This window comes from Pituophis catenifer, unplaced genomic scaffold (assembly GCF_029215685.1).
Source record: "Pituophis catenifer annectens isolate HBS135680 unplaced genomic scaffold, rPitCat1.0.hap2 SCAF_3, whole genome shotgun sequence".
Classification (NCBI taxonomy): domain Eukaryota; kingdom Metazoa; phylum Chordata; class Lepidosauria; order Squamata; family Colubridae; genus Pituophis; species Pituophis catenifer.
This window is the reverse complement of record NW_027256883.1, coordinates 163,911,221-164,032,081: the sequence shown is the minus strand read 5'-3', so window position 1 is coordinate 164,032,081 and position 120,861 is coordinate 163,911,221. Positions and strand designations below refer to the sequence as shown.

The window sequence follows — 120,861 nt, the reverse complement described above, 5'->3', positions numbered from 1 at the left end:
TCCTGTGCACATGAAGACCAGCTGGCCAGCGCAACTGGAACCCGGAAGAACAACAGGCGACGGCTTGCATGACCGGATAGATGGCTCTGCATGCCACTTCCGGCACGAATGCCATAAGTTCGCCATCACGGTTCTATAGTCTGTACTGAAAGTGTTAGAAATAAGACCAAGGCATTTGTTGAGCTTGCATGGTTATTGAGATAAGAAGGAAGTGAAAAGTCAATAAGTTGGAAAAACAAAATGTATTCTTAAGGACCAAACTAGATGGGAGTAGGCAAAGGAAAGACATTATTACGATCTTTTAAAACTTCTGTAAACAACATAGATTTTGATAAGGAATGAATGAATCAGACCGTGGCTTATACAGTTAGTCCTCGATTTACAATCACAACTGAGGCCCAAATTTCTGTTGCTAAGTGAAACATTTGTTAAATCAGTTTTGCCCCATTTATGACTTTTCTTGCTGCAGTTGTTAAGTAAATCACTGCAGTTGGGAAGTTAGTAACACGGTTGTTAAGTGAATCTGGCTTCCCCATTGACTTTGCTGATCCGAAGGTCACAAAAGGGGATCCCATGCAACAATCATAAATATGAGTCAGTTGCCAAGCATCTGAATTTTGATTGCCTGACTATGGAGAAATTGCAACTATCATAAGTGTGAAAAATGGTCACAAGTCACTTTTTTCAGTGCCATTGTAGCTTCAAATGGTCACTAAATGAACTGTTGTAAGTCAAGGACTACCTGTAAATAGTAGGAGTTTTGCCCCATACTGGATATATTCCTTCTCCAAGGCTGCTACAGGTAGCATTACCATCTAGCATATGTGTTACATAAGTAATTACATAGCATACATAAACATTGCCATGGCCATGGGCACTATATTTTCAAGAGAGTTTCCTTGCCAGGCCAACCAGCCTCTTGCTCAAACCTCCCAGATGTAAATTTCATCACAAAAACAGGTTGGGAAAAAAGTTTAAACGCTCCTCTTTCTGTATTGCAAAATCCTAATCCAGCGTAATCTCCCCTTGTGTACAAAAAACTTGAGAGCACAGCTGCTGCACGCAAAAGTTTAAACCTCAAGGAACGACATGTATTTCTCTTGACATATCTAGTAAAATTTGAAGAACACTCAGAAACTGCAGCCAGTCTAGAATACAGCAGCACAGGCAATTATGGGCATTCCATGGTTACCAAGAGCCTCACTACTTACCAGAAACCTTCCAGAAACAATTCAAAGTGCTGGTTATCACCTATAAAGCCCTTCAATATATGGCCTGATTATCTGAGGGACTATCTGTCTCCATAGTTTCCACTCACCCTCTATGATCAGGCACAGTTGGTATGCTTCAGGTTCCATCAAGTTGACATAAGCCACTAGGAGACTCTTTTGAATCGTGGTAGCATAGAAATACGCATAATAAATTTATATAGTTGAATAAACAAACAGAAGATGGGACCAGAAAATGGGCCTTATCCAGGGGTGGGCTTCAAAAATTTTAGCAAGGGGTTCTCTGCCCGGTTGCTGGGTGGTTGTGGCCATGGTGGGCGTGGCCTGGTCGGCCTCCTCTGGAACCCGGGGAGGGCATTTTTGCCCTCCCTGGGTTCCAGAGGCTTTCCTTGAGCCTCTAGGAGGGTGAAAACAGCCTCCCCAGGTTCCGGGGGCCCTCTGGAGGTTGGAAACAGGCCACTTCCAGCCTTCCTGAACTTCCAGTAGGCCTGCTTTTCAACCTTCCTGAGCCTCCGCCTGCGCCCTGCACTTACCTGCATCCAAAACAGCCAGGAGTGGGATTTGGGGGTTCTCCTAACTGCACAGAATCTTAGCTAGAGGTTCTCCTGAATCCCTGTGAACTCCCAGCAGCCTACCCCTGGCCTTATCTGCTGTAGCACCTGCCCCCTAGAATGATGTCTTCTCAGACATTCATTCCCCTCCCCCACATTGCTCTTCAAATGAGTCCTAAAAACTTAGCTCTTTCCTCAAATGAGATCCAAGCACACCATCTCTGCTTGATTTTATGGAAGGGCAGAAACTATGGAAGACACAGTTGCGATGAAACAAGCAAACAAGCAAAGAAACAAAATGGTTAGGGGACCTGGAGCAAAAGTTCCAGTCCAGTACTCGCAGCATGCTGTCTTATCCTTAACTTACTGAATAGCCTGGGGGTGGGGGTGGGGGTATTAGAAGGATGGTTTCGTTTCTGTCTCTGCTTTTATGGATTAAAAGCAGATAGACAGATAGAATGAACAATAATCCATTATTTTATCACAGTAAATTGTACTCCTCTAATGCTAGTGGATAAAAACACATCTATGTGTTACTAAAACTCTCGTGTTTGTAACCTTTGATTGGATGAAATAGTACATCGCAGGGCAAACTCTTTTTATTCAAATTCCTCAAATGGGCTAACTTATAGAATGGTGGGACCTGTTACTCCGACAGGAATGAAAATTTTGGAAAGTTCTTGCCATTTCAGCATTGCTGCTCCGCTGCTGGTCAGCACTGCTGCAGGGCTCATGTGATCCTCATTTACAATGTTCCCAGACACCTTCCCACAAGTCAACAGAGAAGCCTGGGAAGCTTGCATGGAGAAAGTCAATGTGGAACACGTGATGTGGCTGCCGGCGGGAGCAAGGCAGTTGGTTTGACTAGCATTCTTTGTTTAGGTAAGGAAATATATCTGAAAGGGTGAGCCAATGGGTCATAGGTTGTCTAGTCAGTACACACACACAAAAAAAGAGGAAAGCGACATTAAACAACTAAGCATTGCTATGGAGAATGTTTGAAGATTCAGCTGCCAATCCAAATAGGGTTTATGGAATGGGACACAAACACCAATTTGCCTTCTCCTCAGCTGGTATAATGTCTTGGAACAGACTTGAGCCCAATGAGATACCAATTCAGGCTTATGATTCACCTCTACCAATATTGTTAATACTACTGGCAATCAATTGTTAAGATTTCAAGCAGGAGTTTTTCCAAATAGAACAGAAGAATGTCATAACTGACATTCTAGCATTTTCTATATGTGCATTGTGAAGATCAGATATAGTGATATGATCCCAGTTGCTAATTTCCCTGAAATGCATAGGCTAATTGGGAGAATATCATCTTTATCACAAAAATTGAGCAAGTGGTAGTGTTTCTTGCATGTAAAGGTAATAAAAAGATTGGGCTGAAAGTGCTTTGATAACTGTTTTGATTTTTTAAATTAAATCCTGACTAGCAATCAAAAACTAAAATGTAATTTGATTTAATGACTATACACAACATTATATGTTGGTTTCCTTCCAATTTCCACATGAAAAGGGCCCGTTTCCATAAACTACATTTTCCTTAACAATCAGCATGAGCTCCTGAAAAGCATCTATAATGTACAAAAATCAGTTTTCATAAATGAATGAAAATGGGAGGTCATTATCTGCTACAGTTCAGAATTCAATAGCAATTTAGCCTACAAGATAAAAGCCATCTTGGATTTTCAGAATACTACTCACCTGAAGTAGCAGAAAGTAATTATCAATCAGAACTCAAAAAACCAAAGTCCCTGAACCAAATAAATGCAAGCTCTTCTAGGGGCTACTTTGTGACAGAAATGAGGAAAAAGGTTTATTACCAATACTCTTATCTCCAGTCAAAGTTGCTTATCAAAACTTGGCCAAAAAGTTGTTGGTCTGTTTCAAGATCAGAGAACTATTGGTTAGAAATGTCAGAAGTCTGAAGTTACAAATCTCCATTAATATGAAAGATTAAATTACACATTTTGCTTCCTCTTGAGCTATGTCAGAATCAGAGGTGGGTTTCAGCAGGTTCTGACCAGTTCTGGAGAACCGGTAGCGGAAATTTTGAGTAGTTCAGAGAACCGGTAGTAAAAATTCTGACTGGCTCTGCCCCCATCTGTTCTCTGCTTCCCAAGTCCCAGCTAATCGGGAGGAATTGGGGATTTTGCAGTATCCTTCCCCTGGAGTGGGGTGGGAATGGAGATTTTACAGTATCCTTCCCCTGCCACGCCCACCAAGCCATGCCACACCCACCAAGCCACGCCCACAGAACTGGTAATAAAAAAATTTGAAACCCACCACTGGTCAGAATCCAGTATGAATCCATCCAGAATATCTTACACCTCAGAGATCTTATGAGCGACTTTCTGTTTGTGCTGCTTGAGTATGAATGGAAGCTTGAGAGATATTACCTTCCTCTTTTGGATTCTTCAGATATTAAAACGATGGCTAATATTTCCTGGGAGGAGGTTATGGTCTTTTCTTTCTCAAAAAGACAACCATTCATGATCGAATAGATTTTGGATTACTGTTTTCCAGTACTGGACTTGCCGTTTCTGGACAAGTTAATGAAATGGGAGTTGAGGCTAGTTGACCTTGCCAAGAAAATAAGATGTTAAAACGGAAGAATGCATTCCTTCTTACATTCTGGGATTTATTTTTTTACTATTGAGAATAGGATCTTTCTGGATCATCCTTTCCAAGCCTTGGAGGCACAGTAGTAGTACTTTCTGCAAACGCCACAAGATAATTGAAGTTCTACTTTATGGTGGAAAAGTTCTACTTTATCTTCCATATCTTTAAAAGTCATCCAGGAATCGAGATGAAGAATTATTAATATGCAAATAATACACATTCATACGTCTTATTTCCAAAGAGAAATCTCAGGAAGGCAGAGAAAACATTTAGAGTTGTCTAGAAGCAGGTTTTGGATGAACAAAGACAAAATCAATTTTAATACAGATGAAGTAGAGTTATTATTGACTGGAAAACCTCATGAGTAAAAATGTATGATGAATTTTAGAGAGGCTATCCTTCAGTGAAGAATCAATAGTGTTATCTATTAAGAGGCGAATGATTTCAATGCCAAGGCAACATTTATCCACTTCATTGGTTCATGCACTGTGGCCCTATCTGGAAAAAGCAGCCCTAACAATGTTATACCTGCACTAGGCACATAATTAGAGACAGCCTAGGAAGTAATTCATTGGCCACACACTTGTGGGGTTAAATAATTTGATCTTCTCATGGGTAATGATTACTATGTGGTTAGTGTTCTAGGAAACCACTTGAAGTCCTAAATGCTTTGAATCCAATTTTGGACCCACTTTTCCCCACATTAAATCTCTCGTGGTCATTGTTGACCATTGGTCATGGAAGTTGTTTCTCCTGTGACTTTGTAAGATAACATATCCAGAGATTTACATTTGTGAAATGCTAGGAAAGAGATTTAACTGTTGGTATAGAACCACTGACTAGCAGAGTATTAGATATGGCTATATACCCGTGATGGTGAACCTATGTGCCACAGGTGGCACGCGGAACCATATCTGTGGGCACACGAGCATTGCCCTAGCTCAGCTCCAGCATGCAGCTGATTTTCGGGCATTCCACGCCCACCGGAAGTTGGGAAATGGGCCGTTTCCGGCTTCCGAAGGGTCTCCTAGGTGGTGGTGAGGAAAGTTGTTTTCGCCCTTCCCAGGCTCCTAGAAAGCCTCTGGTGCCTGGGGAGGGCAAAAAAAACGGGCCTACTGGGCCCACCGGTAACCTTTTTGCTGTTGTGTGCCAAAAGCGGGGGGAGCATGGCAGGAGGGTCAGGCACACGTATGCGTGGTGGGGAGGCATTGAATTATGGGTGTGGGCATGCACACACATGACCCCCCCTGCACTCCCCCCGCTTTTGGCACGCGACGGCAAAAAGGTTAGCTATCACTGCTATATACCATACAGGCGGTCCTTGAATTACGACCACAATTGAGCTCAACATTTCTGTTGTTAAGTGAGACATTTGTTAAGTGAGTTTTGCCCCATTTTACGACCTTTTTTACCAAAGTTGTTAAGTGAATCACTGCAGTTGATAACATAGTTGTTAAGTGAATCTGGCTTCCCCATTGATTTTACTTGTCAAAAGGTTGCAAAAGGGGATCACATGACCTTGGGACACAGCAATGGTCCTAACTATGACCCAGTTGCCAAGTATCTAAATTTTGATCATATGATCATGGGGATGCTACAAAGGTTGTAAGTGTGAAAAATGGTCATAAGTCACTTTTGTCAGTGCTGTTGTAACTTTGAATGGTCACTAAATGAACTGTTGTAAGTCAAGGGTGACCTATACCTACTGATTTTTTTTCAACTTGGCAATTTTAAGATGTGTGGACCAGTGGTGTGTTGCCCCCAGTTCACTCCGGTTCGGGCAAACTGGTAGTGGTGACGGCGGGAGGCTCTGCCCACCCGCCCAGACATCATCAAAAATGATCTGCGCACCCACAGAAGCGCTGCACGCTACTGATAGCGAACCGGTAGCACCGGGTTTTGAAACCTACTACTAGTGCAGACTTCAGCTGCTCCAGCATGGGAGTTGAAGTCCACACTTCTTACTAGTTGCCAAAGTTGAAAATCATTGCTATAGATTAAAAGAAAAGAAAACCAGTAAAAGTGGAACCTCTTGCAATACCATAAACCAACAAAGCTACGTGAAAGCAGAATCTAGAGTTTTTCTGTGCCTGTGTATAATTGGCAGAGTGTGTGTGTGGGCAGAAGGGACAGCTAGGGACAGGACAATAGTATGTACAGTTCTGAACAAAAGCTGTGAATTTACCCAGGAGACGTTCAAGGCTATGATAAGGAGTCCCTGAAACATTACAGAGCTACCCTGCCATTTTTCTTCCTACATAAGCATGTTTTTGTTATCTATTTACCATTTGGAATGTTACCATTAAAATAACAAGCCCAGAAATCTAAAAACAAGAACACGTTATCAGTTCTGTGGTTTTGTAACAATGGCTGCTTGCTTCTCCCTGAATGCAGAGGATACAAAAGGCTAAAGTCAATTTACAGCACCACAGAAGAAGAAACATTCATTAGGCACATATGGTATATGATGACACAAATCTCCCACATTGATTGCCTTCATGCAGCCAGCACATAAAGTACTCTTTACATTATCGCCAGTAAATATTTGGGATACGGAAAGCAGGAAACAAGCTTGTCACTCAAGTTTTCTGCTGAAGGCTTAGGCTTTATGGTTAAAAACATCTCTGGTCATAAATGCAGCCCACTCCTTGGGGAAATTAAATACCGCAAGTCCTCCTTGCTCACTTCAGTCTTAATGGGAGAAAGAATGCAATCTTACGCTGCTGCGAGTCATTTTAGTTCGAGTCATTTTAGTTCGTTCCATTAATCCTCCTCACTCAGTGTTAGTACATCCTGTCCCCGTTTCAGAGACAGCAGCGAAAATGCTAGGGATGGGGCAGTTGCACCATGTTTAAAACTGCAAAGAACCCTTCATGCAGGAATGATAATTGAAGATTGTTTAGACCTATCTGTTGTTGCACTTAAATCGTCATCTGGAGCAGCTGCACCCAATGCTTACAACTGGTACAGAATGTGCTAAGAGGCTATGCAGGCTATTGTGTAACTCAGAGGCCCCAACAAGCTGTAAACATGCTGCCTATATCCTCTGACGTATTTGCTTAGGCCTAGGTTTCATTTAGCAGTGGAGGGCAGTGCTGTCCTGCCTCTCTCAGTGTGCACAAGACACTCCCTGTTGTAAACTTCCAAAACATAAAGGATTCTTGCGCAAACTACAGCATACTTTCTCTCTCCCCCTTCTCTTTTGGGTTAAAACTTGGCATCCTGCGATACCAGCCTCAGAACAAATATTTTTAGAAAAATGTACAAGGAGAGGGGGAAAAAATTAATGTGCCTGAATGAGGCAATAGTTTATCCAGGCTATTGCAAGAGACATCTATGCTGACTGCTTTAAAGCAGCTTTTTAAAGAATCTTTTGGAGCGCATATATTATCAGTGGAGATTTTTCTGTGGGAGAAAACATATGACATTCCATCTGCAGGACAGTGTCTTCAGCATACTAATACATATATGATGATATGCAATATGTTCAATGTCCATACATGTGGACCCTTGTATAACCGCCTGTCTCCAGCCATTCAGTATGCTGAAATAGCAGGCATTTGGTAGAGTATTTGAATGTAGGTGAGAAAATAAAAGATTTAAATATACATTCAGCCCTCCAATCATTCTGGGTGATTGATCCAATCATTATTATCTTCCAGCCTAACCTATCTCATAAATTTCAAAATGGGACCTACCAAAGAGTAAGGGTATGGGTTGCTCACCTCATTTCCTCTCCCCCTCCCCCACTTCAAGCTGGCTCTCTCACAAAATTGAGAAATACGGAATTTGAAAGCTGCAGCCACTCTTATAATTCCTTCCTGCCCGCCGTCCCCTCTCCCAATGGCTTTGCAGGAGACTTCCTGGCCCTTGACACTTTGTTGAAACTTGACACTATGGTGGTAGTGGTGGTGGTGGAGGGGTGTGTGTGAATCCAGAGGTACATGAGGGAAACAAGGGGAGAGCTGCTACAGTTAAAATGTTTCAGCCCTTCTCCTCTCCGAACAATTTTTTAAAGTGACACAAACCTGTCAATATCAGCCTTGGGAGACTTGTGAATCCCCTAACCAAATGCTTCCCAAAGCTGGGTAAATTATCTAAAATTGGGTAGAAGTGGTTTTCTTTGGGTAAGGACACATGAACCCATGAATCACAACAGGGAGATTTGAATAAGGACTGAAATAAGACAGAAATACTGAAATAAGTGGGGTTTGGGTAATGAAGGAACAAGTTGGGGAAGTCCTGCCCTAACCCTTGCCCAAATGTGGACAGTATTGAGTTCCCCACTGATGAGCTGATGGGCTATCCATTCATGCTTGAATAGACAGAAACCTACACCAGCATCAAATGAGCTGTCATTAGCCTCCTCGTTGCTGATCCTCATCCTCTCTTTCACTTCTACAAATCAGATTCCATCCTGCATAGAATCAGAAACCTGCCAATGAAAGAGCCTTCTTCATCACTTCTCCCTTTCTTTTTTTTCTTCTCCTGCTACTGAAAAAAAGTACCAAAGTAGATAAGGGATCCCCCCTCCTCTCCCTTCTCAAATAGGGGAGATAAAGAGGGGGAGTGGGTCTTCTTTCTTTCCCTCTTCTGCAGAGGCATGCCAACTGAAGAGACTTCCCTTCCCATGGAGGAAAGGAAGTGGCTTTTTAGCTGATTTCCCTGTCCCCACACCTTAGAGCTGGCTAATAGCTGCTTCCCCTGGCTGCCCTTCCCCCATTTCAAGCATCTTTGAGGCTGGCAATGCTGCAGGGCCTAATTTGGAGAAGGAGGAAGAAAGAGAGGGTTTCCCACATGTTCAGAGATCTTCCAGATTTTTACTGAAGGAGTTGTCTAGCAAACCTGCAGGTGGGAGCGGGTTATCGTATCATGGAATTGCTTCTCCCTGTAGCATTGCTGCTGTTAGACACGTATGCAGAATGGCCTCCTCTCAAGGTGACTTGTGCCCAATTGTCTTCCAGAAAACTGCTGAGTCCATGTTCAGAAGGTTTAGCCAATGTAGCTAACAGCTGTCCTGAATGGATATTGGCAGCAGGGCAGCTTGGGAGTAAAACTGTTATAAGATTGGGATAAGTGTGTGTCATTAAGAGGCAATTCGCTAGCTTCTCTTCCCATGAACTCAGTGGCCCATATCTTACACACACACACACACACACACACACACACACACACACACACACAAGAAATGGGTTGTACAAGTGAGCTGCCCAGTGTCTTTCATGTTGCAGTCAAAATGGCAATGGAAGTGCAGAACACAGCAACTAGGGTACATCCCAAAGCAGACTTGCCAGGCCAATGAATTGCTGATTTCCCAAGGCTCCCTCCTTCTCCATTTTCCTGTCTTGTCTCCATGGGAAGTCTGGTTTCATATGAAGAAGGAAAACATCCACCCTGGAACAACTAAAGCCAACTGCCTCAATATGGTCTGCTAACACGATGGTTTGTGTGTGTGTGTGTGCATCTTGAGAACATGTCTTTGGTAAATCCTTACAGGAGTATATTTTACCACAGCAAAGGGAACACATGACAGAGTCCATAGCCTAATAGATTTTATAAAATGTGAGGCTACTCTTGAATAATGTAGATAATAAGGGGCAATACTATTTTCACACTATGACAACTAAGCGCAACTTAAGCCTCATCTCTGATGGGTTGGGAACAAGATGAAGGCAACTGCGTACATGAATTATGGTAGATGTTTCTGTGGTTAATAGCAGGCAAATAAAAGGTTTAAGCCTCCTTGTTTGGGTTTAATCTCTATTGTATGGAGGGACACTGCCACTGCAATTTAATTATCCATTAACTTAATTATGATAGAGAACAGCCCCTGATGTTCTTCTTCTCCAAGCACATCTCTAATCTTTTTAGAAGCCATCAAAGCCCAAGGGCCATCACACATCTTCTAGCAGTGATTGTTACATTGTATGAAGAAGTCTGGTCAGCAACATTCTCCTATGAGACTCTCGTGATTTATTTTTGCTTCCATCTCTGCAAATAGAAAAACCCAACCAAAGAAGTCATTTAGAGCATGGCATATCATAGCTTTGCACGGTCTTCCTTAGTATGGCCTTCACAAGAAGTTTAGGACTGCAAGCCTAAGAACTCCTAACACAGTCACAACAGCCAGGAGTTTAATACAATTACAAGACCCATGCAGCTAGAAGATGCCAAACTGAAGCAGGCTGTGAAATGTTTGCTAGGGGCTGGCTATTCTGGGAAGATGAAGGGGAGCTTCAGGTTCTAGTTCCAATTTGCATGTGGTCTCAGCCTAATTATTTGCCTAGTTCTAGCAATGGCTAGCCACACACCTCCAGGAAACTTACCAGCCGGGTGTGTATGTGTCTGTGAGACAGAGAGTCAGGGAGGGACACTATTCCTTTGTTGTTCTCTCCTGCTTTAAGTATTCAGAAACGTTTTGCCTCTGAACATGGGGGAGGAGAGAACTTAATCCAAGTTCCAACAAATGAACAGAAGGAAATGACTCACCAACAGTTTTTTTCCCCCCACAAAGACAAGGATATAGGATTGCATACAGTTAGAGCGTGGTACTTTATTTCTATAGATGGAAATTTAGACATAGTTTCCATGATTTAAAAGAAATGATTTACATCTTACTAAATAAAGGTTCCCTCAGGTTGAGTTCGACTCCTGGTATCTGCATGGAAGACATGTCCGTATTGTTTTCTTAGTAACAATGCTGAAGTGATTGGCCTCAGGCTTCCTCCAAGATTTTTGTTTTGTGTTTGTTTACTTTCTAGAGTATCCTATATTCCCTGGTAGTCTCCCATACAAACATTAAACAGGTCAAATCTGGCTTAGCTTTCCTCAAGATCAGCCAAGTTTGGCTAGTACTGGAAACAGTGACTACGTGACCTGAATGCCATGTATTCAGCTTGTTGTCCAACTGCTAACTATGGATAGAAAAGTTCAAGCCTAAATTTTCTCCAAAACAGGAAACAGTCATATTAGCTAAGCTGTGACGTCAAGATGAGCACAGAGACGCTTCCAGTAATAACATGAGTGGAAAACAATGGTAACTTTGCAGAATCTAGAGGTACAAATGGTGGAAGTTCTATTGTGCAAGACCACAACAGTGTACACCAGCTGAAATAGTTGTGCTTAAAAAGACAAATAATAAAAAGCATACACAAATACTAGGGTAGGAGAAAAGTGATAAATTTGATGTCATGCAATGATAAGTACCTGCCCTCTGTGTGTGAGGATTATTCCCATAAATTATTTGATAATTTGTTATCCTGAATATTGTGAGATTTTAACACATGCAAAAACAACTTTTTTTTTTTTTTTTTTAAAGAGAAGATGGAACAAACTACTCTTCTGGTTTTCAATTCGGAAACAAATATGGATTTCAATCAGTGTAAATGAAAGCTAACTCAATCCCCCAGGGAAGGAGGACTATATTGAATAAAAAGAAAAGAAGAAAGTTATGTGACAAGTTAAAGAGAAGCCAATTTATTGTTGCATAAGCTTTCATAGAAAGTGGCAGAGATAATAATGTTGTTTCTTCCATCTGAAACTCATTAGTCTTCTTCAAAGCTGCTAAGCTGCAGTAGCTGGATTTTGATCACTCTCCAATCTTGTACTTCATAAAAGTGGGAAGCTGCTGAGTTTCTTGCAAAGATTATCTGATCCGGGATAAGCAGAAACCTTTCCTAGCAACATCAGGTGAAAGTGCTATTGTCTTGCTAGTGTAGTAATTGGCTGTGAGACTGACAGAAATTAAACCGTTGATTTCTGCTGTCCTTTACAAAACTCCAGGCATCCCAAAGGTGAGTAATGTTTCATCTCTATGAATCGGCACTCACAAGAGAATATTGGTTCTGTGCTGTATCTCTGTACACTGTAGACAAACAAAAGGCCTCAAAGGTGAAAGTCGTGTACTAAGTAGCACATTCAAGCACGTAGTAAGCAGAGGTGATATTCAGCAGGTTCTGACCAGTTCTGGAGAACCGGTAGAGGAAATTTTAAGTAGTTCGGAGAACCGGTAAATAGGTAGTATTTATTTACCTATTTACCTACCTATTTACTGGTTCGAGGAAATTGAGATTTTGCAATAACCTTTCCTTGGAATGGGGAGGGGATGGAGATTTTACAGTATCCTTCCCCTGCCATGCCCACCAAGCCATGCTGTGCCCACCAAGCCATGCCCACAGAACTAGTAGTAAAAAATGTTGAATCCCACCACTGGAGTAAACCCCCGTGCTTGTCAGCAAAGAGCAATATAATATTTCTTTTAGTATACCTAAAAAAATACGATTCTACAGTATCGGGAGCTTAATGACTGAGAAACTAGTAAGCAAGGAGCAGAAAATCAACCATCAACCAAGTTTTCTCCCGTATTTTCCATATATTGGCAGATTATTCTAGAGAAGAATGCAATCTGAGTAGAAATCTCACAGCTTTAAACCCACATCTAACAGTAAGCATCTACTTTAGCTTTAACTTTGTGCGCAATGCTCCCTGTCAGAAAGAAACACGCAGGGCACTGCAACAATTTTATTGCACTGTTTATTATCAGTGCAAAGCAAGTCACAAACAAGCCACCGAGAGTCGGTCATCTTTTATATCAGAGTCACGACACTGCAGAACAGATAGCCCAACCAGCCCTTAAACCAGTATGAAAGCCTTCTTGCTCTTCCGCACAAATCTGACAATTATTTGTATAGGAATCAAGATAAATGCAACCCTAATACAGTAAAGAATTATTTCATTTAGGAAATAACTGAAAGTGCTGTCAGAGAAAAATAAAACCCCACTCCTTCTGATCACTGGAATTCATCTCACATGGTAATTATTTTTCTGGAATCTCTGCAACAACAACCTTCAATCTGGGATATGAGCAATCACTGCTGCCCTTTAGTGCCGTTCTTTTGTGTTACATTACATTGTTATGTGACACAAATGCTATTAAGGTGCTGCTGTGCTAATCAGTCTTCCTATTACTCAAATCCGCCAGATTGTACAGTGACAACAAAGCTTCCGAGCACTGTTGCTCCTGTTTCACATCACCAGCAATAGACATGTTTATTTGATATCTGTGAGTTTCGTAGAGAAATGACAGTCAACCAGAACTCGCTTTCCTGGCCAGACAGCCTGTAAGGCTGTGATGGTAAACCTAAGGCATGTGTGCCACAGCTGGCATGCAGAGCCCTCTCCACGGGCACGCAAGCTGTCGCCCAGCTCAGCTCTACTGTGCATGCGCATGCGCACGTGTGCCTCCCGCCAGCCAGCTGATTTTTAGGATATGCGGGGGGTGGGGCACATGTGGAAGACATGTTCACATGCACGGGGGGGTTGCATGCATGCATGTGTGGGGGTAGGGACAGACCGCGTGGGGGTGCGGCAGCCCGCCACAGCCCATTTTTGGGCCCAGGAGGCTGCAGGGAGGCCTGCTAGGCCAAAAATGGGGGGTGGGGAGGTCGTGTGTGCATGCACGGGGGGCAGGAAGAGCATAGGGGGGTCACATGCACATATGTGGGGGGGCAGGGGGGTCATGCACGCATGCACGGGGGGACTGCACATTGAATTATGGGTGCTGGCACACCTGCATGCTATTGCACACGAGCACGCTTTCGGCACACAATGAGAAAAAGCCATCGCTGCTATAAGGAATACTTTATTCCTTCACTTTTTGATCTGAAGCAAAACACAAATTTCTCCCCCCCCCAATTAAAACAACAAAAGGAAAAGATAAAAAGCAGGCCGTTTCAGCAGCTTAGAAGAGGACCAGCTGCCTAAAACAATATCCAATTATTGCAACTCCTTTCCCAAGCTTGAGTTCCCTGCTCCCAAGCCAGGATATTGGGAGGTTGAAAGAGGGATGAGCTGAACATGCCCTCCAATGCTCACCCAGAAGACCCATTCAACATGAACTTGAATAAAGCTGCTGCTTCTACAGTCACATTCAAGGCCCAAAAACTTTCCTTTTGGCAACAATCCTCACAAAAGCATTAAGAACAAACCAAAACAAAGCCCCTGGTAAACCACCAGACTTGATCACAAAAGGGATCACAGACCCACTAAAATGTACTTTCATCTGTTACAGCAATAACTGGAACAGTGGTGGATTGCCCCTTGTTCGGACCGGTTCGCAAGAACCAATAGTAAAACCGGCGGGAGGCCCCGCCCACTGCCCTGGATGTCATCATCAGTGATCTGCGCATGCACAGAAGCTTTTAAGCATGAGCAGAAGCAAGGCGCGCGAGCAAGCGAAGTGAGCACGCGCACACGATCCCGTTGCGAACCGGTGGTAAAGGTAAGTAGATCCCTCCCCTGAACTGGAAGCTTCCATAAGTCACTTTTTTCAATGCCATTGCAATTTTAAACAGTCACTAAGCAAACTGTCGTAAATTGAGGATTACCTGTAATGGCTTCTGCAAGATGGATACTATAGTTATAGCAGTTAGGGACTTTTGCAATGAAAATAACATAACATAGTTACCCATTTTAAAAACTGGAAATAGAAACATGTCCTGATCAGCTATCCTTCAAATTATTAGCAATCTCAATATTTGCACACCTTGGCTTCCCCTTTCACTCATAAAAGTTTTATGACTGGCTTAACTGAAATTTTCTATTCCTACATACAGAGCTATTTTGGAAAAGTACTGACGAAGCTATGAAATGTAAGCCTATACATGTACATGGCTACTGAGTGCTTTGGTAGAAAAAAAGCAGTAATGGGTTTTGAAATTTTTTACTACTGGTTTTGTGGGCGTGGCTTGGTGGGCATGGCTTGGTGGGCATGGCAGGCGAAGGATACTGTAAAATCTCCATCCCCACCCCACTCCAGGGGAAGGTTACTGCAAAATTCCCTTTTCTTCTCGATCAGCTAGGACTTGGGAGGCCCCATGGGGAGGGGCCAGTTAGAATTTTTACTACCAGTTCTCTGAACTACTCAACATTTCCGCTACCAGTTCTCCAGAACTGGTCAGAACCTGCTGAAACCCACCTCTGAAAAAAAGGATCTTCATAGCTTTTTTTTTTTCTTCAGAGTTAACATATAGGAAAAAAAACTTCAAAAAGATCCCTTCCACCTCTTGGATTTTCATGGTAGGTACTATCTGGAGCGTGATCATCAATACTGAAATGCCTTAAGTCCCATTCAATCAAAAGTAAGGAGTAGGAATTGTGTGTTGTTATCATCTCTAGAATATGCACCCATATTGAGAAGGACCCCATCATTTCTGGTTCCTTTCCAAGCACTGGAGATCAAGCAAAGGCTCAAGTATTAATATATAAGGCTCAAGCACCAAGATATAAAAATATGATTCTTATAAGTAATAATTTCCATTACAGAAGAGGCTAAGGGATATTTTCTTCCTCCCCTTATTGGAACTGTGTGTTGATGTACATAATTTATAGGAGAAACTGAATTGCATGCATATAATTCAAAATGAATCTTTTGACACCTCACTTTGTAGAAGTGAGAAACTATATCACTGCAAATTTCCTCTTTTTATCCTGCACTTTAATCTATGTAAATGTAGCCTCTTTATTTCAGTGGAAACGGTTAACTTGTAGAACTGAATTTGCTGATAAAAACACTGATTAAAAAATGTTTATAATTGTCCTTTTAAATAACTATGACAGCTTCATGCCATTCTGCACAAAGCTATCCAATATAAGTAGATAACAGAAACAAAATATGGAAAATACTATCCCCTAATTAATGGCATGATGTCCTTATTCTTTTTTTCCCCTGACTCCCTGCCCCAAACAGCAATATTGAATTTTCTCCAAAGCAATCCAGCATCACAACCTCTTACATGCTCATTGGCTGCTTAGATGGAAATTGTCTAGACAAAGGTTTGTTAGTAAATTTTTCCAAATGCATGACAAACATACGGAAATAGTCAAGTGAAGAACCACATCATGCTGTCCTCATGATACCACTGACTGAATGTAATATGCACCAAATGTTTTTTTCTGGTCCTTTCAAAAACTGTAGGGCAGGTGTGTTCTGAGAGTAGATACAAACATTTAACTGCCGATAACCTAATGAAGAATGCTAGCATTGAACTTAGAGAGAGATGGGATGAGGCACTGATGCTGACTAAAGGGATCTCCATGTGTCTAATGAAATGGTACAGTCTCATGAGAAATGGATTACGTGCCTTTCCTAAGCATTGTAATCAGCTCTAAATGTTCTGGAGCCACATAGTCATGAAATAACCATGGTAACGCTACCGCTGGGTTCAGTTGTGGTACCTGAATACTGAAAGGTAGATAATGAAACACCAGTATTTAACTAAAGTTTTTGCAGCAATTCTGGAAAAGCTTTGGTAACCAAAATAGTGTCATGCTGTTATGAGTATGTATATAAATTGGGAACAAATAGAAAGCCATTTAAAGATAAAACCTTCACCATAGACAGTTTGTTGACCAAGTGCAAATGAATAATTCACTTAAAAAAAATAATCCTGAATTCCTATTCAATTAATTACATTAGACTTATTCCTTGAATCTCGCCACATCCATATTATTATTATTAGATTGTTATTCCCCTCTTCACCCCATCTACAGTATATAGCATGTGCTTTCATGTTGTCCTCTGAATAATAAAACTGCAGTTATATCCTATATCTTTTTATGACAGTTTTCAAATTGGCTTTGTACACAGGACTTAGCCACAAGCTGCGGAAGCTAAGTTTCTAAGTGGCTTATTGGAGATTTGTCCTTTCACTGATGCTCCCTGACACCAACTGACTTTAAGTAATTGAGAGTAATCAGAGATTGGCTTATCTATTGATGCTACCAGTAACAATCTGAAGATATATCTTCCACCTTGTGTAATGGGATGATAAGGCAAGAGGTATAGTCAATGACATAAGAATATGAAAAATCTGAAGAAAATAATAAAAGGCTAAAGCACAGACAGAACAATCTCATATGAAAAACTAATAAAATAAAATGCTTAGTTTAGTTGTCTTGGAAATAAGAAAAAAAAAGGATAGGTCCACATCTTGGAAAAGATGGTAGGGATTATAATATGTAATAGATGCAATACGTGATTGTATCAAGGCACACAACACTGCTTGCCCACATTCATTCTGGACCAATTGTAGCTTTCAACTGGTATTCAGATGCAGCCCATTGCAATATCCACTGATTAAAGTGGCTTATGGGGTAACTAAGACATTAGTGATCATAAGAAGGGACTTCTGATTCAGGAAAGGGGGACAGTTGGTGCACAAAGACTATCATTAAGTGTTGCACCTTATGATTCTTGATGAAGGTATCTTTTCTTTTATGTACACTGAGAGCATATGCACCAAGACAAATTCCTTGTGTGTCCAATCACACTTGTCCAACAAAAATTCTATTCTATTCTATTCTATTCTATTCTATTCTATTCTATTCTATTCTATTCTATTCTATTCTATTCTATTCTATTCTATTAACAGATCAGTGCAAAGATGTTCCTGGCCACAATTGCCACTTGCTCTTCAAGAAGAATCTGTGAATCTAGGAAGATATCCTAAATGTACACCAATTGTACCTGGGAAGTATCACCCCATGAAGTATTAAATATGAAAAGTCTGAGGCAACCCCTAGTCACTCAGTTTTGTCAGGGTTGAGCTTAAGCCTGTTCCTCTCCTTCTAGACCCCAATAGCCTATAAGTCCTTGGAGAAATGGGTCACCATTTGTCTCAAACCTAGTCTACCTTCTATAGCAAAACTAGTGCCTTTATATTATACCGATCAAGATCTTATGCTGCTAGCATTGACTAAATGGGATGAACTGAGTTCTCATGAATCTTTATTAGCTGGAAAGTTCCTTAATTCACCTGTCACCAGAGATAAAACATCTCAGCAGTCTGACCAAGGTTGACTTATAAAGATTGTCATATTGTGATTGAGACAACCTGAAAGTTCCAAAAGGGGGAAATATCAGAAGGATAGAAACTGTATTGGCTGGGAAGGAGGTTACCAAAGCCTGCCCACAGTACATTTAATTAGAGTTTGTGTAATGATTGCTTCACTTTTGCATCTGCTCCCTATTCAGCTGGGGGTGGAAGACAACAATTCTGAGGCATGTATTTTGATCACCACTCAACTATTTTAGCATAAGTATTAACAAGATGTCAGAACAGGGTGATCTTACATAATATATGTGTTGGTGAAATAGACAGGCAACAATAGGGTAAGTTAAGGATATTGTGGCTGCCTCAACAGTGAAAGTCTTGGCATTCAATTTATGCACATCATTTTAATCTAGATCAGTGGTCCCCAACCTTTTTATCGCCGCGGCCCGCTGAGCGCGCGCAGGGGTGGGGCCGCGGCCCGCTGAGCGCGCGCAGGGGTGGGGCCGCGGCCCGCTGAGCGTGCGCAGGGGTGGGGCCACGGCCCAGGAGCCTTTGCGCAGGCCCATTGCGCACGGCCCAGGAGCCTTTGCGCAGGCCCATTGCGCACGGCCCAGGAGCCTGAGCCTTTGCGCAGGCCCATTGCGCACGGCCCAGGAGCCTTTGTGCTGAAGCGTTCCTGTCCCCCGGCCGCTGCGCGGCCCGGTGCCAGGTACTTCACGGCCCGGCACCGGTCCGCGGACCGGGGGTTGGGGACCACTGATCTAGATGAACAGCTTATTTACTATTAAATTGATACTAGCAAATAGGAATTTGGAAAAATGTGAGAATGCAAAATGGGTATACAAATTTGTCTTTAAGACATAGGAGCAGTCTGGATGACAAGGAAAACAATTTCACAACAGGCATAAAACTTTAAAAGCACAAAAAAAAGGTGTGCTTATTTCATACTAGTGTGGGAGTTCTGCCTGTTGACTCTCTGCCTGGATAATGAAATTATCTGGCATTGCCACACAAACACACATATTATTAGTTAAAACAATTTGTATAGGAAAGTCTCAGTCTTATCTCCATGTCCTAATCACCTTATATGTTCTTAAGTACAAGTGCATTTCCATTGCAACCCTTAACATTTTGTTTCCCAATACATTGTTTTGTTCTCTTCGTACAACACACTTCACAAACCTTGCACATAACATCCTGTTTATAGGAAGAAACATTTCTTTAATGGCAATTCGTAGGTTAGGCACCATATAAACAATAGATATAAAATTGTTGCCTTCTAGAAGATGTCAAGGATTAGACGGATAAGGTTGGAATTAAAACTACTAAGGACCTGAATATTGTAATGTTGGATGAAGGAAGAAGCATCAATTGGGAATATAAAAAGTGATTACACTTTTACTTCCATTATTATAGTTTTGCTAGATATGGATAACCTACTCAAATAAATACTACTTTCTAAAAAGAAAATCATAAGGAAGATATTAGCAGCATATCTGTTGCAGATACCGCTATCTTTAAAATGGAATAACTCTCTGTGTTGGGAATCCTAAAGAAAGCCAGCAGAATGCAAAGAGCAGGATCAAGAGGAAGAAGTGTGATCAAAGTTTGTTCTAGGGTTCAAGGGAAAAGGTTACAACATTTGTAGCAAAGCTCAGAGGATTAGAAAGAGTAGTCAATGGATGGGTGATTTTAAGGAATAGGAGGCTATTGGAGTTAGAGAGACATGATTTGAGATTTGGGTGGCACAGCTATCTATGATATGATAAATTTAAGATTAATTTGCATTTAAAAGTTATTTTGTTAGACATACCATACTGAGAATTGGAATAAATTTAAAGCAAGATTGTCTCCTAAAATCCTTTTATGGCTGCCGCCCCAGGAAGCTTTTTTTTCAGAAGAGATATGACAATTATGCAAACTTGGTTAATTTATCCTGATCTACTGATCTTCACTGAAAGAGAACCTAGATTAAAAACAAAAGTTGGAAAGGAGGTTATATTTGTCAATAGTTTGCCAGAAAGATTTACACTAGATAAAAAGATTATTTTTTTTTTGCAGATGAAGAAACAGGCTTTAAAAGAAACTTATATACTAATGACAACCATCTCATTGCCAAGGAATATATATTGTTGTTGAAAATGAACCACAAGGTTGAATATATTAATGAGTGTATGATTAAATGGGCAAAATTTTTGTATATAATACTATGCTCAATCAATGGGAAAATGTGGATTAATAGATGGAAATTTTAATTATCTATAATATGAAAGAATTTTTTTATAAAATGACATATCTTCTGACTTCTGAAAAATAGTCAAAGATGTATACTATAAGGGAATATCACTCAAGTGTTGGAAATGTAATCAATGTGAAAGTACTTTTTATCATCTTTGGTGTACATATAAGACTGCCAAGTAGTATTGGGATCAGATATGTTGTTTGATTCAGAAAATATTAAAAATGAATGTGAAATTGAAATTGAAACCAAAAGTTTATCACAGATAAGCAGATTGAAAGAAAGCATGGGATTTTGTTTCTATATATGACAATGGTGGCGATACTTTTATATGCACAATGATGAAAACAAATTCCCACTAAAGCGTGGATTCTGAAATTAATGAAATTGGCAGAGATGGGAAAACTGACTATTTTGATGAAAGACAAAAGCCTATCTAGCTTCATTTCTATCTGGAGACCACATTTGGACTTCTTGCTTCAGAAAGATAAAAAATTAAGTTTTGAGTTTAGGATTCACTGATTAGATGTGTTAAGATTACAGAAAGTATATTTCAATGTTATCATTAGACCTGCTCTTCTCTCTCTTTCTCCTTCCTTCTCTCTCCCCCCCCTCTTCCTCTAACAATATCAAGAGCTCATCTGAGAAAGGATGGGGAAGTGCTAAGAAGTTACAAATAAGACCGAAGCACTGAAAATGAGAACATCTGAATAGGTTGATTAAAAAAAGAGAAGAGAAAGAAATCTGCCAACATTAATATATACTTATTCTTGAACTTTCTGTTCATAGTCATTTTACATGGTTAAATTAAAAATTAAGACACATAATAATTTCAAACAACAGTGAACATTTAATGACGGCAAAGATACAATTCAAAAAAAAATCTATATTGGATATGTCACAAAATTAGTATTCCAGTTCTCTGAAACAAATGACACTGTACAAACTGTTGCCTCTGTGCCTGCAGTAATGATTCATCCAGAAAACTAACTAGATAGCTTTGTATATTTACTATTGAAGGAAACAAGAGTAAGGGGCCCTAGTCAGGGGTATTCTTGCTTTACCGGATATATGACCTGCGGTAGCCCCTCACTAATTGACTGACCCTTTTTATGTTTCCTGTAATTGTTTCCTGTTTCTACAGATTGCCATAGGAACTAGGATGCTCCTTTTGGACGTATATAGAGCATTGAGTTGGGTGGAAGATGGGAGATTTCTGTAGTTATAATAAATGCTTATTATTCATCCAGATTTTACAAATCATTGTTTTGCAAATCATTGTTCCAATGGAATGAGGCAGATTTCCACTGGAATGCCTGATAATAAGTGTGTGTGTTTATGAGTGTGTGTGTGTGTGTGTGTGTGTGTGTGTGTGTGTGTGTGTGTCTGGGACAAGTATTTGTGTGAAGCAATACTTACAATACAAACTGGGACTTCCCTATACCTGTTGACTCCTTTGTTATAGAGTCTTAAAGGAGACTTCTGCATGAGTATGCCAATACACAGTTGGATGCCAGCTGTAATATTAATGGCATCACAGGTCTGACTATTTATTTGAGTCTGCATTATCTTAAATCCTGTGCATAGCCTATATGGTTTTGCCACCCACTAAGAATGCCTATAGAGTCTTTGTAACACTTTTAGTCATTTTTGTAAGGAAGATGCTAGTGGTTGACAGCTTGATTTTTGTGTCTGTTTATCTGTTTATCTGTCTAAAAATGAACTTGATAGGGAGAGGTGTAAGAGAGAAAGAGACAGAGAAAAACTAACAGTTAAGCAAGAAGAAAACAAACTGGTAGTTTATCTCGTCAGAAGCGATGTTGTCAATTAATATTCTGAGACATAACTTCACAGACTTGAGAGCCAAAAGCACAAACTTAAACTAACCAAGTGACTTGTTTCCTCATAGTTTTCTGCTCTATTATTTCGTTAACAAAACTGGATTTTTAATGCGTGCAAAAGAAAGCTGTCTTTCTTATTTCACTTTGTGTACCTCTTATTCATTATTATTTTTAAACTGTACCATGAAGAGATTTGGTCACAAATGAAACAACTAATAGCAGCCCCCAGCTCATTTTTTAAAGAAATCAGATCTATTAATAAATGCAGCCATTCAATAAATTGATCATGGATTGACTCCTCTCTTCTGAATCATGTCTGCTTTGACATCCCTTTACTATCAATACACAAGCTATTTGTTTATAGTGATGGGAGGATGATTATAGATCCAAAAAGATATACTTTATGTGATCCAAAATTTCAGGCTGCTATTGTCTCAATTATGATTTAATTATTGTGAGGGGAAAAAGCCTAAAACTAAACCAACATATTTCTGATCACTTGCATCTATAAATTGCATGAGATTTTTCTAGAGCTGGTCAGAAAGCTATTGTAATATAGACAGATGTTTTATGAATACCACAGGTGCTGGAAAACTTAAGGGAGGAGAATTATGTATTCTGGAGCAAACTCCAACAAATGAGAACACCCTAGAATCCATATTTTTACGAAGTTCTGTGAACTGGTCATGGAGCTGACTATTAAGAATTTTACTCTTTTTAAATGAAAACAGCATTTTTTGTATAAAATATCCACGTGAAGAGCAATACATCACCATGTACTATCTCTTCTAGCCGTATTTCCAATCCTATTTCAATGTGTTCAATGGCTCCTAACCTTCAAACAAACAACTTCAAATTTCTAGAAAAACTTGTTTCAGATTTAAGAAGCTACCATTTCACAAATTTATAAGCATTTTGGTTTTAAAGTTATGAATGCTGTGCAAAAATTATTTTTTAAAAAACTGAACATGTAGGTTCAAATGGGACAAAAGAAACTTAATTGTGTTTTTTGCATTGTGAGAAATCAGCATGAAGAGACCTGAGATAGATTTTTAAAATCCTCATGCCCAGACCTTTATGGGAAGGCTTTTTCCTAGATGAGGTTCTGCAATAAAAACATACTGGTTAATAGATTTTTGTTTTTATGTGTGCTGAACTCTCAAGAAATACTAGACCCAGAGTCTTGGATTATTGCCAGTAAAGAAAGCCAGAAGGAAGTACAGAATACCCTCTTAACCAGGGATACTAGTCAAGGAAGTTATGGAACCAAGACAATAGTTTACAGTAACAAAATAAATATGAATAAATATTTAATTATGTACAATATCTTACTATAAATAAAGCCATGGTTTTGTGTATATATAAGGCTAGGGGGATCTAAGAAGATATTAGCAAAGGGATAGGAAAAGAGAATCAACAGTTGTAGATGAAGTACATCAGAAGATCTAAAGAGCAGGGACAAAGACAATGCTAAAGATATGAAAAAAGGGAAAGCAAGAGGAATATTTCCAGGAAAGCTGTTAATAGAACTGGAGCAGAAGATGGAAAGAGGTGTTGGCAGAAAGGGAAGCAGGGGGAGAAAATGTAGCATACTACTAGCATTGATCCATTTGACATCTTTTGATTTGCACTGATGATGTTACCTAGTTGGATATTGAAATGTCTACAAGCAAAAATGAAACTCGGAGAGCACCAAGAATTCCAAAGTGCAACGCTGAGCTATAGATATTCTCTTCTGTTGAAACATTTAAGCCCTTTACTGAAGAGAGTAATACCCTCATGGATTAGCAACTGGTTAAAGAACAGAAAAGAGAGCAGAAATGGACAATTTTCATATTGAAGAGATGTGAAAAGTGCTCCCTTCTCCGGGAATCAATATTTTGACTCGGTATCAGTGTCATAAAATATATCCATATCTTTCAGCTTCTTTATGTCTGAGCTAGAATTAAGCATCAGTACTAAAATGGACAAATTTGCAAATGATATCAAATTCTTTATAGCAACAAAATCAAAACATGACTGTGACGAACTCCAAAATATTTTCACCAAATAGGGTGAATGGGTCATAATAATATCAAATTCAGTTTGGTGTTACAAAAATGAAAGTGATAAGATACTGGTCTTAAATGCTCCCTCCCCTCCCCTTAACATATGTGTGAATGCAGTCTTTCCTAGTAATGACCGATCAGGAAAATGATTTGGGAATTATGGTAAAGTAGTTTAATAAAAAATGCTAACATAACTTAGCTGTGACTGCTAAGTTGCTTTTGAGGAAATGAATATTGCCATCTTGCAATTCTGCTGTTAGTGATAGCATTTTAGATTAGAAACATAAATGTATGCAATTCTGTTTTATTTTATTCACTATTCTGTCCTAAGGTCAATATTATATAGTATGACTTGTTTTCTGCTCCTAAACACCATGAAGTAGAAGAAATTATTATTGAGGCACTTAGAACATTAAATCCAAGGTTAGGAACTGAGAAATGACCCATCCAGTATCTTGACACAGTCCTTGAAACCAGAAAGATATGCGTTTTAGGATTAACTCTTGCCTAGAATTCCAAACTACACTGGTATATTGCTAGTTGTACTTTTTTTGTTTATTGATATGTTTATAAAGAAACCGAGGTCGACACGTCTGGGTTAAATATCCTAGGAAAGCAAAAATGGACCAATAAAACTTGAAGAACTACTTAAAAAAATGCCTGGCTAGGTAACTGAGTCAATCATTCTTTCAGCCCAACTCACTTCACAGAGCTGTTCTGTGAGGAACCCAGGAGGATTAGGTATGTTCACTGCCTTGAGTTATTTAATAAAGGAGAGATTAAAAAATAAAATAAATGAAAAGCAGCTACTCAGTGCTTCATAATTTCTAACATGCTACTATGAAATGACTCTTCTTTACCAATTTTTTTTGTGAAACAGAGTAAGTCACAATCTGCAACACAAAAGGAAAAATTTTGTAATGCTCATAAATTATGCAGATTTGACAGATTTTATTTTAGTCACTCTCTTTTAGACATTGTTAGGCAAAGAACTAGTACCCTGTACTATTCTTTGGATAACTCAAAAGACAGTACCTTCCCAATTTAAATGGATATTGCCTGCCTCCTTTTAGCATGTACATGAATTATTGTCTCTCAAATCTGGCATACTCCACACAAGTGGATCTTGCAACTCTTAGAACTGGGAATCTGGGAGTTATGCATCTGGGGGGTTTTGGTTACAGAAGATTTAAGAGGTGCTTCTTGAAAGTAAACTGTAATTTTTGGGATACTGGTTGAAATGCCGGGAATTCAATTCAATCCAGTAGCTAAGCATGATATCCCAGACCATCCACGCAGTCTTTAGGGAAAATCTGATTTCTGTTCCTTCTGTTAGCTCCTTCTGCATCTGGTAGCAAGTAAATAATAGATGCATAAATCTGATAGATACTGGTGAAAGCAAAATGATATGCTATAAATATAGTTTCAGTATATCTGTGCAAAATTTAGAAAGTTGATTTTCGGCTTCAGCATACTGAACTTATATTAAGTAGCAAGCCAAGTGATAACAAAACAATCATCCATTATTACACCACATATCCAATTCAAGCTTTTAAACCAGCAATAGTAAATGGTCCTGTAAACTGTTCTTGCAAAAAAACTGTGCATATGAACATTTTATGCTGTATAGCAGACATTACAAACTTAGCAAGTGCATTGCTAATGAACTCCTCATGTTCCTGAACATCAGTACAGTACTATAGTCATACAAAATGAAAGTTTGTATGACTTTCATTATAGTTTCATTATCTCTGGTTGCTAAGAGGTGAGAAAAATACAGTGAATTAATGTTTAGACATACTTACCATATACCCATTTAAATTAATGGGACTTAAGTTATGACTAACTTAACCCATTGATTGGAGCCAGTCTTCTCTTAATATGACTTTTCTGGGCTCAACTAAATAGATCATAGAATAGTCAGCAGAATATTTGAAAAGACTGCAATAGTTGGCTTGTAGGCAGATAGAGTCATCTATTACAAATCCTTGACTAAATTAAAAAAGTTCTTCTGATACATTGGACAATATGTGTTTATTAATGTTCTCCTTTATTTTATAAGATCTATTATTAACATAACAAAAATGCAAGTGACAGATGACATGATAAAGCCACTGCGGAGTATGGCAGGCTTCTGAGTAGTTCCTTCCTCTTTTTCTGACTATGTTACAAGCATTCTTATTTTTCTCTCACTTTCTTTTCTCCAAAAGTGAGCCTATATATATCACCAGAGGCACAGAGTGCAACTCCCATCAGTATTAGTTGTAATCCAAAAGCATGAAGAGCATCAAATTGGGGAAAGGTGAAGGCATCATCTAATTTAAAAAGAAATACTTTATTCCTAGGCATTTTTGGCATAATCAGTAGATAAAGCCACAAATTATCCACTCTCACACACACACATTAAATTAGGCAATGTCCCTTTTATATTTAAGAATAAAAGTAGAAGTTTGCCATCTCTATAATTACCCTGTCATTCTTTTTTAAATATTTGAGGAGTTATTTTTCAAGCAATATTCTGTAGTATAAGTTATCTTGAACATATAATTCTTAAATTTTTTTCCTCTTACAGACCTGACCACAAAATTAAAGAAAATAAAGATTCCATAGCATTAACTCTGTCTTCCTCCCTTGTTATTGCCTGCAAAATGAATTAATGTTGAAATGCAATTAAAAATGTAATGTGGAGACATAGAGGTGAGTTGATGGCAGGGAGGTTTTTTTTGAATGGGGGGAAGGTTTGCAGAGTGATCAGACCATGATGAAATTATGCCTTATCTTAATGCTTACCTTCACTTACTTGGGGAGTGGGCAATTTTTCCCCTTTAATTCTCAGTACTGGTGGATAGATGCCTAGGTTTTCAAAAGCCAGCTTCCATAATAGTCCTCAGCCATTCCTACACACTTCAGCCCAACTTTCTAGAGCCACTGACAAATAACCTCCTGCATCTTAGATCACTGATTAGCTTAGTTCCATCGGAGCCTCTTTTCCAGCAGAGAAATCAGCCACTGTTGTTGATCTCTCTTCTTTTTTTCTAGCTGCTGATCACAAATGTTGGAGGGGGGCCGGAGGGGGGAGAGAGGGATAGAAAGTGAGGCTGGATTGAATAAAATGGTCTCCTGCGAAAGAATCTTGGCCAGGAGAAAAGGGTCGAGATTTCATAACATTATGGACGTTTTCAGAAAAACAAAAACATGCACGATCAGTGGTAAGGAAAAACCCAAACGTGATGGCTCCATCTATGGGTGCGTGACCCAGGTATACAGCTAGAGAGGAAAGCATTATTTTAAACTATAGGTTTCAAGCAGGATTTATTAAATATTCCAAGTTGAATGAACCTGTAGCAATTTGCCCGGGGCTAGATTTTACCCGAGCAGCCTTTCTCTCCGCAGGCGCCGGTTTAAATACGATCATCTTCCTAGCCACGAATTTTAGCTAAGAATTCTTAGGAACGGGATCATCTTCTATCGTACTCGTACGGCTCGGTAAAATAGAAAAAAATATGTTGGGGTGCAAAAAACCCACGAACTATTCGGGGCCACGTTTTTGCAAGATGGTTTTGCCAGTTCCTTTTGAAACCCCTCTCCTTTTCATCACGAGAGGGTGCCGAGAAAGTTATACCTGGGTCGACTTGGGATACTTAGTACATACGAGATCAAATTACACCCTGGCCAAAACAGTCGCCTGTGATCTTTGGCGGGAATTTGTCCCCACAGTCTGCCCTCTACCTGCCTTTTAAATAAACTTCAGAATACGGTTTGCGTAAAATCCCGTTTACTCTACGTTGCTTTAATGGGTAGGGTGGGTCTTGCCCACCCAACCTTCAGGTTAAAGGACTTCAACTGGAACAAGAGGAAGAACACCACGGGGGGGGGGGGGGGAAATGAGCAATAACACAGATTCAGAAGACGCACAGCCTCCTGTGGGATTTGTACAGCACTCAATGAAAGATGCTGCCCGTCCAGGGCATCCCTGAAGATTGGGGGAGGGGGTAGAGACGCTATTGCCAGTTGAGCTAAGTAGTAGAGTTCATGAGGCGGGGGGTGGGGGAGAGACGCAACGTTTGGGATTTTACTCTGCCTGACTCAATCGATCAACCTTTTTTTAAATAATTTTTTAAAGTTTATTTTCGCAGAAGCAAGGGAGGGCACGGTGGCGGCGTTGTGGTGGGGGGGGGAAGCTGGGAACTCGAGACTTCGGACTCCCCTCGGGCGGCTAATTGTCGATTGGAAAGGAGGCGTTATTTACATACGGGAAGGGAGACGTGGCCAATGACAAAGCGCTATAGGTGCCGTGGCTCCTGACTGGCAAGCGCCAGGGCCAGTAAGGCACGAGAAGGCGGGTTTTTTCACGAAGGGGACTCGCGGCCAGCGCCGGTAGCTCGTGTCATTCCCGGTTGGGTAAGGCGGCGGCGGCGGCGGCAGCGGCGGCGGAGTCGGAGCGGACGGCGGCAAGGGCAGGTACCCGGCATTGGCTCTCGGGTTGGGGGCGTCTTGGCTTTGTGAAGAGAGAGAGAGAAAAAAAAGGCGCCCTGCCTGTGTGCCTCGTCTTCTCAGAAAGCGGAGAGGTTTCTTGGCCGGGGAGACTCCAGCCTCACCAGTCGGCGAACGGGGCGCGGAGAGGGCGAGGGGGCTTTGCAGCCACCCTCCCTCCGGCCCCCTATCTTTTCCCCTCAGCCCCACTGGAGAGGCCTCTTTCGTTCTCTTTCCTGCAGGGAAACCTCAGCAGTTCAGGCTCTGGGTCGCTGCTGTGTGGTGGCGACTTGCTCTCTCTCATCCTCGCAACAACCCGCCACTCGTTCTCTCCCCCCCCGCAACCCCCTCCGCCCCGCCGCCTCTGCTTTTCCAGGTCCGGTTCCTGGGCCACCAAAGCTTTCTGTTTCTTTGCAAGAAAGATGCTGAACGGAACGGGTCTGGTTTTAAAAAGAACATTTGTGGTGAAACACGAAAAGAAAACGAGAAAATAACACGCCCCTCACCATCACTTTGACATGGAAGCCGGCCTAAGAATGATTGCAAATGCTGCGTCTGGTCTGTAGGACGGGAGTGGAGAGAGAGAGAGAGAGATTGAAAGAGAGAGAGAGAGAAAGAAAGAGAGAAAGAAAGAAAGAAAGGGAGAAAGGCGCGAAGAAAGAGCCGGTTTGCTCCCAGCACCACCCCGGAGTAATCACGGCTTCTGGAGATGTTGACACACCTTTCCTTTGCAACCTAGATTTCGTGTATGGTCCATTTTATAAACAATACAGTCGTAGCACTAAATGTTACTAGCACACAAGAGGAAGGAAGGGAAGGGAAGGGAGGAAGGAAGGAAGGAAGGAAGGAAGGAAGGAAGGAAGGAAGGAAGGAAGGAAGGAAGTCTTTTTGTTGCCACTCTCCCCTTTCTCTAATTGTGCAAAGATAATTTGGAATTTGGTTAGGGTGTGGAAGAGAGATTTAAATCCTCATCTTGTTTCCTTCAATCACAGCCTTGGGAGATGGCTGGTTTGGAACTAGACTGCCCAACCCAAGTTAAAACATAAAGATTAGAGGAAAGGCTTCATAGAGACAGTGAGTTATTTTTCTTCTGAGCCACTCTCTGCTAAAGAGATGTGTCCCCAAGTTCTCAGAACTTTCACTTTACCAGGCGGACTCTTACCTTTGTACCTTTTGGGGTTGGTTGGTTTGTGTGCTTGTTTTTACAGATTGAGATTGAAATCTGGGCAACAGTTTGGGCAGATTTATCATTTTCATTCTAAAGAGTCAAGCATATAATTATAGTCAGTAAGCCAATGGTATTTAAATGGGCAAGGAGTGTGTTCCTATAAATGTAGGTCTCAATTGACAAAAATCAATGGAAATATTTGTTATCAGATAGAGAGGAGGGAGAGAAAGAGAGAGTATTGTCCCAAGTTTATATGCTTTCAAAAAAAAAAAAAAAAAGCATTTGTCAGAACCTGCCTACAAATGTCCTCATATGTAAAAGAACAAAATAATGAACCCCATGATCAAAAATTTGTCTATGCAAGATCCATTGAATTTACTAGCAAGAAGAAGCGCTAAAAAAATTTGGGTGAAAACACAATTGTCCTTTTAGTAGTTCCTATTTGTTTTAAATAGGGCTATGCATGAGAAACTGCTGTCAAATTTATGCCTGAACCATGAAAACAAATTTATACTTGGTTGGTTTGTTTAGATTCATATGACCATCCCTCTCGACACAGTGACTCTGGGCCATGAACAATTATGTTATAACTAATTACACTGGTTAAAAATAACATGTCTGTAATCTTAAGCAACCAGATACTTTTATTTCCCATCCCTCTTATTCATTGGTGAATACACTGTAATAAAATGTTCATTTGTCAAAAAGTAGCATTAAAAGTAGAATTATTTATTAGATTTATATATTGCCCTTATAATCTACAATTCTAGTCAGTGTACATAATGTTCCTTCCCCCACCTATTTTTCCCAACACAACAAACAACCTGTGAGGTGAGTTGGGGTGAGAAAAAAATGACTTATCCAAAGCCGCACAGCCAGTTTTCATGCCTTAGGGAAGACCAGAATCCATAATGTCCCAATTTCTAGTCCAATGTCTTAATCACTCTACCAATTCTTTGATAAAATATATATTTCAGGTTTATTTAAAATACCAGAAGTTTTTCTGCAGCCTTCACAGGGATTATAGTTGCACTTAAAGATCACTTTTGTTTTGCAAAATTAAATGATCATTAGTAGAACCAGCTGAAAGATAGAAATTGGTGATGAGGAATTTTGAGTGAAAAAGCTATTTGGGAGGACTAAGCACAGCTTCCTTATAGTTTTCATGTTGCATAGTAACACTTTTCAAGAATGCCTACATAATAAAGACAGCTGTAAAAACCCAGAGTATGAAGGGATACTTAAGACTGTAAGAATAAATGCTTTCAGTTATCTTCCATTAAACTTTATATTAAACTTCCTCTTTTGAATACTACTGTATTAATAAGGACTGCAGTTTAGAGCAATAGGAATTCCACAGATTAGTCAAGGGATTTAAAATTTGAAAAAGATTTTCTTGTAGTTTATTTCTTGTAGGTTTGTGGACATTTCATTGGGTTTGCTTTCTGCTTAAGGCATATTCTGGAAAAATTGTATAAATTATTTATGTTCATTCTGTTTAGCAAGCTACAGGTGAATTTACTTATTTAAATTATATTTAATGACTGAACCATCAAGATCTTTGTGTAGACATGAGAATTCATAATATTGATTGTACCAAAGAGATTTAAGATTTATGTAAACCTACAAACATCACTCTTGTCTCACTCTGCATGTTATAAAACCCATTATTCTTCTACCTAAGCAATGCAAAAAAAAAAATATTGTGAAGAATCCCATCTATCTTATCAGATGGAATAAAAGAGAAACTGTATAATTCAATGTAGTTCTTCCCATGTAGTAAAAGTTCAGAAATGAATAGCAGAATATAGTTGAAAGTCTAGATAAAAAGGCCATAGCTTTAGATTAATGAATTAATTAATTAATTAATTAATTAATTGTGCCACCCATCTTGTATGAATCTGACATCTAATTGTACTTATTTGTAATTATAGTGCCTTTGATCTCCTCTTTTGTCCTCAGGTTCACATTCACAAGGCACAAGGTGTACTGTATCTGATTTATGGTCTCCTAAATCCTTGTCTAGATAGTTGCTGATAGTTTGGCTGGTGAGACTTAATACTGTGTTTATTTAGGTGCTGTCTCATTACCAAGCTTAACACATCATTTTAAGTGTTCTCTTGAAGTAGCCATACAGCATTTTGTTTCAGTTATGGGCAGCTTCCAGAATCCCTTTCAGTGCCGATTTTCTTTGCTTCTCTCCCCAATTCCTATACATTTAATTATTTGTATTCTGGAATATTTTTCCTTAAAAATATTTCAATTAATATGGGACAAGGAACAATACCTCTTGTATCAGTTGTTTCATCTTGAAGAATAACAGGGACCAAAGTTTGTTTCATGAAATAAAATCTCACGTCATAAGTGCTTTTACTTGAATATATTTGGATTCTTCAAAGTGCCTTTAGATTCCATTTTAAAGAAATAGAAAAGGTATATTATTTTGGATTTGGTGCTTTTAATGTTTTAACAATAGCAACAAAACCACCGAAGCCAAAACATGATTTGGCTCTGTTTTATCTGTATCTACCTGGACTATAATCCTATAGTCCAGGCAGACATTTGCTGTAGTATGAACCATCCTCTGGCATAAGTGAAGATGAAATTTATTCTTGACTGTTTTATTTCATGGAATCTACAAATTTAACCTTAGTCTGGAATGTTTGTTTGTGAATGAGACATCTAAAAAACTTTCCAATGGTGTTGCACATTGTCATGAATACATGTTCAGTATTAAGTCAAGAATATTTTTTTTATGGAACAGGATTTTCTACAAAAATGAATTTTATAAGTTGTTCCAGAGGTATCTTATTTCCTACAATACAGTATTGCAAATGGAGAGCCTCCTAGATCATATAATGGAACTGTATCAGATTCCAGAGCAGAATTTTACCTAGATTAGAATTCTGTTACTACTCATAGATAGTAGTTAAGATGCTTAACTACTTAAGTAGTATCTACTCATTTATACTACTTAAGATGCTTCTTAATTTTGGATATGATGTTTGTTTTATTGTAAGTCCCATGTCTAGTAAGAATTACCTCACTGTCACCTCTAGTTCCATTTATGGACTAACTATAAGACAATTATTGCAGAAGGAGTAAAATGCAATATGGGTATGACTTCTTCACACTTCATACAATAAATATTCCTGATATCGCTGTAGAATTAAATATGAACAATGTAATATACCTCTAAATGTTGTTCTATGCAGTATCAAGAGCTGTGGAGTCTTGAATTTACTCAGGTTTATAGTTTCTTTATAACTTCAGACTGACTGCAACTGATACAAATATTTGACCAGTTTCACAAAAGCCTGCATCTGACTTGATAGCTAGTTATGGTGTCTTTTTTAAGGTAATAGCTGTGAAAATTTAGGTATTCTAGTATTGCTTTGAAATAATAATGGTGTTTATAAAATAGAAGTTCTACAATTGGTTTTGATATATAATTACTGAATTATTTAATGTCAAAGGGATTTAACTCCCTGCCTTTTATTTACTAAATGACTTTTAAGTTAATTTTTGGCTGTGTGAAATGTAGAAAATCTGACTTTTAGAATTTGCTAATAGCAGGCAAATTGATTTTATAAATGGATGGTTTTCAAAGCCTCTTTGGTTAGTGACATAAAAGAAGTCATATAATCGAGTGCCTAAACAAGAACCTTTTAAGGTTTCGGCTTTGGTGGCTCACTAATAAATCTCTGAAAATGATGTTAATAGGACTGCCATAAATCATACTGCAATGAGTATCAGTATTATGCTGTGTAATAAAATAAAATGCCACATGAGTTAATCAGCAGCAAATGTTTAAAGGCCAATTTGTTACTAGTGCATTTGCTACTAGTTTTGATAGAAATCCGTTGATATTTACCGTTTCCCCTAAAATAAGACATCCCCTGATAATAAGCCCAATTGGGCTTTTGAGCGCATTCACTAAAATAAGCCCCCCCTGAAAATAAACCATCCCCAAAAATATTTAAACGCATGTGCAGCCAGTCCCCATTTCCTCTAGTTTCCTCCACATGCCCCAAAATAATAAGACCTCCCCGAAAATAAGCACTTATTTTGGAATAAAAAAAAATATAAGACAGATATTCGGGGAACACGGTACCTACTACTGTGTTTCTCCGAAAATAAGACCCTGTCTTATATTTTTTTTGGAACCCTAAAATAAGCGCTTGACCTTATTGCCATGAGCTTAAAAGCCCAATTGGGCTTATTATCAGGGGAAGTCTTATTTTGGGGAAAACAGGGTAGAGAATATTTAGGAATTTTAAAGTAGTGTATAGCTTAATTTTGCATGTTAATTTTGTGTTGTTCAGACAAATGAATAAAAATAGTTTTATTATTTATTTATTTATTTATTGTTTTAATTTATATACCACCCTTCTCCTAGTGGACTCAGGGCGGTGCACAGCCAGAACTAAAACACATAACAATACAAAATTTAAAATTATTAAAAGAATTATATACTTTGGCCCAAATTTAAAACAATTCGAATTAAAACCCATTGACAGATTAAAAGCTAAACAACTAAAAAACTAAAAAAAAGGGGGGGACCCATAGATCAAAGAGAAAGTTATATATAAAGGTGGCAAATTTTTAAAAAAGTAACAATGTTTACTTCCATCCTTGTGTCAATTACTTAATGCAAGAAAATCTTAATGAGCATGGCAGGCTAAAAACAGGAATATTACATGGTAATAAGATAAGATCTCAAATTTGTGTTATATCTAAGTATAAAACTTTACATTTTTTCATTCATTCCCAGCTGAGATAGTCAGAATTTGTTACATTGTTGATCAATTTACACTAATGATTATAGAATTATAATAAAAATAAGAAGTTTCAACCCTTCACTTACTACTTGTGTTTTAAATTTGTCAAGGAAATGTGCATATTAATTGCTTGATATACTCACCAACACATACAGCAGAGATTTAGTATTTACTATCCAAGAACATTTATTTTCTCTACACGGCAGTATTTTGCATATAATTTTGTAAATGTGAATTAAGAATGAAAGCTAAAAGTAAGTTATATTTAAGAGACATGGGACCCGTGAAGTCTTCATATAGTGTTTTTCAGCGTAAGGTATAAAAATAGAGAAACTACTCTCCACACAAATTGTGTCATATAAATTGAAAATGGATTATCTATTATGTATCGTCTTCCAATGCAGCTTCTTGAATATCTTGAGAACCAATGATTGGAACAGAAGGGGGAGAGAGCTGAAAAACTTCATTTTGTTAATAAAATTAAGTTAAGAGGTATTTTTAGGCCTGTTGAGTAAGTCCTATTTCTTGTTGTCTAACTAAATTGGGTAATTTGCTTTGTTCTCCAGTTATGAATATCTATAATTTAGCAGTAAATTGTAGTATTTTTAGTATTGTATTTTTCATATTATTTTTAGTCTTTGATACACAGTTTTCTCCTTGTAACTGTAGTCTTATTAGAATATGCTAGACTTCTATTTAGTAAATTACTGATCTTACACAGTACTAGAAAAATATGGCAGTGTTGTATTGGTTTCATCAACAGATGAAGATATTGAAGTATTTCAGTTCCACAGTCTGCTTATCCCTGATCCTTTAAATATTTACAGTAGATTATTGCAGAAATTGTTATTTCAGTGATTCAAAATAGAAACAAGTAGTGCTTTGATTGAAGCTTATTTTGTAATAATTTCCATCTCTGTCTCCAGCCACCCTGCTTCTAGCTTCTAGGGACACTTGACATGTAATGTTGATTAATAGTAAAAATGATTTGTTTAAAACATTATTTCAAATATTTTTGAAAAATTAGTATTGCCACTTGGGGGAGCTAGGATAATTTTTATTCCAAATTGTTGTGAATCTTGCTGAACTTGATAGGGTAATTGGAAAAACAAGTGGGAAGAAAGCCATGAATTACTTAACATTTATGATGGATTATAATGCCAAAAATAACTCTTGGAAATTGTAAAAAATCTGGAAATTCAATTTTTGGTTAATAAACCTTTAAGACCAATATGCCTACCCTGTTTCCCTAAAATAAGACATCCCATGATAATAAGCCCAATCAGGCTTTTGAGCACATGGCAATAAGGCCAAGCACTTATTTCAGAGTTCAAAAAAATATAAGACAGGGTCTTATTTTCGGGAAAACATGGTAGTTTCAATAAGAAATTTGGTCATAGACTGCATTTAATTGCCTTACTGCAGTTAATCAGCAGTAATGTCAGAATAAAAGTCTATTTGATACACTGATTTCGCCCACTTTATGTAGCTGCTATACAGTTGATTTCTTCATGCTGTGTGTAAAATTGTTAGTTAATTGCTAACAGTTTTCTCAACATATGACAATCGACCTGTTCAGAAATTTGATATTTAAAGTATCCCTACATATACGTATACTGTACAGTATTGATTCTTATGAGGTTACTAAAGAATGACATTTAGGAATTCTTAAAAGGAAAAAGCATTGTTTGTTTATGAACAATAACCAAAACTATAGACCATCTTAGACTTCAATTATTTAAATTATTTAAAACTTTTAAAAATCATGGCTCTCAAACTCAAATCATTTTCCCAATTTGCTTGCTTCCTTTGACAGTATGCCAGCAGCTGACAGTCACACATATAGTGAGGAACTTCAATGGTGGCAGTGTTTGTCATAAAGTGACTAAATGCAATGCCAGGAATGTAAATCTGGATGAACTTGTCTGCTGGTCTCATCCTAGTTAGACATTGGCTTGGACACTGTCAAGGAATATGATGGCTGCAAGTTAGTTTATCAGAAACAGAAACCATCTCTGGAGAATATATTTCCATGCTATTGTCAGAAAACTGCATGTTGTATCCATCAGGAATGAAGATCAACTTGAGGATGTTTTTATCTTTTATTTTAAAGATCATAATTATATTTATGGTGAAAATATGAGCTGGGGTCTGAAGTTTTACTGTTTCACTTTCTACATTTTTTTAGAATGTATTGCATTCTGCATTAGGGATTTTAAAGCACCATGATCCATTTTAAGAATTATCAATAAAATTGGAGAATTAGTGAAAAATCTAAATATTAAGTAAAATTTAATTTTACATTAAAAACATTTTACATTTAAACATTAAAGTGCAGTGGTATGATTGGTACTTTCTGTATAATGGTGGAAATCAAATTGCATTTTTAGCCATTATATATATATTTCACTAAAGGTTTTTACATGAAAAAATATTGAGAATGCTTAGAAGGGCTTGGCCTGGATAGCAATACCATAAATAGTTTACCCAAAGATAAAACAGATTGAATTCAGTGGAACTTACTTATGTATTAAAATAAGTACTGGATTGCAGAGAACCCCAATCCAGTTCTTTCATTAAATTAGATGCCAACTTTCTAATTAAAGTCTTAAAATACTAGTTGAAACTTGGCTTATATTTTAAACTACATTTTAAATGTAAAAGAATGGAATGAAAAAACATATATTTGACAGGGAGACAACTGCAAATGACTAAACAATTAGTGGGTACAGTTTCCATGAAGTTTGAGGGGCCATTTTTCCTTTTCTGAAGAGATGCTAATATGTTCTGAAAAAGAAGTGGTAGAAAGGGAAACGGTGTTATTAGACAATAGCCTTTTGAGCTGACCCAGACTCCTTCAATTATTCAAAATGGTATTTACAAAACATATTTTTTAAAAAGTTAATTTGCTTTGGTGTTTAGAAAATATTGCCAGGGAAATAGATAAGACTAAATGAACAATGTGCTGTGTTTGCTGAATATCTGTAATTATTATTAGTTGGGAGTCATTAATATTCTGAAACTTCAATTAAAACTTGATAGAACATGGAATGATTAATTTGTAATTTAAACATCCTTTGCTTCCCATGTGGGAAACAATGAATATGTAACAGAATACATATACATTACACATATATATGCATCACTTCCATTTCAGAGTGAGCAGTATTACAGAAAGCACAAAAAGAGTTAGAATAATAAGTAAAATAAATTAAAAGCAGGAAAAAAAGAGAGGAATAAAACTATTATTTTAAACTCACCCAGTTCACTATATCTTTGTATACCTTTCTGTCCTTGTTTTTCAAACTTCTCACCTGTCTTTAAAAAAAATTCATTAATTCTAACAAAGCAAAACTTTTCCTTTGTTTCAATCCATGTATTCTTCATATAATTTGTTTGCAATTTAATCTTATCTATTCTGTCTGTATGACCAAAGTACCAGTACTTACTTTTTTATACTGGTCATTCCTTTATAACCCTCTCCTGTTACAACATACACTTTTAAATCAATCAGTTCCCAATATTCTTCCAATATGCCCAACTTTTACAAGAGAGTGCATAGAATAACATGTTTACACATAGCCATTTTGCTTCTTTCATCAAACATTTGTTCTTCATAATGTATCGTATATTACTTGCATTTGATCTATTTCATTAATTTTCTCTTGAACACTCTGAAAATATTCAAACTTATCTACTTGGTCTAATTTTATACTATTTATGTATGATTCTCTATTATTCACTTCACTTGCCATATTAAACAGAATTACATTGATTTTAATGCATTAATTTTCAGATCAGTACTCATTGCTTTATTGAATTTAATTATCCATTGTGAATCATTTGGATTTTCAACCAACATCATGGCATTGTTTGCATATAGAAATTCATAGACATTCATCTATCAACACCTACCAGCCATAAGCATACCTTATTTTCACATATATTTTAATACATTTATATGGATTTTTCCATAAACTTATTAAACAGTTGGGAGGGCATCATGTATTCCTTATCTTTCTCTCTGCTTGATGGTGAATCAGTAATTAATGAATAATTATTTTTATTCATGCTTTGCTTTCATTATATACTGAAGTTATGACATTAAATAATCAACTTTATTTTTACCTAATTCAAGCCTGTTTATTAGTATGCTCTTTTTCTAAACTTTCAGGAAACCTTATTTTAAATAAATTATTTGCTGAAGAATAAAAATCTGATTGCATGTACTTCTTCTACAAATTATTTCTACTACTACAATTTTGCTCACTGTCATCTTCTAGAACCGTGATGGCAAACCTATGGCACGTGTGCCAGAGGTCGTATGCAGAGCTCTCTCTATGGGCACGCGGGCTGTCGCCAGCTGCTCTTCTGGTTTCCGGCGTTGGCTTGTGTGCCGGCCAGTTGGTCTTTGCGCATGCTGGAGCACTGGAAATCTGAAGACCAGCTGTCAGCACTCGTGCGCACCAGAAACCGGAAGATCAGCTGGCTGGTGGATGCAGGCGCACCAGCCAGCTGCTCTTCGGGTTTCTGGGCTCCAGCGTGCACGTGTTCCAGTTTTGGCACTCGGTACCGAAAAGATTTGCCATCACTGTTCTAGAATTTATACTCCCTGCACAAGAATTCTTCCAAACACTTTTCCAGATAACGTTGTTATCTTTCTCTTTGTACAAGAGAACAATAATACCATTCTTCCAATGATCAAGCACAGATGGAGTCCTCACAAACTCCAGTTATAACTATAATTGGGCCCAAAATATCAGTCATTGAGCAAAGTGGCAATTAAGAAATATGCCATGTGACTGCTTCTCTTAAAAACTGCAATCCCAGTTCTCTCATTGCAGTTGTTAAGTCATGAGCTTAATAGTCATGAGCATGATAGCGTTTGCTAGCATTTTCACCAAATTTGAAGTCTTACGACACTAACAAATGCCATCATTCTGAAAGGTTTAGAATGCATTTGTGAGGGGAAAACACTAGTAAACGCAACTCTTTAAGTCTTCCAAAATATTGGTATTTGTTAGCGTTTTTGCCAAATTTGAGGTCTGTTTCTCAAGATTTCCAGACGAGCAAAATCAATGGTTTTCTCCAGAAGAGAAAATGATAGCGAATCTGAGCATTCTGAAAGCCTCAGAATGTTGTCATTGGCTAATGTTTTCACCAGGTTTGAGGACCCTTCCTCCATCATGTGACAAGATTTCTCTCCCTGTATAAAGGAGAGGGAAAATCCCTCAGCGCACTGGGGGAATGGACCTCAGATCCAATGTTCCTTCCACTTGGAACCTTTCCTACCAGCTTCCTTGTGGACTTTCTGGGGAAGCCAGTAGAGAAGACTTTAAAGGTGATCACATGCTCAAAGGGCACTTGGCAACTTGTGATAAATGTACATACGATGCCAAGCACTCAAAATGTGGTCATGTGATTAAGGGCAGCCAGCATGTTGTTTTACAACAGACAGAAGTTATTTACAGCCATAAAGTATTCATTCCCAGGAGTTGCTGAGTATTAATGATCGTAAAACAATCAATTAGTCCAGGACAAGTTGAACCATTGGACAACCATTGGACAAATAAATCACATCTGTAAACCTCAGCTGCCTCCAGTCTACTAACTCACCAGCTAGAAGATACATATAGTATATAAACTCATTCCACATACTTTAGTAAAATTGCTTTCAATTAAAGTGACGCCTCTAGGTTAAAAGTTTAAAACTGCATTGGATTCATTCCCCATACTTGATACACAATGCATCAGTATTCCTTTCCAATTTTTTTTCTGTTTCATTTAAGAACTGACATAAGCCATTCAGATGGAAATTAAATAAAAAATGAATCCATTCTATTGCAGATCTAGCTGATATTCCAGATAGTTGGAACATACATTGATTTATCATTTATAACTTCCAAGTAATGTACAACACGGAGAAATTTGACTTCAGTTGAATTCTGGCACAAAAACTGACTCAAGTAGCAGACAACATATTCAAAACATGTATTGACAATATATACATGCTTCTGGCTTTTCTTACACTGGCTTTTCTTACACTGTACCCAGTAATGGGCAGGGCTAGTTCTTCCAGTTGCCGCTCCCATAATGACCTGGAACATGTCTCTGTGCTTTATTCATAATTCAGGCCAAATCATATGTGTATGCATATATGAGGGACTAAGAGCACTTTCTTAACTTGTTCGTTTATGTCTTGGCTATTTGTATTTATGATAGAAATGTGATACAGATAATCCTCGATTTACAACAGTTCATTTAGTATGTTACAACTACTGAAAAAAGTGACTTCCGGGTGCGATTCAAGGTGTTGGTTACCATCTTTAGAGCGCTCCATGGCTTAGGACCTGGGTACTTACGAGATCGCCTTCTGATACCGATAGCCTCCTACCGGCCAGTACACTCCCACAGAGAGGGACTCCTCAGGGTGCTGTCGGTCAAATGAAATCCTGAAAAAAAGATGAGAAATTGAGAAAAGGTAGTATAGAAATCTATGTATGGATGAGATGGAAGCAAAAAAATGGTTCAAGCATTTATGCAAACTGGATTTACAGTAATTAAAATTTCCTTTTGCTTATCTTACATCTTTAATTTCTTTTGCTTTCTATTTCTTACTTTCTATCTGTAATTTGCACAATGTTACTTTCCATGAGTCAGAGTGGCATGACATGGCTATGTACGTATGTATTGTTAGGAAGTTTTTTTCTAACCTTCACCTGGAATGCTTTTCTATAACTTAAATTCATTATTCCATCTTCTGCAGATTAGAATGAAAGAGGAAGATTTGACCATTTTATGTATGCTATCTTTTCAGCTATTTGAATTATTATTATTATTATTATTATTATTATTATTATTATTATTATTATTATTATTATTATATTTCTATACCGCCTTTCTCCCGTAGGACTCAAGGCGGTGTACAGTCAAGAAAAATATAGATACACAAACATCATAAAATTGCTAATTAAAATTATTATTATAACATAGTTTGGCCCAATTAAATAGAACCTAAAATTAGATAACATTTTAAAAACATTCACGTGTTCATATGTTTAGCCCCGCCTGTTGGAACATCAGGGTTTTGAGGGCACAGTGGAAAGCACGGAGATCAGGGATATTTCATATCTCAGGGGGCAGTTCATTCCAAAGGGTTGGAGCCCTCACAGAGAAGGCCCTCCCCCTGGGAGTCACCAGTCGGCATAATTTGACTCACGGTACCCTGAGTAGTCCCTCCCTGTGAGAACGAACTGGTCGGTGGGAGGCTATTGGTGGCAAAAGACGGTCTCATAGGTACCCAGGTCCTAAGCCATGGAGCGCTTTAAAAGTGATAACTAACACCTTGAATCGCACCTGGAAGACCACCGGGAGCCAGTGCAGCTCGCGTAGGAGAGGTGTTACATGGGTGCAACGAGTTGCGCCCATAATCACCCGCGCGGCTACATTCTGGACCAGTTGGAGCCTCCGGGTGCTTTTCAAGGGGAGCCCCATGAAGAATGCTATCATATTTTCTTTTCTTCTTTCCCTTTAAGTGTAGAGCTGCCCAAATCTTTTAATCTTTTATAAGTCTTAGGTGTTGTCTTGTGAGGACTATGTGGGACTAGAACCGAACTTTCCTATATAGTGGATCCAGAATAAGAAATAATGTTAAAGAAAAGTTCTGAACTACACAGAAAAAGTTATGCAAAATGAAATGGTAGTAAAACATGCAATCCAGCCCATACTTAAGTAGCTAATTTATTGGAATGCCTTGAGGGTATTTTGGCAAATGTTTTATTGAAATCAAGTTATGTTATAGCTGTAGCGTTCCCATTATCCAATAAAGAAATTTTACAATAAAAAAATAAAATGTTAATCTGGCAAGAATTGTTCTTGATTTAGGATTCTATATCTGGATTGCAAAAGCCTGGACAACCACTGGATAAATTATTTTTTCTATCCATTTACTGTACATAGTGGTTTTCCAGATGTTTGTGCATATATGTGGTAATCCTAATCTTGACAAATCCATGCTGATTTCTGATAATTATCACCTAGTTTTCAAGATGTTTAGTATATTTATTAAACTCCATGAGCTAGTCTAGACTAGAGTCTTCCTGACTTTTGAGACTACTGTTTTCTAAATCCCTGAAATTTGCTTGCTCCTCTTTTTGAAGATAGAGTAGTATCTGCCCTCTCCAGTCATTTGGTACTTCAAGATAATCTTAATGATATGTAAGGTTTTAACTTGACCATCACCAGATTTGCATTCTAATCTCTTGGAATGAAGATTTGAATTCTTTTAAAATAAATAGATATCCTCTGACTATGCTTCTGCCAATTTTGGACTTCAGTCTTATCTCTTCATCTTGCTTTTCAAGTTCCCTGGCAAAATATCTTCCTATTATTGTGGAAGATTGAAACAAAGTAAGCATAAAATAGCTCTGCTTTCTCTCTGTTATCTGTTAGCATCTTGCCATGTTCATGAGCAGCTGGTACTGTACTTTTATTCTTTTATTTTCTCTTTATTTTAAACATACGTGAAGAATCCTTTCTCAATTCTTAACCTTGTTGGCCAGTTTTGGCTCATTTTGAACTTTTATGACATTGTTTTTACTGTTCCTTTTCTGTGTATTTCTTCTTTGATGATCTGTCCTCTTTTCTACTACTTAACATTTAAACAAAAAAGATATCCTTGCTTTCAGAATTTCGCTGAGATTTTTTGAGATAGCTGTCTTTTATTTTTTCTTCATTGAAAGTATTTGTAATTAGGTTTTTAATTTCTCTTGTTTTTAGTAATTATCAGTGTCCTTAGGCACTTTTACCCTTTAGCTTCTTCTTCTCATGGATCCTACTAGCATTGTTCTGCATTTATTAAATCAAGCAATCCTTCCCTTCCTCCCTCTTCTTTCTCTCTCTGTATTTCTTACTATTCTCTCTCTCTCTCTCTCTCTCTCTCTCTCTCTCTCTCTCTCCCTCCCTCCCTCCCTCCCTCCCTCCCTCCCTCCCTCTCCCCCCTCCCCCCCCCCATAGTTCAAGATTAATGTTCAGTGATGTTCATGTCCTTTTTACATTCAATTTTTATTGGACTGAATGTGGAAACAAAATAATATAAATATAATCATATTCAGTGAAAAATATGATAGTGTTAAAAAGGCATCAATTCTATTTTTAAACCAGATTTGATACACATTATCCACCGGATCAGCATTTTCCCTTCTAAATAGATAAACATAGTGTTCATGGATGGGCAAAAAATCAGAGTGGGAGGAACTTTTGACTTCCTGCAGGCTTCCCCATTTACTTTACCTCTGGGAAGCTGGCAGGAAGCATAAGAAACCACATGCCTGGATACTAAAATATAACCTATCATGTTGTTTGTTGTTTTAACCATTTAGTCATGTCCGATTCTTGGTGACTTGGTGACTTTATAGGCAAGTGCTATACAGACAAGAAAAAAAGATTCTTCATCTGTGACTTCTATTATAGAATATGATTCAGGAAAAAAAGTGGCCTAATGCTTTAGTATTTCAAATTCTGAGTTATGATCATAGTAGCACAGATGGATACTTCATTTTGCTAGCGTGTATTGTTTGTCAGTCATCTCAATCTGGAAAAAAATAAAATATTAAATGATTGTCAATATTTTCGGTGTCTTCTACTAATGTGCTGGGTTATGTTTTTCAAATAACAGATTTGGAACAATTAAAATGCTAGAATTGTGTTCTTCAGCTTTTCTGAACATATTTTTCTTTAGTTGAGTTGAAATGATAACTACAGATGGTCAATAATATGTGCCTGGGCAATTATCTGTCTTTTTTTTATTAACGATCAGGCATGATTCTCCACTTAAAACACATGTCTAATATTGCTTTCTATAACAAAATTGTATTTGATTTTTCCAAACTCCCTTTTTGTGCAGCTGAGTTATTTTAATATTTTTTCTTTATTGGTTAACATTTATGAATTGTCTAGCTCTAGAGATCCTGGGCAGGGAAAATAAAACTTATAAATACAGTATTGTATTGTAATAATAATAAATAAGAAAGACAAAAAAGTCTGGATAGTGGATGTGCAATACATGGAGATAGTAGAATAGAAGAAAGAATTGGAGAAAACCATAAAATTCAAATACCTGCAAATAGAAGTTGAAGGACTATGGTAAAAAGAAGCAAAAATATTGCCAATAGTAATAGGTGCCTTGGATGCAATCCTTGGATGCAATCCAAGTGGGGCAGCACTTGAACACCACTGGAATTGACAAAATCACCATCAGTCAATTGCAAAAGGCAGCTTTATTGTACTTGGAACAGCTTACATCCTGCAATGATACCTCTAATACCATTAAACAATATCTACCTGAGAAGGTTTTTTTCTCTTCTTCCTCCATCACCTCACAAAGTATTCCTGCTTCCTTCTCTCCCCCCCACCCCTTTTCTATCTTGTTTGGCTGCATTTTCTCCCTGTCATAAATCCCACCCACCCCCATCTTATTTTCTACCCACTCCCATTCTACCCATTTTGCTGCCTGTTCACTTTGTTGCTCTTTTTTCTATCATCAGCCTTACCTCCTGATCCAGGATATATCCCTCCTCCTTCTACCTGCTCCTTGAATCCATTCTTTTTTCCATCCCAGAATCTGATTTTCTCCTGCTAGTCTCCAGCCATGTATTAATTTTTTAATGATTTCTACTGTTTATATTCATTTATTATTAACATATGGAGAAATTGTCAAGTAATAGATGGCAGCATTTGGAGTAACGTTTAATAAGGCAGTTTATCATAATTCATTTAAATTTGTATTTGTTTGCAAAGGCTTTGCCTATGAAATGAGACCATGACAACTGATGAGGCTACAAAGAAGGAAGGCGAGGTCCAAGCAGCAACTCTTGCTGAACAAGGTGAAGATATAACACCAAATAAAGATCGAGGAGTTCTGAAGGTGAGATTGTAGGAGAAATTAATGTTCTTTCCCAAGCATAACAGTTTGGAAACATCCCAATTCAAATGGGCAGCACACTTTCCCTATCCCATCTCCATTATAATAATGCAGTGCTTGTCTGTAGTAAGTTTAACATAAGCAAAAAAAGTGGGATACGTATAACACATTTGTACCATTTTGAGTGTTTCCAGAGGAATTAAAAACTAGCTCCTGAAAAATATGTATTTCAGTAACTTTACAGTTCAAATTTAATCTTGTGATAAATGTGAAAAGGGGGATTTAGCTAGATGTAGAAGCCACAATGACATAGAGGACTGCATATGACTTTTCAGTATTTTGTGGTCAAACTACCTGGGCTTTTTAGACCTTTAATTGATATTGTAGTTGAATATAGTGTAAAATAAAAGAACCAGTTTGGATACTACAGCAAAATTGGAAGTTTCTTAATAAATAGCATTTTGTAGCATTCTCTACATTGAATGAAACAACTATCAAATCCCCCATATATTTGAGAGATTCATTTTTATAGTTACTTGTAATGTGTGCTGATGTATTGTTCACCAAGTTTTTGTTTATCATTAAGTTCTTATTATGGATCATGATTGGCCAGGAATTGGACACTCCTTGGAGTAATCTTTGTATTGTGTGTATCAATCCTAAATTGTACAATTAAGGACCAGTTGTGTCATTATAAAGGAGCAAAATTGGAAGTCAAAGAATTTTATGGGATGTGGTCCATATGCACTTATATTCTGATTATAGTTTTTCATCTATTATTGTTTTTCATCTATCTTTTGTGATGAATCGATGTAAATTATGAAATGCATTTGGATAATATTGAAGAAAGTTTAGAACTGATCAATTGCTAAACATCTCTTAACTTACCTGTTTTCATATCCTAATTCTAGATTGTGAAGAGACCAGGAAATAAGGATGAATCTCCTATGATTGGAGACAAAGTTTATGTCCATTACAAAGGAAAATTGGCCAATGGAAAAAAGTTCGATTCCAGCCGTGACAGGAATGAGCCATTTATCTTCAGCCTGGGCAAAGGTAAAGAGTGGAAAAGGTGGAGAAAGGTAAAGAGAGCTTTAGGCATATGAATGGGGTTTTTTTTCCCAACAAAATTACAATATATTTGTATATAATCCTGTTTTCAGAAAGACTATAAGAACAAACAGAGAAAACTTTGAATTAGCAAGTATATGGATCTGTCACTACCGGGCAAATCAGGCACTCTGTATTTTTTTTCTTCATAATATTGCTATAAAACGCTGACCTTAACTTGCAATGGTATTTTTGGCTGCATTGAAGATGCAAACATTACAAAATGGTTTAACTCTTACAATTACCCATCACAATCTAGAAGACTTGAAAATTATATTTCTGTCATAAGATTAGGGGCCTTTTAGGGGAAAAATTTTTGTATGTGCATTTATAATGTTCAGCTTCTTATTTTCTGGAATGAAATTATATACCAATTTACTTTTGCTCTAATAGTTCAGATTTGTAGGGTAGATTTTCCTTCAGTAGTTGTTGTGAAAATGGGATATACTGCTGCACCATCACTTCTATAATTCAGAAAGTATGTTGCCATATTTAATTGAAAAAGATGTTTTCTAATGTTTTTGTGCAAGCATGAACTAGTCGTGTATCATTCTTGCAAAACATATATGCTCATTCCCTTCTTTTTCCAGGCAGGGACTAAATTTCCAGTTTACCATCAAGGCTAACACAACACTTGCTTTGTTTGTAAACATTAAGAATTATCAGATGGTGAAATCTTCATCCACCCATTGTTCAGTGGCCAGCTTCTTGTAGATTTATAAATACTTTTAAAGCAAGCCTGGAGTTTTCAGATGTGAATAAAATTTACATGATCAGTGGCCTCATGTGATCTGTTACTGATTATGGGTGGGGAATCAAATGCCTGACCTTTCTTCCTGACATGCTAGTTATATATATATGCTTTTCTGTTTTGTCTCTGCCTTTCCCATCAGTTACAATCTGAAATAGTTTAATAAACAAACATACATTACATGAAACAGAATGTTACTGTTTATTTTGACTGTGGAAAAATACTTTGGCTAGTGACAGTACTATATCTTTTTCATTTGGTTTTTTTTAAAAAGGCGGAGCTTACAATTCTGACAGAGTAAGATTCTCTCTCATCTGAGGAATTTTGCATAGCTGCCAAGCAGCATGATTGCAGAACTGTGAAGGAAGAGAAGTTCATTGTTCAACCCAGAGGTGGTATTCAGCAGGTTCTGACTAGTTCTGGAGAACTGGTAGCGGAAATTTTGAGTAGTTCGGAGAACCGGTAAATACCACTTCTGACTGGCCCCGCCTCCATCTATTCTCTGCCTCCCGAGTACCAGCTGATTGGGAGGAAATGGGGATTTTGCAGTAACCTTCCCCTGGAGTGGGGAGGGAATGAGATTTTACAGTATCCTTCTGCCACGCCCACAAAGCCAAGCCAAGCCACGCCATGCCCACCAAGCCATGCCCACAGAACCAGTAGTAAAAAAATTTGAATCCCACCACTGGTTCAACCTATGTATAAAGCTGCTTTACAATGATTTTTGTCAAATGGCCCTCTAAGCATCGGAGCACATTTAGCTGTCATTTGAATAAAATCAACTGCCTAAAATCTTTCTCAGGATTTATTTTGACCTGTAGTACTTCTAGAGATTTTCATCAGACCTTCTACTGTTAATGTACCTAACTGAAAATGTGTTCAACAATGGAAAGAAACGAACATTTTAAAGAAATACGTTCAAATATTTCTTAAATTTTAAGAGTAAAACAGTAGGTTTTAAAAGTAGAATGGATGGGATGTTTATCAGCTACAATGGTTTCCACTATCAGAATGGAATTTATTTCAGCCTGTCATTCATTCGTTCATTAACAAAACCTGCTCTGGAGCAGATTTTGAACATGGAAGGAGAACCTGGGCAAAAAAAGAGGATGGCATCTTGCTATTTCTATTCATGTGAAAATGATTCTGCCCTAATTCCTGGACACTGGGGATGCTTTCAGATTATCAGGTTGCAGTTCCATTGAAGTCTTCCTCTTTCTTTTTCTGATGTGTCAAAGTGTAATAAAACAACATAGTTATTAATTGCAGGGTTTTTTTAAAAAAAAATCTGCTTAAGCACTATAAGAAAACTTTAGCTGTGGTAGGTTTTCATTTTTTTAAAAAAAATAATATTCAGGTAAATAGTAAGGTACATCTGTAATAATAAACACAAACACTAACAAATCTCTTGTAACAGCATAAGTTTTTGTCATTTATAATTGGCAATGTATATAACCTTTTGACTGATTTTTTTTGCCTATTAAGTTTAAACAAAAGCAGTAATACTAAGTTCTGCATTCTTTAATTTTAAAGCCATTTTTATGTGTGATTATGTCCTGTGAAGAAGTCTCCATCAGTAGATAATTCAAAAGTATTTAAGCTGAATTTCTTTTAACTGCAATGAGATCTTTGATTTTGGCAAATATACAAAGGCTTGATAAAAGTTGTATATTTATTATGTACTTGACTTTCTAGCATATACATTTTGTAATACACATTTCTGCCTTAGAAAGTGAATGGATTACCATTCTCCAGTGGTGGAATTCCATTGAGCCATGAAACTATATTTAAAATTTACACTATAAGATTGGCAGTTTTTACACAAGTTTAGTTTTGTTTTTTTTTTAAATCATTTAATCATTGCTGGTACATTACAAAACATTTTCCTATATTTGGATGAAGTAGGGTATTGATTTCATAAGCAAAGGTCATATATATGGGATAAGGGAATGATCTTGAGGGATAGTAGAAAGAGCCATTACCAAATCAGTGGTCAGATAAAATAAAGCTGACTCCAGGGTAGATTTGTAGCCTGAGAAGATGACTCAGACAAGACACCCAAGTTCTGACAAATGGGAGGGCGGGGGCGGGGGGGGCTCATTCAGACTGGCAAGATTCTGTTACTATATCCTTATAATGAAAGTTTTATTGGCCTGTATACCTTTCGTTTTGTAGTCTGCTCTACCTTGAAGTGCTGACACCATGTGCCAGCATGGTGTCACATGCTTAAAAGAAAGATGAACATTTGAAATTAAGAGCTGATCTGCTCTTATCACTTCTTGCTTGGCCCAATTAGAATAGAGATTACCCACCCCTTGGTAAGGCAAAAATAGATCCCATTTTTTTAGCCATTTTAGGCTCCTAGGAAGGTGACCTTACCTGACTTCCTCTGCTTTCCATCAAAAGTAATTGTTTTTCTCCCCTGCAATAAGCCTAACAGCCTATTCTTTTTACTGTGCTTCACTTTGACTTACACAAATGCCTCTTTTGCAATTGGCTATCCTTTATTCTGATGGGCACTATGCCCTCCTCCACCCCCACCTCTGCCTGCCATTTTGTACTGGGCTGCCTGCCAAGAAATGCCTTTTCTTCAGGTTCAGTAGTAGAACATTGAAATGTTGGCTGTGCCTTTTTTAAAAAAAATACTATTGTTTAAACAGGTTTAGCAGAGGACCAGTGCAATTCAATTAGGCAGAATTGACAAGAATTCTGCCAAGTATCCTTTTCTAGCCTAAGTAATAGAAATGTAAAACTGGGACAGGCAAGGGGGGCCTTCACCTGTCCTCAAAAGCCATGCCCAGAGAAGGAAAAGTAATGACGCTTGCTTTCATGGCATGGGTGAGAGCAGAAAGAAGGAGGAAATACCTAATCAGAGATCACATTGACCATAGTCTGGATAGAATATGTGTAGTGAGGACAGAACAGAATACGTGGATGTCATTATGACCAAAGTGCAGGAAGGAGTTGAAACCCTGAAAAACGTTTCCTAAATTGTCTTCCTTTCCAGCCACTTTATACGTGGAAGACAAGCAGCTGTAGGCTTCAGTGCAGAAAAGCTTCTGCAGATCATGCTAAGCTCTAGTATAGTGTAAAGTCTGAATTGGATGATTATGCAGAACTTCCTTGCTGAATTGAGTGCCACTTCAATAAAGCCCTTTCCAGTTTATTTAAACTGTCAGATAAAAAAGTCACTGAGACATACAGTTTAAAGCTTAATACAGTGCCCTATTTTGTCATTTGACCATGACATTGGTATATTTCTAGATGATTCAAGAAAAGCTTACTGAACAAAATTATTAAATTGAAATTTTCTTTATGTTAGGTCAGGTTATCAAAGCATGGGATATTGGGGTCGCCACCATGAAGAGAGGAGAGATCTGCCACTTGCTATGTAGGCCAGAATATGCATATGGCTCTGCTGGTAGTGTCCCAAAGATCCCCTCAAATGCAACCCTCTTTTTTGAGGTAAGTTTATGAATTTTTTTTTTGTTTATTTATTACAGGTATTCAAATTCCACGGTTCTAAAGGAACTGCAATAAAATATAAATGTATAAAAACTATGTAAATTATGCTTTTATATCATTAATATATCTATTTGCTAAAATAGTTAATATGGGAGCAGTGAACGATAAAACCAATAATATTCCAATAAGACATTTGTATTTTTTATTCTGGGAAAATATATTTGTAGAAGGTAATCATAAATATATTTTTAAAAAGTAAAAGTCTGTAGGCAATCCAGTTTTACACATAAGATATGGCATGAAAAGGGGGAAGCAATGCTTAATCATTTTTGCAAATGAGAGAAGATTGGGTGGGGTAGCTAATACTCTGGAAGAAATAAATAAAAATAAAAATAATCTTGAAAAGTGGGGTAAGTTGTTTGAAAATAACAGTATTAAATATGAGAGACATGCAAAATACTTAAGGAAACAAAAATCAAATGCAGAGATATAGAATGCCAAATGCTTGCCTTGATAACAGTACTTGCAAAAATGAACTTGGCACAATAGCTGATTGCAGATTGAATATGAGCCAGTAGTGTGATGTGGCTGCAAGGAAGGCAAATGCATTTTTAGGTTGCATAAACAGAAGTATAATTTCTGAAATGAAATGGGTACTTTAAAAAATGGAGAAACAGAAAACTGATTTTTTCATTCAGTGGATAAAACAGTAATTTGAACCAGTTATTCGTGCTAGGTAGCTTTAAATCTACAGAACTTTTGGTAAAATTTTCATATAATTACTACTTTCTGTAAAGCATAATCCTATAACTAAAGATATAAAAAATTATCTTTCTATCCATATAAATCTTTTAAATATTGCTAACAAGTGAATAAAAACCTGATCTGTTCTTATCTTTCAAACTTTGTAGCATAAAAAACACTAGCCACAAAATTATTTGCAGTCCACAAAACGTTTCCAAAATTGTTGAAAGGGTTGCCAATAAAAATATGTTTCCTTCACAGGAACAAACATTATGAGTTTCTTATCTTGCATTAGTCTTGTGATTTTTTTAATTTAACTATAACATTTCTGTTAATGTCCTATAAAAACTATGAGACAAATTTACAGTAGTGGGAAGTTTAATTGAGTGACCTAAAATATATCCCCAACTACTCTATGTTAGAATTGTGAGCTGCTTAGTTATCTTTTACAGTCTGGCAATGGCAATGCTTCAAACATCATGTTGCAGGGGTAAAATTGTATCAGGCTTGAAAAGGATCATGCTCTTGACACACCAAATAACATATGGTATATGTTGCAAATATTATCATTTAAATGCTGTTAGGCAACCAAATCATAACCAAACCAACCACAACCAACCCTAATCACAACCAAACCAAAAATTAGGGACTCCAAATCATAATCAGACTGAGAAAGGATGTGGAAGCCTATGCCTGAAGCTGCATTGCACAGAGCCTGAGGAATGCACTGATTTTGCTCAGAACCCTGGGAAAGGCTTAGTGAATAAAGAATCAGTGAAATATGTGCAATTTTTTTTTTAAAAGTTAAAATAAACACCTTTAAATCAACAGTTTGATTTTCTCAGCAACAATATGGAAGTGATTTTCAATTGTTTTTAATGTGGTGGTTCTATACTATAGCCTTGAATTTTTTTTGGTAGCTCCTCTAATATTTTAAGACCAGTCAGGTTTGACTAGGTGCTGATATTTAGCTGGGCTTATTACAAAAGAAAAAGAAAAAGAAAAATCATCCTAAATTTGGGAGAAAAATGTTTCAAGATTAGAGTGACTTCACTTTGACACATCATTGGCTCTAATAAAGTCTGGTGTAATGCTGATTCCCATGATTACTCTGGTTATATTGCCTGATAAACCTGTCAGAATATTGCTACTGAAAAGATACAACAGTTGAACTAAATACTTTATATATCCCTTTTCTTATAAATATAGAGGAAAGTAGACTCGCTGGAAGAGTCATCATTTAACTTTGTCTTTAGATATTAGATATCTGTGTTTTATCAATATGCTTTTATATGCGAAGTTGCATTATTTAAAGTTTGAGCTATTTGTTTGTTCATCTAGATTGAATTGCTTGATTTCAAAGGGGAGGATTTATTTGATAATGGAGGCATCATTCGTAGAATCAAGCAAAAAGGTGAAGGATATTCTAACCCCAATGAAGGAGCAGCTGTTCAGAGTGAGTATCCTCTTCAGCCTATATAAAATACTGAGGTCATTGCACAGAACAGTTGTACTGTCTTATTAAAGTACATTATAATAGTAAAAGTAGAATCCATGGCAATATTGTTCTTTCTCTCTGTGTGTGTCTTCTCCCCCCACCATAATATATGAATAATATTTCTGATTTGTGATTCTTTTTTCCTCTGTGTATATGTGTTAAAATATTAAAAAGAGATTATCTGTTGAGGCAAAAGTTCGCTGATATGACATGCTAGTTACGGTAATAATAATATTGTGTTGCAAGTTCTTTCTTCCTGTGGTTTTGAATACAACTCTACACTATATCAAACCTAAATTCTACAATGGTCTCTACAGGAGACTAAGCATATACTGGCAAGTTACATATATTCTGAATTTTTTTAGACTAAATATGAATTCCTCAGAAAATAAGATTCTAATATTGCAAATGCTATTCTCACACTCTTATCATTGCCACCTTTATGGCTTTTTGGTTTCTTTATGATTATGATTGCAAGATTACTATAATATGTTTTGTTCCTGATTATATAATCCAGGCCATAAGTCATTGTAGACATATTTGTAGGTATCTTAAATTGTTTGTTTGTCTATTCTTTGGAAATGTCCAATAACCACATTTCTTTGGGCAGCATGCAATTCCAATTACACATAAGAAAAATGTTTTTTTAAAAAATATATATATAAACCAATAAAAAGCACAGGACAGCCGTCTGTTACTATTTTCCATTAATTGAGAGAACAACTACCTCATCTCCCTCGTCTTGCTTTATTACTGATGAGGCATGGGAAATAGATGCTAAAGTCAATTGAATCATTTCAGATACTAAAAGATAAGATCCAGGCAGAGTAGTGGAGATTAGTCTAATTTCCTAACACACTTTTTTTTTTATCAAGCTGGAGTTTCCCAGGGCTTCTCTTCTCCCGCTTGTGAGGAAAAAAAATCGGGAAAATAAAGCCTGCCTTTTTATAAACTTGCTCTCTAAATTATAAAGAATATTATTCACATGCGGAAGAATAATAATCTACTGATACTGTAGGGTAGTGTTCTTCATTCTTTATGCTAGAACATCTAGATGGCATGTGATATTCAACAGGCTTCATACCTGTAGGATCAGCGTGTACAGGCTGTTTGTCCATCACACTCACCACACTATGCTTCTAATACTGAATCCCAGTTTCTGACAGACATATTCTTGCCAGATGAAGGTGTCTGTAGTTGTCCATCTCCCAAGGAGTTTGCCTATTTTCAAGGATAATTTTGTGTTCCTTTAGAGTGGTATCCTTTTTCTGTAACAGCAGTAGAACTGTCAGATTGAATGTGGGATGCTTCCATCACATCTTTATCCTTTTTCACTGTATTTGCACTTTATTTCTGTATCTTAGTTTCTCCTGATCAACCCCCTGGAGCTTATTATATGTGCACAGACCTACAACTGGCAAGGCATTGTGTTTCTACATCCTTGCTAGCTTTCTGCTTTTAAAAAAAAAAAAAAAAAACAATTTATCTTGGAAACAAATAGGTGATGTTGATTGTCTGTTCCTCCATGCACTGTTCCCCTTGGCTTCCTTCTCTGATCATGTAGGCTGTTATCCTTGTAAGACTGGAGTTTTATTTGTGCCTATTCTGATTCCCTGTTTGTTCTGTCATTCATTTCTAGGGCTTGCCCATTCAATACTATTAAGTAGTATTGTTTCCACATCTTCTGACCTTAGATTGTATCTGTATTGTCAAAAATTATGATAACAACCCTAAAATAAATTGTGAGTGGCATGGAAATAAGATGCTCCAAAGGAAGTAAATATATTGTGCCTGTGAGCCTGGGGAATCCAGAGTGGGATGAAGCCCATTAAATGGCTTATTTGGCTGTGTGTTGTTGCCCAGGGTAGGGGATTTTTATTATTTCTATTTGTTTTCTATACTATGTTATTATTGTTTTTTAAGCCACCTAGAGTCACTGTGAGCAAGTAGGCAGCTATATAAATTTTCTAAATAAATATTATTTATTTAGAAATAATATTTCTGTTATTATCCTCTATTCTAGGAGACAAAAGTCTTTGGATTGAGAACCCATTTCAGTTTTCTTGTCAACTATAGTGAAGTGGAAATGTTTTGATTGATTTAATATGAATATTTAGTAGGTTGGCGGAAAACCGGAAAAGTAGTTCTGACTGTACTTTGAAGACAAGCAGACGATTAAACTTGCACAACAATCATTAACTGACAGTGTTTTTGCTGAGTTGTAGTAAAACCCCGCATTAGCTAGGAAGCTAATTCAAAGACTCCTGGCGTTACTATAATTAGGACATACATGTAGTTGTGTTAAAATCTTTGGGTAGGATTTATGAAGACAGTCTTATTAACTTGAATGATAGGGCATATTTCACTGCTATGCTTCCTAAAACACAGACTGTGCTTGGATATTTGCATTTCAAGTTACTATGCAGCCCTCTGCTGTTTTAATCAAGTTGTACAAATTGCTGTCAGTGCACAGAGTTCATGTGCCAGCCACATTAAGAACACAATGTTCTGTGCTCTTCAAAACAAAATTGCTCTAGGCACAGAGAGAACAATAAGTCAACTCAACAGCTGAACTGATGTTCCCTAGTCTGGCTGGAATTTCTTACTGTGCAATCCAAGTGTAATTCAACCCAAGTGATCTCTTTCAGATAGTATTTAAGTAAGCTTTGATAATCATGTTATGGAAGTATTTCCTGTACTATATTTATGCAAAATCATTCTATCAATGAGTGAATTTAGTCGATCAAGTTTGTTGGCACAGAACAGAATGGGACCCCCTCAAACTAGTATGTATCTAATATTATATTTATATATGAGCTAATTATTTTGAAATTTATACATTACACTTTTTTCTAGCCACCATCCCCCACACCTCATACATCCTGATAAAGATACTGAGTAGAAATTATAAAGTTAACAAAACATTGCAAGAACCCATTTTATTATCTGGAAAAAGAGCTTCAAAGTTTACACTAAATGCCAAAGAATGGAACTTCTATGTTTTGCTACTACTTTTTAAATTAAGATGACATTTTCAGTTACAGTTACAGTTATACAAAATATTTTGCTTTTTCTCTTAATTTCAATGGACAGCTCGCATAAGTTCTACAAAAACAATAATATACAGTGATACTTTACATCAGGAAAATTGTTGTACATAATATATACTCAAAACTATACCAGGAAAATAAAACTGTCTTTAAAATAATAAAATCTTTGGAAACTCCTTCAGAGCTATCAGTAGATTCTGTGTTGATGCTAATCCAATAATGCTGCCTAAGAGTACAGGGAGATAATTAATTTCGATACAAGTCTACTAGTTAAAAGTACCGTAACACATAAGGTGATGCCATCATATTTTTGACCCCTTTGCTCCAGTGATAACAGCCACTAACAACTTCAGTACTACAAATCTTCTGTGTATCACTGTAGACAGGTTTCATGTTCTCTTAGGCCACTCATAACATACTTTAGGGAAATTATACAATACAACACCTAAATATTGCCTCAGATAAGATACTGAGAAAGGAGATTCACATTGCTCAAGAAAAGGAAAATTCTGTTTGGATTTCCTTTTGTTTATTTTTCCAAAAGTCAAACAATTGTTACAAGCAATTGGAGAGTCATAGGACAGGACTTGGTAAGTGAAAAGCATATCTCCAAGGATCTTAAGTTTTTGTGGCAAAAAGTGTTGTTTCTCAGACATAAAGAGAGTTCCTAGAATTTAGAGCCACAATGCAATCCTCTCTTTATTATATTACCAAACAGTATATAGATAATAGTGAATTAGATGGACATGCTTTTTGCTCTGTTTTTCCATCCAGAAAAATATACTTGTCTATTGATATACAGTAGTATAAGAGATTGCACTCAAGAGATTGTCAAATAGAAAGAAAAATGTAAGATGTAGAATGTGTATTAATAATAATGGAATGAAGCTCACATTTCAAAAGGACTTGAGCTCTTTGTTTATGTGAACAAAATCTCTGGTGGAAAGTGGTTTTGAATTCCCATCCAATTTCATTTTATAGCATTGTATGCTAAGTTTCTGGCATCTTGCTACATTTCAATTTTTTCATGATATGCATACTTGATGATCCACAGATACCTAAAATTCGTAATGTTGGCTTTAGTGCAAAAGGCTTTTAAGAAGGAGAAGGTTGTTTGGTTTTATATTTGTTTTATATTTGCATTGGCAATTTTTTTTATTAGAACACAAAATAATTACTTCAGTATGAGAAGGCCAAGAGTTAGAAATTACAAGGAAGAAGCAAAGAATTACTAGGGTTCAACTAATTTTTATACGGAATACAAATACAAGAAATTGTAGTGCCTTAAAGACAAATAAAAGTATTGTATTATGAATGTTCCTAGACTAGAAACTTTTTCATGAAATGCCTAAAGCATTTCTTAAGCTAGCAAAGTTGTCAGGGAAAGGTTGGCCATTGTAAGTAATGTAAACAAAGATGTAAAATGACAAAATGCTCAGTGTATGTAAAATTAATCCATGGACCACTCAAATAGTAATGTTAAAGATAATGAAACATTCTGACATTGGTAAACTAAAGAACAGAGTAAAACTCCATCACTTAAATTCAAACCATGCTGATTGACCTGAATCTTTTACTCATGTGAGATAACTGTCTTGAGCATTCCTTGGTTGAAGAGTATGGAATACACTGTGAATACAAACGTTACATTGCACGATGGGCAATTGAACAATCTTTTGATAATATGCTAGGCATTTAGAACAGTGTTGCCTGAATACAATTCTAGATTTGTTTGCAGATTCTAGTCTATAGACTAATCTCTAGTTTAGACTTCATATGTGACCTGATTTTGGTGATAAATTAAAGCAAAATTTGTGCAGAGATAGGCAATTGGTGTCTTGGGTTCTGGAATGTTCCCAGGCATCTCTTCTGATTTCCATCACATCTCTGTCTATGTTGCTTACTAAATGATTTTTAGAGATATGGTATTATATTGTATAACTCCCAGAGCCATTTGAGGGAGATGGATGGTTAAGATATATGAAATATAAATAAATAAATGCTGCCAAAATAAGTAAATCATTCAATTATATTTATTTGTGCCCACCAAGATCCAATAGAATGGTAGAATGCGCCCTATATTCTCAGGTGAGGCAGGACATACTTCCTATTTTGGTAAATGATTTTTTTATGATGGGCCAAGGCAGCCATTTTTATGGATAAGTAAGTCTCCTATAGTGGCCTGACCTTGAATGTGCCCATTACATGATTGCAAGCAGGGGTGGGTTCTAAATTTTTTTACTACCGGTTCTGTGGGCGTGGCTTATTTTGTGGGTGTGGCCTGGAGGTCATGTGACTAGGTGGGCATGGCTAGCTGGTCAGAGTCATTTCTGGAAGGTCCTCGCACTTATGACCAGTCCTCGCACTTACGACCCGACTCATTTGTTTGCTTTTAACACTGATCAGCTGTAGGACGGCCCTTTGAAGCCCCGCGGCAAGAGTTTAAACAGTTTTTTTCCCTCTAGTCATCAGCTGGGACTCAGGAGGCAGCAATAGATTGGGGGTGGGACCAAATAAAAGGTAAGAATAACGTGGGGAGGTGGGAGGGCGGGGGGGAGAACCGGTTCGGTGACGTCATATCGTGACCGCTACCGACTCCGCCGAACCGGACCGAACCTGGAGGAACCCAGTGGTTGCAAGATTCTTATGTACTTCCATTGTAGAACACACTGTAAATTAATAATTACTATATTTTCTTGATGTAGGCTTTAAGCTGTGTTGACAATCTGCCATGCCAGTATGCCATTGGGCTTTTCCTTTTGCAGTCATTGAGAGACATCTTGCCCTTCTGTATAGCCAATTACTGGCTTAGAATGAATACAGAATTCATGTTATTTGAGTAATTTAACACTCCCAATTTGGGGATTGATGGATTATACCGAATGCTTTGGAGATTGCAAAAGAGGATGGAAAGGGTTGGTGAGAGAGGTCATGCCCAGTCAGTCATTCTCACACACATATAAATGCCAGTTCCTACATTTGCGTATACATATACATAACTTCTGTCAACAACAATCTGGCTTAGCTTCCCTATTTGGATGCCTTCCAATTATTATTATTATTCTTTTTTTGGCAACATAACAGAAGTATTTTACAACTGCCTTCTTCCATGAATTGTTTTTGACTTCCAGTCTAGCCTATGGCCTTGATGTTTCCATGATAGTTTCTAATCAGTTTCTAATCAGGTCTAACCCTCCTTAGCTTTAATGATCAGTGAACACCAGAATTCTCAACCATTTAATTCCTTGTTACTAACCTTATAACTGTGTTTTATATCTAGGATCATATTTATGTGGGTTGGTATTCTTAGAGCATTCTACAACTTAATATCACTTTATCTACCTTTGAGAGAAAAAAATCTTGCATACCTATTCTTTCATGTTACTTAGCAGGTGTAATTGTAAAGATTTTGCATTTGTTTTTCTTTTATCCTGACTATACATGGACGTTCATAGTGATATTTTAGGCAGCATGTATACATATTCTCTTTTCTTTCATGAGCTATAATGCAAAGGGAATTATTCCATTAAAATCTGCACATAGCTTTCTTTAAGAACTGAAATCTTGTCGTTTGTTGTTGTTCCATTACAAAATAACAAAACAGAAACTATTCTGTGGCCAGGGGAGCTTTTTATCAGGTTTGCCTGATACACCAGTTGCGTCCCTTTCTGGACCGGGATGCCCTGCGCACGGTCACTCATGCCCTCGTCCCGTCCCGTCTGGACTATTGTAACGCTTTCTACATGGGGCTCCCCTTGAAGAGTGCTCGGAGGCTCCAACTGGTCCAGAATGCGGCCATGCGGGTGGTTATGGGGGCGACTCGGCGCACCCACGTAACACCCCTCCTGCGCGAGCTGCACTGGCTCCTGGTGGTCTTCCGGGTGCGATTCAAGGTATTGGTCACCACCTTTAAAGCGCTCCATGGTTTAGAACCGGGGTATATACGAGACCGCCTTCTGCCATCGATAGCCTCCCACTGGCCAATACGCTCCCACAGAGAGGGCTGCTCAGGGTGCCATCGGCCAACAATGCTGACTGGCAACACCCAGGGGGAGAGCCTTCTCTGTGGGGGCACCAGCCCTCACCAGCTCATCCCCGACCTGCGTACCTTTTGCTGTGCCCTGAAGACCCTTTTGTTCCAACAAGCCGGGCTGGCCTAATACGAATTTTATAATGGGTGTATGTTTGTTTTAATCTGTGGGCCAAATTTTTATATATTCGATTTTAAATTGTTTTAAATTTTGTAAATTTATATGTGTTTTAATATGGCTGTGCACCACCCTGAGTCCTCCGGGAGAAGGGTGGTATAAAAGTCCAATAAACATAAACATATTTATAAATTGTAATATCAATCTATAGTACTTATAATAAAGTAAACAATCGGTGACTTGTTCACAACATTGATAGAACAGAGACATAATACTCTGCCTAGCAACAAAGATAAAGCTGTCTGGCTCTTCCTTTTGAAGCAAATTACTCCTCTCAGTTCTTGCTCCTATCTAAATTCACCATGTTCTCCCCAGAGTACCAAAGAAATTATATCCTGCCAATGTAATGCAGTGGCATTTGGCCGCTTTTTGTGTTCGGGCAGAATGTTAGTAGCTTTTGCAGCATTGAATTCTAGTCTGGGTTCAAACTCAGGCAGGATTTTGCTGCCTGATACTGAGAGCTGCCATCTTCACATCATTGCCTCAGAGAACTGTCCACAATATGAGTAAACCTGTCTTCAGTTCTGTAGGCTAAGAACAGTTGCCTCTAGACGAGATGCGTGGCACATAAATGTAATAAATAAATAAGTAAATAAAATTTAGGTTTTTTTAAAAAAAAAAAGTTAACATCAATCAGTTTAAGCATGGACTTGTTTTAGGAATAGGGAAAAGTCAAAAACAATGTGATTTTGAAGTTTGTTTTGGGACCAAGTTCTTCTGTTATGCCAGCTATGGTGAAGATAAGACTGCCAACAAATAATGTGTTTGATCATGCTGTTCAATGTATATTGAAATGTTGGTACTGCCTTACATTCCATAACATTTCTCTCTCTCCCATACAGTTCAATTGAAAGGGTTTTGTCATGGCAGAATGTTTGATTGTAGAGATGTAGCGTTCACTGTTGGAGAAGGGGAAGACCATGACATTCCCATTGGAATTGACAAAGCTCTGGAGAAGATGCAAAGGGGAGAACACTGTATCTTGCATATAGGAACACAGTAAGAAATGTGGAGGGGGTATTTGTTGTCTGTTCTCTCTCCCCCCCCCATTTACTTATTTATTTATTTGGTGTCTTTAGCTCAAGTCTTGGCTTCCAGTATCCACCTGGAGAAGCCTATACAGGGTGGGGTTTTTTGCAAGATTTTTGAAAGTGGCTTGCCACTGGTTCCTTTTCAGACTGAGTAAGTGAGTGGCCCAAAATCATTAGTGGATTTCATGCCTAGAGCAAGATTAGAATTCCCAGTTTCTAGCCTGATACATTTAACCACTACAACAACCTGGCTCTCAATTTACTTTTGCATAGCTTTTATACAGATCTCATTTATACTTAACACCGTAGCTGGTAGCTGGTGGTAACTGACAGTAAGATTGTTACATGAATGTAAATAGGATAAACCATAGATAGAATTAAGCCATTATTTCAAATATTCTTACCATTTGCATATCCACTGTTTAATGTAATTTCAAGATTTTGAAAAACATTAAAGGATAACAAGTGCATGAAAAATTGAAGAGAATGCACAATATATAATTGCATCCAGTCGGAATACAAAGTGAAAACATTAAGTCCAGTATAGTATATATGTGTTTTGCCCCAAATGAGCTACTCAGACATTGGTTTCCTAGGCAACCCATGTTTTGTCTCCAGGACCTGATATGTAGCTAACCAATTATCTCCCTGTGAGTGTAAATATCCAGAATGCTGAATAATGTGCCTTATCCTGAGTCATTTCTGTTATTATTTTTTCCCATGCTTTGTTTTAGATATGGGTTTGGTGAAGCTGGAAAGCCTGTATTTGGCATAGAACCAAATGCTGAACTTGTATATGAAGTTACATTGAAAAGCTTTGAAAAGGTGAGAATGGAATTTCTTCAAATAACGAACCATCCTGTACACATTGGATGTTTACCCAGAGGAACTTTTCTACAGTGAATACATTTAGGAAGATCCATTTCCAGCTCCATCCGGCACGTTTGTCACAAAAGTTGGTAAAGATATGTCAGCTAGGATCACAGTGTTCTTGTGTGTGTTTTATTGTTTTGGGTGGGGTCCAAGACTTGTCCTAGGCTTGTTCCTTTTGTACTTCTTTTTCTGGTTGTAGAAAAAAAAAACATGTCCTGCCAAACAGTACTGAAAGGAGGGCAGGGCAAAATTGCTGAACAGGCTGTGCCCTTTTTAGGGTGATGGAGAATGTACCATCTCTGTAAAGTACAGGGAAGGAACAAGATGTACATAAGGTGGAGCATTGATGCCAATCTATAATGGGAAATGTTAACAGGAAGGAAACTTAAATGAAAGAAATCTGTCTACTCTCAGGAGGATTGTATAGACTTCTTTCATGATTCTGGGTTATCCTTTCATATTTTTTAACTCCTCTGTCTTCAGGACAGATTTAAGTGGAGCTGAATATATTTTGGACTGGAAAGAAAATATCAGTGATATCAATATGGGGCTAGTTCAAATTTTACTCTGCCTTAAGTTCTAAAGCCAAATATAAATTTTTAATTGAAAATTTTGAATATTTTTATATATAATAATTTCATTGCTTGCTATTAACTTTTGCAGTGGTTTTAAAAAGACTCCTCATTGGGATTAAGTAATACTAAATTTGAAATTAGCAAGAGTCAACAAATCTTATTATGAAGTATAGTTTAGTTTTACAGCATTACATCACTTTCTGGTATTTGATTATTGTTATAAATACTTGGTTATAGGCCAAAGAATCTTGGGAGATGGACACCAAAGAGAAACTAGAACAGGCTGCCGTTGTCAAAGAAAAAGGAACTGTATATTTTAAGGTATGTGTCAGCATTCTAGCAATGCTAACATTAAAAAACTTGTCTCCTATTGATAAGCCTTCTGTAGTTTTTTGCTCAGAGAATCTCGCCTTCTTAACATTTGTGTTTACCTTTCAATGATATACAGCTTTCTTAAAAGTAGAACTGTCTCTAAGCATTGATTTGGAGAGCTTCTGAGGAGTTGATATCTAGTAAATGTGGATCTGTCATAATGTAGCCAAAATAGGGGCATTTGACGTTACAGCTTTCTTGTATTAAAATTCTTAACTGCAGCTTGCCTATTTCTTTCCTATTGAAATGTTCCCTTTTCCCCTCATTCTTCTATTACTGATTGTTCAAATTATAACCGACATTTAAGAAATAAATGTTCCACTTTTCAACGTAATACTCCTCTTTAACCTCATTTAATCTTATTCTTAGGAAGGCAAGTACTTGCAAGCAGTAATTCAGTATGGGAAGATTGTATCCTGGTTAGAAATGGAATATGGCTTATCAGAAAGGGAATCTAAAGCTTCAGAATCTTTATTGTTGGCAGCCTTCCTCAACCTTGCTATGTGCTACTTAAAGCTACGGGAATACACTACAGCAATTGAGAACTGCAATAAGGTAAAAACACATCTATCCTTGTGGAGTTGGGGAAGCACTGGTGATGTTTGACTTCAGTATTTTCTCAATCTTTTTAATTTTCTCCAGATAATTAAATATACTAGAAATAAGTAAAAAAAAAGCTTTACAAAGCAAATAGATACATATTTCTATATCTAATAAATATAGAAAAGTTGACAAGTTCTTAAAGTTCTTGGATAATTATTTGTATTATATAATTAAAATACAAAATAAAATAATTTTGAAGCATTTTGGGAGCTAAGGGCAACTTTATAATTTATTTTTATACATTTGCATTATATAATTTTATATAAAATTTAATATAATGTTTAATATAGATTTGTGTCAGCCTTGGGAGGTAGTCAGACAAGACACCCAGAAATACTAACTCTGACTTTATTGTAAGGGTACATTGACAGAATATATCTCTCACCCCTCATCTTTACAGTCCAAGAAACTAGGGAGGTCCCTTCTGAGATATTTATCAAGTCCCCATTTCTTCTGCAGACTCAGCTGACAGTTGTCTAGTCTGTGGTTTTTCCTCCTCTCCCCCAAGGTCATTTCCACATACCATTACAGATTGTTATTGCATTGCCCATCAGTTTTTTTTCTGTAGACTCAGATGCTTGAATTGTTCCTTAGAGGACTACGTCATCTTGGTAGATCTCTGCTGAACTTACTTCAGTTCCTCACTGTCCTTTTTGCTAATCAGAACGGGAGACAGTACTTCAAATGGGGCTGACCTAAGCAGATTTGAATGGAACAGTTGCTTCCTATGATGTAGCCTGTGTTCCCATTAGCACATTCCAAGATAGCATTTGCCATATTGCAGATGCATTACCCTGTTGGGTTCGTATTTAACTTGTGACTGACAAGGACACTCATATACTACTGCTAAGTCAAATCTCCCACATGTTGTAGAAGTGCTTTGTATTTTTCCTGCTCAGACACAAAACTTTAAATTTCTCTTGCTAAATTCTATCCTATTCATACCAGTCTTGTGCTGACGGCTTACAGTAGATACTTTTTAAACTTCTCTTTAATCTAAATCAGGGCTGTCAAATTTGTGGCCCGCAGGCCAGCTGCATCATACGCTGGCCATGCCCATGCCCGGTTTAGCGAAGAGGAAAAAGGTTGTGATACGTCACATGACAACATCATGACGACGTGAGTTTGACACCCCTGATCTAAATTAGCCACCTCACCCAGTCCTTTCTCATTTGGATAGTTTGTGAATGTCCCAATTCCTTCATCCAAGTCACTGATTAAAATGTTTGTTTGTTTTAAAAAATAAAAAAAACTTTTTTTAAAAAAAATGTTGTTGATAAAACTCGTGGCTGACTTTTGTATCATTTCTCTGAACAGTGTATTAAATATCTTGATTTTTGTTCAGTATTGTTTTTCACCATTACATGCTTAAAGCTTTTTCTCCCAAGATATTCCTCAAGCATACAGATTTCTGAATATAGTACAGCTAGAACAATGTGTTAAAAGTGAGACAGAACATTTATGTTACTGAGTTAATTATATAAAAGAAAGGCATGTGTTTTTGGACAACACTATAAATATCTGGGCTTTATGAGTCATCATATAAACTTTGCATGTAAGTTTTCTGTTGAGCCTCCATTTGGAAGTTTTAAACATTATATCCATTTACATTTAGTCATAGTATCATATTACTATTTCTAAAATATTTCATTTGTAGCTGTACAGGTCTGTGCTCTACAATATCTAAATATCCAGTCCTTGGGGCAAAAAAATCCATTTTGAAGATTAGTGTAAGAGATTTTTCATAATTGTAATGACAGAATATTTGAGAGACAGATTGCTGTGATACATTTTTAAATACTTTGCTTTTACAGTAATATTGTTCTTATTTCTATAGAAGTATATGTGGCATTGTAAAACAATCTGGTAAAAACATTCTGCTTCTGAATTTTGGTTTCTGTTTTTGATAATTAACACTGTAACATTTAGCATATGCAGTATGAAGCTTTAGTTTTACTTTCCTATTTTAAAAATAGCTGAGGTTCATAGTTTTGTTACTGGCATTAGTAACCATGTGGTTTATTATGAGGGAATTTTCCCACCTTTAATTTATGTTAATTATAAGAATGTTTGTTTACAGGCATTAGCACTGGATCAAGCCAATGAAAAGGGCTTGTACCGAAGAGGAGAGGCAAGACTGCTCATGAATGAATTTGAGTTGGCAAAATGTGACTTTCAGAGAGTGCTAGAAGTGAATCCACAGAATAAGGCAGCCAAGTCACAAATTACCATGTGTCAGAAGAAAACAAAGGAGCACAATGAACGGGACCGAAAGATATATGCCAACATGTTCAAGAAATTTGCAGAAAGAGATGCAAAGGTTTGCACCTTGCCAGTATGGCCCCCTTCCAATCATTGTTAAATTACAGGGTTTCTTATGGAATTGTACAGAAGTATTGTAATAATACAATTTCCTTTGTTTGATGCATATAAAATGTCAAGCTTCAGTCACATTCATTTATTATAAATTATTTCCAATAATCTGGTAGCACTGCTAAAATTCTTGTAACCATTATACAAAAGTAGGAATGAAATAATTGCAGTCGTGTTATTATGACAGTAGAAATGATTCCTTTAAAGGGTTTCTCTTTATTTATATGTACCGGTAATCAAAATAGTTAACAAAGAACAGTGAGGTATCTTCCCTTCGATCACTTTATACATTTTCATGTGCTCAAAGTGCAGCTTTATAATATAGAACATACATAAAATTTCATATACTTCCAATTTATACCAGATATATATTTAGAAAGTTCAGAGGTTTTGTGAATTACTGTGTGATTCAGAAGTTGTGTAAACAACTATCATTTTCCATTCTGATCTCATAGCCATCTTTATTTTAGCAAATTTTAAAGTGTTCCTAGGATGTAATTTCTTTTTCATTGATCTGTTTAGACTGAAAAGCCTATTGTTTTTTAAACTTATGCTTGTACCGCTCCCCTAACGCCCACATGGGGCATTTGTTATTGGCTGTAGGAGGAGGCCAGTAAAACTACAGAAGAGAAGGAGGAAAAGCCATCTTCAGAAATTGAGCTTAAGAAGACAGTGACTGAAGGCAGTGAATCAGAGGGCCATGTATGACTGTGCAGCAGAAGGACAATCCTGAATTTAGCCTGCACCCAGACAGGTTTCTGAAGAACTCAGAAATTCTACAGTGTTTAATGTAAAGTTTGTTTCAATAGGCATTATTGTGGAAGCAAAAGCCTATCCAGAAGCTTCACAAGAAATGATAAAATTACTGCTACTGCTGTGACCATGCTCAGCAGTGCACCATAAACCAAGGACAGCATGGGACCACTTCAAGTGGAACAAATGGTTCAGTAACAAATACCCACAATGGTTCTTGATTATAGATGGCTCAGAGCTCATTTCAGTTTGCATCAGGCAGTGACCAGGATAGGGCCCTACAGTGATAAGAATACAGGAGCTGTCAGTTGTATAGATTTGGCATTGCATTTGGTTGTGTTCGTGGTAGCATCACATGGGTATATTCTGCATGTCAGAAAGAAAGGCCCAAGTGCTACCAATTCAAGGTGCCACTCTCGTGTTAGTAGAATCAAGTGGAAAACATTTTTAAAAGTCAGACTCCTGGGATGTTATTCTCTCTGTCTTGTAGTTCCAATGGGTTTCTGTAGCACAATAGTTTCTCAGGGAACTGAGTAGTCCAAATCGTGCTATTATTGTTGTTCTTGTTATTAAATGATTGCTTGCTGGCAAGGTCCCCAATCAATTGATGACTGAGTACAGCAGAAATGCCAGCTTCTGGGCGTGAGCATTTCCCACCTCTCATTCCCCACTGGGGTATAAATATGATCAGCACCAAACAGCGCTGATTAGCTGCTGCAGGATTAGCTGGACTGAACGAGGCCACTCCCCCCCCCCCACCTTCCAGGATCAGTTGAGTGTGGACATAGGGATGCTCGAGGACAGTAGCCTTTTTCCTTTTTAATGCATTTTTTGTGCTGTGTGGGACAAATGTATGCAGTAATCAACTTGAATTATGTGTTGAGACCTATTGAATGCATTGCTCAAGTTTATAACATAGTAGCAATCAGGATATTTTTTTAAAAAGAAAGAAAAACATTTTCTTTCAAAAAAATCTTTATGATTAGTTTTATCAGTAATACAGTGACATGTTTTGCAACATTAAAAACACTTTTAGAAACTAAATTCGTAATTCGGTTTTAAAACTTTTTGCTCATTCTGGGAATCCTTCTTTAAACTCTTGTTTGGATCCCCCTGAAGCTGTCAGCTTGTTTTTGAATGCTTTGTAAAACAAAGTGGGTCCACTCTTAATGCTATAAATGGTAGGGCGGGCAGTGTTTTAGACGTGAAGGTGAAAAAGCTGATTCAGAGTGCACGAAAGTGCAAACAACACCTATCGGCAACTCTTTAAACCAAACTCATCTTTTTCCAGAATTGCACACCAAACCTTCAGGAGATCCTGGGAAAAAATGAGGCTGCTTCAGGAAAATGGCTTTGAATCTGAAGTGCCAAACCATTTTGCCTTCAAATCCAAAACACTACTCAGCCCTAATAAATATTTCTTAAATATTTTTTTCAGGATAAAGCAGTGAGTATTTGCTGCAGATGGCTCATATCAGTCTGCATTCTATCTCAATCATTCATTAATAGCACTGAAATTCATTTGAGTGTTCATTCCTAGGGAAATATAATTTTACTTAAGCCCCATTGGCAGCATGTTTGCCTCATTGCTTTCAGTGGTGCTTATGAAACTAATTTTTTCTCTGGGTCTGGATCAACATGTTTACTGATCTGTGATGGAACATTACATTTCATCGTGCATAGAGCTGTACCTCCATTACAGAATGTGTAGGGCATTTTGCTTTCCTGTATGTCAGATGGGCAACACTGCTATATTTTAAATTTGTTTAGTATTTTCAATGTTAATTTCTCTTGGAGTTTAACACATGCTTAACTTTTTTTTCCCTGGTGGTTTTCTTCTCTGATAAAATGCAGTTTTATGTTCTTTTCTTCTTCCTTTCTTTTCTCATTGAAATCATTGTTCTCTCTTTTCTGCTATTATTCCACTGTTTAATTATATATAGGTAGTTCTCGACTTACAACAGTTCAGTTTACAACAGTTTACAAACAGACTGTTTGAAGTTACAACGGCACTGAAAAAAGTTTATTGGATTTATTGGATTTCTATACCGCCCTTCTCCCAGGGGACTCAAGTGACTTATGACTACTTTTCATATTTACAACCATTGCAGCATCCCCCCAGTCACATAATCAAAATCGAGACACTTGGCAACTGACTCATATTTATGACGATTGCAGTGTCCCGGGGTTATGTTATCCCCTTTTGTGACTTCCTGACAAGCAAAGTCAATGGGGAAGCCAGATTTACTTAACAACCATGTTATTAACTTAATGATTACAGTGATTCACTTAACGATGCTGGCAAGAAAGGTCATAAAATGGGGCAAAGCTCACTTAACAACAATTAGCAACAGAAATTTGAGCTCAGTTGTGGTCGTAACTCAAGGACTACCCGTATTAACATGAACAGAGAAGAGATAAAACTTCATTGGCATTATTTTTACACTTAAGTGAAACTTTAAGTTCCTTTGTTTTAATAACATGGAGATATACCCAGTCTCGGATTAGGAAAGCAGTATCTATTGGTAGTAGGCAGATCTTCTGATGGTGCTATCTGAAATCTGAATGATAGATTCTTGTTGGTAGATTCTGTTCATTTTAACAGAAACTAAATTTTATTTACCACGGTTAATGTAGCTTTTGATTTGTTATATACCTCTCCACATGTACCCAAATTTCTGTACAGGATGCTAAGATATGGAAGGAATAATAGGGCTGTCTAGAGTACACTGACCAGCAATTTCGGATACATGTCCCAATGTTCATTTTGTTACATAGCCGATTATATTATATTTCTATACCAAATTATAGAGTTCAACATTATTTTCATGAGCCATATTGACATAGAAGGGAGCAACTCTTTCAGATTTAGAGTGCAAGTTATAATTCTCATTTTTGCTTTCTGTGTTCATAAACTGTATGAATTATTGAAAGTCTTAATATAATAAGCATCCACAATAAACAAAGAAGATAAAAATTCGTTCTGAATGAAAATTATCCAACAATAGCAAAAGAATGATTTTTTTTGTGTTGCAATATTTCACCACTGACACAATTTAGTACAAGCAGTAATGTGTCCTGTTGCCTGCTATTTGTTTTTTCAAAGAAGAACATGAGCAAATGGAATGTCAGTCTTAGACTATAGATGGATATGTTATTTTGTTTTGTTTGAACAGCGAATTTTGAGAAGACTCAGCTTGATCTTCCAGAAGATGTTGATTTACGATGCTAGCTATGGTTTCAGTTTCACCATGAATGTTTTCGCTACAAAAAAAATATTTTCTGTTTGAAATAGATAAAACTTTAATGAGTAGAGGCATCTCCCAGCTAGGGAGGATTAGCATATGCTATTGCCCTCCAAATATTATGTGGTATCCAAAATGTGTTCCAATTCTTTTAGAAAGGTTACTTGCTGTGGGCCTAAAATCTGTGACTGAAATAAAGTCACATTTGTTTTAGACTTTCCACCTGTACCAGTTCCTATATTTTTATGCTATCTGTCATAATTTTAACATGGAATCCTGGGCTTTAACTAATCTTCCCTTTCTCTCATATCTGTACCATTACTCTCGTTTCTCACCAAATTAACACTAAACTCACAACTTTGCCGAGGGTATCTGTTTAGTGTGATGTGGCTTGGAAATATATACCTCTAAGGTGGATGTTGAACATTTCCTGTTTTGCATCCTGTAGATTCTTAGCTTATTTTTAGTTACATGACTGTTGGAACATCAAGATAACTACATCTACCTCAGTAATGTGGCTTTTCTTTTGTTATTCAACTCAGCCATTTGATGCTTGACTACTTGCTCTAAATTAAGTAGTTTTTTCAGAACTATTCTATGCTGAAGAGAAATTCAGTTTTATTATTTCATATATATGGATTATATTTTGCTAAGGATAGTATAGAGAGAGAAAATAAAATAATTCAGTTCAGCCATCAGTGAGATTTCTATATGATTTTTCTTCTCAACTATCTTTTTTTAAAGAAATGACCACATGATTGCTACTGATAGGAATCAATTATCCTTTGCTATCCAGACGTTGCTATACATATGTAGTTGCTAGTAAACTACTCAAAGGCTATTTTTGTTGAGGTCTCCTGTTGAAGAAAGAAAAATATAATCATTAGCAGTACAGTACACAACTTCAGGAACTGTTTTCTTAGATATATCAATTGTTTTCAAAAACAATAATTGTTTTGTTTAACTTAAATTGCCCCTGGATTGGACAAATGTTTTTATTATCTGTGGACTCTTAGAAATGCTAATATATAGTGCTCTCACCAGGAACAGGTTTGCCAGTATCAATGCTCCACTAATGGATCTTATATAACATGAAATAGATGAATTGTTCACTAATTTGTGCAATCTTGCTGTTTTGATTTCTACTCACTCACATGGGCTTTGTGATTTCTACTCACTCACATGGGCCGTAATCCACATTATATCAGTTTCAAAATTTTACATTATGACTGACTAACTATTGGCTTACACAGTTTGATGCTCATTTCTGATATACACAGAGAATACCAAATACTTAAATTCCTGTATTTCTCTCTAATCTTCATTTTTCTATTTCATTTTGCTAATGGAGGCAAACTTTGACATCTATATGATACCTAATATATTTTCATCTATTTCCATAAGGCCTTAATTCCACAGTCAATAAGTAAACTAATCTGGCCCATTATTCCTGACTGCTTTTTTTCTTTTTCCCCTTGTGATGCCCTACCTAAAGGATCAATAGATTTTGATCAAAGATATATCATTATATTTGACCTTGGTAGCTAGCAAAACATGCAGTTGTGTCAATTTGCCTATTTCTTAGGTCACAGGAAAAGACCAGGACTTCTGCCTATAGCTCTGATGGACTCTCAGAGATATTCATGAAGAATGAGAATATTTCACTGTTTCAAAGTGCCTCTAAATCCTAATTTTGCAGATTACCAGTCTCTCACTTTGTGCCTGTTAGCCATGCTAAATTCAATGACCCACTCAAGACTAAAATGCAGATCTATATAGTACTTCACAGAATTATGTCCAAACCAACCTGATTTTGCTTTCCACATGAAGTATTTTCTGGGTAGCGTGGCCTAGCAATGCCTATTGGTGTCTTAAGAACATAATGCCTGAAAAAATAGGCTAACAGTCCTTCCAAAGGAATATTGCTACTGCGGGTTTTCTCTATAAATATTACAGATGTGTAGAAATATAAATATTACAGATATGTAGAAATGGTCAATTATCCTGTGTAATGTCTATTGCTGTGTCTATTTTCCTACTTTCTAAGTCCTCACCTATCCTGAATTACTTGTAAAGTGGAGTGCCAAGTTAACAGTTCGAAGAGTTTTCAAATGGGACAGATGGATTTGTGAAGGGTAGGTCTGTAAATAAAACTACTGACTAAGATGCAGCTTCTATCTTAACGAAGAATGTATCTTAGGTAACAGACGGTGGGAGGGAAATAAAGAGAAGTTGCTGTCTTATTTTGCTTTGTGAGTCATCCTTCTGAAAGCATTTACCTGCTCAATGTGGCAAACAGAATGTTGCAATAATGGGCTTTAGCTTTAATTTCTCCAAGCAATGTTTTACTTCTTTCATTCTCCAAAGTTTAGCTTGTATATAAATATGTACTAAGCACACCAGAATTATGCAGGCATTGTATTGTGTATCGTGTTTTTCTTGAATCCTGGTAGATTCTGCCCCACTAATAGTAAAAGCTATCTTGGAAAGCTGTATATTGGAACTCAGCAAGATGTAAGATTGAAGTTAGTTTAAAATACTCAAGCTTCAGAGGTTGATATGTGAGAAACCTCAACTCATTTTAATAGTATTAAATGTATCAGAAAAATTATAAAACAGTCCTTTAAAGTTTAAACTGCTAAAATGGAACGCCTCCTTTACTAACCACGCAACTGACACTTCAGTGACAGAAAGCACAGGGCAACAGTGGAAACTGAATCCCAGTTGAAGACACATAATGCAATGCTATTACTTTGATTTTCTGCAATATATAAAGAGTTACGATATTGATGCTGCAAGGCTTGTGCATTTTTCTTAAAGGATTAACTATTATGTTTGGAGTGAGCTATACAATAGCCTCCACATTACACTTCTAAGACTTTGCTGAGACAAGTAATGGATATCATTACTGCAAGGACAGTTGTCCAAGGACAGTTGTTCCGCATCCAGCCTGAAATTGCAAATTGCAAAATTGTTTAAGGGAGGAAAAACTGCTTTTGTGGCTATATCAATGCTCTGTATTGCTTGCTTCTTTTGAGAAGCCAGGTTGTTTATATTTGTGTTGTTACTCATTTACCTTACTTTACATTTGCTACTGTAAGAAGAGAACCAATTTGATATAATGGTTAAGGCATCAATTTAGGATCAGAGACTGTGAGTTGTAGACTCTGCCTTAAGCACAAAATCAGCTAGGCCAATCATACCCTCTTAGCCCTAGGTAGCAGGCAATAGTAAATTACTTCTGAAATCTTGTCAAGGAAATCATAGGGACTTGTCTAGGCAATCACAAGAAGTCAACACTAACTCAAAGGTACAATAAGTAAAACATCTGCCAAGACTGCCTAGTGAACCTGTGGGCGTCACCATATTCCTCATCCATCTTCTTGTCACTGAGATTGAGTTTTCAACTCCTGTGAATGCAGATATGGCCTTTCACACATTATCTTGATGTAGGCTACATAATGAATTTTTTGTCTCAAGGATAAAAATGAAAGCAAAGGCCACTTAAGGGAGAAAAGACTGAAAGCTCTGCTTGCCCAGCATGTGAAACTGTAAACGCTGTTTAACGAAGTATGCTAGCTAATACAAAAATTAATCAAACTACAGGATGTATTACTGCCTTGTGTATAATCACAGCATCATGTCATCATGTTAAATTGTGTGTGTGTTGGCTTAATTTGTTCTGTTAACACAACCATTATTGTTTGTTACTCATGCCTTATGGATTAGCACGTGCAAAAAATAACCGGTGTTTCAATTACCACTTAGAGAAAAAAGCTGAATATGCTGTTGACTTCAGAGCAGAGACTCTGCACCTCCTTGCTTCAGAGGAATTGGCTGTCTCTGGTGAGGTAATGAGTTCTACCCAATATTTTCTTGAAAACCTTGAAGAGCTCTTGAAGCAACAGAGCTGGGAAATAATATTATTCTGAAGTGCCCTCAAGCCATGATGCAAATGCAACAAAAACAGACACCACTACCATAAAGTTGGTGGTTTGCTATTTGGATGTGTGTCTCCCTCTCAATTTTCCCTATAAAGGCAGAGGCTTATAGAGTCTATTTAGTTCTCACCTAGTTGGCCTTAAAGTATTGCTACTCAAGGGGACATCTGACTCTTTTCTCTTCCATGCTGCTAGAGGCAATAGAAGCCTATAATGATAAATTATACCATTGCTCTCCTATAGGTAGTTGAAAAAAAAAAGATACAGCCACAGTACAGCCTTAAATCAGTGGAAGATTTTTCCCTCCTTTTGTGGATTCCTTTTAGAATAAGGAACCCACATCTATTTTTTCTTGCAAGGAAATCTTTCACAAAGCATTTCTGCAAACTTTGCTATTTCTCCTGTCAATTGGCACCTCCATGACTGCCATACATGTGCATGAATGCACATGCATTGCGCCATTGCATGTATGTTTGCCACATTAAAGCAAATGGACAGTTCACCCCAAATATGAGAAGAAAGGCAAGGGTGATGGTTGAACCAGTGCTTGACCTAAAGCTTGCAAAGTTGGATTTAGATTACTGGTGAAGTATTTGTTATGCCAGCTCTTTAAATACATAATAGGTATTCATTCTGTGAGGCTATTTATACATACTTAATTCTTGGAGTTTGGTCATTTTTTCATATCCATCTGTAATTCATCATAGACTAGTTGAAAAATGAAAGATAACACTGTAAAGAAAACCACTATCTTAAAAAAGGAAGTTATCCCATTTCATAATGAAATCCACCCAAAATAATTGTGATAGATGCATATTGTCAATTAGCTACCTTATTTTTTGTCCCGCAAGAGAGTCTAAAGGAATGTTTCCAATAGAATTTTAACTTGCAAAAGAGCAGTAGAGTAGCATCACCCTATAAGACATATTGAAATATAGCACAATAAATTAATATATCTCTAGTGGAACATGGCTGTGCTGAGTAGAAAATAACAAACCTGAATTCTTAAAAAAAAAACTTTTTTAAAAAAATCCCATAACTGAATAGGAAGCTGAGTTCTGTGGTGCTTAAATTAGCATATTGTTTATATATTGCACACAGATGGGCTGTTCCAAACATGATCTAGAAATTTGTGTATCTTTGAAGGGCAAGACCTTCCCAAAATGCCTGTCTCAGTGACTTAAAGCACTTAAAAGTGTTGGGGAAATTATTTTAACCCCTATTTGTATGAAATAACAAAATAAAGTCTGACCTTTTTTCTCAGCATGTCATGCTTTGTGTTTTTCTATATATCTTCCACCAATTCTTAACAACAAGGAACTATTATAATCTGGTAATGTATGCTTTCTTCACAACAGCACACATCAGTTGAAACAAGGTGTACTACCTAATAGAAGTAGAAGTGTGAAGAGCATTTACTGGAGGAGGGAAGTCAAGGCAAACCAGCTTTGGGAAATAAAGATGTCAGTTTAACTTGACACCAAAAGAATGTGATGATTTCTGATATATAGCATATTGGTACTTTTGAAACATATAATTTAATTAATTAAAGTTATTTATAGCCATTAGCAATAACAAAAGCATTGTAGATTATGAGCACCCGAACTGCAAGTAAGACTGAAATGAGAAGTGAAATTTCCTTCTATCTGAGCGAGGAGAGATCATGTTATGTCCTTACCAAGGTCAAGTTGCCATGACATGTATTGTCTGCCTAATAAACTAGGTGAACTGAGCTTCTATTTCTATAGAAACAGAACAGCATGTCATTTAAATCCAGGAAGGGGATTAAGCTGTGTCTAACTTAGCTTGCTGGCCTTTGGACCAAGACAGGAGGCTAAAATAGCTGTAAAATGGAGTGGCTCTGACTAGCATCCCCTTTCCCTAGCTACACATGGTATAAAATAAGAGCAAAGAGAGGAGAGGAGGCTCTGATCTCCAGAGTTGTATTTCTTAACCGAAAGCAGTGGGATAATTATGGAAATGCCAAGTTAATTGGCTTCCCACCAAGATATCTAGAGTTCATCACATAGCAAAAGATGCTGCCACTTTTGCAAGAACTAATCCAAATGCTCAATGCTTGAAACCTCAACTGGAACATGAGTGATTGTAAGCACTGATCAACAAACACCACATAATTGTTGGTAGTCAATATACTATGTGGTTAAATTTGCATCTATCTAGAAGAGTCTTTGTGAAATTGTATTGCTGTGTGAGAAAGATCTGGGAAACGGGATGAAGAGATGCTGCCTGGGAAACTGTCAGATAAGGGACCGCATAGCTGGATAATGGGTTCGGCAAAAGGCTGAAGAGGGACTCTCCCTAGTTTCTAGGGCTGTAAAGGAGGCAATGAGAGAATTGTACTTTCAAATGTGCAAGTTTCTGTTAACTTAGCTTTACAATAAAGTAGAATTAGCATATCTGGTCATGTTTCCTGTCTGGTCTGCCTGGTAAAAGTGACAGATACAGATTTCTGGTGGTTGGTTAGAACAAATATTTCCTTATTATGAAAGAATAGTTTAGAGAGAGTCTGTTGTATCAGTCAGTGAGAGCACCATCTTGTGAGTTGTGGCACATAATTCAAGAGGCAAGTGAGACCATGAGAAAAAGGGGGACAAAAGTACCGTAATAAGCATGCCTGATTGTGAAGAAAGGTAGTGTACAATGGAAAGAACTGCCCTCGGAATAGGACAACTTGCCACAGCCTACTTGCTGTAGTCACCTCACCATGAACAATTCTCTGCGGCCAACTAGCCATGGGACAACTTGTCATGGCCAACTCTCTACCGGCCAACTCGCCGCAGGAAAATATATCAATTCAATTTAATTCTTTAAAATAAATAAAAATTGTTTTAATTTTTGTCATTCAGATTTCATTTTGTCTCTTCTTTTGCATCCTTTCTTTAATGATTCTGTCCCACCATTTCTTTGATATAAGTGTAACTCTTGTCCCACAGCGAGTTGGCTGTGGCAAGTTGGCCCATGGCAAGTTGGCCGCGGCGAGTTGGCCGCAGTGAATTATCATAGACCCAACTGTCCTTGCTCAAACCATAGGCAATGGAGCCCGACCTCATACTAAAACTATATAAAATGCACATAGGATCACAGTGGAAAGATACTTGCGACCATGCATTTTGGGAGGGGGTTTATTTCTTTCCACCACCACCTTATCTATCTTGCCTTCCCATTCAAATATCCTTCAAAAATGCTAATTTCCCACACATTGAAGTTTTCTATTACTTTGTGAGGGCAAATGGCTCCAGAGCAGTGGTGGGATTCAGCCAGTTCGCACTACTTCGGGAGAACCGGTTGTTAACTTTCTGAGCAGTTTGGCAAACTGGTTGTTGGAAGAAATCATTAGGCCAGAGAACCGGTTGTTAAATTACTTGAATCCCACCACTGCTCCAGAATATTAAGTTCAATGACACCACAGCACAGTGTGCGTATCGGAGCACCAATTCATGACATCATGTGGATCTACCTATTTTGAGTAAGCAAGCCTTTTCATTCTAATATACAATATTGAATATGAAAGATGTGTTCCAACAATCCATAAATCTCCAGTGTACACTCTTCCCAGAAACATCAATGTTGTCTATCATAGATACTTTTCATTGTTTAGGAGAGGGATGAGTGTGTGGCTCTTACATTAAGAAAATTATATTGGTTAGGTTTGCAAAGATGTGATTGTATGCTTGAAGGATGTCACAAATTTTATACCAGTCAAAAATTTTGGGGGATTATTATTCTGTCTTTAATGTTGAATTTTGCTCCTTTGCTTTCTCCATCACCTAACAACTTGAATTTCCTTTCTTGCCTGCAGCTGATTCTTTGAAAGCCATCTGGATAATACCATAGTAGTAAAATGCCATCTAGTGGAAAAATATTCCTCTAGTCCTGAAATGAAACCAGTTAATTAACTGAACAAGATGAGTTCCATCAAAACTAAGATAAGCACAGGGTCTGTGTTTTTAATTATGGGCTTATTTTTGAGCCCAGTGCAGAATTGTTCCATTAGAAGAGTAGATGAGGTAAAGTTAACAATCAAGTTTATAGAGAGATTCATGTAGGTTTCTAGGTAACAATCCAGATCTTGGAAGTGATTTGCTGTTGCCTCCTTACAGGATTCCCCCCACCCCCATCCCAATCTGAACTTTTTTCAAGAAAATCCAAAGTTAATGAGGCTCAGTCACATTATTTTTAGGGATACTCTCATTGAATACCTCCTAATATTGGCAAATAATCCATGTGAATAGAAAAGTCTTTTGTAGATTTTAAATGATTATAAAACATCAGTAATAAGAAAGTAACGGGATTTATAAGGAGCCTACTCTTAGCCATTCCTATTCCATTTCTTAGTTTTAAATTAGCAGCTAAAGAAACCATCCCAAAAGAGAGCCTTTTTGTTGCCTCTCCCATAACTTCATTATTGAAAGTGTTCTAATATCTTATAAAAGAACTATATTTTCTGAACAATATTTGCATATGAGAAATTAGCATAGCAATAAGGGGAAAGAGTAAGAATCTCACTTCGTTTCTGGGAAAACAATTAGCAACTATCACAGAAGTGCAGACTTAATACATTTCAGATATGTTAGCAGCCTAGCGTCTATATTTTGCTTGTAGATTCCACATACTATTTTTCAGGATATTGCATGCCCAAATCACATCATGACCACATCATGACTCTGGACTATGGTTTTGCCATTCAGAGAACAAATAACTCACTCAAAACAGTCTGAAACAATCAAGAGTCTGATTTCTTATTAATCAGCACCTAACTGGAATTTAATGTCAGCTTCTCCAGGCTATTACTGACCTTTAGGTATTTATCTACTAAGGCTGTGTATTTAAGGGATTCCTCTCTCATCAGCAGTTTGTGTTCTATACTTAATGGAGATCTTATTTTGGGGTGCCCTGCTCTCTCTTTTGCTCTAGCAAGCTATGGCTTAGATTATAAAAAGATCAACGGTAAGATGGAGATGATCCTATTTTCCTGATAAAGGACAGATAAAATAAGACTTTGCAGAATTCCAGTACAAATGAAGGCAAATATACATGTCCCAGGATAATGATGCGAGATCAAATTTGGGTCGGTCACTGGAACCAGCGATTTACTCTTCCGAGGTTTCAGACTCCAGTACAGTTCATGTCAATTTGAGATAGTTACACAGGGCAGATGCTTCTAGCTTGTCCTGGTTTAATGCAAAGCATTGATCCCAGGAAGAAGAAAATGCTGCTCACCTCAGGGCCTGCATCAAGTGTTACATTTCTACCCCTGTGCAGTCCAAAGCACCTTCAAAGATTGAACCCAAAGCATAGCACAGCTCTAAGACATAGTATTTCTAGATTTAAACAATTTGTGTTGGGTTAGCAACAGACCCAACTAACCCTCCCTTGGATCTACTAAAATCTGACTTATTGCAGAATGCTATGAATAGGGAGAAATGTCTCCAGCAATAATTCATAGCATCTTCATTTCTTGTCATTTTGAAGAGTCGTAGGTGTTAATTTGTATAGGCCCATGATGGTGAACCTGTGGCATGCGTGCTGGAAGTGGTACGCACAGCCATCTCTCCAGGGATGCCAGCTGTCACCCATTGCTCTTCTGGGTTGCGGAGCACACATGCGCACCGGCCAGCTGGTCTTTGAACACGCGAGAGCACCATGGGAGCACCAGAAGAGCAGCTCCCTGGCGCGCATGTGCGCACTGGGAAGCTGAGCTTCCGGATTCCAGCATGCACATGCACGCCGGGCAGCTGGCCTTCATGCACACATGCACGCCAGAAACCAGAAGACCAGGTACCGGCGCACATGGCTCTTCCGCTTTCCAGCACTCCCACACATGCACATCAGGGAGCTGCTCTTCCGGTTTCTGTACCCCCCTTTCACATGCACGCGCTCCCGTTTCAGCACTCGGTGTCGTAAAGGTTCGCCAACACTGGCCTAGGCCATATAGTGCCCTCTTGTGGTCAGTAATGGAGATAACCGTTCTAGATCAGTATTTCTTCCATCAGTTGTCAAGATCAATATTGTCTGAGGCAGAAAGTGTTGGCTCTCACAAAGAGAAGGATAAAAGCAGCTTGCAATTTTACTTTTATTGAGTTCTGGCTAATGATGGCCTTATAACATAGCTCATTGATTCTAATATACTGTGAAGATGATTCAGAAGATGATTCATATCCTGCCATATTTCAAACTTTTCATTCTCTTTTGTAATATTTTTATTTCCTCTTATCTTTAGTTCTTATAGCGTCCATTGATTATGGATGCTTGCTCATATTTTCTGCATTGTTGTTCACCCATTCAAATAAATCCACCAGGGAACACTGGGGAAATACCTGAGGATTGGAAAAGATCTGATGTAGTTCTCATCTTGGGGGAAAAAAGGGGGGGGAACAGACCCAGGAAACTACAGACCAATCAGCCTAACATCAATACTTGGGAAGATACTGGAAAAGATAATCAAAAGACAAATCTGTGAACATCTAGAAACAAAGTTATAACTAAAAACCAGCATTGGTTTGTTAAAAACAGATCATGCCAAGCCAATCTTATTTCATTGTTTGACAAAATGATTAAATTAGTAGACCAGCAAAATGCAATGGACATAGTAGACTTCAGCAGGGCATTCAACAAAGTAGACCACAATCTACTTCTTGGTAAGCTAGAAAAATGTGGGATAGACAGCATCACCACCAGATGGAGTTGTAACTGGCTGATAAAAAGTACTCAATGATTCATTCTTAATGGTAGTATGTCTACATAGAGGGAAGTAAGCAGTGCGGTACCACAAGATTCCGTCTTAGGCCCAGCACTCTTCAATATCTCCATAAATGACTTAAATAAGGAAATAGAAGAGGAACTCAACAAATTTGCAGATGTCACTAAGATGGCAGGAGTAGCCAACACCCCAGACAATGTCAGGATCCAAAAAGATCTTGACAGACTTGAATAATGGGCCCTATCCAACAAAATGAAATTTAATGCAGAGAAAAGCAAGGTTTTACATTTAAGGAGGGAAAAATGCCTTGGTAGTACAGTGGTTTAATGCACCCTGTTATTAACACAGCTGCCTGCAATTTCTGCAGGTTCGAATCTTACCAGGCTCAAGGTTCACTCAGCCTTCCCTCCTTTCTAAGGTAGGTGAAATGAGGACCCAGTTTGTGGGGGCAATAAGCTGACTTTGTATAAAATATACAAAAGTATGAAGGCTATTGCTTAACGCATTGTAAGCCGCCCTGAGTCTCCGGAGAAGGGCAGCATATAAATCAAAAATTTTTTAAAAAAAATCAAAGGTACACATACAGATTAGGTGAAACCTGGCTCAACAACAGTAACTGTGAGAGGAATCTTGGAGTTCCAGTGGATGATCACTTAAATATGAGCCAGCAGTGTGCGGCAGCATGCAAAACTAATAACATGGTTGTATAAACAGGAGGCATAGAATAAAAATCATGTGAAGTATTAGAATCACTTTATAAAGCCTTAATAAGGCTACATCCGGAATTGCTGCATCCAGTTTTGGTCACCACATTACAAAAAAAAAATGTTGAGACTTTGGAAAAAGTGCAAAGAAGAACAACTAAGAAGATTAAAGGCCTGGAGACTAAAACAAGAATAGTTCGAGGATTTGGCTTCGGCTAGTCTAGAGAAAAGAAGGACTAGGGGGGACATGATAGCAGTACTCCAGTATTTGAGAGGCTGCCACAAAGAGAAGGGGGTCAATTATTTTCCAAAGCACCAGAGGGCAAGACAAGAAACAATGGATGGAAATGAATAAAGGAGAGAAGCAATCTGGAATGAAGGACAAACTTCCTAACAGTGAGGACAATTAACCGGTGGAACAGCTTGTCTTCAAAAGTTGTAGGGGCTTCATCACTGGAGGTTTTTAAGAAAAGGCTTGACAGCCACTTATCTGAAATGGTATAGGGCAGTGATGATGGCTAACCTTTTTCAGACTGAGCGCCCAAAGCGTGCATTAGCGTTTGACATTTAACCCCCAAAATGCAATGCACGCACAGGCCCCGTGCATGCATCCTCTCCCGTGCATACGCACCCCCGCATGCGCCCTACCCGTGCATGCGCCCTGCCCCCCTGCACATGCATGCATGGCCCCCTTGCATGTGCCCCTATGCATGTGCATGCGCGGCCCGCACCCCCACACACACACATGCATGGCAGACACCCGAAGATCAGTTGGCCGGTGGTAGGCACGCACACATGCGCAACAGAGCCGAACTGGGGTGACGGCTCACGTGCCCACACAGAAGGCGCTGCGTGCCACCTCTGGCATGCGTGCCAGAGGTTCACCATCATGGGTATAGGGTATCCTGCTTGAGCAGGGAGTTGGACTAGAAGACCTCCAAGATCCCTTCCAACTCTATTCTGATTGCTTGATTGAATACAATGGGGATCCATAATATTTGTATATTCATTGAACTGAACTGAATTGGTCATTTTTGCCCTGACTATGGCTACTTTTAACTCAATTTGCCCTGTTGTTGGGGTCCAGCTTTGAATTTCACGTGTCAAATAAAGCCCCCAACCTGCCAATTGTTATCCATCTCTTTTGTAGAATTACTGCAACATTCGTCTTTGACCATGATCTAGAAGTAAAATTAAAATGATAAGTAATTCATGTAATTGTATAATTCACATCATCTCTTTCACAAGCAGGGCTTTTCTTGAGGAAGAGAATTTGCAGCCCAACTTTCGTGTAAAGGATGAAGTCATATGCTCCATTTATGAGGATCGTGGAAAAACATCTCATCCGAACAATGGATTATTGACTCACTGTCAGCACTTCAACCTGCATTTACTCTAGTGCTGACATAAGAAGGAGAAGCGAAGGCATCTGGAAAGGGACGGCTGACTTTTCACCTACTTATTTTCCCTGGAGATAATGTTTCCGAGGAGATGAGATGGGAGGGGGGAATTCCTTTGAGCTGGAGTAGATTAGGGGTAGAATGACTTGGAAGATGGCCAATGAGTGCAGGGGAGTGGGTAACGGAAAGGGAGGGTTTTGGGGCTGGAAGTCAGTGTTGGCTTCGTTTGGAGTCAGGTTAGGATGTCATGCTCAATAAATAGGAGTTTTTTCTTCAAAGATTTTGTTTGAAATGCATTTTATTCGAGACGACCTCGAAACTTGACACATATTTGAACCAGGAGTGAAATCCAGCCAGTTCTATCCGACATGGGCGAACCAGTAATGGTGGCTGCGGGAGGCTCCGCCCACCTGCACCGACATCATGATGTCACTTTTTGTGACATTTTAAGCCTCTGCACATGTGCAGAAGGCTCTGCGCATGTGCAGACAATGGCGCACGGAGCACGCACATTGGCAAACCGGTAGGGAAGATAAGTAAATTTCAGCCCTGATTTGAACCACCTATTTCCCTCAAAGAGGGACTCTCCATAGTGTACAAGAACATGTTAAAATATAAACGCAGTATATAAAATTAAAAAAAATTAGGAGGCAAGAATAATCAAACACTGTTAAAATTAGTTTTAATTAGTTAAAAAAAAGTGAAGGGAGGGCTTTCAGGGGACTAACCAGTGGTGGGTTTCAATTTTTTTTACTACCAGTTCTGTGGGCGTGGCTTGGTGGGCATGGCATGGCTTGGTGGGCGTGGCAGGGGAAGGATACTGTAAAATCTCCATTCCCATCCCACTCCAGGGGAAGGATACTGCAAACTCCCCATTTCCTCCCAAATAGCTGGGACTTGGGAGGCAGAGAATAGATGGGGGTGGGGCCAGTCAGAATTTTTACTATTTTTACTATTGGTTCTCCGAAGTACTCAAAATTTCCGCTACTGGTTCTCCAGAACTGGTCAGAACCTGCTGAAACCCACCTCTGGGACTAACCAGCCCCATGGCTGTGTGTTCCTCTGTCCTCCTCATGCAGTGCCACAAAGCCATTTTTTTGACTCCTTTTCATAAGACCCAGAAAGTGGGGGCCTGCCTAATTTCTGGGTGAAGATATATTCCATAGGGTGGGAACAATGGCAGAAAAATCTCTCTTCTTAGACTCCACCAGTAAGAGTTCTTCAACTGATGGGGTCTGCAACATATTATATCGTAACCTTCTGACCAAATCAGAGCATTATTTATTTCAGAAATGCTTCATAGTCTATTTTTATCTGAAACACAGCTGGAGAAGAGATGAAGCTGGCAAATTAAAAGAAAGGGAATCGGAGACAGAAAAATAGATTTATTGGATGTGGGCTGCAAAAGTCCAGATGACTGCTTATTAAGCTCTTAACTTCATCCAACGAGAACCCAGAGTTTTGGAGTACAGAACCAGTTTTCCTAGCCTAACATGGTGTTTTATATATGGTAGGTTCTCTGCTGAGCAAAGCAGATCTTCTATGCATAAGCAGTGGCCCTTCCAATCTTATTTATACGTTGAGTGTGGATCAGTAGTGGGTTTCAAATCCCATCGTTACTGGTTTGCTTGTGGATGTGTGCACGCTCCCGCACAACGCTTTTGCGCATGCGCAGAGATGTCTGGGCGGGTGGGCGGAGCCTCCTGCCGCCATCGCTACCAGTTCACCTGATCCAGGGGGAACCGGTAGCAACCCACCACTGGTGTGGATTTCATGCATTGCTAATTGTGATTGCTAATTGTGAGGGAATTAGGAATCTCTAAACCAGATTATAGCTTTTCTTTGTTCCAAGTGAGCATTACAAAATTGGAGTTAGAATTTATGGAACTATCAATGCCACTACGATCCAAAGACATTTGCCAGTGAGAATTTAGTGAAAAAAATATTCTAGGCTATAACATTAGTGTGGATAATTGCACAAAAGAGCCACTTGTATTATTGCATTGTTTGACAGGCATAGTACAGACAATCTTACAAAGCTACAATAATCTTCTCTTGGCCCTGTTTAAATAAATTGCAGCGACAGATGTCCCATTCGTCTAGTAACAGTCCATCAGCCCCTGAAATCCTATTAGGTCATTTGAAGGAATAAACATAATCTCCCTAGCTTTCCAGTTCCTTTTCTTCCCTATCTTTCCACCAACATCTCCACTAGTTAGCTGAAGAATCCTGGGTTGACGTTTTATATTGCTTCAGAATATTTTTGAATCAATATTTGAATCAATGAAAGGTATTCAGGCTTTGAAGGTTAATCAACATGTGATACAAGGATATTAAGAAAATCAAAAAAGGAACACCTGCAAGATGGAGACAGTGAAGTCTTTGGCTTGATATACAAGACATTGAAGTCCTATATCCTACAGAACATTATTTATGCTGGTGCTGGAGAATAAGTTGTATTCTTCCCATACAACTGCAAAAAAGGTGGCAGTTCTCTCCAAGACCAAGCCTTTTCCTCTTTGAATTAGCGGTTCTACATTCTTTACAATGCCCCTTCAGTCAGACATCCTCCGTGAAGTATGGGCATCCGAAGGGTAAGTCTATGTATATTCTCCTTAAGGAAGGATAAACTATCTTTGGCATGACATTGGCAATCTAGATTGGAAGTGAAAGAAGATTATTTTATCGGGTCTTTCAGTACTGCCTCCAGTTTTGGAATGCGATAAAACTTAGACAAGGTGTCTTCAATTGACTCACCATCTCTGGGTGAATTTGCTTCTCATCTTTATGACTACTATAAATTTGCTTATCCCCTTCCTCTAGAAGGAAAGGGAAAAATCTGTCTTATTGTTGCTTGTATGCTCAGGAAGGAAAGTAAATAGTCAGGGCCAATTGTGGGGGGGGGGGGGAATGGGGGAAGGGTAGTAATCAACCTGGCCAGTAAGTCCTAAGAGTATTGATGCTTACTGGACCTGAAGTCCTTCTCAATATCTCTTTTCTTGTAATTAAAATAATAGGAAGCTCTTAAGGATGCATTTATGAAAATGTCTATAGAGATTCTCAATCATCCAGGTCATGGTTTTCCCAAAGGTGCTTTTTCAAGAGGCAACTAGACTTTCTGGGGGTTTTTTGAAGATGTTTCACTTCTCAGCCAAGAAGCTTTTTCAGCTCTTGGATGAGAAGCGAAATGTTTTCCAAGAAAAACAAGACAGTCCAGTTGCCTCTTGAAAAAGCACCTTTGAGATTATGAAAATGTTAGAGATTTTCAACATTATCAATTATATCATATTTGCAGTAAATAATATGGTAGCTCCAGATGGTTTCCTATGGGTTCTTCTAGTACAAGATAAGCAAAGGGAGTGAAGTGAGAGAAATGAGTGAAAAACTAATTTAGTTTGCCAGTCTCTAAGCATAAAGTTTGCTCTTTCACATCAACCATTTAACGGCCTGACCTCAAAACTATTTCCTAGACAGGCAGCTTGATCGATTGAAGAATTTATTTCCTTTATTTTATCTTCATTAATTATAGCAAAGATCAATGGTGGTACAATTTCATCCAATGTTGTGAGCGCTTAAATAAATACATTGCTAAGAAAAAATTAAATTATCTGAGATGATTTGGCTGTCTTGTGATGTTTTGCTCCCATTTAAAAAAAATGAGAACTTGATTTGTTTTAAATTAAATCCTTAGATGTCGTGAGCTATAGGGAGCTAAAGAGGGGTTAGAATGGCATGCATTTGTCGGTATTTAAAGATCACTTCATTTGTCTAGTAATTAAACTTCCATATACTCCAGGGAGAAAAGAAAAATAACAACTTCAGGCCAAATTGATATGTACACAATTTTAAAGCTACTGGTTTACTACAGCCATGGCAAACAGAGATAGTTTGGCCTATTATAAAGAGGCAGGTTTTGCTTTGTGTTATGTCCATGCTTCAAAATGTTTTGAATATCAGTCTTATCATTCTTTGATGACAAGCAGGTACGGGAGTTTTACTCTAACATATCTCAGGGTTATCAAGTTTAGAAAGGCTAGATTAAAACAGAAGAAATCCTTCCCTGGTTATGGCTGGACCCCCATCTTTATTATGAATTCACCAGATAGTGTCTCTCAGTTTGCACCCATTTGCAAAATGGAATTACTCACCTAACTTGCCGGTTTGGTATTATTGTAAGTTTCTATTGGATGCAAATTTCTCTGGACCATTCAAATGCATTTCATAAATGCTAGAGAAAACTGTTGATGTAGGTTTAACCATCTAGAAAACTATAGCTTTTCTAATATTTATTGCCACCCCAGTGAACAAGGTGCCCTGAGTTCTAATTATTTTGGGTCTTGAACATAAGTATACTGATCACTACTTAATATGGCATTCTCATAAATGTCTTTTATTTATGAGAATGCCATATACATCCGTTATATAAGATAGTCCAGAGTTATATGGGTCAGAACTACTTTTATTGTAACAATTAAGTCTGGTGGCTTCTCCCTTCCATCCCTTTATCTTCATGTGAACTAGGGAGGGGGATTGTCTATGTTTTCTCACCTTACTTTCTTGGCCTGAGTTGAAGCCCCATTTATCCAACCATTGCCTTAATAGCAGCTCTTCCTCCTGCCCTTCAAGGCCATTTCCTCTTTCTACTACAATATATCTCCTTCTCCCTTCTATCTACAATTTAATAAGCCACTCTTCTCCTATCTGGCTCCTGTTGTGACTAAAACACCCATGATTCTTCAATAGCATTGGCCATCAGTGAGTTGCAACAGCTTGTTTATATCCTGCCCTTCTACTGCAAAAGAAGTATTCAGGGCAACTTAAATATTATTTAAATTATCTTTCATAGAGCAGCAATGTAAGATAATCAACAAAGAGACTGCCAGGATCAGCTATTAAAAATAAAATAGAATCAGAGAGTTGGACACATATTCCTGACAGAGGGCTGGCTATCCACTCATTGCCTGTATAAATTCAGGAAAGGGGATCCCACCATGTGAAACTTGTTTTATTGGTAGATATTTTTTTCTAATATTCATTCCAAAACTGCCATCAGCTAATTCGAATCCATTAGTGCCTGTATAGTATCCTTCAACAGTGGCGAACAGTCTTAATTATATTTAAGGAAACTAACTTTAAAAAATAAAACACAAACCAGTTATGATCCACTTAAATCTCAAGCCTGGATCCAAGACAATTTCTGGCCTTACACATTGCATTAAGCAATAGTTTGCTCAAAAACTAACTAACTAACATTGATCAGTGAAGGGGTCAACTTGCCTCTTGGGTAGAAGATTGCAAAGTTGGAATAAGATAGCCAAGAGGCTTTTGCCCCACCAAATATATTTCTATCGATATATATAGTATGCCGATCAAGGCTTCTGAGGAAGAACAGAGAGTGAGCTGCATAGATCTGCATAGCCAACAGGTGGCAACAAAGAGACCCAGTTGTTTGCAATCCAGAAAAAGTCTGTGAGGAGGAAAGTAAGGTTTCAGGTATCTTGCATCCAAACTATGTAAGCTTATCAACAATATAAAATACTTTGGGTGCCTGATATAAAAATAATGCTAGCTAGAATTGATCAGACATGGAAGGTTCAGTTTAACATTTAAGAAGGGGGGAAATATCAGCGTTCGGCATGGATTTATTCATTCTGGCACACCTCCTTACATCAAGGATGAAGAACATGGAACATCAACTGCCCCCAGAGATAAGGAGAATCCAAGACCTCGGTGCCTTCCGCTGTGCCCTTAAAACTTTCTTTTTTCAGCAAGCTGGCTTAACACTTTTAAATGTTTTTAACTGGTTTGTCATTGTTTTTTAATTACGGGGCCAAATTTATATATATCTTTTTAATAGTATTTTAATGTTTGTACTTTATGTTTTTATTTGGCTGTATACCGCCCTGATTCCTCAGGGAGAAGGGCGGTATATAAATTTGATATAAAATAAAAAAATAAAATAAATTGGAATCAGTATCATAGGAGAGAAGGACTAAGAAGTATGGTACATATGTAACAAATTGAGGAATGATTCCATCATATGATTGCCTGTCTATAATTTCACCTGCTAGCAACAAAATGTCCCATTGCATGAACAGTATGTGCTGTATTATTAATGTTTGCACTGCCATCTGCTGGCACATTTAGGTTTCACCTTTAATCCTCATGTTTTATATATATATATATATTCTTTGATCATAGTATGTGGGTTTGGAAGCAGAACCAAATAGACATCTAATACGGTATATTCTTAAAGCTTTCAGGGAATATGCCACTCAGAGTCACATTCAAGTGAGATCTATATATTTAATATATCTATATATTTAATAAATAAACAGAATAACAAAAATGTTAGGATTGTAGGTTAAGACTGAGCAATTGAAATAAAACCCCAGAACAAGGGACATCAATTATAGCAGAGGTGTCAAACTCACGTCATGGCAGCATCATGTGACATATTGAGGCTTTTCCCCCCTTCGCTAAACTAGGCATGGGCATGGTTAGCACGTGATGCATCCGGCCCACGAGCCAGGAGTTTGACAGCTCTGAACTATAGGAATCAAATTGACTTCTATTTCATGGAGGGTGCGATGGCCCAGGTTTGTTCCATAAACATTTTAGTTTCCAGTTTAAAGTAGACCTTCCCAATCCCTTATGGTGTTTTTTTTAATTCCCCCTTCATTAGTGCAAATGAGGAATCTGCACCTCCGAAACTTAAACAGGTAAGAAACACCTTCTTATCCAACCTTTAGCTTGATTGTTCTCATATGCCTCACATACCGCATATGCCTCTACACCATTTTGAATTTCTCTGTTTACAAATTGTGTGGCTCCTGAGATTAGAATTAGTTGATTTTCACACCTGTGAAGTATCATGTCTTAAAATGTCATTCAATCATCACCGTGGCTGGATAACTTGGTAATAAACAGGATTTAACATCATTAGTGTTGAAATGGCCAATAACTACATCCTGATCATTATTTCCTGCATTTCAATCCCACCCTTCCTTCAACAGGCACTTGCATAAGGTTGTTCCATAACTCAGAGCTTTATGCTGAGATCACTGTCCTTCTCATGTAGACACATATTTTTTATGGATAGGTGGGCACAATCCCTACAGTTTATCATCCTACATTATTGCAACATCTAGCCTTAATTAGATAAACTACCTTCTGTCTCCCTGCATAGACAGAAGGCTGAGATTGCTAATCTGAACAAATTAATCTCATAAAAGAAGATTGCAGGCATCATTCACATCACCACCCCCTTATTTACAGACTCTGCACTAGCACCATTTTTCAAGCATATTTCTCAACTGCGTGACCTGCATTTGATCAGTCACAATTAATTATAGTTTATGACTAATGGGATTGACTGTAAGGTAATCTTGATCCATCTGCTTCCTCTGTGAAGTCTTTCTGAGTGACCTCAATCTCGGAGGAACTGTGGTGTTTAAGAGCATCTTGTATAGTCTCACAATCCTGTTTTAACACATAATGGAGCGATAACCGTGCAATGACTCACCTAAAGGGCATAATCAATGTAAATTTAAGGTAAGGCACTACAAAAAGAAGATGAAGGTGGGTGGGGTAGAGATTTTGGCCTTGAAGCCATAAAGCTTGTGTCATCAAAGTCTGTGATGTTTCACATAGATTCTAGATTTTGCTGTGATGCAAGAAATAGTTATTCCCTATTTTTAAAATTATACAATCCACCAGCACCAAATCCTCTCTCCATCTTTCAATGAAACACAGAGTCATAATCTCCCAATCACATTTATCTGAACTCCTGTATCATGTCCAGGATTATTGTAAACAGTCTTTGATACTCTCTAATAAATGTAGCCAATGGTTCAGATCTACCAACTTTGTGTGTGAGTGAGTGAGTGAATGAATGAATGTGTGTATTCATATCTGATCATACATATGCTGCAGCCTTATGCTATTACCATTGTGTAATAAAGGAAGGTACATGGGTGGAAAGTGGTGTCTTCTACCTCCACCCCTTATTATGTCATCTAATAGTGGGTGAGCGTGTTAATTCTTTCTGCTTCCTTGTATTTGAAAAGAACCTGTATGTGTGTGTATGTATGAGAGAGAGAGAGAGAGAGGGAGAGCGAGGGGGGAAGAGAGAGAGGGAGAGGGAGAAGGAGGGAGAGGGAGAGAACCTAGAGATAGGCAATTCACAATAGGTGAACAATCTCCACCATCTTATCCAGGCCCATTTTTGGTTTCTCCATAAATCATACCAGCAACATTCTTAATTCAGAAGCAAACCATAAGACATAGTGGTGCAACCTTTCCTTCTTCCCTCTGTATAAAGACAAACAGCCAGCAAGGCTTTGAATGGTTTTACCCAACAACATTCCCAACCTCCAAAAAATTTAAGTGCTGTATCAAGTCTGGTAGCAACTGCAGCACCCCATATCTCCAAAACATCCAAATCCAGCCGAAAATGTGCTTTCTCACCCTAATTTTAAAACTGCAGATCACGGCTTGGAAGACACACAAATTAGGTATGCAACTACATAACACAACACTGCCTGCATGCTTTCTTATTTATCAAGGACCTTGGTAAACCTGTCCTTGTCTAAAAGTCTTGCTTTTTTATGGTTTGCAAATACTCAAGTTGATTAGCCCCATCAATTGAAAGCAAAGGTGACGTAACTGCTTTAACATTGTTCTATAAAGAAATGCACACTCTCTCCCCACAACAAACCTAAGGAATGGGCATGGGTTGCTGTACCTGGAGTCCTTCCATAGCCACTTTCAAGAAGAAATAATGCTTCAGGAGTCGTGTCTCACATCACAGTATAACTTGGCTTTCATACAAACTCTGCAATTATATTTAAAACATTCTGCTTCCTCGTGTGAGTTCTTTTGAACATGTGGGCATCACTTTACATAAATAAGTAAATAGGAATCAATAACTTTCACTGCTTAAGTCTTCTTATATCAATATTGGACAGTTCCAATATTGTAGCTACAAAGCAGCAAAAAAGCTGAGGACTATTCCCAAATTTGTACTGGCTTGTTGAAAAGGATGTCACTGCAATTGGAGAGAAATAACAACGGGTCTTGCCATGACATAAGCAAATGAAGCCATCGTGTTTTCTCTGACATCTAGGCTGAGTTGCAATGTTCGGTCTCCCTGCTAGTGATATCCTTACTTGATCAGTTTAATAAACAGTATCTTGTTTGTTTGTTTCTTTGCTATCAATTGGAACTCTGACTGGTAAGTTGTTTTAAGGATCATTGCTATCTTTAAACTTTGGTTACGGAATGGAATTTTCTAGGCTTTATTGTCTTCATTTGTTTTTAAATCAGTGACTCTAATAATGAGATTATGTTGTATAAACACTGCCAGTTAAATTCAAGCAAGCGTGATGGTTTTGAAAATGGTAGCAATAAGTTAAAATTTTCTACCAGTTTTTCATATAAGCACTCTAGATATTAATGTCATTCAGATGAAGGATACTCCAGATGTTTCCGCATTGCTGCCGCTTCTTCTCACATGCCTATGTGCTTTTGAAATTATTGGTGCAAGAAAAAAATATAAACATTATATTTTTTTGTTTCCATGGAGACTGACTGTTAAATTCTGTCAGATATCAAACACAGAACATCAGATGTTGACTCCAAATACAGGGATTGAATATACATCCTTAGAAACCACTGTGGAGGGTTTTCAGTGCAATTCTAAACATATTTACCCAAAGGCAGATCTCACAGAAGATGCACAAAACTGCATCTTAAAGCAAAGTCAGATTTCTTGCCGTTGTAATAAACATTGCCTAGAAAAATGTTACAAACTTTATTACTGTACTGTTTATCAAATGCTGAAATCCCCTGGCAATGAAAGAAAAGGCATTATCCTACTTACATGTCAAAGATATCATCTCAGTCCTCATTGGGCTATTTAACGATCCTTAATAAAAGTTGTTCATCAAATAATTACCAAGTATTTTTGCCATATCTGGGACAAATCATTCCTACTTTTCTGTGCCACATTTCAAATTTTTATTTCAGTGTGCTGAGGTAATGGAAATAGTTTACAAATACCGTCTCCTCAACTAATTTTGCCCTGGCTTCCAATAATTGGACTGAGACGTTGAGCTTCCAACTTGAAACAGACACTGATTTTCATATGTATTCTTCTGTGCTGGGCGGATTTTACTTCTAGGATACATACTGAGTTTCCACAAAATTATAACAGAAAATTCCAAAAACTTTCTGTTATACAATTTTATGGAGATCAGGTTATCAAACACAATTATTGAGGTCACATAACACCAGAAGTCAGTTTCAGCAGATTCTGGCCAGTTCTGGAGAACCAGTAGCGGAAATTTTGAGTAGTTCGGAGAACCAGTAAATACGACCTCTGACTGGCCCTGCCCCCATCTATTCTCTGCCTCCCGAGGAAATGGGGATTTTGCAGTAACCTTTCCCTGGAGTGGGGTGGGAATGGAGATTTTACAGTATCCTTCCCCTGTCACGCCCACCAAGCCAAGCCCACCAAGCCACACCCACGGAACCGGTAGTAAAAAAATTTGAATCCCACCACTGCATAACATATTATGCTAAAAGAAACCATATTATGAGTTATTATGATGTCTTGGTTTACACATCATATTAAGACAGTGGCTGAGACCCTATAACACACTGAATCAAATCCATTTTAATGTACTGAAATTTAGTAATATGAGGCAAATCTACCCAATAAACAGCAATTCTTAGCAGAAGAAATGGAGATATAGAGCAGGTAACTAGAATACATTGTGATATTTATGTAATCTTAAGCTTTTCCCACAAAATTTTCCTACCTGGCAATTTGCTGTATAAAGTACCATATCATTACATACATGTATTTTGCACAATATATCTGAAGAATGATACATATTCATTAGTTTATGGCAAAATTCCAGCTGATACAATGAGACTAAGTAAATCCATATTACTTATTATGACTTACTATGAAACTGACTAAGACAGTTTCTTCATAGGTTTCATTAGCCATCAGAGTAGGGCTAATCATTGTGCAGCCCAAAATAATTGAAGGCTCATTAAAGATGGGCGGAGTTGCCTCTGTCTTTGTTCATCACTGTTCATTACAGGATGGTTTCACTAGGTGTAGCTCAGCTACCAAAAATCTGGATGACCACTAGGTGGCAGCAAAGAGATACCTGAAACCTTAATTGATTTAATGGCTGCAGAGAGTCACAGCCCTATTTTCATCACTTTTTTTTTTTTTTTTGCTTTTTAATTGGAAAGGAATGAAACCCAATATCATTTGGGGGTTATAACAGCTTATTATTTGATCATTTAAAATTTAAAAAATTTAACTTGAGTTGAAAGTAATTATTATTAGCATTGCTTTCATCACCTTTCTTATTTTTATTTGCTTTTGCTTCCCATTCCCGTCTCCTTCCTCTTTTTTCTTCTTCTTTAAATTTCTAACCTTGTTGGTTAGGAAGAAAAAAACCATGATAATGTGATTATGGCTTACTTCATATGTTTTGAAAAACCAGTAACTATATTTTAAAAAATCTTTTTCACCAACTCATAATTTTAGAGGCATCAACCCTTAACTTTTAACTTGTGGGATTGGCAGTAGTAGATTGGTTTTATATATTGGCTGCTTTGTTTATTTTGTAATATGCCCATGGCTGCAAGCCTCTCTGAAATTACTCATTTACTTCTCCTCCTGGTATTTGTCACTTGTAAGTAGGCCTGAGTTATGGTATCTTTTCACACTGTGCAATCATAAAAGACTGGTTTGTTCTTAGGTTTTGATTCAGAGCCAACCCTTACATCTCCCTTCTTTTTTCAGGCAACCAGTACAGGTTGCATTTGTGTGACACAAATGGACACACATTAACAAAAACAGAAGCATCCAGCACATGCCATTGTATATGTTCTCATCAGCACAGGTCAAAAGCTACAGTTCAAATACTGTAAATCAGCCATTTATAAATTCTCTCCTCAGGATAAATGTAACATTAATTTTGCTTTTTGGGTATAAATATACTCATGCATTTTCTAATAGTAAAGACTAGATAAATACACTGAAGGCAGAAAAGTTGGGAACACAAAGTTGGGACAGAGGAAAACTATCACTACAAGGCAAGATTTATAGAATCTATTTCAGATTTTTAACTTTTGGTGTAAGAGAGGGAGGGAGGGAGGGAGGAAGGGAGGAAGGAAGGAAGGAAGGAAGGAAGGAGCTGTTTTTGTGGAGCCAAATGTACCAGTACATTACATCTGTCAGGGACGTGGTGGCTCAGTGGCTAAGATGCTGAGCTTGTCGATCGAAAGGTCAGCAGTTCAGCAGTTCGAATCCCTAGTGCCACGTAACGGAGTGAGCTCCCATTACTTGTCCCAGCTTCTGCCAACCTAGCATTTTGAAAGCATGTAAAATATGCAAGTAGAAAAATAGGGACCACCTTTGGTGGGAAGGTAACAGCGTTCCGTGCGCCTTTGGCGTTTAGTCATGCCAGCCACATGACCATGGAGACGTCTTTCGACAGTGTTGGCTCTTTGGCTTTAAAATGGAGATGAGCACTGCCCCCTAGAGTCAGGAACAACTAGCACATATGTGCAAGGGGAACCTTTACCTTTAACTTAATGTACCATGGTCAGCTCAGGTGTCAATGGCTTGTTTGCCGATGTCCTTATCCCTTACCACTCACTATGTGGACTTATGTCTCCACACTACCCCAAAGTCTGGTATTCTGAACCTTTACTTTGAATACTGTTTCTTAGTGTTTCTCTATGCTCTTTATCAGATGCTTTGAAGCAGAGATTCCAGAGATAGAACTATTGATATCCATAGCAAGTTACAGAGGTCTATCCAACATATATCCAACATACTGTAAAAGCCTGCATTTTCTCTTTGATTATTATTATTAACCAATTTTTAAAAATTCTGCAGAGATTTCCAATAAATGCCCACATCTGTCATCAGAACTTTTCCCCTGTGGTCAATTGGGGGCAGATGTTTATTAAACAGAGGTACTTGATTTGTAGGAGGACACTGATGATATTCTTTATGTAGGATAGTTACCATGTTGTGAAATTAACATAATTCAATGTAGAGACCATTTTATCATTAAGATACTGCATCTCCATCACTTTTTGCAACTTGTTTCTACCTGCAGCCACCCATCTGCTGGAGCAGAAGCTGAGGAAGAAATTAAAACACACTACACTGGAGGCAAAGCCTAAAAAATCCAGAGTGAAAAAGCAGGAAAAATCAAGCTCTGCAGAAGAAGCCAATAATGCTTCAGTTACTAGTAAGGAGAGGAGCAATAGTTCATTATCATACCAGAAATATAGATATTGGTCCATGAAAAAGACTCAGTGCTGTTATCTTCTTATTTGGTAGCAGTCGGGCATAGAATCATGGAGCTTTCAGGTCATCCTGTTGGCAAGAAGCATGTGGGGATGGGTGATGGGAACTACTACTGCTGCATTTGTGTCAGAAGCACCTACCAAGGCGCTTCCAAGTTGAAAGGATTAGCTGGTGACATCACCCAAGGGACACCCAAGGGGGCTCGTTTCATGCCCATATTATTTTCCCATCAAATTGTACCTATTTATCTACTTGCATTTTTGCATGCTTTCAGACTGCTAAGTTGGCAGAAGTTGGGTAAAATTGATGAGAGCTCATTGCATCACAGCTTGCACTCTTGGGTTTTGAACTACTGAACTGTTGACCTCTCAATGATCTTTGGACTCAGTGCCCTAACCCCATGAGCCACTGTGTCCCCTTGGAAAGATGGCTAGGCCATACTCAGAGGTGTAACTTCCATCCTTCTCTTTCTCCTGGGTTTCTGAACAACTGAAATTTTAGTATATAGGCAAAAATATCTCTTTCTTTCAAAACAGTTGACAGATGAAAGTAGGATTGCTAATATTTTAATGTTTTCAGTTTACTAATTAATATTTATTTACTACACATGCTAGATTTATATGCTACCTTTCTTCAAGAAGTTCAAGGTAATACTCATCATAATCCTTCCTCACCATAATGACTCCTCTGTGGCTGATGGTAGACTTGAACTTTTGTCTCCTATGTTCTAGTCCAAAGCTATAGCCACTATACCATGTTGATTCTCCATAAGGTATTTCATTTAATGAGCTAATAAATATATTTGTTCTGAAGAGCAATAAACACCTCATTGTATCTGCTGGAAAAAAAGATATGCAAATAAGTTTAGTACATAAAGGAAAAAGAAGCAAAAATAACCAGAATAAGATCCTCCATACACCTTTGTGCAATCATACCATCAGTGGAATAGACATGATTGTAACTTTATAAATATACAGTTGTTGGTTGTTTAAATTCTTTCATTCTTATTATGTCATATTATAATATATATATGTATTATATGTATAAATGTATAACATGTATAAAATGGAACACAGAAATCAAATCAATTTATACTCAAGAAAGCTCAGGATTTAGAGAAAAGATCATTTAAATTTTGTAGGTGAAAAGATGGGACTTTCAGCCAACTATTTGCCATTGTCTCATCTAAAAGAAAACAAAATGGGACAATAGCAGAAAAGAAAATACACATGTCAGAATTAGGTTCCATCTGAATCCCTGAAGAGTAAGGAAGAAGCCATTTAAAGAGTAAGAGGGGCTAAACTTCCCTCCCCACCCATAATTTTAAACTGTCTCCAATACAGATGTTTCTAGTTTTACTGGTAAAATGCTAAGACTAGTGGTACTTGCTGTCCAAAAAAGGAAGGAGTATTTTCAATGGGTAAATCTTGACTGAAATGGCCTTCGGTGGCTAGTTTGGTACTTTGGATCCCCTAATTTTATGGGACTCTCTCCTGAACGTGTTAGAAAATGCTGTTTTCCCATCAAATGTGATCTTAAGAGTGATCAACTCCTCAGAGTGCAAATACCATATTGTAGTCAAATTCATTCAGCAAACACACATTAGCCAGGGTACATCTTTTTGTCTCAATAATCAACACAGGTCAAGCGAAACATAGAACAATCTAATTTGATCCCAAAAGTCAAGGTATTTACTGCTTTTCCAAAGCCATTCCATTCATCCAGGGGTGAAATGCTCCCGGTTTGGACCGAATCAGGCGATCCAGTAGCGATTGTGGCAGGTGGTTCGGAGAACCGGTAGCGATGGCGGCACGAGGCTCTGCCCACCCGCCTGGATGTCGTTACTTCCTGCTTTTAAAAGGTAAAAAAAAAGGCTCTGACAATCTGATTCCACAGCTGTGATCGTCAGAGCCTTTTTTTACCTTTTAAAAGCATTTTTTACAACCTATTCGCCTGAATAGGTTGTAAAAAAATGCTTTAAAAAAGTAAAAAAAAAAAAAAGTTAACCATGCCCAACCAGTCACATTACCCTCCACCAAGCCACGCCCACAGAATCAGTAGTAACTAATTTTACATTTCATCACTGCATTCGTCCCATTGTTAGTATTGTACCCCGTCCTTCATTTCTCAAATATCTGTCTTGACTCTAGTGTCTTTTCCTAAGCTCTTGTCAGAAATGTAAAAAAAACTAAAAAGGAGAAGCCACGAGAACAGGATGAGAAAGTTACATACGCCAGATTAATTAAGGATCCCAAAAAAGAGAAGGAAACCTCTTCTTCTCGTTCCAGCATCAGCAAGACACCAAAAAAGAAACACGGTAAGGTACCACCAGCTCCTGGCTCTTATGTTACAAGTAAGGACTTTTCTGTAGAACAGAAAACTTTAAGATGTATGGACTTCAACTCCCAGAATTCCACAGCCAGCAGGGAGATGGAACATGGAGAATGGAACATCAGTGGGAGTGGACATCATTGTGGGAGTTGAAGTCTACACATTTTCAAATTGCTGTTTCATAGGCAAGCTTGAAAACCATTGGTGTACAGTCAAAAAAATTTTTTGTCTACCTGTAGATTTACTTTAAAAAAAAAAATTCATCACAAGTGTGGAAACTGTGCTTTTCCAACATCATGATTACATTTTTAAAAATGTAAAAAATATTAATTTAATCTCCAACCTGATGAAATGGAAAAATTCTGAAAATATAGTATTTCCTCTCTCATGGACACCTACATGATATGGTCAAAAAAATCAAAATGGCAGCCAGGACAATATAAACACATATAAAAATGTGTTCCTTCCAGGTGAAAACGTATGTTTTTTGACCACATCTTATAGACATCTCTGCTCCTAATCTATCCAGTAGCACACATGGAGTGAAAGTATCATGCAAATTTTATTTCTTTATCGATCGATCGATTGATTGATTGATTGATTGATATGCTGCCCATCTCATCTAGAGGTAACAAATGAGATAAATGTAATTGTGAAATTGCAGTGATCTGTGAACAAATCCTTCATCATTATAACAATAGCTACTGCCAAAGCAGAACATGAACATTGTTAGCTCTACAACTAACAGAATCTATCTGTATGCAATACTTCTGTTTTCCCCTTTTAATTGCTTGGAAACATTTGCATTTTTAATTTTCTATCTATTGATCTCTACTTATTCAAACTTTTAGAAGAGTCTGATGATGAAGATGAGGAGGAGGAGGAGGAAGAGTGGGAGGAAGAGGAGGAATCTGAAATTGAAGAGCCACCAAAAATGCCCCAAAAAAAGCTCCTCAAAGCTACTTCATTGGACAAAAGTAAAGTGAGGAAGGCCAAAAGTAAAGGTAAGCTTGAATTTCAGGATCATTTAACGGTCATAGACAAGTTGGCTTAGATGTGGTTTCATCCAGTGGTGAAATCCTCCGCGGATTGCCACCAGTTCACTGCCCGTGCATGCGTGGTGCTCTGTAAATGTGCACCGCACACATGCATGTGCAGTGCATGCCAAAAGCACACTGCATGCACACGTGCGCAGTGCACACCAAAAGCATGCTGTGTACGCATGCACAGTGCATACCAATAGATTTATATTTCTAGCGAATATAAATCAAGCGACACAGCTGATCATCGGAAATACCGGTTCGGATGAACCGGTAGCTTTTTTTTTAGCTTTTATCACTACTGGTTCACCCGAACCGGTGCGAACTGGTAGCATTTCACTACTGGTTTCATCTCCAGTTTAATAATTAAACTATTCCCTAAAAGCCCTTGGGAAACCATACACATAAGCTGCTACCTATAGAATAGATATAGCCAGAATGAAAAGTTTGTTTCTGTTTTCTTGTGCTTTGGATATGAGGACTTTTCAATGTGCATGTTTTTAAAACTGGTTAAAGTTAAAAATATTTTTAACTGTTGTGGAATTTGCTTTTTAAGCGACTACTCTGCAAGTTTAGTTAGACAAAAAGAGCGGAAAAATTTTATGACATGGGAGGACCTCCGCAAATCTAATGTCACGAATAGGCCTGAGATTCCACACAAGATGGGAAGACATTCATAACAGCAAACAACAAGAAGATGTATAGCAAGCAATCACTTTCCTCCTCTAGAGCTAAAAGCGTAACTTCCTCTCTCCCTTCACCTGAATGTTTATTTATTTAGCATATTAGGAGCCCTGGTGGTGCAGTGGTTAGAATGCCGTATTGCAGGCAAACTCTGCCCACAGCCTGGAGTTCGATCCTGAAGGGCCTCAAGTTGACTCAGCCTTCCATCCTTCTGAGGTCGGTAAACTGAGGAGCCAGACAGTTGGGGGCAATATGCAAACATTATTGCCCAGACAGTGCTGTAAAGTGCTATGAGGCAGTATATAAGCCTAAATGCTATTGCTATTGCTATATTTGTATCCTATGCAACCTCCCCCTCGTGACTCCATTGGCTTATAGTATATAAAATTACAGCATGAAAAAATGAAATTAAAAGAGATTAATAAATACAATGACTAATATTGTTCATAAAATCTATTGCTAAACTTACAAAGACCTTTCTGCTTGGATGCCCTTGGGGAGGAAATATGTGTCTTGAAAGCTGCCCAAAAGAAGGCGACTACTTTTGAAACAGTAGCACAGTTCTCTGAGTCCCAGCCAGGGGTGAAATCCAGCAGGTTCTGACAGATTCTGGAGAACTGGTAGCGGAAATTTTGAGCAGTTCGGGGAACCAGCAAATACCACCTCTGTCTGGCTCCAGAGTGGGTGGGAATGGAGATTTTGCAATATCCTTCCCCCAGGAGTGGGGAGGGAATGGAGATTTTGCAGTATCCTTCCCCTGCCACACCCACCAAGCCACGCCCACAGAACCTGTAGTAAAAAAAAATGGATTTCACCACTGGTCCCAGCCCTCCAATTTCCATCAGGGTGGGCACCTAATGCATTCTTTCCATGTTAGGCTGTGCAAGGTGAGCAGATTGTATTTGGAGAAGGTCTGGAATGAATGGAGAATGAATATCTGGAATGCAGGAACTGGGTATAGGTAGTCTAGACAAAACAAGGACTAGGGGTGACATGATAGCAGTATTCCAGTATTTGAGGGGCTGCCAACTTATTTTCCAAAACACCAGAAGGCAAAAATAAAAGGAACAATGGATGGAAACTAATCAAGGGAAGAAACAACCTGGAATTAAGGAGAAACTTCCTAACAGTGAAGGCAATTAACCAGTGGAACATCCTGCCTCCAGAAGTGGTGGGTGCTTCATCACTGGAGGTTTTTAAGAAGAGCCTGGACAGCCACTTGTCTCAAATTGTATAGGATCTCCCGCTTGAGCAGGGGGCTGGACTAGAAGACCTCCAAGGACCCTTCCAGTTCTAGTCTGATTGAATGAATGAAATGAGGGTCCCATCTGTACAGCCTCAGAAAGCTACTGAGAACCCATGCAACGAACTCGCTCAGCAAGCAGGCAGATAGACACTCTCTACCAGCTGCAGTTTCTGAGTTACTTCACATGAAGCAAATTGCAGACTTCTGAAAGATGACAAGAGCATGAGTCATAGTCTTCAGCAACACATATGTCATAGAATTTTAATAATAGAAGAGGACTTCAATTAAATATTGTTTAATGTTTATTGTTCTTCCTGATACATACTAATGACTGTAATTATACTTGATTATATAGCGATATTGCTCAGATCTTTCATGCAAAGTACCGGTGATAGACCATTTTCTGTCTGAAAAACTACTTTATTATTTGGGTAAGGAGGATGAACAAATGGAAGATTGCGACTTGAAATGAAAGAGTACATGATAAAGAGTAGGACTTAATAAATGGAAACAAACAAAAACAGTTGTATATCTGCACAGGTTATCCTCAACCTGCGGCTGGTTGCTTAGCAACCAAAGTTATAACAAATCCCCCAAAAGCTAGTTATGATCCAATTTTGAAGTTATGACAGCTGCACTCCCATGGTCACATGATACGGTAGCTTTTCAGAACCTGGCAACCAGCTCATCTTTACAGTCATTTGCAACATCTTGAGGTCACATGACCACAATTTTTGACTTTTTGTGCCAATTTCTAGCCTTTACTTCCAATTTCTGGCAAAAAAAAAAAAATCATCACCCATTGGGTAAAATGGAGTTGCTTAATGGCCATAGTATTTGTTTAATGATTCCTTTTTTTAAAAAATAGTATTTATTCAATTTTCAAACATTAAAATACACAGTACAAAAAATAGAAAAGAGCAAAAAATAGAAAACCATAACAACAACAAAAACAATCAAACAAAAACAAACACATCAAAACTTAAACACTAGTAACAGTTTTTCTACCTCGGTATCTCTATCCTAATTAACTTCCATACACAAATTCTACTTCTATCTATCACTATCTTAACTTACATCCTTATCTAAGTTATAAGAACTTTTATTCACAATTCGGTTTCATGACAAAGTATCGCTTACGTTTTAGATTTACTCTCAAATCAGGAATACAATTTATTCCAAATTAAATAGCACTCGGTGTCTTCCTTTTCCTTAATTTCCATAGATAATCTATCCATTTCTGCGCATTCATATATTTTTTAAACTATAATTTGGTCTGGGGGGGATATCCGGTTGTTTCCAATTTTGTGCTATGACAATTCTACTCGCAGTTAGTATATGTAATATGATATATTATAATTTTTTTCCCATTTTCCCTTCCAAAATACCCAGGAGGAATAGTTCCGGTTTTCTTTCTATCTTCTGCCCAGTTATCTCTTCCAGCCATTTTTTTATCTTCCACCAAAATTTCCTAATCTTAGGGCAGGTCCACCACATGTGGTAGAACATCCCTTGGTTGTGGCCACACCTCCAACATTCCAGGGACCTGAGAATGATTCTTATTCTCATTCTTTCACCTTGGACAGGAAACAAGGCAGAAGCTGGTGAGGCAGCAACTACAAAGACTCTGAAAAAAGACTCAGCCTCTGTCTTCCACGTGAATGAGGATAACAAAGGCAAACGTGTCAAAAGCAAAGGTGAACAGCTTTACATGTACATCCATATTTGCTCCACTGACCTTACAGGCCCATTGTTTAAAAATGCATCTGTCTAATAATATGTGCCATTCTGGATACTAACTGTTGATAATGAGGCAGAGAAAGTATCACAATTGGATTTATGATTACGTGTGTATGTATATGTGACAGAGAATCTGGGGAAGACAGTAGATGTGACTGCACTTTAAATATGTGTGTGAATAGAAAAAAGGGTTGGAGCTGGTATGTGAATACTGTATATGGGATGATGGGGAGGAGGATATGGTGCCACACTTGTCTGTATCCCCTAATAGGGTAGGTATGACTCCACTGGCTTCAGCCAGATCCAATAAAATGCAGCCTCTGGTGTATCATTGCATGGTGCCTTTAGAGGTAATTAGACTGCCCCCCAAATCCCTTAGAAAGGTTCACTCGTGCAATCCATGAAGCACATTTGTTTCCTACCTTTGTAAGTGCATGAAGGATTCACCAATAGCCACCCACCAACCAATCCGTTCCCACAGAGAGGGTCTCCTCAGGGTGCCATCAGCCAAGTTATGTCGGCTGGCGACACCCAGGGGGAGGGCCTTCTCTGTGGGAGCCCCAACCCTGTGGAATGAACTGCCCCCGGAAATACGTAAGATCTCCGACCTCCGGGTGTTCCGCTGCGCACTGAAGACCCTGTTGTTCCGCCAGGCAGGGCTGTCAATATAATAATTTTAAATTGGGGTATTTTAATTTTTGGGGTTTTAAATCGGCCAAATCTATTTAATTATTTTAATTTTTAATTATTGTTGTGTCTTGTGTTTTTAAATTGGCTGTACACCGCCCTGAGTCCTTCGGGAGAAGGGCGGTATAGAAATAAAATTATTATTATTATTATTATTATTATTATTATTATTATTATTATTATTATTATTATTATTAAAAAATTACTCTAGAAGTAAGTATGAGCAGTTTGTCAAGGCTCTGACTAATGAACCCAAGCAAACCAGAACTCTGAGACTTGGCTCCTTCTCAAAAGTCTTCTTTATTGAGTACATCATATCCGCACAGCTTCAATGGAAAACCAATTCTAAATCTTCCCTGTGGTTTCAGTATAATTAAACTAGGAAATAACTGTATCCCCAAGTGTCACAGGTCACATTGGCCAATTGGATTAATTGGCAGGCTCTTCAGGCACTCCTTCCCCAACCTTGTCTGTTGCCAGTAGAGACGACCTTGGTTCTCACGAGAAAGCTCCTTGTTGTGTCTAGTAATGCATTGCAACCTCCTTCCCCCTGCGTGGCAACTGAAGAACAGAGAGATGGCTGCGGCCATGTTCGGTTCAAAGTTGACACAGTTCTTAGAATTCCTCATGATGTCACTGTTGAATCCAACATCAAGTGACATTACTTGGATAAATCATCTTTTCAGAGGATTCAGGACAAATTTGGCATATCTGCTAGGAAATTAGGTATTAATAGAAAGAATCTAATCTGATTAATTTCTCCCTGGATTAAAAACTTCTCACTTAATAACTGTAGTGCTCAAAAATAGCGACACAGAAGATGATTCCAGTTCCAATGCCAAGTCAACCAAATCGGAGAAAAAGAAGAGTGCGGCGTCCATGTTTCAGACTGGAGGAGAAGGCCTCAAGGAGAAGAAAGCTAAAAAGAAGGGTAGGTGCAGTATTTGCTGATAGAAATACCGAAAGGAGATACATTCACTTATTCAAATGACCTCACACTCAGAATGCTTAGTACTGATGTGCTATAAGTGAGAGTTGTGATTCATCATGCTCCTATTTCTGTTATTTTGAAAAATCCCCACTTAGATAGTCAGAGATTTCTTGCTACTTGCTGAAACTAAAATCAATATGCAAGCCTTGTTATCTGGTCCATCAGTGACAGCTGCAAATTAGGAACAGAAACAGAACTTTTTTTGAAGTGACCCAACATTTGTGAGATGTCTTTCCATAGAATACACAACGTGCTTCCTCTTTAGCAATCTTTAGGACAGGGTGCAAAAAGTACAGACTAATTACCGGTATATCTTTTGGGGGGCCTCTAGAGCCTGCAAAATAGATGAGGAGCAGCTTTTTGCATTTTGAAAGGTTCAGTTTTTGCTTTAAAGAGGGGAAATTCAAGTCTTAAAATTTGCAAATACTATTTCATTCTTAAAGTTCTGGAATTGCCACTAAGATACATGTTCTGTCCTTCTCTTTACCATGCCTATAGACTGTGGCCTTTGAGCCAAAGGTGAATTGTATACCTTGCTTTAAAATGACATTCAAGACATATTTATTACAGGCACCATTTACGTAGTTAATTATACTGTAACATGCGTCTCACTAAGGTTTTATCTGGTATTTATCTTTATTTGTTTCCTGCTTGTTATATATACTATGTATTTTGTATCTGAAGCATATTGTAACTCACTTGGTAAAGGTGCTTATCACTTTTAAAAAAAAACAGGCTGAAAATCTGTTAGGTAAAGTAAAGGCTGCATCCTCAGATCAGTGACAAAAATATTTGCTTTTCTGTCAGGGACAAAATGGGAAAAGGAAATTCTGAGATTGCTGATGAAGGATAATCTAGATGTTGCTATCATCTGTATAACCATCAGGTGGTTGCTAAAATCTTTTTTTCCACAGTTCCTGCCAAAACCATGGAAAATGAAAGCAAGGAAGAGGTAGTCCATAAGAACTCCAACCGGAAAGGGAAAGCCAAGAAATCCAAAAAGGTAACTAGTGAGAGATTTCTAAAGGATGAAGCCAACGTCCTTGGCATATTAAAGCAGAAAATTGGGATTCCTGTGCTATACATTCATATTCCCAGCTTCCCTAGTTTATATCTCTAATATTTCTGTTTGATTTTACTCATTATTTATGAATCAATTACAGGTAGTCCTCACTTATTTACTGCCTCCTTCAGCAACGGTTTGAAATTACAAGGGTGCTGAAACAGTAGGTTTATGACTTATAGTTCTTGAACTTGTAGCTTTCGTTAGTGTCCTCGTGATCACATGATTGTGATTCGGATGTTGCATGCATTTACAAAAGTCACAGCATCCTCCAGTCATGTGATTGCCATTTGACACCTTCACGGCCAGTTTCTGACAAGCAAGGTCAGTAGTGAAGCCTGCAGGAAGTCCACAAGTTGCAGTCATGTAATATCTCATTTAGCAACCTATGCTGATTTGCTTCATGACCACAGTGGAACCAACCCTGTAAGTCCAGAATGGTCCATGACATTTCATTTTACAATTGCAACTATTATCAGTAAACAAGGACTACTTCAGTGGTGGGTTGCTCCCGGTTCGGACCAGTTCTATAGAACCAGTGGTAAAACCGGAGGAAGGCTCTACCCACTGAGCCTGATGTCATCAGAACGCTTCTGCGCATGCGCAGAAGAGCGCGCGCGCAGCCCCATTGCAAACCAGTAGTAAAGGTAAGTAGAACCCATCCCTGGACTACTTGTACACCTGAAAGTTCCTTTTTACATATTGGAATCTGCCCTGATACTTAGTTACAACGGCAGATAAATTTTTGAAATAAATGAATAACTAAATAAGAGATTAATCCCAGCCTCCATCTTCATTTCATTCTCTCCCACACTTATGCAACCCTGCATTTTGTCATCATCTGCTTTCAGGACTGCACCAGTGGTGGGTTCCGCCTGGTTCCGCCCGGTTCCCCCAAGCCGGTAGCAGTGACGATATGATGTCACTGAACCGGTTCTTCCCCCCGCCCCCCCCGCGTTATTCTTACCTTTTATTTGGCCCCACCCCCAATCTATTGCTGCCTCCTGAGTCCCAGCTGATGGCTAGAGGAAAAAAAATTGTTTAAACTCTTGCCGCGGGGCTTCAAAGGGCCGCCCTACAGCTGATCAGTGTTAAAAGAAAACAAATGAGTAGACCAGTGCCTGCAAAAATAAATGGGTAGACCAGTAGCTGCAAAAATAAATGGGTAGATCGGTACAGCTCTGCAAGCAGTTAAAAGCCTGGTAGACCAGTACCTCTGCTAAATCCTAAATAATTGTCACATGACCATCAAGCCTCGCCCACAAAATAAGCCATGCTCACAGAACCAGTAGTAAAAAATTTTAGAACCCACCCCTGGACTGCACACATCAGAGTAAGAGAAGAAAGCACCTTTCAGAAACCAGCTTTTGGATACTATGGGACCTACTATGTCAGGAAGAACTATCATAGACACAGATGATTGGGTTGTGATACATGAAATATCATCATTGCAATCTTCAAAACAAACAATGATGGTTTTGTAGTGGCCATGCTGGAATGCTTAGGATAAGAGATTTTGAGGAGAGGGGGGTAAAAAAAAAACCCAACATCCTCTTTCTCTTATTTCTGAACTACAGAAAGAAGAAAGGCCACCTTCTCCAGTCATTGAAGAGGACAATCTTGAGGAATTTGTGCTGCAGCCAGCTCCTCATGGAATGACCATCAAGTGTCGTCTCACTCGAGACAAAAGAGGAATGGATCGTGGTCTCTACCCTACCTATTACCTTCATCTTGATAATGACAAAAAGGTGCGTGATTAAAGGAAGCAACCTTGCCTTAGTGCAGAGGTCTCCAACCTTGGCAACTTTAAGCCTGGTGGACTTCAACTCCCAGAATTCTGGCTGCAGCAAAGCTGGCTGGGGAGTTCTGGGAGTTGAAGTCCTCCAGGCTTAAAGTTGCCAAGGTTGGAGACCCCTGCCTTAGTGAATATGCAAAGTTTGCCCCATATGTTTATATTTAATATAAAATTACACCCTCTGTCTATCAGGCACCAAAGGCAGCGTACAATAAGAATAGAGCCCATTAAAAGCCCATGCAACAAAAATGATCCAGCAAAACCATGTGATATTAAGACCCCCAGCGGCACAGGAAGTCTTTACTGTAAAGTAAGTTGAAGGTGTTAAGTTCTCCTCTCTGTCTTTGGAAGAAGAGAACCTCAGTCAGGGTACTGTTGTGGAAAAACACAGCAAAATGCCAATCTTCTCTCTCTCTGGGTCTTAGGCAGTTTGATAGGTTAGGAAAGCCTCTGATTCTGTTCAGACATTACAGCACGGCTCATAAGAAAGAAGACTGTCCTTTAGGCATATAGGAATGGATAAATGGGATGCTAAATATATCTCCTCTGAGAGAGATCTAATGTCAGCCTGTTTCAGTGGGCCAAAGAAGAAACGGTCTTTATGAAAATGGAACCAGTGTATGTAAATCATAGAAAATGGGACATGAAGATTAATTCTCTCCCCCCCCAACCCCCGCTACAGTCTTAGCAAAAAGAAAACAAAAACTCAGCTGTTTTGCATGTCAACTGAAGGCTTTTTGGAAGAGAAAATTGAGAGCTTCTGTTGAAATGCAGATAGGAGATTTAAAGGGAGTTTTAATCTACACATCCCTGTAAGAGATATCTAGAACCTAAATTATAAAAATAGAGTTCTAGGAATGTTGTAATAATGAATATACCAGGGGTGAAATCTACTTACCTTCCTTACCGGTTCAGAAGCACATGTGCCCCGCGCGCACGCTTGCTTCGCTCGCTCGCGTGCACATGTCACATGCACGCGCACACCTTCTGTTAAAACCAGGAAGTAGTGACACCCAGGCGGTGATCACTACCGGATCACCGAACCACAGGGAAAAATCGCTACCGGATCGGGCGATCTGGTCCAATCCAGGAGCATTTCACCCCTGGAATATACTAATGCAAGTTTCTCAAATGGGGAATGAGTTGAGCAATTTTCAGGGGCAAAAATCAAAGCCAGGAATGACGTTTGACAGCACCTAGCAAGCTGGTTTTCGAAGGTAAAGCAGAGAGCAAAGCCCTGAGCAAGTTTTGCCAGGGGCTCCAGCTTTGCCTGGGCAAACCTGATTTGTACAGTCAAACTGGACCATTGTCAAAACTCGATCCCATTTTGCCTGGGCAAGTCCACAGAAAGCAGTTGGCACTGCACAACTGGAATATGTTGCATAAATTATATTATGTAAGAAAAATATTAATGGGATCATTAAAATACAATGGCTGTTTGGTTCTTGCCCTATCCTAACCCATATGAAATCATTTGTTTTATTCCTGTGTGGATTACACAAATTAATTTATCATGCCAAGGGATTGCAGTGTGGTAAATACTGTGATCCCTAAACTGGATGAGATTATCCATAATTGAATGTGTCAGCAGGTGCTCCTGAGGAGTCACTGTACCAATGTAAATCAGTACAGATCTGAACACTGTGATTTTAAAGGATGTCTGTAAAGCAAGCAAGGGAGAAGAGATAAAATGGTGAATTCCACCATGCATTCATGCATCATCCTTTCTATATGTGTGAGCCTCACAAGTGGATAGGAAGGGGTGGAGCTTTCATTGATGTTTTAGACTTGGAATAACTTTATTGTCACTTTAAATGTACACTAATTGGCATACATTAAAATGAAATTTCATTGCATACAGCTCTCAAAGAGTCACCACCTCCAATATACACTACATAAACATGACAAATAAATAAACAAATAAATAAATAAATAAATAAATAAATAAATAAATAAATAAATAAATAAATATGCATATACCCACATACCCACATATATTATATGACACAGAGAAACAACAAAGTCTAGTTCGGATGTACACATGTACATGGCGAGAAAAATGAATCTTGTAATTTTACCAGACGGATTTGCTCACTAATTTGATCCCCATGAATCCCACTTTTGGGCACCCTTATTTTGAAAACAAATGTAGAAAAGACATCCCCAAGTTTCCATGCTTAGCCATAGAATCCAGCAGACCAGGCAAAGATGATCCTGAACATCAGAGAGGATGTGAGAACAGCAACCAACCCAACTGTCCCCTGCAATCCAACTTTAACCAGAGGTGATTGCTGGTTTTGTTGTTATTATTATCTGTTGACAACAGTGTAAAGTCACAACTGCCAGTTTTTTAGCTTTGTACTTTCCAAGAACTTAGGATGTTGCAATATAGCAGGGTGGTATACGTGCGAATCCGAGCAAGGTGGCCTTTTGCAATTGACAGATGGAAATTCTTGTCCAGATTTTCTAAGTGCCATCTAAGATTTTTTGGTGTAGCAGAGTGAGATGAACTATTGTTAGTTCAGAAACAGTTTACTTTCATGGATCTTCTATCAATTGCTCTAGATGGGTTTGAACTTTTCTGAAAGAATTAATGTGTAATTTGGGGTTCTCCTAAACTAATAGCATCTGCTGCAAAAATGGTCAAAGCTGTAACTAGGACAGCATTTAACCAGTTCAGTGGATCCACCAGTTGTGCTTGTTCCAGAACCAGGTCGTTCAGCAGAACAAAATTATCTTACAGAAGCTGTACTGTTTGTCTGTAGGCTTCTGGGCCCAATTCATGGTGTTGATTGCTACCTATAAAGCTCTACACTTCACTTTCAGTTTTCTGCTATTGCAGTCTTTGGGATCAGCTGCATGCCTTGCCCTTTCAATTTGCCCAACATGGTCTCACTAGGAGAGGATGACAGATTATAAGATTCAGTGTGATCTAGGTTTTGTAGGAAGTTAGCACCCACCCCTTTCCTAGAGGAATGAAATATTTTGGGAAATATTAAAAAGGCAGAATATTATGTTTCCCTGGATGAGAAATGGAGAAGCATGTTTTAAAGACGAAGCAGCTCCCATCTTCCTGCCCCCACCCTTTGTCAATGGGCCAGAGGCAGAAACTCAATCTTTGTCAATGGACCATCATCTGCAACACAATAGGACCCATCTAGCAACAGAAACTCACCACATGGCACCTGGGAAGATTACATCAGCAAGGCTAGCTAAGACCCCCACCCCCTGGGAATCTGACAACCAATTAGGATACTCTTTCTGGGCCCCAGGAAGTTCAAAGCCAGAGAGGGCATAAAACCCGAGGACTCACTGCGTCTCGTCCCCTTTTCTGTTCAGGAACTCAAACCATGTGATCCTGTCCACCATTAAACCATCTTTCCAAGCAGTCTCCATGTTTCCAGTGTCTTTTTCCCCACTTGGAGCTGAACCCAGAAGGATATTTCTTCCAACAGTTTAATTTGTTGTGCAAAACTTCAACCATAGTAATTAAAAATGAAGGAAATTATGTATTTTAAGAAAAACCAATAGCCTGATTTCTTTAAAAACGTCATATTTTATATTTACAATTAGATATACTTTGGATGTCTCTTTTTTCCCTTTTGTTCCCCCTTCCTGCCCCTGCACAATAGTTTAGTATAGCAATTTCTTTTTCCCTTTTCTGTAGATAATATTTAAGCGTATAATATTTTATTATATACTTTAAGGAAGAAACTGTTATATGCATATATTTGTGTACACACACACACACACACACAGAGCTACATGCATACACACTGTAGCTAATGTTTTTCAAGAAATGTTATTTGTAATGTTTTCAAGGTTTCATACCTCATTGTTTAAGAAGAGAGGGTGCTGGGAGTCCCCAACCCTAGAGAGATAAGGGCACAGTGGGAAATGAATGCAGTTCTCAGAGATACCCTGGTGGTAATTTGGAGAGGGGGTCAGTTCTCCCCTGGAACTCAGGAGACATCCCCCCATACACACATTCATTTTTTAGGAACCTGGCAGTCCTCCTCAATAAGATATTAGGTGGAGAAAATTTTAATTGAAGACAGCAAATAGGCATTATTCTACATTGATTTTTAATGCATATATTTTGTATGTCATCTATAATTGAACAAGTAGGCGGTACAAGGAATGTAATAAATAGGCTGAAGAGTGGAAAGGACACTGTAGATGCTATGGTTGGAGACTGTGGCTAGTAAATTAAGATGTGTTGATTTCACATATCAATGCTGTGCTTTTTGGATCTCCTTTTTTTCACTTAGATCTTCTTGTTGGCTGGTCGAAAACGAAAAAAGAGCAAGACATCTAATTATCTGATTTCCACTGATCCTACTGACTTGAGCAGAGATGGGGAGAACTTCATTGGAAAGCTAAGGTTAGGATTGTTTCATCAAAGTGATTTCGAAAAATCTAAGATATTATGCCAGGAACAATTCCAACAAATTTCCCTGTAAATACTGTACAGTTTGGCAGATTAGGTGGTTTTTTTTTAATATGAAACAGAACAGATACAGAGACTGTATACTATCTTTGTTTTTCCCACGCAAAACTCTTTAATTGTACAAAAGTAAACTATCTTCTTCTATTATCTTCTATTCCTATCTTTATTTTATTGTCTTAAGCCATAAGTTTACAGCTTTTCTATTTCTAGTTCTTACTTTTGCACTGTTTCCTTATCTTAACTATTCAGCCCAGTCTCAGTCTATTTGCATGTGAAACCCCTTTTCACTCTTTTATACACTTGGGAATGGACTTTTCTCTCCTCCACCCCCCCACCCCCAGCCCCACCAGTACTCATCATCCACTGTTTCTTCATTCAATCAATTAGAATAGAATTTGGAGGTCTTCTAGTCCAACCCCCTGCTCAGGCAGGAAACCCTACACCACTATTAGCAAACCTTTTCGGCATCAAGTGCCGAAACGGGATTGCACACATACGCACGGGGGAGCACCAGAAACCGGAAGAGCAGTTCCCCGGCAGGAAGCTGAACTTCCAGTTTCCAGCATGCGCATGCGTGCCAGTCACCTGGTCTTCTGGTTTCTGGCATGCGCCCATGAAGGCCAGCATGCGTGCCAGAAAGCTGCTCTTCCAGTTTCCGGCGCTCCCTTGCATGGGAACCCGGAAGAATAATGGGCGACGGCTGGTCTGCCCGGAGAGATGGCTCTGAGTGCCACTTCCGGCACACGTGCCATTGGTTTGCCATCCCCCTAAACCATTTCAGACAAGTGGCTGTCCAGTCTTTTCTTAAAAACCTCCAGTGATGGAGTACCCACAACTTCTGGAGGCAAGTCATTCCATTGATTAATTGTTCTGTCAGGAAATTTCTCCTTAGTTCTAGGTTGCTTCTCTCCTTAATTAGTTTCCATCCATTCCTTCTTGTCCTGCACCTGGGCTGCTGCGACCAGTGGGCTCGGTTTGGTTGTCAGGCTTACTTGGGGTTTGCAAGACTCTAGTCGGGCTCTTTTCCTTCCCCGTCTCTCAGTTCTGCTTTTCATCGGTTTTGCAGCTCCAAAATTGAAGTTTTCTCTTGCTGTCTCTCAGACTCCTGCTGAGGTGTTTGACTTCGGGTTGGATTTTCTCTTTCCTCAGAGAAAGAATTTTCTGTGTTTCTGCTGTCCTCTTGGATTCTTTTCTCAACACACCCAGGCACCACATGCAGGCTTGTTTTCGATTTTCTCTTTTATAAAACGGTTCCCCGATTAAGGAGGGGATGGGGGCTGTTTTACCGTCCTATGCAGGTTGCACCAAAACTTTGGATCCCAGACAGAAAGAAATGCTTGCTCACTCCAGGTGGTGACTTCACTTTGCCACATAGATAAAAACCCTGGATATTTGAAAACACTTGGGAAAAATGTAAAATTATGAAAAATATGTACAATTTGCCATACTTTAACACTGTTCTATGTAATTTTTTTCCTCTTTCCTTAGTCCCGTGTTGGCGAACCTATGGCACGGGTGCCACAGGTGGCACGTGGAACCATATCGGTGGGCACGTGAGCTCAGCTCCGGCACTCATGCGTGCACCGGCCAGCTGATTTTCGGGCCTTCTGGACCCACCAGAAGTCAGGAAACACACTGTTTCCGGCCTCCAGAGGGCCTCTGGGCAGGTGGGGAAGGCTGTTTTTGCCCTCCCCAGGCTCCTAGAAAGGCTCTGGAGCTTGGGGAGAGCAAAAAAACGGGCCTACCGGGCCCACTGTGTCATCATGTGCCAAAATCGGGGGGAGCATGGGGGGGCGGGGCACATAGAATTATGGATGTGGGCACGCGTGCGTGTGACCCCACTACGCTCCCACCGCTTTTGGCACACGATGGCAAAAAGGTTAGCCATCCCTGCCTTAGTCATTTGGAAAAGTATGCACCATATAATGTATGTATTCTTAAGCTATTGTTGTGAGAGCAAAACATCGCACCCGTCTTTCTTACTATTTGCAAGAGAAGGAACATTCACAACATTGGCAAGTCAATTCAGGGACATTTTAGAATGCCAACCGTCTTGCCCCTATGTCTCTGGGGGTTTCAATGGACAGATATATGCTGCCCGTGCCATTAAAAACCCTTCTGTGCAATACAGTGGTAGGATGTATCAATTCAAGTTTTTATTTACTGATGCAGTAGTTCTTAGCACAGATAATTAAGCAGATCAAGAATGTAAATTAAAGTGTCTTGAGCCAAGGAGAAACAAATCTCGACTACAAAGCAGATCATATCACAGTTTTTTGCTGGAACAAAGAAACAAATGCCACTCAGTGAATCATTTGTCTAGGGCAGAAAAACTCGCAAGCAACATCTCTTCTTCATCACAGACATTAGAATTGCAGTCATAGTCATTGTGTTGCCATTTCACACCATTCTAAGTTAATTGCCTAAAGTGATCTCAAACTTTACCAAATATTCTACTCAACCCATTACAGATTTGCTAGGCAATCTACGTGGTTTAATAAATCTTATCTTTACAGAATTGTCATTTGGAGAGGGAATGTTGTAGATTTCTAACAGTTTTTCACAGCTTCCGGGGGGGAAAATAGAACAAAAAATACCTATAGTTTCCAGGGAACTGTATTTGGGAAGCAATAGTCCAGCCACCTCTGGCCTAGTGCCCTCCAGATGTGTTTGGATTCCAATGTTGAGTATTCTCGGTCATAGCCTCAGGCTGTGGAAGCTGTCAGATGTTATAAAAGTGATGTTACTTCATAAAAAATTTTGAAGGCTCAATATGTAAATATTAATAATTTTTATCTATACTTTGTGACATTCTATATTTAATATAATTTATTCTGAGCAGAACTGAAAATCTGATTTGGTAAATGCTTCCTTAGAGACCCATTTAATTTTTAGCACAGAAATATATCTCATCGTTTCTTCATTAATAATGCTGTGAATTAAATTCAGTTTCCGTGCAGTTCTAACTCAGATCGGACAATCTGTCTTCCTACTTCTTCAGTTTCGTTGCTCTTTCGTTGCCCCACAGCTGAGACAGCTTAAAGTCACATTTAGCTATTGGCACACCCCCTCTCCTCTGGTTGCTGGGCGCTGCTCTCTCTGGCCGTCATGGCTTGGGGCTGCAGGAGTGACAAAACACAAGGCTTCTGGAGAGGGATCTGATTGCACAATATAGTTAGTCAGAGAAGTTGACAGGTGGCTAAGCCTGCTGTTCAAAGTACTTATATACTTGCTCTACCCCACCTCACATTAAGGGCAGAATTAGCGGTTGTTTTTCCACTAGCAGGTGACATTTAGTGGGAGGAGAAAGAGAGCCAGGAAACTCACCCATTATTTTCTTTCACTTATCCCACTAGAAATTTATATTGACAGCACCAAACATTACTCGCTAGTCTTGCTATGGAAGAAGAAGAAGAGAGGGAGGGAGGGAGGGAGGGAGGGAGAAAGGAAGGAAGGAAGGAAGGAAGGAAGGAAGGAAGGAAGGAAGGAAGGAAGGAAGGAAGGAAGAAGGAGGGAGGGAGGGAGGGAGGGAGGGAGAAAGAAAGAAAGAAAGAAAGAAAGAAGAAAGAAAGAAAGAAAGAAAGAAAGAAAGAAAGAAAGAAAGAAAGAAAGAGAAAGAGGGAGCGAGGGAGGGAGGGAGGGAGAAAGGAAGGAAGGAAGGAAGAAAGAGGGAGGGAGGGAGAAAGAAAGAAAGAAGAAAGAAAGAAAGAAGAAAGAAAGAAAGAAAGAAAGAAAGAAAGAAAGAAAGAAAGAAAGAACGAAAGAAAGAAAAGAAAGAAAGAGGGAGAGAGGGAGGGAGGGAGGGAGGGAGAAAGGAAGGAAGGAAGGAAGGAAGGAAGGAAGGAAGAGGGAGGGAGGGAGGGAGGGAGGGAGAAAGAAAGAAAGAAAGAAAGAAGAAAGAAAGAAAGAGGGAGGGAGGAAGGGAGGAAGGAAGAGAGAGAGAGAGGGAGAGAGAAAGAAGAAAAAAAGAAAGAAAGAAGGAGGGAGGGAGGGAGAAAGAAAGGAAGGAAGAAAGGAGGGAAGAAAGAAAGAAAGGAAGGAAGGAAGGAAGGAAGGAAGGAAGGGAGAAAGGAGGGAAGGAAGGAAGGAAGGAAGGAAGGAAGGAAGGAAGGAAGGAAGGAAGGAAGAGGGAGGGAGGGAGGGAGGGAGGGAGAAAGAAAGAAAGAAAGAAAGAAGAAAGAAAGAAAGAAAGAAAGAAAGAAAGAAAGAAAGAAAGAAAGAGGGAGGGAGCGAGGGAGGGAGGGAGAAAGGAAGGAAGGAAGGAAGAAAGAGGGAGGGAGGGAGAAAGAAAGAAAGAGAAAGAAAGAAAGAAGAAAGAAAGAAAGAAAGAAAGAAAGAAAGAAAGAAAAGAAAGAAAGAGGGAGAGAGGGAGGGAGGGAGGGAGGTCTCCCTTCCTTCCTGTCCTTCACTTCAGTGCCTTCGGCCTCTTTCGTTCTTTCTTTCTTTCTTTCTTTCTCCCTCCCTCCCTCCCTCCCTCCCTCCCTCCCTCCCTCCCTCTTTCTTTCTTCCTTTCTTCCTTCCTCTCTCTCTCTCTTTCTCTCTCCCTCCTCCCCCCTCCCTCCCTCCTTCTTTCTTCTTTCTCCCTCCCTTCCGTCCTCCCTTCTTTCCTCCCCTCCCTTCCTTCCTTCCTTCCTTCCTTCCTTGCTCTTCCTTGCCCCTTTCTCCCCTTCTTTCCTTCCTTCCTTCCTTCCCTTCCTTCCTTCCTTCCTCCCTCCCTCCCTCCCTCCCTCCCTCCCTCCCTCCCTCACTCCCTCCCTCCCTCCCTCCCTCCCTCTTTCTTTCTTTCTTTCTTTCTTTCTCTCCCTCTCCCTCCCTCCCTCCCTTTCCCTCTTTCTTTCTTCCTCCCTCCCTTCCTCCCTCCCTCCCTTTCCCTCTTTCTTTCTTTCTTTCTTTCTTCCTTCCTCTCTCTCTCTCTCTCTCTCTCCTCCCCCCTCCCTCCCTCCTTCTTTCTTTCTTTCTCCCTTCCTTCCTCCCTTCTTTCCTCCCTCCCTTCCCTTCCTTCCTTCTCCCTTCCTTCTCCCTTCTTTCCTCCCTCCCTCCCCTCCCTCCTCCCTCCCTCCCTCCCTCCCTCCCTCTTTCTTTCTCTCCCCCTCCCTCCCTCCCCTCCCTCCCTCCCTCTTTCTTTCTTCTCCCTCCCTCCCTCCCTCCCTCCCTCCCTCCCTCCCTCCCTCCCTCCCTCCCTCTTTCTTTCTCCCTCCCTCCCTCTTCCTTTCTCTCTCTCCCTCCCTCCCTTTCCCTCTTCCGTTCCTCCCTCCCTCCCTCCCTCCCTCCCTCCCTCCCTCCCTCCCTCCCTCCCTCCCTCCCTCCCTCTTTCTTTCTCCCTCCCTCCCTCTTCCTTTCTCTCTCTCCCTCCCTCCCTCCCTTTCCCTCTTCCTTTCCTCCCTCCCTCCCTCCTTTCCCTCTTTCTTTCTTCTTCCCTCCTTCCGTTCCGTTCCTTCCTCCCTCTTCTTTCTTTCTTTCTTTCTCTCTCCCTCCCTCTCCCTCCCTCCCTCCCTCCCTCCCTCCCTCCCTTCTCCTCCCTCCCTCCCTCCCTCCCTCCCTCCCTCCCTCCCTCCCTCCCTCCCTCCCCCACAACAACAACTTCTCTCTGAATACACCTAACCACCCACCTTCAAACAACTCACCCCCCCACACCACCCCCACTATCCACCCCACCCCCCTCCTCCCCCACAATCACACCTCAAGACCCCTCTCAATACCCAGTTTTCCTCTCGTCCCCTAGTTACTTTCCTTAAAACTCCCCTGCCCCTTGCGCTGTCCAGCCAGACCCCCATACCACTTCCTATGAGATAACGCCCATACTCGAAGCCCAGCAAGAGCTATGTCCATACCAAACCCAACAACAAACACCCCCAAACACCCCCACCTATAGTGAGAAGCACGCTACATACAGTAGAATAATTAAAAAAGACAAACCAAAGAAATAATAACATGTACCATCTGAGAGTGGTGATAGTGCAATTTCTGCCCTTTTTTTGTCCATACCGGCCTGATTTCTGTCTTTCTTTTAGATCCAATTAATGGGTACTCGATTCTCGGTGTTTGACAACGGTGTAAATCCAGACAGAGCAAAATGCTGACTGGTCCAATGTACGCCAGGAGCTTGCAGCTGTTAATTATGTAAGGGACCATTCTGTGAACTATTTCCCCATTAAACTTTTCTATTTAATAGGCAGCCACTAGACTAATCCATACCAAGATGGCAGGTTGCTATAACAGTACCAAGGGACTTTTAAGAATTTTCCATTCTCTGCAAAAATCATCCGTGACAGCTATATAGCTTGATCCAAATGTCAGTAAAAATATACTACAATATGAAGAAAAGAAGGAATGTCTGTTCTATATGTTGTGGTTGGGAATAATTTAATTTGTAGATGTTTTTTCATTAAAGGAATTGTCATCTGCAAAGAAACAATGTAATTTAATTTAGATTGTCAGGGAATGTATTACGCTAGTTACATTTTATATCTGCTTATTTCTTGAACCACCCTTCTAGATCTTGGCGCCACTTAAATAGGACATATTGCCACTTTATTATAATGTAGTGGATTCTATCAAACTAACAGTTCAAGATAGACATACGTGTTGGTTGAGAGTTGAGAGTTTTCATCAATGATTCTCTGGGGATTTGAGGCAGGCAGAAATCAATGGAGAGTCTTAAATCCTCTGGTCAGGGAGGTGATCCACAGAAAGACATCCATCCTATAATACCGCCTGTGCCTCTGAAAAGTAGAGACTGAGCTTCACACCATTCCGCGAGCATCTTTTCTGGGGCACCAAAGGGGCAGGATTTTCACACCGCATTCCCTAGTGGGTGAAAGCAGCAACCTCCCAGTGGTAGGGAGTGGGGAGAAGCAGCATCAAAGGATGGGAGGAGAAGAAGATGAGATAAGGAAGCAGATTGGCAGGGGCAGGTGTGACACATTCCCTTCCTTATTAAATTCCTTCTCTTTCTTTTCTTTCATATATGTGCTGGGACACTCATCTTGGTTTTTAGAATTACTGAGACATGTGCAATATAAGTCTTCAGGCTAGCAGAAAAATGACTTTAAACTGTTAAGGATCAGTTGGAGTTGATCATGTTGTGGAGATACATGATGGTAACTCAGTTATGAACGTTTTGGTATTCTATTTCAGGAGACAAATGTATTAGGTTTCAAAGGACCTCGAAAAATGACAGTGGTCATTCCTGGAATGAATTCTGATAATGAAAGGGTGCCAATCCGTCCCCGAAATGTAAGTTACACATAAACCTTCCTACAAGGTTTCATTACTTCTAAGTAATCCCATGTTCTGTTTATCATGCTTATAAAATAAAATATCCAAATGTGCAGAAAGGCATTTAGTCACAAAGGGTGCTGCATTTTTGCCATGAAATTTTGTGTCAGCAAAAATATAATATGCAGAACTTTCTTTTAGATTAGAAGATATAAGGCTCATTTCTAAAACAATCATTACCAAGGCTTCATTTCTAAAACAATCTTCCTGAACTTGGCATCCTCCAGGTGTGTGGAATTGCAATTCCCATCATGGTTGGAAAGCGTTAAAAGCTGTATATTAATACATATAGAAAGCATTAAGTTGCAGGAAAATGCTCTGCAGCTAAGGATCTCAACCAACAATATAATATAAATATGAAGTGTTTCCATTGACAAAACAAAGAGTGAATCAAGCACTATATAAACATTTATTATGTCATCTAGTTTGATATGAAGATATATCTTCAGATCCCTGTTTGGACCATTTCCTTCCAAAGAATAAACCTCATATATATATAGTTTAAAATAAAATGATTACCTCAGGGCTTCAGATGGAGAAAGGAATGAGGCATCACTATGCACATAATTCTTTCTTCAAAACATTCACAGCAGAAAACATTGATTCTGAAATCTGAGGAAAGAGTCAAAGGATTCAAGTAATTTAACAACCGGTTCTCTGCCCTAATGATTTCTTCCAACAACCAGTTTGCCAAACTGCTCAGAAAAGTTAACAACCAGTTCTCCCAAAGTGGTACAAACTGGCTGAATCCCACCACTGGTCAAAGGTAATGTTTCTTGATCTATGACCTCCACCTGAGTTGGCACTCCAAAATTCCTAGTCAATATGCACCAGGTTGTCAAAAGCTAAGAATTGCAAGCTTTGATATATATTTATATGTGAATATTGTCCTTTACAAGCTCCCTTGAACTCCACTCATAAAACCTGGAGGAACAAGTATGTGCATACTTAGTTTCTTAGTCTATTAATATCAGGTTTCGCGGCACAACTTTTAAGAGGAGCGAGGCTAAGATGTTACTGTAATTATGCTCAAAAATATTAGAGGACTTCTTGTGATGTACTCCATGAGAATCA

At 38.5% G+C, this 120,861-nt stretch overlaps 2 protein-coding genes across 2 annotated transcripts in view; both read left to right on the top strand.

Moving 5' to 3' along the window:
• The first annotated feature begins 28,770 nt into the window (after positions 1–28,770).
• FKBP5 (FKBP prolyl isomerase 5) lies at positions 28,771–70,533 on the top strand. Its single transcript, XM_070941454.1, has 11 exons — positions 28,771–28,832; positions 45,591–45,717; positions 46,626–46,770; positions 50,898–51,040; positions 53,126–53,240; positions 61,383–61,539; positions 62,306–62,396; positions 63,257–63,340; positions 63,761–63,946; positions 66,075–66,314; positions 66,971–70,533. Exons 2-11 carry the CDS (start codon positions 45,613–45,615, stop codon positions 67,073–67,075), a joined length of 1,371 nt encoding a protein of 456 aa, XP_070797555.1. The 5' UTR covers positions 28,771–28,832; positions 45,591–45,612; the 3' UTR covers positions 67,076–70,533.
• Positions 70,534–95,796: 25,263 nt separating this feature from the next.
• Positions 95,797–120,861, top strand: part of TULP1 (TUB like protein 1) — a 32,103-nt gene continuing 7,038 nt past the window's right edge. Inside the window, exons 1-9 of the mRNA XM_070941097.1 lie at positions 95,797–95,857; positions 96,289–96,423; positions 98,647–98,799; positions 99,665–99,817; positions 103,370–103,480; positions 105,007–105,141; positions 106,116–106,204; positions 107,842–108,012; positions 119,647–119,745. Coding sequence (XP_070797198.1) covers positions 95,797–95,857; positions 96,289–96,423; positions 98,647–98,799; positions 99,665–99,817; positions 103,370–103,480; positions 105,007–105,141; positions 106,116–106,204; positions 107,842–108,012; positions 119,647–119,745 — 1,107 coding nt within the window. The remainder of the gene's footprint in view (positions 95,858–96,288; positions 96,424–98,646; positions 98,800–99,664; positions 99,818–103,369; positions 103,481–105,006; positions 105,142–106,115; positions 106,205–107,841; positions 108,013–119,646; positions 119,746–120,861) is intronic.

What these genes read in the sequence shown, in the direction of transcription:
- FKBP5 (XM_070941454.1), top strand. Translation starts at nt 45,613, where the DNA reads ATGACAACTGATGAGGCTACAAAGAAGGAAGGCGAGGTCCAAGCAGCA. An exon ending in TGAAGGAGCAGCTGTTCAGA is followed by an intron (nt 53,241 to 61,382) that starts GTGAGTATCCTC and finishes TCTCCCATACAG; the next exon opens with TTCAATTGAAAGGGTTTTGT. An exon ending in ATCTTGCATATAGGAACACA is followed by an intron (nt 61,540 to 62,305) that starts GTAAGAAATGTG and finishes GCTTTGTTTTAG; the next exon opens with ATATGGGTTTGGTGAAGCTG.